The sequence below is a fragment of the Peromyscus leucopus genome, chromosome 7 (genome assembly GCF_004664715.2).
Source record: "Peromyscus leucopus breed LL Stock chromosome 7, UCI_PerLeu_2.1, whole genome shotgun sequence".
Lineage (NCBI taxonomy): Eukaryota > Metazoa > Chordata > Mammalia > Rodentia > Cricetidae > Peromyscus > Peromyscus leucopus.
In genome coordinates, this window is record NC_051069.1 from 95,441,474 (window position 1) to 95,581,165 (window position 139,692).

The 139,692-nt window shown below is 44.7% G+C and overlaps 2 protein-coding genes across 7 annotated transcripts in view; both read right to left on the reverse strand.

Moving 5' to 3' along the window:
• Tex264 (testis expressed 264, ER-phagy receptor) overlaps nucleotides 1-18,687 on the reverse strand; it is a 29,285-nt gene extending 10,598 nt beyond the window's left edge. Inside the window, exons 1-4 of one of the 6 annotated variants that reach the window (XM_028895274.1) lie at nucleotides 18,576-18,687; nucleotides 17,666-17,732; nucleotides 15,038-15,329; nucleotides 5,733-5,954 (exon numbers count right to left, since the gene is read on the reverse strand). In XM_028895274.1, coding sequence (XP_028751107.1) covers nucleotides 5,733-5,954; nucleotides 15,038-15,295 — 480 coding nt within the window. In that variant the 5' untranslated portion in view covers nucleotides 15,296-15,329; nucleotides 17,666-17,732; nucleotides 18,576-18,687. Of the gene's footprint in view, nucleotides 1-5,732; nucleotides 5,955-15,037; nucleotides 15,330-17,665; nucleotides 17,733-17,988 lie in introns of all 6 variants that reach the window. The other 5 variants (XM_028895277.1, XM_028895279.2, XM_028895276.2 and 2 more) reach the window with 5 other exon arrangements.
• An 8,744-nt stretch (nucleotides 18,688-27,431) lies between these two features.
• Rad54l2 (RAD54 like 2) lies at nucleotides 27,432-121,525 on the reverse strand. The gene is made up of 22 exons (XM_028895284.2): nucleotides 121,305-121,525; nucleotides 88,957-89,149; nucleotides 62,159-62,357; nucleotides 59,126-59,265; nucleotides 58,368-58,484; nucleotides 57,683-57,909; nucleotides 56,380-56,562; nucleotides 55,969-56,102; nucleotides 54,404-54,600; nucleotides 51,851-52,193; nucleotides 50,928-51,105; nucleotides 49,229-49,480; nucleotides 48,909-49,027; nucleotides 46,471-46,589; nucleotides 44,164-44,263; nucleotides 43,005-43,210; nucleotides 42,451-42,623; nucleotides 41,315-41,511; nucleotides 39,394-39,593; nucleotides 37,625-37,714; nucleotides 35,054-35,146; nucleotides 27,432-33,198 (listed from the first exon to the last, which is right to left on the reverse strand). The coding sequence occupies exons 2-22, from the start codon at nucleotides 89,093-89,095 to the stop codon at nucleotides 32,204-32,206; spliced, it is 4,401 nt and encodes a 1,466-aa protein (XP_028751117.1). The 5' UTR covers nucleotides 89,096-89,149; nucleotides 121,305-121,525; the 3' UTR covers nucleotides 27,432-32,203.
• Between the last annotated feature and the right edge of the window lie 18,167 nt (nucleotides 121,526-139,692).

Here is a 139,692-nt window from a genome sequence, read left to right on the forward strand (position 1 = left end):
TACTCTCAGACATGGCTAAGCTCTCAATGAGGTAATGGGAACGACTCTAGAGTCTAGGGGCTTGTCACCTAATCCTATGTCCTGGACTACAAGTGTCTTGTCTCCATGCTGGAGCAGCCCAATTAGCAGGCTGTAACTCTGCCATGTAACCTGCTCTAGAGACCCAGTGACAGAAGCCTGGGAATGGAGCAGCCTCAACCTCAAGAGGGGTGAGGACATCAGGCCCAATAAGGTGCCTGGAGCAGCTGCTTCCTGTGCCCAGAGCAGCTGCAAGGCCACCATTAATGAGTGCCTGCTGGGAAAATGGGAAGACAGACCAGCAGCCTCAGGCTCCAACGCTAACAACCAGTGCTGGGGACTGAGTGTCAAGCTGGTGCATGTTGCTGTCATCTCAGGCCCACCATGGCACCGTTCCAAGTACAGCCCAAATTCACAAGTCTTCTGCTTCTTGGTTCCACCTCCACTCACGCCTAGCTTCACCCACTACTTCATCCCTTGACCTTAGGTAACCTCCCCTTCTCTAGGCTTTTGCCATCTATTCAGGCACACTTGCTTTAATTAAGACCCCTGTGATTATCTTCTAACTAATCCCCATGCTCAGAACAGTGCCATCCAAAGGAAGGTTCAGCAATTAATTGCTGAATAAGAGACTAAGCTGAGATATCAAGAGGGCCTCCACCTTACCCTTTGAATTTTGGTGCTGGGAAGGTAATGGCCTGGTATGCTAAGCACATTCTCCATGTCGAGCCCTACAGTAGCCCAGCACTCCTTATTAAAATAAAGAGCTTGGAACTCTATCATGTTAGCTGGGCCAAGATGGCAGCCAAGGAGTGAGAGATGTGACCAGATCTCAAATTTCCCCTGGGGCTTCCTCATCTGGATTCCCACAGCCAGGGCCTAACAGACCTCCACTAGTGTTCTGGACCCAGTCCCATCCACTAAACTCCCTCACAGATGATAAAGCAGGCTGAGAAGACACAAACACAGGGTTCAGAGTGGGCAGAGCCAAGTTTCTGAACAGGCTGCTATAAGCTTCATCCGCTCATCAGGCTGACTCACTCCCACAGGCACCTTGCTGTGCTCTGCTCCTTAGATCCTAGCTGGCCAAACTATCACCCACCACTTAAGAGTTCAGTTACCTCCACCCCGGACAGACCTCCAACCTGAAGCTCCTCAAGCCTCCATTGAGTTCCAGTTTCTATTAGAATGATGCTTCTTCGGGAACAAATGCCTCTTCTGAAAGCAACCTGGTACCCGTCCCCCCAACTTACACTGCAGCCACACAGCATCCTCCAATCCAGACTCATCAGGGGTGGAGGGACCTTCCCAGCGGTTCACCTCAGCTACCACACAAGTGTGCAAACCAGCTGAGCCTTGGAAGCCCTCTCCCAGACAAAAGGCTAAGACCTCAACTGGGTTAAAGAGCCCTGAGCATAACAATTACAGTTGAAACAAGAAGGGTCCAAGCTGCCAGCCACAGGGTACACCTCAGCACAGCCTTTATAGTTCCTTCCCACCCCAGAGCAGTGTGAGAAGTATGACTCCAAGCCCCTGTTAGACCAACCCCAGTCAATGCAGCAGTCCCGGGACTTGGCCCTCGTGGCCCCCTCCACGGAAACCATCTTTTCCGGCAACTCCTCCTACAGCTCTCGTTCCAACACTAGAGTGAAAGAACCCTGTCTGATTTATGGGGGCTGCCTACCACCAGCCATTGTGTGAATAAGACACTGTTTCTTTAAACTTGGGAGAAGATGCTTAAGCATTTTTTTTTTTAAAGCAAGATCCTTCCCCTGGAAACTCCTGGATATAAAAGACCCTAGAAGGGGTTTATGAAAATATTCTAGACCTTGCTGAAGGGGAGTTAATCATGGGGTAGGGTAGTAAGGTGGCTTGGTCAGTCTAATCCCCTCAATGATCCCGATGATTGACTACTCATGTCCCCAGTCATGAGCCACAGCCCATGCTAGGGACCTTTCATACACAATACCATACCTGGAATCCCCACTTTCACCATTCAGTCCTGCAGGCCACATGTGCCCAAGTCTTCCTTGGACACGTAAAAAGGCTGGTTCTAGCCTGAGGTGAATTGGGGTGGGAGGGGGTCTTTGCCCACTGTCCTAGGCTCACACTTGAACACCTCTTCTGTGGTCTTGTAATTTTAAGGAGGTTCAGTTTCCTCCTGTAGCTGCAAGAAGCCTGTCCGGGACTTAAGGAATGGTCTCCTCCTCCCTTGCACGTCAATGAAGCACCATGGCGTGCTGGGACGTCTACATACATAGATGGTCACATGGTTCCCAGTCAGCCCTACACAGACTGTCCCAGAGTGTTCAGCCTGGAGATTCCTAATAGTATTTTTGAAGGCAGAAATTCTAGCGCCTGGCGGTGGGGGCACATATCTTTAACCCTAGCACTGAGGAGGCAGAGGCATGCGAATCTGAGCTGGAAGTCAGCCTGGACTACATAGCAAGTTCCAAGACAGCCAGAGCTGCACAGGGAAACTCTGTCTCAAAAAACAAACAAAACAAAAAGGAAAATTCCAGCTTCTACAGCTGAGTCTGGCACGTTGCCAAGCGGAGAAAGGCTGGCCAGAGAGCCAGAGGCTGTCATGCAGATCACAAAGATGGGTTACAGCTATTCCCTCCAGAAACCAGAGGAGCCTGAAAAACACTCCTCTTTGGGCTTCTTGCAGTGACCTTTAGGTCCTTTGCTGTCCCATGAGACCAATGTCCCAGGAGTTAGGCACATCTGCAATTGCCAGGACAGCAGCTGCTTTCCACCTCCCAACTCAAAGCTCTGAGACTCACAGAGCTCCACTCTCCTCACCCACACACACACACTCACCTCAGCCTCTGGGGCAGCAGGTGAGATTGCCGAGACAATCCTCCCTTTATCTGGCAGCAAAACCTTCCCTCACCAAGAGTGCTGACGGCTGCTGTCATTTCATCTGAGAACATTCACAGCAACCCCAAATCCAGAGAAAAGTGAGAGTAAGAGAGGAGGTGTGTGTGTGTGTGTGTGTGTGTGTGTGTGTGTACAAAGTCAACAGCAGCTACTTGTTGGGCTGGGAGAGTCACAAGTGCTGGTGTCTCATTAGTAACCTAAGTGACCTGACTCTGTTCTGTCCCCTGTGCTGAGAGGCAAGGGCCACCTCCTGTAGACTGCACTTATGGCCAACCAACATCTTCCTCATCTCCCCCTCAACTTAGTTTCCTAGGATCCAAAGCCAGGCTAAACACAAGAAAGGGACGGCCCTCACCCTGCCCCAAACCCCTGGCTTTTTGTCCCTGACGGCACCCCAGGAAAACAGAGCCTAGAACATAGCTGACAGGCTCCCACAGGAGGAGGAAGGGCTTTCATCAAAGAGATGACGTCAAAACCAGCCAACTTGTGAAGCAGTCAGGGGCCGGGAAATTTGGACAAAGGTATCTAAAAATAAACCCCTGAAGCCGGGAAAAAGCTTTGGTGGCCGAGTTGCTTGCCACCAAACTACACGCCACCCACCCTGTTCTGAGGTCTGGAACCCAGGAACTATCTTCCTGAGGATGCTCCTCCAGATTAGCCATCAAGACCAAAGACGACATAGATCAAACAAGATGGCAAACACGGCACACCAGCCCTCCCTTGAGGTGCCACGCAGAGCAGGCCTAGGACATTTGTGTCTCACTTCCTGTCATCAAACCAACCCACTTCCCACCTCCTACCCCGGGCTCAGGGAAGCACAACCTCGCTAGCATTGCTCCAGGCCGCCATCTCCCAGCTCACAAAGGGAAAACTTGCTCTTCTCTTCCCCAGCCTCTTCCCTACCTCTGATGACAGACATCACCGCCACTTAGCCATTTCCACACCTCATGCAGATGTTGAGCAGTTCCACTGTTAGCTCACAGAACCAGTTTTACCCCAAACCAGGTACCTCTTTTAGACTCCCACAGTTCAATGGAAAGCAACACTATGCTTTCAACTACCTTAAAAAAGGACACAGGCCAGGCGGTGGTAGCGTGCGCCTTTAATCCCAGTACTCGGGAGGCAGAGCCAGGCACATCTCTGTAAGTTCGAGGCCAGCCTGGGCTACACAGTGAGTTCCAGGATAGGCTCCAAAGCTACACAGAGAAACTCTGTCTTGAAAAACCAAAAAAAAAAAAAAAAAAAAGGCCACATCCTCTGAGACACCCCACCCCCCCGCCCCCCAACAGCCAACCCAGCCTTAGCACAACAGCTCCACCATAAACAGACTGCCGATCTCGGTGCTGGTTTTGCATCACTAGTCTCTGGCCCAGTGACTTATGACCTGGAAGAAAGTAATGCCGGCAACCCAATCTGTCTGTAGGAAGGAAGAGCATCACCCAAGAGGAGGCAGCTTAACCTGTGGACATTTCCAGTCAGATCCTGACTGCCTCCTAAGCACACTCCCCACCTCTTCACCCACGCTCAGAAGTGGGGCAGCCCATCTTGAACAGACGGCTTCAAGTGAACACTGCATTGATTGTTAGGTTTGTTTTGGGGATTTTTGTTTATTTTGGGGACTGCATTGAATATGAGGCCCCACACATGCCTTCAAGCTTTATATCACTGACACACACACAGAGAAAGATATTTGTAATTCTTTGAGACAGGATCTCTGTATGTAACCCAGGCTGGACTCAAACTCTAGGTCCTTCTGCTTCAGCATCCCAGGAAACTGGGATTACAGCGTGTGCCAGTATACCCTAACTACACTGAGATCAAACCTATGCTCCTTGACAGGAATGGTGGAGTACAGCTGTCATCTGAAAACTTGAGAGGTAGAAAAATGAGAAGCAGGAGTTCAAGGTTACCCTCAGCTACACAGCAAGTTTGAAACCAGACTAGCTACATGATTCCCTGCCTCAGGGGGAAAAAACAAAACAAAACAAAAATCTCCAAACAAGTCCACTGTTGCTCTTTGCCCTGCCCTGAAGAGACAGCCTTACCTTCTCTGCAACAGCTCTCCTAGGATTCCATCTTGAAGTGACCCGCTGTCTCTAACCCCCAGCCTCCTCCTATTTCCTCCATGTCCCTGTATTTCCCGCCTTTCCTCATCACCTCGCTGTGCACACCTCTTTCATGCACTAGTCTCCCACACTGTGGCCTGAAGAGCACTCAGCACAGACTCTATAAAAACAAGCCAAACAAATGAACAATCAATCACTTCAAACCCAAACTGTGGTCTTTTCCTTAGCTTTCAAGCCTAGAACACATCCAAAGAAGGGGTGTAGACAGATCAAGTTTTTAAGACTTCTGTAGACAGAGACCCCTGTCAGATCTCTAGGTGGCTGACTCTCCTCCTCCCACAGACAGGCTAGGTTGCCAGCATTACTTCCTTCCAGGTCAGAAACGAAAGAGGCAAAGCCTGCCACTGCTGTTCAAGTCCTGAGGGGCATGGGGATGGAAATAAACGTAGTAGCATCGAGGCCAGGGTGACACATGACCACTGAGAGCTTGTTAGGCCTCCAGCAGGAGAGGGACAGGGTGAGGAGAGACAGAGCCAATCTGACCACATCAGGTTTCTCAACAAGCTCTTGGGGATGGTCTGACTCCAAGACCTTAGACATCTGAAAGAGATGCCAGGAGTCTCTGCAAATATTCCTGGCGACACAGGTGTCTGATCCGTGAGGGTCTCCGAGAGCTACTCTCTCCAAACTACTTATTCCTCACACCCTGGGCAGTCCTCTCAGTTCCCACCCAAGGGATCTGACTGTCCGCCCTCCATGTCTCACCTTGATGTAGACATCCAAAGCAGGGTGGACTCGGCGGGCAGCCAGCCATATGGATATGGGGGTGGTGTAAGGGAAGGTGGCTGTCACCACATGGCTAGGTGCTGGGAAGGAGAATACCTTGAAGCCAAATTTCTGATAGAGGTGGATGAGCTCAGGTGAGGGTGACTCCTCTCCCTCACTCAGGATGCTGCCCACTGCACATCGGCACTTCTCACGAGGCACCTGTGGAGGCAGAGCACAGGATCAGTGCCAAGCAAAGGAAGGAGGCCTTCAGACCTAAGGCCCTCTGCTTTTGGGCTAATTCAGCCCTGGAGGAACCACCTGCTCTGACAAGCTACAGAGCCCTAGACACCAGGGTGGAGCTGACCATTTCCCTACCAAACCCAGCCATGGTTCCTGCCCATGCATTCTGCTGCAGGACTCCCATCCATTCCTTCAGCAAACATGCTACGCTGCACACATGGCTCAGGAATCATGGTGAGAAAAAAAGAAAGAGAAAGACTTGGTCTCTACCCTCCAGGAGTCTTAGGGAGGGAGGAACAAAGATTTCTGAGCTCTCACCCCCTCCACAGCCTACACAGCGCTGCCAAGGGACCTCCCATCTCCTGGTGTACCTTCTATGGGTCCCAGTCTCAGATGGCCTCCAGCAGGACTGCAGAGAGCCCATGCTGGGGTCTGGACCAGCCCAGTCCAGTTAGTGTATCTCCCTCCTATCTCCCAGAGGAGCACGAACAAAGCAGCAGAACTGAGGAGTGAGAACAGAAAAAGCCTACAACAGCGTCTTCCTGGTTCCTCCATGAAAACAGTGTGTGTGTGTGTGAGTGTACACAACGGAACACATAGGAGAGGCCAGGGTAGGGAGTTAGCACTGGCTGTGGAGGGTCAGGATGTGAGATAAAAATGGAAGAGGAATCTCCTCTAGGTTCACAGATAGGGACAGCCACCATCACAACAACCTCTACATCTTTTCTACCTAAAACCTGCCCACTTTCCAAATCCCTTCCTGGTTATGCTCCAGACGGTTGGCTCCTCCCTATCTCCCAGTCCCCGACAAATGTCCTTTCTACTCTACTCCTCTGGCTCCCATCAGCCAGAGGCAGTGAGTTTTGAGTTTTCAACACTTCCTAGGATTGACCAGAGGCCTAGAGGACCAGTGCTCACTTCTGGCAGCAGGTGGCAGTCTGTCCAACCTTCTGATTCCCATGTCTATTTCCTGCCATCTATGTACCAGCCCTTGGCCTAGGCCCCTAGGGGAGGGTGTTCCTAAGTCCAGGACATTTACCACAGGTCTTGGGCCTTAAGACTGGTTTTCTTGATCTTCAGGCGCCCTTCAGTTCTCTCCCTCCAGAGCTCACCGACCTCTCTACATTTAAAGGGACACTGCACCCCACTCTACCTTCCTAGCCCACTTTCTCAGCACCGTGAATTGTTATTACACGTCCGCTTCTACCACCCCACACTCCGTCACGCCCTCTCACACCCTCTCACGCCTGTCGTCATCCCCTGGGGACTTGCTTAGCCCTGATCCATGTCCTCTACTCTGGCAACCTATCCCTGCCTTAGAATCACAACTTTCTGCTCCAGGCTCTGACCTCTGAGCAGACCCCAGAGGATTAGCCAACTCTCAAGGTTCTGACCTTGCTGCTTCCTTGAACCCAGTGGCAGCAGGCATTACCGTAGGAGTTTTAGTGACAGGCAGTATAACGCAATGTTCACAACCACGGCTACAGGAAGGCTGGCCAGGGAGTGAAACCTGAGCCCTGTGATCCTAGCCAAGTCCCTTGGCTTCTCAGAGCACCAATTCCTTGATGTTTCCTTATGTGCTTTCAAATAATAGACATAATTCACAAAGTCACTAATGAAATGCCCCACACTATTTTTGGTTATTCGTAACAATAACACTGTCCCAATAACAGTGCCTAGGTCTAGAATGCCCATCCAACCTAATCTTTGAACATAGTCCTTCCTCACCCATCCTTCAGGTTCAATGCTCTCTTGGTGAACATTTCAGGGTGGCTTTGTAACATTTTTCCTCTCCTCAAATTTATTCCAAAATTTGCCGTCTTATCCTTCTCAAGACTATTTAGCCTTAAGCCCCTCCCGTTCCGTTCAAACATGCCATTGCTGCAGTACCACGTCTTGTCTCTAGATGGTGCACCTGTACCACTTACACCCTAAGAGTTCCAATGGCCATGTAGGCAGGCAGGAGGCTCCCATAAGGCCAGGACTGACAGGCCAAAGGACAGGGAAGACACCACACCCCAAAGAAAGGTATGCTATGTGGAGGGGAGTAGATAAAAGAGAAAAAAATGTTAACCTAAGTTAGAGGGAGAAACGGGAGGAAGGTGGAAGGTCACTTGTCACTCGACCGCTAGCTCCTCTTTATTCCTTGCCTGCTTTAATTTGGGTTCTAAAGTCTTTCCTGAGATCACTTCAGCAGCCCCCATGGAACTACCAACAAAATACTCTTTTGACTCCAAGATACTTGAACACATGACTAGAACCTCTCAATGACTCCCAGCTCACATCTATGGCAAAACTAAACTTCCAAGTCAAACAGGTCAGGCATGACACTGAACTCACCTCAGGACAGGAACCAGCAGGGCCAGAACCTGGGCAGGAAGCCACTGGGTACGTGGCAGAGGGAGGGGCAGAACCCAGCTCTGGCCCAGCCCGCCCTGCCAACCTCCTCTCCTACCACACCCCCATATACACCCACATGTAGCTATTTGTAGCCAAACATGCCACGTCTTCCCATGCTGCATCCCTTTGCGTAAGCTACTTCATCTGCCTGAAATGTTCCTCTTCAACCCGTTTGAGTCTTCTTTCTGGAAAACTCCAGTTCATCCTGCGAGACTCAGCTCAACTCCTCTCCTCAAAGCCTTCTGCTATTTCCCTGGGAGCTGCCCTTCCTCTCTGGTCCCCAAATATACATAAATGGAACCAGTCTTCCACTACACTCTAATGAAGCCTTCTCATTTCTTCCCACCACTCCAGCCTCAAGGCAGAAAAGTCTAGGATCCTACACAGAAGATTCCGTGGGCACGTTTAACAATGGTGCAAGCAGGCATACAACTGCTCACACAATTCCTACACCACAATCTAATTATCTGGAGGAGGGGAAATGCTCCTCTCCAGGGTAATACAGGGTAGTGTGGACAAAAGAGCTCTCGCTGACTTGGTTTGTCTCTGTGTCCCCCAATTCTACAAGTAAGGTCATTATCTGGTCCCTTTCCTATCCTGGACATTCTAAGAGGTCCCACGGTAGCAGAACCAGGTCACCAGCCAGGAGACAGGACGGGTACGAAGATACCGCAGGAAGTGGCAAAGTTGGCAAACAGCAGTGATCTAGCCCAAGACAAAACCCCGGGTCTCCTATTTGTCTACTTTCCCTACTCATATCCAATTTGTGTAGAGTACCTATGACCAGAACAAGAGCTAGACCAGAACTACACCAGCCTGGAACTACACCAGGGAGAGAGGGCAGAGGCAGAACCATCACCACTGAAGAAAGGAAAGTCCACTGAAGATCTACCATCAAAACCAAGACTATCATGCCTGGCAGTGATAGGGCACACCTTTAATCTCAGCACTTGGGGAATCAGAGGTAGGTGGGTCTCTGTGAGTTCAAGACTAGCCTGGTGTACAAAATGAGTTCTAGAACATCCAGGGCTATTACATGGAGAAACTCTTGTCTTGAAAAACAGGAAGGAAGGAAGGAAGGAAGGAAGGAAGGAAGGAAGGAAGGAAGGAAGGAAGGAAGGAAGGAAGGAAGAAAGGAAGGAAGGAAGGAAGGAAGGAAACAAGACTACCAAGGAAGAGACAAGGGCATGCCAGGCTTCAGCATATCTCCTTCAAGGTATCTCCTCAGTCTCAGTACTATGAGAAGAAAGCAATTGCTTATAACCTAAAGATTTCAGGTATGAGTCCATTTTGATGATACCCCAATGTCCCTCCCAGAGAGCTCTCTGACAACCATTAGGGCCACAGTGAAGAGTCATCTCAAGGGTGCCGCCTGGCTGAGACTTTAAAAGTATAGGGATAGGACAAGATTGATATCTTTCAGGATTCAGAAAAGAGAAACTGTGTCAGCTGGCACACTGGATTCAGCTGGAAACGGCCAACCTCAAGCCCACAATCCATTCAGCCAACAGGGTATATCATCTGCCAGTCTAAGCCCAGAGGACTGCCCTGATCCCTTTCTTGGCAACTCTCAATCACAGTTACCAATGCAAGGGGAGACATGAGACAGAGCCCTGTGCTTACTCTGGCACTCCCAGGGTAGTAGTATCTGCCAGTTACAGATGTATACTGGGCCTCCTTTACCCAGACCTGGTATACAGTCAACACACCAAGACGTGTGTTCAACTTATCTGTTATGTGAAGGAACATGGGGTAGTTACCAGCTGGAATGTGGGCTAATGCCAACAACTAGGCCAGGAGACAGGACCCGTACCTTAGGCTCCGAAGGAAGGAGTCACTGGGATGTCAACTCTGAAAGAGGTTCTGGAGCTTTCTGAGAGTTGCCATCTTTAGTTCCTTAGGAACTTTCTCTCCTACTCCCAGAAGCATACCTCACTGACAGCGGGCACCTGACAAGGCCTTACCACTTGCTGCTTTCCACAAGAAAGTTCATCAAATCCACATGGCCTTGTATGGTCAGTCAGTACACTATTCTCAACCCTGTTCCTGAGGCCCAGGATACCAAGTTACTCAACAAATGTCACACAGAAAGGCAGTGTTGAAGTCAGGGTTCAAACCTAAGCAGACAAGCTCTGGAATTGCAACCTGCAACCCACAGTCCCCTGGGAATTTGAGAACTCAGCCCTAGCTAGGGAGACACAGCAGCCTTCCTTTCCCTGCACTGTCTCTCCTCAGACTCAGGACACTTGGAGCAGGTCTTCCTGAAGGTATACAAGGCTCGCACAGCCAGGGATGGTGTCAAATGTACTATTAGGAGCCAGGCATTGGACCTTTGCCTCATCAATTTGATGCCACAAAAATAAAACCTGGGATGGGGGAGATGTATTTAGCATGAACAAGGCCCTGGGTTCAATATTTATCACCTGAGGCGGGAGGAAGTCTTTCATCCCATTTGATAGATGAGATAGCCTCACTGGGAGGCCAAATGACTCACAACAGAATCACACACTAGGAAGCAACTAAAGCCTTGACTCAGACCTAGAAGGGTGAATCCAGAGTCCTCTCCTCTCACTTAATCTCCCAAGGGCAGCAAGTAGCTCACTTTGTGAGACCTTTCCTACACATAACTTACTACAGAGCAATAGTCTGGCTCCATCTGGCAGAAAACATCCATAGGTCAATTGGAGTAGAGACAGCCTGGGTCCTCAGGAAACAGCAGCTCAGCCCATATTTCCACTCTGTTGAAGAGATCAGCACTAGGAAACTTTATCTCCTTATCCTTTCCCAGGCTCCATCTGACCTACATGCCTTAAGGTGGCCCTAAACCCCACTGTATAGACCCAAGTCAGATCTCTTGACTCTCAGGCCATGCAGACTTGGTATTCTAGGCCTTGATTCTCAGTGGACTAATAGAAAGAGAAGGGCATAGTATTCTTTACGTCCAGAATGCCACCAGTTCCTCCATCATTCCATGCCTGGGAAAAGCATGGTGCTTGGCTGTGGATGTGAACAGCAGATCCCATTTGCCTAGGCTAGGTAAATGCAACTAGCTACCACACCCTCTTGCCTCACTAGGTACCATAATGGTAGACAGGCAGGTTGCATAAACCCTAAACAGCAGAGGAGTAAATGTGGAAGGTATGACGGAGGTGGTGGACAGGGCAGACCTACAGGAATGGTGACAGTACCTAGCCACAAGGGCCTATTTGCAGGCCAGCGTGGTCAGGATCAAGTGAGGCATGCAGGGTTTTCCCAGTTCATTTCCTTCCAACACAGAAGGCCCCCAAAGGATTTTTAATCCTAGCAGAAGAGGCTAAAGTCAATTTTCAACTCTCCAGGACCCAATGTAGAAAGAGGGGTGATAGCAGTACACTTTTTCCCCAGCCAGGACCCTTCTCTAGCAAGAGGCAGTGTGAACCATTAGATATGGGAAGTAGGGCAGGTCTGTGACTGTGACCTCTGGAACTCACTCCAACTCGCGAGGCACCTTAAAGAGGAAATGGCCTGTACTCCATGAATGTTGGCCATTGATGAGAGGACAACACCTGTGATCCATATCAGGTCTTGTTCACTTTCTGACACATGTCGCCTCCCTGCACCCCTTTACCCCAACTACGCCAAGGCTTTCAGGGTCAGAGAATGTAATCCTTCCTCCTGCCTCACAGAAACCATCTGCTCAGACCTCATAGTTTCCTCACATCCAGGACTCAGGACTCAAGCAGCAAATGACATGAAAGAACTTACAGCACTGCCTCTGTCCTGACTTGGAGGTGTCTCTTCTTTTGCCATTTTCTAGACCCACACTAAAGGAGTGGAGCTTCTCTAAGCCTTTCTCAGGAATCATCTTCCCTCTTGCACAGCTTGGCCTAGGAATGGTCATGTCTAGAGAGCTATCGCAGCAAGGTAAGCGATATCTAAAGCCAAATCTCTAACCTGGTTACTCACTGCTTTACTTAGAGTCTGAAAGAGTACCACTTCTTGCAACAATCACAGAGAAGCCCATCTGACTCCTGTTGTACTGTGTCTGGAGACTGGAGGTGGTACACCCAAAAAGTTGGCCTATATCCTCTTTCCCTATATATACATCCATGATGGCCACTGCTAGCAGAGCCAACTAGGAAGTGGCAAACAAGGATTCTCAGCTTTTCTAAGGAATGAAACAGGGTATCATCTCTAGCATCTTCAGGTTCCTGAACCCTCACCCCACGTGACTCTGCACCGTAAGTGTTCAGCAAACTGTATCTCTTCATCTCCATGGTGCCCCAGTGTCAAGCACAGGTCTGGTACAGAGCCAGGACTCAACTATGTATTGACTAAAACAAAAAAGATTAGTACCTCATTCAGGCTATCTTCATCCCAGTCTCCTCCCCCACCATAACACTGCACACCTATTATACTTATTATTACAGTACCAGAATGTAGACCAGGTGGTTAGACAGATGGCTGTGAATCCTGAATCCTGGGAGTTCAGGATGCTCTAGACCTTTTACAATCATCATTGGATAGACCATGTCTAGCTCAGGTGCACAGACAGAGCCCTAACTGTCCCTGTGCTACCCAAGTGCATGCCAAGATATAATCCTGCCCTCATAAGTATTTTCCAGAGTGACCCAAGTTTCCAAGTTAGGGAAGTGCAGAATCAAAGTGGCCACTTTAACCTCTTCATTTATCTTGTAGGCTGACCAGACGTCCACTGCCAGGTCAGTCTGATCTCTCAGCTCATGTTCATGAGTGTTTCACCACCCTTTTCTGTTAAACACCTGTTGAGAACCATGTGCTGGGGTGAATGCCTCACTTATATCATTAAGTGAATCCTTGACAGCCTATCTAAGAAGCAAGTATTTTATCAGGATGTTGCAGAGGGAAAACATTAGTTCAGAAAGTTGTGATATGCCTAATATCGCACATCAAAAAGTAATAAGATACGATCAGAACCCAGACTGCCAGCTCTAAGGCAGAACTCTCAGGACATGACTGCCTTGCACCAGCATCCAAGGTAGACTATGCTCAGCCAACACTGGAGACGTGGGACCCACCTATTCCCGAACAGAGCCATGGTGGTTGACTGGAAGAAGCCGCCATGCCAGTAGAAAAGTACATTTTCCTGGAGTTCTGCCTCATTTCCCAGACTGTGCCTCCAGTAATGACCCGTTACCCTCGACCGGTCTGGTCCTGGAACGAGCACCTCAACCAAAGAGGGCCCCAGTGCCTCTGACTTCAGGTAACGCCATCTCCAGCCATGTGACTGCAAACCTCACACAATGTTTCCTCATCCTTCAAATGGCCTGGGACACCTCTCACCTGACCAGCCCAATCTTTCCAGTGGCTCCATGCCTCATCTCCTTCCCTCCTCCACCTACCCCCCAGTCAGCTTCCTAAAACAGAGGCAGTGAATGATGCCACACCCATCTCCCCAACTGCTGCACCTCCTCCATTAGCCCAAGGAACCTTCTTCTCAGCGCCTTTCTCTACCCACCACATGTCCAAGAGGCCACATTTCCTATTCCTCCATTCCTCCAGGCATTTGTTATTCTAGTTCTTAGCGTTTCCTAAGTCAAGGAGCCCTGCATGGCAGAGGCAGATTCTACTCATGTGAGAAAGCCCACCTACCTCTTCTCTGAATCTTCCCCACATGCTTGAGGTACTCTTCCTATAACCAAGTCAAATTTCTAAAGACACTGAGTCCAGTGTCTTGCTGGCAAATCATCTGTATGGGGTGAACTACAGTTTACTGAGGGCAATGCCAGGTTTAATTCATGTCCAGAATGCAGAAGTAGAGCAGGCCCTGGCAGAGAGAGGAATCAGCACACCCTTGTTTCATCAAGTGTTCCAGTGAGGTCTTGTGTTTAGGCAGTATATAGGGCTTGTTCACTTGAGCTTTCCAGGCAGGGAAATCCAAGGCTGAGGAGTCCAAACAAAAATCCCCTAGGGCTTAGTTTGGCATGGCTCAAAGATGAAGGCTAAAGAGCCCTTGAGAGAGCTGCCAGCCCATGGAGCTATGGGCAGCACCACCCCATAGCACAGCAGGAAACTACATTGGCAAGCCCTGACTCACTGTAGGCTTTTGTACAGCCAGACGCCTACAGGGTACCAGTGATGCTGGATTAGTCTTTGACCTCAGCATCTTGGGTATTTGGCTCCACTTGGCCCTCTCCCAACAGGTAGCTTGAGGTCTATGGACAAGACATATCACTGGGTGGATAAGCACCATGATGACTAGAGAGGTAGGATTCCGAGCCCCATGCCCAGAAGCTGCCCTCTCGCTCCTCAAGAGTCCACAGACCTGGCCTGAGAGCTGAGGAATGGAAAGCAGACAAACAAGATTGAACCATTAGAGAATGGGCAGATGGCCTAAGAGCACCGGCCTCAAATGGACACAGAAAAAGAAAGGACAGCAAGAGACAGAGAATCAAGGTCAAGACAGAAGCTAGGGTCTACTGCACTCAGAAATTCTTGAGTACACATGAGCAAAGGGACGAAGCTGTGAGCAAATACAAAGCTTCTGGATGCAACAGTGGTCCAGGCTAAATCTGGAAGAGCTTTAAGCTTAGAGAGAGAGGGTAACTACAGGACCAGCTCAGATTTGGAAACCCAGTTCTCCTACCCCACCATGACCTAGCCCAGCTTTATCCAAGAGGTAGAAGCCCATGGAGGCTCCTTACCGTGTGGGGGTTGTCATAGTAGACAGCGATGGAACGAAGCTTGGGAGAGATGCTGCAGCTCTCCGTGAAAAGCTGTCCAGTGTCACCATAGGACCCCACATGGAACTTGTAGGCCACAGTGATGTTACGGATTGGGGGTGATCCAGCACTCACTGTCACCCCTGTCAGCAGTCCTGAATACCCAGCAAAGGCCAGCAGCGTCAGCAGCAACAGCAGAGTCAGGCCCCCAATCAGGCCTAGTAGTAGGAGATCCGGCATGGTTCTGGGACTCCCTCTCAGCACCCCAAGGCAGCTGCAAAGGAGACAGAAGGGAGAGGAGGCTGGTAGCCTGCTCTAACCCTGCCTGCCAGCTGGTTCTGGCCCGACCTCAGCCATGCCTTAGTGCTCTGACCCAGGAGGGGGAGGAGCTGTGAGTATTTACACACAGTGACCTAAAAGGGAGCTACAAGTCACTGAAGCCACAAGCCTCTTTATTTCCTAATCATAGCCAGTGACGCTCCTGGAACAGCTCTGCTTGGCACTAGCAGCCCTGCTCATACCTGAGGAAACTGAGTCATACTCCAGGCCCTGACCAGAGTGATTTCCTCCAAGCTGGGCTAGATACCACCAGGAGCTACCCGCCTCCTCTGCCTCTTCCTTCCTACAGTTGAGCCACATTGCCAGCCCAGCATCCTCAAGTCTCATGCACTACTTTGGGGGGACAGGCAGCGGGGGCTGACAGCTGTGGTGTTCAAACACTCATTAACAAACAGCATACCATGAAAAACAAAACCCCTGGGAAGAAAATTTCATGGGAAACACCTGTTTGTTTGTGGGCCCACTTGGTCTGTGGGGACCGGGATTTCCAGGAGGACTAGAACCAGAGCTCCAGAACCAGAGGAGACAAGATCAAAACAGCCCGAGAGGCCAGAACAAAGTCCAACGTGGGTTTCCAAGACATAAACCACTAATCCTAGCCAGCTTCATTCCACATCTGCCAGCCCACAAAGACTAGAAACCAAGACACAGGAAGAAAAGGCTGCTGGAAGTGGAAACACAAAAGAGGGGGAAAGCAGGAGTTACTCCTAATCCAGAAGGAATAAACCCAGCACCAATACAGAAGCCTGTGTGAAACATCCTAGGCAGACTCTCAAGGAGGGCTTCATTTGAGCAGCCCAGGGATCACAGCACACAGAACTGTAGTTAAAAACAAAGAGAAACATGAGCTTTACTAGAGAGACATTCCCACTCTAGTGATTGAAAACTCGTATTTAAGGGCCGTGCAACGGCTCAGCAGGTAAGGGAGGGCAGGTGCTGCCAAGCCTGACACCCTGAGTTCAAGCCCCAGAACCCACTCCCCTAAGTTATCCTGCACACCACCTACACAGTGTTTTAAAGGGCCGGGGAGAAGGCTCAGCAGTTAACAACACTAGCTGCTCTTCCAGAGGACTCAGGTTCAATTCCAAGCACCCACATGATGGCTAACAACTGTCTGTAACTACAGTTCCAGGGGATCCAACACCCTCGTCTAGTCTCCACAGGCATCAGGCACGCAAGTGATACACAGACATATATATGCAGGCAAAACATCCATACACATAAGAAACTAAATTTTAAAAAAAATCCCATTCAGCCGGGCAGTGGTGGCGGCAGCGCATGCCTTTAATCCCAGCACTCGGGAGGCAGAGCCAGGTGGATCTCTGTGAGTTCGAGACCAGCCTGGTCTACAGAGCGAGATCCAGGACAGGCACCAAAACTACACAGAGAAACCCTGTGTGTGTGTGTGTGGGGGGGGAGTCCTATTTAAAAAGCAAATGGTTTTAGAGCTGAAAAAGCAGCGCTACAGCCCTATAGAAAACTTAGCTCCACGGGCTTGTTCCCTGAAGGTTCTAAGTGGAAGAGATGCTAAAATCTGTTCCTGGCATCAATGAGCAAACAGAACTGGCCTTACAAAGAAGCCAAGAATATTTCTGAACTCTGGTGCCAGGACACTGAGGTGCCTCCCACTGGTCTCCTCGTGCCTTCTGTACTCCTGTCTGTGAGCTTCAGTATCTCTTCTGTTTGCACACTCTGCTCTACTCATCCTGCCTCCAGTTAGCTTCATTCTTCTTTTCCGATAATACGATAACAACTCTCGCACCCAGTACTTAATATATGCTAGGCGCTGACTCAATGTTGAAATCCAGCTACTTCACTAATCCTCCCAAGAATCCAATAAGGTAGGTGCACATCAGGAACCAAGTGGCTGGAGGTCAAGAAGCCTGTCCAAGGTCACACAGGTATTACACAGAGCCACCTGGATGCAAACACAAATAGCCTGACTCCCGTCCATTGTCAGTTTTTCTCTCCTCTGGCTTCCAGAAAGGCATTTCATCCATGTTGGACCTTGCTGATCTCAAGGCTTCTGGCTCTCAGCATCTAGGCCACAGCCTGCTTTGGGAGGGACAGGCATTGCTACACACTTCTGTTGTAAGGGAACTTAGCTCCCAGCCTTCCTCTTCCTCCCACTTCCCAAACTGCTCAGAAAAGGGGGGACCTATTTCTGCCCACTCCCACAGCTTTGGTCAACCTAGAAGGAGAAGCAAGGCAAATTTCCCCACACCCCGTAGAGAAAGGCAAGGGCAGGGGATGAGGAGGAGGCTCACTCACCTAAAAAGCCAGGCTCACTTTTAGCAACTCATAGCATCCAGTACAGCAGGGCTCCAGTACTCCGGCGCTGGGGTGGGAAGGGAGGGGGAGAAAGGAACAGTCAACTCAGCCCTGGACACAGGCAGCGAGCAAAGCGGGCCACCAGGCCCCGAGCAACCCCTTAGCAGTGAAAGCCCACTGGACGGGACCGTACACACGCGAGCCGACCCCACCCTCCGACCCCGCGCGGAAATCAGGCCAAATCCAGCCTCACAACGTCAGATCTGAGATCTTCACCGGGCCCAACTCCCACACTTGGAGTCAGCGCAGTCCCTGCTGCTGACCTTGGGCAGTGCGTGCCCTCTCCCGGGCCTCAGTTTCCACTAACGTCAGAGTTCCGGGGCCGATGCCTTCCTTGGCCCGAAAGCGTCGGAGCTGTGGCTCGACGCAGGCTTCCTGGGGCCGCTCACGTGCGCTCTGCGGAGGGCCGGGCCCTTAAAGGGACCTGCGCCAACCAACTTGGGTGCTAGGAGCAGGGAGGGCGCCGCTTCGCGCCCTCGGCTTCCAGCCCCGGCTCGCCTCCCGGCCTCGCGCACCTCTGCAACTTCTGAGACGCTCTGAAGTTTGTGGTCGAGGCGAGGCGCGCGGCCCCAGGAAGCGGAGCTGAAAGGTGAGCCCCGCCCGTCTCGTCCCCCCCCCCCCAGTGCCACTGACCCAGGCCGTGCCCGCACCCGAGGCCGAGGCGGTGGGCCGCACCGAGAGGTCAGCACCGCCTCACCCTCGCTTTCAGGCCCAGGAAGAAGGCCCTGGCGGCTGTGGGCCAGATGCGGTGCAGAGGGCGGCTCCGGCCGCGGGGCCCAGGCGGGAGGGGATGAGGGGGGCCTGGGCCGACACCCCGACGGGAAGGCCTCGCCTCCGGCCCCGCCCTCACCTCAGCAGCGGCCCCGCGGACGCGGACGGGCGCCGGAGCAGGCTAGGGTACAGGCGCGGAGCTGGCGCGCGCTTGCCTCGCACGCTCGCTCCGCCCCTCCCGCGGCGGGACGTGGCCGTGGCTGTGGGCGCGTGCGCTCCAGACTCGGAGGGCGGAGGCCTGCCCCGCCCCGTCTCCTTGGTAACGTGCACGCCTCCTTCCCCACCCCCTCCCATACACACCTGGCTGGGACAGCAGTGCCCACCGGACGACGCACATTCCTACTTCCAACAAACCAGAACTCCTCCTGACCGGGAGGGAGGGGAAGCGCAGCGGCGACCGCTGGCTCCAAGCACCGGCGAAGTCAGCCAGTTTTCCTGCCCTAGAGGCCCAGGAAGTCAGGACGGGACTGGATAGTGTTTGTGCATTTTTCGGGAGGATCAGCCCAGCAATGTCGGCCTCTTAACAATTGTACATTCTTACTCTTCCCACCCTTCTCTCACTGAGGCTTCATGAAAGGCCTGCGAACCCAGCAGGGGCGGGCCGCTTGCTCAGGTTCTACATCTGAGGAAGTTGAACCCCAGCCCGAGCTAACCAAAGAAGCTCTGAACAACTTCTGGAGAGTGCAAATATCAGTGTCTCCACTCACCTACCCACCAGCTCTTTGGTGAGCATAGGAGTGACCATTCCTCCATCCAACATTTATTAAGTGCCATGTCCTATCAGGACAGCTTCAGGAGCTGAAAACAGCGAACCCAATGAAAGCCCTGACCTCCAGAAGTTCTCTCCAGTGAATGCCTTTCTCCCAAACTTCTACTTCAGTGGCCTGGATGTGGCAGTTGGGAGGTCTACTGGTTAATATAGCATAGGTTACTCCCAAGCTAAGTACAAGCTCCTTCAGGACAGGTTCAATCTTGCTCTAGTCTCTGATGACCTATAAACCTCAAATCAACTGCGCTAAGGACTCCTCCTGAGATGCCCAGATTTATGGTGGAGGTGAGGAAGGTAAGTACGCTTGTAAATGTGGCTGGTCATAAATTTTGCTGCAAGACAGGCTAGTCCAAGGACTATCCTGGTGCTTCTGACAAGGTTGTTATTTGGAAAGATGATCACCCCAAAGAGTATATCAGAAAGATGACTTTGGAAAAAGTCAGCAGCCACGTGGTAACATGTGATCTTGAACCTCATCCACAAAGTCTGTCCCAGTGCACTGGACAGTTTGGCAGAGTGGGCAGCTGGCTACTGAAAAGTCTTCAGGGTAGGGCCAGCAAGAAGGTCATTATTGCTGTCTTACCTGTGAACATCAAACATGGGCAACGATTGGCTGGTTTGGGCAGGTGGACTACACACTAGATGTGGTTCTTGAGACACAAGAAGGGCACATGGCCTTTGCCTTCAGGGCACATGGTTAGTTAATTCTGTTTCTTGGAAGTTGATTAGGCTTTCAGGAAATCATTGTCAGGAGATATCCTTTCCTCATCTTGTTCTCTCTGCTCACTTCCTTTAGCCTGGTTGGGAGCTCCAGAACCTAGTATGAGAGTTCCAGGTGTGCCTTAGGAGTTTCAGCACTGTATTGTTAGGAGAGTTGGCCTGCAACTGGGGATCAGCCCACAAGGCTTCATCTCCTGTTTCCAACACTGCGTACTATCCAGTGGACACTAGGGGGCAGCAGACTCATTTGCAAGGCCCTTTTACACTCCTAACAGGTCTCCTCTCAGTTGTCTCTCAATAGCACATATTCCATTATTGGAAGCCCAGACTTGCCCTTCCTCTTTCCCAGGAATCACCAACTGAGGCTCTTTAGTTCTGTGTAAATTGCCAGAGAATATCTCCCCAGGGCTCCTTTTCTTAAAGTAATTAAACTTATGGGGTTAGATTTCCATCTAACCGTTCCTTTCTTCCCCACCTCTTCCATTCCAAAGCCTGTTAGAGCCCCTCTAACTCAGCCAGAGGATATTCATGCAGTGTAACATGCTTGCCACAACTGCCAACCCCACTGTCTGAGGGACTGAAGCTGGTTTAGTCCCCAGCCACTCAGCCTAGAAAGGGCTGCCTCTGCAGGATGTCCCCACAGCTGAGGACTAACTAGTTTCAGCAACTCCAAGTCAGCTTCATTGTTCTACCAAGAGCCAGGAAATGCAGCAGGAGCACTCAACACTCTGTGTGTGTGTGTGTGTGTGTGTGTGTGTGTGTGTGTGTGTGTCGGGGGGTCGGGGGGGCACCCCCACCTTTTACAGAGTTCCTAAGAGGAGGAGAGAAGCATAAGGAATTAGTAGATAGAAAGATAGCAGAGATGAGACAGACAGAGACACAGGATGGCTTTGGGAGGACCTGGATCAAAATTCACCGGCCCCTTCTGTCTCTTCAAAAAGGCTTTTATAGGAATGCCAAGGGGCAGGGCAAAAGCTTTCCCCTTGCTAGATCAAAGCATACCGCACACCCAAGTGCAGACCTTTCCAAACACCTGGTAACCACACACATGGTCAATCCATCCCCTTATGCAGCCATGCTGGGTAAAGCAAGCTCAGAACTCACTAGGAAACCTCTGTGGGCTCCCACAGTTCCCTCCTCTTAATTTTTTTTTTTTTTTTTTTGATTTTTCGAGACAGGGTTTCTCTGTAGCTTTGGATCCTGTCCTGGACTAGCTCTGTAGACAAGGCTGGCCTCGAACTCACAGAGATCCACCTGCCTCTGCCTCCTGAGTGCTGGGATTAAAGGCATGTGCCACCACCACCCGGCTCCTCTTAATATTTAAAAGAGCCCCTTAGGCCCCTCAGATAGACTGCGTCTGGCTTAGGTTGTCTTCTTCAGTTAAACAAACCTTACCCATCATGGAGATACACTTTCCATCAAGCATACTTTTGTCTTAGGTTGTCGCTAACAAGAAGAACGTTGCCCTTCCCTGACTACCAGCCTCTGGCAAGAGAGGATACAGAGTCTAACCCTGATTCAGGTTCCTACTAAGAGTTTGCAAGTAGTTTGCCGCATCCCCCAGTAAAGGAGTAGAGGATGACCAAGATGGAATGTTCCTTTTTGAATGGGTCTTAAGATGTCTATAACAGCCTTAGCTGTGCCAAGCCCTTTTTAAAGCCAATAAACACTTGATGCAAACCTCATCAAATAAACTGCAACAAACTTAAAGATTCCCTTAGCTTCACCAAACCATGGTTCATTAATATCAACATAATTCTAGTATGAACATTACTATACATATTTACAACTAGCATAACTATTTACTATACATAATTATACTTCTTACAAACTTACATTCAAAAGCAAACTCTAGGGTTACCTTGTAAACTTTAGCAAACATCTAAAACAGATCTCTTAACAGAACTATTTACATTTTCTTCCAACAAGACAGAGTACATGAATTGAGAATCACCACAGTTAAAAATTGAAGGTGAACTCAAAGCTGCTTCACTTGTGAAGTTCACATTAAATGTCATTAAATGTGGGATGACTCATCCCTAGTGGGCTTGAGGCCCAGCCAAGTAAAAAAGATACTTCCTGAGAGCCAACCTGGGTCTGCCTAAGGGTCTTAGCAACAGCAGCTGAAACATGATCTGTAGATGACCTGGACGAATGAGAGACATCCATTCACACCAGCAGATGCATATTCATCAGACGTCCCCCCAGGGAGGGGTGGAGAGTATATAAGGCTTGCCTCTAACTAAATAAACTGAGCTTGTTGTTTTGACATTCTCCCAGAGTCTGTGTCATTGACTCTGTGCCTGCTTGGCCCCCTCCCCTAAAGAGAACAACAGCTAGGACCCTGCTACATCTGGTGCTGAAACCCGGGAAATTTGATACTTGAAAAGGGTCTGTTTGTCTCCCTTTACTCATGTGCAGCACAGGTTGAGCAGTGTATTTCAGTGAGTAGGCCCCTCTACGTTGTGTGATTTTGGTCCCTTTAGCAGGTAAATGCTGGGACCCCAACTTTCTTTTTTTGTTTGTCTTGTCTGTGAGTCTATCTGTACAGTAGGGTGGCACATACTTTTGTTTAAGCTTGCCTGCTGTTTCCATATAAGGGCTGGACCCTCAGGAAACAGAGCCACAGTCACTGTTGTTTATCCCACCTTCTAACACTATGGGAAATTTCTTCCCTCACCATAAAGAGGCCCCTATTGGAGCCCTTAAGTCCCTCCTAACCAGCTAGGTGCTCTGGGCTACAACATCAGAACTAGAAAGGTTTTGGGTGGAGGCTGTGGAGCTTGCTCCATGGATCTCTTGAGAGAACATATGGGAATCTGATCTTTGGATGAGAGTTCTGTTCCTAGCCAGAAAAAAGAAGTGGCCTCAGGAGTAACCCTCCAATTGTTTTTCATGCCCATTTTGTTGGCTATAATCGCTGGCTTAAAGTCCTCCTCTACTGAGGTCATTAAGACCCACAATAAGCACTGTCAGAAACAATGTAACACCAACTTATCTATCGCCTTCATTCCTTCCATGACTGATATTTCCTCTGCCTCTGCTGGCAAGGAGATGGATGGAAATAGGCATAAAAGAAAGGAAAAGGATGGAAAGAGAGAGGAAATGATTGCAGCAGCATCTAAGCCTACACTGGCAGCCCCTCTCTCTGCTCCCCCCTGCCTTGAGTAGCTACCCCCCCACACACACACACACTGCGGTATCCACAGAGTGATTTGGCTTGATGTCTGCCTGCCGAGACAGCTGTTCCACATACCTCCCAGCCTATTCCACCTATGGTGTCACACATGCCCACCATGGCATTTCCAGTTAATGTGGGCCCCAGTGCGGCTAACCAGCCATGGATACCTACTCCTCTTGCAGACCTGTCTTTGGTCCATAAGGCTGCTAATGAATCAGGTCCTGACTCACCATATTTTGAGCAAGTCCTACGGCAATGGGCAATGCATTTACAGACTTATTATGACGGGCACCATTTGATGAAGGCTATGTTGGAGCCTGTGGTCTTCCTTAATTTGCGAGCTGCTTATGATGACCAGGCCGAGGCTCAGGCTCATTTTCAATATACAGTACAACATTGCTGTTTCTCTTGAGATGTTCATGGGCCAAGAACCATGTGTTAATCCTTTCACAAAAGCTCAAATTTTGACAACACACTTATTTACTTGCCTTGGGAGACAACATTGCCCTTGGTGCTTTGAAGGGATCCCATGACCCTTCAGTGACAACATTCTGTTCCCCTATTAACCTGGGGGCGAGGGTATGCTTGCATTTTTCCCCAGAATACTACCACACCGATATGGATAACCTCCAGTGATATGTGTCTGGCAACAGACCAAGAGATTTTGGACAAAGAAGAAACTTCAGAGGGGTAATATATGATTTGCCCTGCTACTGTGGTATTAGTAAAGGTCATGTCATCACTGGCATGCAACCCTAGATATTAAGCAATTGCCTCACCCCCTACAAGGTCAATTATACATGACCAGAAGGACTTTGATTGGCACATTTCATATAAATATGATTAGGGTCCCATCCATGTCCTTGAGACAAATTTTGACTAATCCTCTTGTTCAAATATCTTCTGCAATAGGTTCATCAACAGAAGGTGGCTAAAAAGGCAACCCTATAGGTTTTATTGGCTCTCAGATACCTAGATTATTGGCTCACTAAGATACAGAAGGCTACTGCCTAAAGCCCACCACCCAGACAGCTATCCAGGATTGATGCTGTTCCCCTCTTCCAGGGCTGGTAGTCAATGATGGATATGAGCTTGTTTGGCAAGCCAATCTAAGACAGACACAGTCCATTATGCTGAGGTCTCCTGAGGTGGGGTCAACAAGGTTAGGGCAATGCACCCTAGCTCCCACTGAGCATGTCCTATAAAATAATAAAAAGGGTGGATATGTGGGATAACATCCCTAGCAGGCTTGAGGCCCAGCCAAGTAAAAAAGATACTTTCTGAGAGCCAACCTGGGTCTGCCTTAGCAACAGCAGCTGAAACATGATCTGGAGATGACCTGGACCAATGAGAGACATGCATGTCACACCAGCAGATGCATATTCATCAGACCTCCCCCCAGGGAGGGGTGGAGCGTATATAAGGCTTGCCTCTAACTGAATAAACTGAGCTTGTTGTTTCAACATTCTCCCGGAGTCTGTGTCATTGACTCTATGCCTACTTGGCCCCCTCCTCTAAAGGGAACAACAGCTACGACCCTGCTACACCTAAAGTTTCCCCTGACAGTTGGAAACAAGAGCCTAATTCCTCAGTGGCTCTGGAGTCATTGTATCCAACTCCCTCAACCCTGGAATGTGGTGACTGCTGTTGCTAGGGGGCTGTAACACTTGGGATGATGCCACCCCCCAGGGCCAGTTTTCCCACCGGCCCTTCCAGCTATTCTAGAACCAGCAGAAGTGCACTCAGTGTGGACGGTTGCCAATTGGGGGCTACCCCTTTACCCAAACTCACTGCAGCTCCCCTGAGTGCCACAATTCAAACAAAGCACTGTTGAAACCTCACTCCTAGCTACAGGAGCACTTTATGGTGGTCTTTCCTGAGAACCTTGCCTCAGGGCGAGAGTGGAATTACCATACTGAGCTGCCATAAAGCTCTTAGAAAAAACTTCCTGCACAGCTATTAGGAACCATCTCTTGAAGGAGCCACGCATCAATTTGCTGCTAGTCAAACAAAAGTGGTGTGGCTCTGAGCTCCATTTCCTTTCAGCTTTTACTAAATAGTGACAAAATCTTTGTCCTAAACTCCTCAGCAGTCTGGGGGCCCCCTTAGTCTCCTGCTTTCCCCAGACTGCAGGATGGAACCTCAGTATCAGAAACATTGGTTCAGCAGCTTTCACTCCAGTTCCTCTGGAGAAGCATCATTGGAGCTGACATTCCTGTTCCCCGCTCCTCACCAAACAGACAGCCATCAAGCTTCTGGGGGTACAATTTCCCCCTTCTTAATTTTTTAAAGCTGCCTTTAAAAAAACACTGGTTTGGGCTGAAGAGATGGCTCAGAGGTTAAGAGCACGGACTGCTCTTCCAGAGGTCCTGAGTTCAATTCCCAACAACCACATGGTGGCTCACAACCATCTGTAATGAGATCTGGTGCCCTCTTCTGTATACATAATAAATAAATAAATCTTTTAAAAAAAACAAAAAAACAAAACAAAACAAAAAAAACCACTGGTTTGAAGGGAAGACAGGACTAGCAGAGAGAGTTTGCCCTATTCCAAGAGGTTTCTTGTTTTTTTCTGGCAATTACAGGCAACTTTTCCATTTGGATAGATGCCCCCTCCCCAGGTGAGTCTAATTCTGCCCCTACAGAAGGAAGATGAGTACCCTTCTGGAAGGGAGAGACCTGAAAAACTTTCAGGTTTTTGGAGAGAAATTACTAGATTTTCCCCAAGACTTCTGTTCCCTACCAGCTTTTGCCAAGAGGAAACTGAGTCCTATAGTACAATGTTATAAAAGTGTTCTCAGGCACTGGTGGCTGAGCAGAAGGGTTTGTCTCTCCTGTATCCGCCTCAGGGATGATGTTATAAAAGTGTTCTCAGGCACTTGGTGGAGCAGAGGGTTTTGTCTCTCCTGTATCTGCCTCAAGGATGATGCTGTAAAAGTGTTCTCAGGCACTGCTGGTGGAGTGGAGGGTTTTGTCTCTCCTACATCCATCTCAGGGGAAACTCTCCCCTCCTTCTCAGGGCTTAGATCTAAATTGTTCCAAATCAATGCTCACAGGCCAAAAGCTTCCACTGGAATCTTTTCTGGCCCGTATTCTTCATAGTTTTTTTTTTTTTTTTTTTTTTTTTTCATTTCAACCCTGATTCTTCCCCAGGAGTCTACATTCAGAGTCCATAGTTGGAAAACCAAGGACACAGTTCTTCTATGAACTCCAAGAACCTCTGTACTTTTTGTAGTTCCATCTTAACTCCCCCCCACTTATTTTAAAACTTTCCACCAGTGAATCTTCAATGATCTGTTTACTATTTCCCTGCCCCATAGCAGCTTTACCATCTCAGACTGCTAAATCCACAGTGGCTGCTTGTTCCTGGACGCTGTTTTCTGGTCTGGCACTAGGGAAATTCTTTTATCCAAAGTTTCTTCTTACCCAATATTCCTATTCCTAACCTTATTTTTTTTCCTAATTTTAATAGATAGAAATTGAGACAGAGAGAGAAACCTAAATTGAGAGAGGTACTCAATGCAGCCTAACTATTTCTATACTGCTTTATATTTATTTATAGCTCTCGAAGAATAAAATAAAACTGCCCTTATCTTTCACTACAAAACTGGACATGTCTAGCTGCTTCCATGGGGTTCTTTCCTATTCTCACTTAACTTCCTTTGCACCCAAGTCCCTGTTTGGGCACCATTTGTGGGATGCACACCCTCGCCTTTTACAGGGTTCCTGAGGAGAGAGGCATAAGGAATTAGTAGATAGAAAGATAGCAGAGATGAGACAGCCAGAAACACAGGATGGCTTTGGGAGGACCTGGATCAAAATCTACCAGCCCCTTCTGTCTCTTCAAAAGGGCTTTTCATAGGGATGCTAAGGGGCAGGGCAAAAGCCTTCCCCTTGCTAGATCAAGCCTTCCCCTTGCTAGATCAAAGCACATCCAAGTGCAGACCCTTCCAAACACCTGGTAACTACGTACATGGTCAATCCATCCCCTTATGCAGCCCTGCTGGGTAAAGCAAAAGTTCAAATCTCACTAGGAAACCTCTGTGGGCTCCCACAGGTCCCTCTACACTCCTCACCAACTGCTCAGACAGTCATCAAGCTTCTGAGTCAGGGTACAAATGTGCAAAGCAGGAAAAGTCCAGTGACTGACACTGCCAACAGATCCTGCTAGCTGCCTGTTCTACTGCCCTGTGCTGTCCAAGTGCCTCTCATTCTGTTATAGTCCTTTCATTGCCATCCAGATAAGCTGCTGTCCAGACAACCTCTTGATCAAACAACGTCTTGAGTTTAAATTTTATTTTACAAAAAGAGAAATAAAGAAAACTGATAGGCAGTTATACTGACTTACAATTGTTCTGTTTGCTTTTTTAAAAAAGTGACATGAAACACAAGTAAAAATAAATACGTCATAGAAACAGCCAGTTGCCCAGTCTCTGGGGCAGAAGTGCCTGCCCAGCTGAGAGAGAGGGAAGCCCATGATCACACCAGCAGCTGGATCACCCAGCCACAGATGGTCCTCTAAGCCAGGCACAGGTCCCGGGCCTCAGGGGCGTCCTGAGGAAAGAAGACAGAAAACTAAAGCCAGGTACCAGGGCCTTGGGGCAACCTCATCTCCTCCCCGCTCCCCCAGCTCCTCTGGCAGCAGTGTGGCCTTAGTGGTTATCCATTACAACCCCTTCAACCCACCTGGACCCTCTCTCTGATCCCTCTGAAGAGGGTACAAGGAAAAAAACCTGTTTGGGGCAGGCTGGAGAGATTCTTCTGGTGAGTCCCCAGCCTACCCTGAGTTACACAACCAGATAACAGTCATTTTACACTACAGTGCACATGAGCACACACATGCAAACGCATACACACACTCACTCAAACACAGCTGGGCTGAACTCTCTTCCAGGGGGGGTCCTGGGTCAGGTCACAGTATGAGGTCCCCTCTCATCTGATCATCGTCCTAGCAGGGGCAGCAGTGCCCAAACCTCCCTCAGCCCTCTACACTGCAGATTATGCAGCCTGCCTGGCTCTCTCTCCCCAGCACACCAGATGACTCCAGCAAACAGACTTGTGGCAGGGAAAGGCGCAGACTTGGGTCCCTGAAAAGCAAAGAGGGTGGACACTGCCTGCTTAGTTCATCACTCTAGGACTCAGGTATCCATAAAAGGCCTAGAGCCAAGCCAGTGGCACAGAACAGACATTGAGGGATTACAGCAATTGAATACACAGGGGCAGAGGAGTCAGTGGGAAGGAACAGAATCTGATGGTGAGCAATGGGCAGCACAGCATTTTCAGATCGGCCTTGAGGTGCTGGTTTCCTGGGAATTAGACAGCAGAGGAGCCATAGTCATCTTTTGGGGGAAGGGAGACTTCTCAGCAGCTATGGCAGGGAGAGAGCAACCTGGTTGAATGCACGGAAAGCCATGGCTCAGGACTCATCATGTAGAAACCAAAGGGAGGTGGGAAGCAAGAGTCTAGAAACAAGGAATGTAAAGCCTCCAGGAAACCTTTCCCTGTGGGAGGAGGACTCAGCTCCAGAGCAATGAGTGTCAGGCTTAGATACTGCCTGCTACCAGCAGTCCCATCTATATGGCTGGTGCTTTGTTTCAACTAACCAGCGAAACATTCCCCAGCTCTTTGTTCATGCTCCCAGAGTGGGGAACTTCATTTTTAGTTGTAAGTCACAAATATATAATCTACACATTAATTCCTAGAAGAGTGAGTTCCAAGGGCCAGACAGAATTATCTTTAAGCCAGGAAACAATAGACACTTAAGTAGCATAACTCAAAGGGCCGAGGACTTCAGAGTTAAGCAAGCCATCAAGAAGGATCTGACCCAACATGGTTCACTTCCTCCTTTTCTTGAATAGCTACTCCATCCCTACCCGAGGGAACAGACAGAAGAAAAGGGAATCAAGTATCTCAAGTGTCATCTGGCAACGTTTAGTAGTGTTCCCTAGAATAAGAATTTAGAATATACCAGAGTGATTGGACTCCATGAAAGACAAATAGAAATAATGAGAGAAAATGCATGAGCCTGATCTTTGTCTGCCTTTCCCCAGGGTCTCACTGTGTATGTAGACCAAGCTGATCTTCCCGTCTCAGCTTCTTGAGGTCTAAGATTTCAAGCGTAAGCCAGCATGACCACTTACCACCAAGGGCTTCCAATCTAAGTACAGTAAGATCTGTAAGTCCCTTACTCACCTCATCACATGCTCATGTTTGGTGTGCACACACATTTCCCCACTAGCCCACAGGAAAAGCCAGATATTTTCGGTTTGTTGGGTGGGAGGTATGGGTGCCAAAGCCCATGGAATTAATGCTACTCACTCCCACCCCTATACAATAGAAGGTGCACATTATCACAAAAAGCCTTCTTTAACCAGGAGCCTTGCCTAGAGTTACGGCCTCTGCTAAGCTGAAGTGAGTTGAAGCCCTGGAATGACAGAGTATAGAGCAGACACATGCTGTCTCCCAGAATACCCACTTACTTCCTTGCAGCTTAAAAATGGACTGGTTTCAGTTCCCTACTGAAATGATTTCTAGTGATTTCCTTTCTGAACACAGAACATCCGTTTCCCTGGCTGGCAGGGTATACACACAGACACACAAAAGTCTGGGAGCTCAGTGTTCCAAGGTCTGAGAGACAATCATGTAACACACAGACAGAAACACAGACACACTTGACACAGACACACACGTCTGGGAGCTCAGTGTTCCAAGGTCTGAGAAGCATCCATGTAACCCAAGTTCTGTGTGTGTTCTTCAAATTATAGAGATCTGGACTGGCTGACTCCCACTGCACCAGCCTCAACCTAAGAGCCCACGCAAATTAAAAAGCCTTGACTATCCATTCTTGGGCTACATTTCACAGAGAAAGCACTGGTTGGAACTGCTATTTTTAAATTATTAAAATAATTTGCATAGCTAAATTGTAGATCTAAGGCTTCTATGAGTAGAAGAGTTAAGTGTCTGACAGGGTGCGTATGAAAACAGAGAAAGGTCCACTTTTGGTGTTACTGGACAGTACACATACACCCCATCAGCCATCTCCTTGTCTCTGAGAAAACCCATAGTGTCTGTCTGCCTCGAGGCTCCCTTGTTCCCCCCAATAATGGGAAATTGCTAGTCAAGAGTCGCAGGAGGTTAAGATACTTCTTGGACTAGGAGACAGATTTAGCAGTTGCCCAATCAAGTTGGAGCCAAGGGAAGGTGGTAATGTCAGGCACCATCATGTGTGTTATTCACCACAAAGAACTGCCTGGAAATATTCAGGGGGCAGGGGGGCTATAAGACACAGTACATACCAGGAAAATGGCCAGTGTTTATGTTTAAGCACTACATCCCCTGCCCTTACATCTGGAACAAGGAAAGGGAGATCAGAATGACTCATGTGTTCTTTTACAACAAAAGCCAGACTTAGGATCCTACAGAGAGAGAAAATGCTTCCCCATGATCCTTCAGAGAAGATGGAGGGGACAGAAACCAGGCCCACACCGATCACCTGATATGCTGGGGAGGTCAAGACAATTCCCAACTGGAAATCAATAGTCCATTACCTCAACCCAGCAGCTACCTATCCAGTTTCACTATTCAGCAGAGAACTGGCCTGTAAAATCATCATAGAAGACAACAGTTCCAAATGTGGAGGTTATATACTTCCCAGTAGCAAAGTCCATGATCCCAAGTTTCAGTTTCTGCGGAATGAATCTCACCGCCCCCAACCAGCCAGTCTCAGGCTCCCGATTTTCCTGAGAGGCCGCTCCCCCACGACACAGTTGTTTAATCCGACACCTGGTTGATTCTAATTCTCTTTCCCTGGTCAATTAATTCACCACCCATCTGGGACCCTTTTTTGCCAGTAGCTAGGGGGTCTGGAATATCTTAGAACTTCCTTTACTATCTCCTGTCTTCCTTATAACCTCCCCTACCACCCCTGCCCCCAAATGAAGATAATAAATAATTGCCCGTAAGAAATAAATTAACATGGAGCTCTCTAACAGGGAGGGAAAGAGGAAAGGCCACCAGCACAGGCAGCCTAAGGGGCTGAGTTGTCCTGGTGAAGCCTGTCTTTTCTAGCCACCACACAGAACTAACTTCACTGCAGTGCACTTCCAGCCCATGTAGAAAGAGACATCTGCTCAGAGACGGCCACTGTGGAAAGAGTCAGAGACTGGAAATGCTCTTCTCACTCTCATGATCTCCCCGCAAGTTAAACCAAGGTGGCTCTGAAAACTAGGGACTCAGTTAGCTTGGTCTTTTCTTCACCTATCTGAAGGAAACTGATGCCTGTGGCTCTTCTCCTGGACTCATTCTGATGTTCAATTTAGTAGCCATAAACCAGCACACTCTGATTTACACTCCAAAAAAGATAAATTCATTTCCTTTTAGTTTACCTTAGTTTTCCCCTCCCTCCCCTCCCACCTTCACCCATTCTGCTACATACGTTCTCGTTCTCTCTCTCTCTCTCTCTCTCTCTCTCTCTCTCTCTCTCTCTCTCTCTCTCTCTCTCTCTCACACACACACACACACACACACACACACATACACACACACACACACCCTGGTCTGCATCCTTCCAACCTCCTAAAAAGATACCATGTGATATGGAATCTTAGTCTGCTCCCCATGCCCGCCCTCATCTCCCTCCCTCTTCTCCCATCCCCAGGCCAAACTAAGTCACTCAGTAAGGCAGCTCTTGGGTGCGATGTTCCCAAAGGCAGAACAGGATATGAGCTCTTCTACACTCAGATGGCAAACAAGCAGCCAGCATAAGCAAGGCAGGCAAAGAGGCAGGCTGCGCTACCCCTCCATTCCTGATTTCGGTCCCTGATTTCCCACTATTGTGGCTCTGTTGGGGTTTTTGTTTGTTTGTTTTTCTTTTCTTTTTCTAACAAACAGCAATCGAGCCCTGCCATTATGGCTAACCACTCTTGTCTTCTTTTCCCTCCTGCCGAGTACCCTATTTTCAGAAAGACCAGGTTCACTGCCTTCCAGTTTGGTGGGAACCTGCTAGGGGCCCCAAGTGAGGTGGGAAGGAGCATCCCAGCTATTTCCCAGTGACCTCTATCACATCATCATCTTTATCCTCATCATCATTGGAGCTGAACCCCACCTCGGCAACCTCATGGGAGTCAAATGGAGGCACCTGGGACCGGAGGAGGCCACCAGCTGGGTAGCCTGCATGTGGGGACATATAGCCTGGGTAGACAGACATGCCCCGAGAAAGGTTGCTGGGCAAGACAGGGGAAGGGAAAGGCGCAAACATCCTCGGCTCGGACAGGAGTGGCTGTGAGAATGGGAGTGAGTAGCTGGGTAGTATCCCTGGCACAGAGGGGTTGAGCATGAAGGAGGGGTTGCTGGCAGTGACTGAGGTAGCCGTGGAAGAGGAACTGACAGGGCCTGTTGGTACCAGAGGGTCAGTAGTCACTGGAAACACCAGGCGGGCATCTGCCAGCAAATTGGACAGCTGGTAGTAGGAGGGGGTATTGCCCATAAACAGGGAATTCTCCCCAGCCTGGGAGGTGAAGGGGGTGGTGAGGTTATGATTTAAGGAGACGGGTGGCATGGCAAACCCGCCAGAAACTGGATACCCGTGTTCATAGGGCTGCACGGGGGCTGGCAGATGGCCCTTCCTGGACCGCCGACGGACTGACTCCTGGGTGGCAGATGGAGTGGCCAACTTTCGCTTGTGGCCCCTTAGGTCCAGCACTGGGTGCCTGCCACCACTGGGCTGGCCAGTCACCAAGAGGGAACTATTGAGGCAATGACCCCCAAGGTATGGCTCAGTTCCAAGAGCTGTCCCAGGAACGGTGCTACTGTCCATGAGTGGGGCTGGGGGGCCAGGCAGGGCGGCACTGATGCTTGGGGAGTTCTGGCGGGATTCCCGAGCAGCGGCCACATCTGCATACTGCTGGAGCTCACTGATGATTTCTGGGCTGTCAGGAGAGACGGGCCTGGCCAGCCCCTCAGGGTCGGGGGCTTTGGGTGATGAGGCACTGTGTCTGCCATTGCTTGTGGATGCAAGAGAAGGCCCCTGGGAACCTGGAAATAAAATATAGGTAACTGAAACCAGAATGAAAAGGGAAAAACAAGTCTATTAAAAGAATAAATTTTGTACTGCAGTCCCCAAATTCTCATTGTTTGATACTTAAATATCATCCAGTCAACTTTCCCCGGTCTCAAAGACAGAAATCTTTTGATTCCAGAAACAAGTTGTGATGGTTAAGACTATCAACTTGACCATGATCAAGAATAACCTGGGAGACAAATCTCTGGGCATGTCTGTGAGGGAGTTTCTAGATTAAGTTAACTGAGGTGAGAACCCATCTTAACTGTGGGTAGCAGCGTCATTCCATGGGATAGGGTGTGAGACAGAATAAAAAGGAGAAAGAAAGAGGAGCATTCCCACTGACTATTGTTTCCTGAGAGTGCACATAGGTGACCAGCCACCTCAACTTCTGCTGCCCTTACTTCCTTCTGAAGTGTATTCCCTTCAGCTGTAAGCCACGATAACCCTGTCCTCCCTCACGTTTCTTCTGGCCAGGTATTTTATCATAGCAACAAGAAGACTAATACACAAGCCCATATGAAAGGTCATGGGATTTCCCTGCACCTTCCTCTGTCTGAACAATTCTATAAAGTGAATACTATGAAATAATGGATATGAAACGTTGGAAACTTCTTCGCTTTTTTGGAAACCAGGTCTCATTATGTATAGCTGGCTAGCCTGGAACTCACTATGCAGAGACTAAGCTGGCCTCAAACTCACAGAGATCTGTCTGCCTCTGCTTCTGTTTTTGAATGCTAAATGCTGGGATTAAAGGTGTGCACCACTGTGCCTAGCTGGAAATTTTTCTTAAAACTAATTGGTCAGATTTTTTTTCTGGGGGCAACAGGTAGTGACCAAGGGATAAAAAGATACAAGTGAAGTTCAAAGACAGCCTATCTAAGTTTAAGACAGAACCAAACTAGCTATGAGAAACAATTTGGAAAACTAGGAAATCTGGATAAAAGTTGGATATTATGAAAGATTATGGAATTATTGTTAATTTTTCTTTTAGTATGATTATGATGTAGCTAGTACGTAAATGTCCTTAATCTTAAAAGATGTATATTGAAGTGTTTATGGGTAAAATAGCATGGTATCTTCAGCTTACCAATAATTCACATAACAGAAAGGCAAGGAAAGACAGGAGATTAACAGGAAATTAACAATCCTTGGGTGTAGGTGCAGGAAATACAGATATGCAGTAGTTCCTTCCTCCTAACCCATAAGCGAAGGCTACAGCGGCAAAGCTAAGACAGTCCGGCTCTAAGACAGTCCGGCTCTAAGGCAGTCCGGCTCTCCTATCTCAGTGGTAGAATGATACATGAAAACCACGTCTAGTGAGGAGAATTTGGCATTGTTCACGAGCCATAGATATACCCTTGACCAAAAACTCTACTTCTAGGAGTGTGTCCTAGAAACAACCCCACAAGCCAGTACTAATAACCTAGATGTAAATCAATAGGAAACTTTTACCAAGGCATGTCTAGAACAAAGGATAAGAAATAAGCTATCCCTGGTGAGTGGTGGGGGGAATGAAGTATAGTATACTAGCATTTGTTTTGAAAATGCAAAGAAAAACTAAATACTTAAAATGCACACAGTTAATCTGTATGTGCACACAACCCTTTACCATGTATGGAATATCTTTAAAACAATAAAGCAGAACAGAACCCAGGGAGGACCAAGGAGGATTGGGAGGAGGGAAGGAGAACTTATTTTTCATCACCTGTCCCTTTTTCATGTTCTAATCACAAAACTTATATATGTTATTTATTCAGAAAGTACATTAATTATAAGTAAACCAAATAAATGTTGAGTAGGTCAATAGAAAGTAAAAGACTACCATACCTGAGGCAGCCATCCGACCATCTTCAGGGGCCTTTGGTTTGCCAGTCGCCCGGACAGCAAAGATCCGTCCATCACTGGTGCGGATGTATGTCCCTAAGAGATATTAGACTGTCAAGAGCCTGCAGGAAATGTAGCCAGCCCTGAGACATTCCAGGCCCCAAGGGCTGGAAAGTGCCTATAAAAACCCACCCCACACGACACCTGCAGTAAGGTCAGGAAAACTGAGTCTAGATTCATAACGACTCATCTAGTCTGTAAATACTGACTGCTAACCTACCACATACCAGGCAGTTTTAAAACTTGAACACTTAAGACAGAAAAGGGCTTGTCTCCTAGAGCTTAATCTCCAGAGAATACTCCAGAAAGTACCAAAACAATGGAAGTCAACAGGACCCATTGCAAGCTCTGTGTTCTCGGGCACTCTGGCCCAGATCCTCTTTTTGGTCTGGAAAATGGACCCTTATGCTTCAGTATCCTCTATTGCTTGGTTGGGTTAATTCAAGACCTGTAGTCTATTCCTACAAGGCACTAACCTGCCTTGCTTTTCTCCAGTTCCAGGAGATCTGATACTCTCTTCTGGTCTCGCTGGCACCAGGCACACATGTGACATACAGACATATACGCAGGCAAAGCACCCACACAAATAAAATAAAATTTTTTAAAAAATTAAAACGGGGCTGGAGAGATGGCTCAGAGGTTAAGAGCACTGACTGCTCTTCCAGAGGTCCTGAGTTCAGTTCCCAACAACCACATGGTGGCTCACAACCATCTGTAATGAGATCTGGCGCCCTCTTCTGGCCTGCAGTCATACATGCTGTATACATAATAAATAAATAAATCTTAAAATAAATAAATAAATAAAAATAAAAAATTAAAACAATCTTATAATTACATTTATTTATTGTGTGTATGCAGGTGTGTGCCAGGGTGCAAATGTAAAGGTCAGAGAACAATTTGTGGAAGTCAAGTGGGACCCAGGAATGACACTCAGGTCACCAGGCTTGGTGGTAAGTGCTTTTACCTGCTCCGTCATCTCACTGGCCTTACCTCTCTTTTTTAACCTGTATTATCATATCACTTCAAATAAAGTTATTTTGGAAAAGAAAATGTGAATTTCATACAGTTTCCACGTCACAAACTATTATTCTTGATTTTTCCCTTGATTTTCTTCAGTTTTCCACTAATTAAAAATGTAAAATACAGCCTGACAGTGATGGTGTGTGCCTTTAATCACAGCACTCAGGAGGCAGAGGCACGCAGATCTCTGTGAGTCCAGCCTGGTCTACAGAGCAAATTCTAAGAGAGCCAATGCTACAAAGAGAAACCCTGTCTTGAAAAGCCAAAGGGGGGCGGGGGGAGGGGGGAGAAAAGGAAAAAGTAAAATATACAGTAGGCTTCTGGTATAGTACTAGAAGCAGGCTAGACATGACACACACAGTTCAGTCTGCTGATCCTTGCTCTAAGGAGAGCACAGTTAAAAGGCTGGGTTCCATACTAAGAAGAGACCCCCACCTCCCCCACTTTGGCTTTTCAAGACAGGGTTTCTCTTTGTAGTGTTGGCTGTCTTAGAACTCACTCTGTAGACCAGGCTGGACTCACAGAGATCCACGTGCCTGTGCCTCCTGAGTGCTGGGATTAAAGGCACACACCATCCCTGCCAGGCTGGGGAGAGCTTTCTGTGTCTGTGTACTCTGTAGTCCTTTCCCCCTTGATCCAATAGAGACTAGAGCAAAATCCTCCCAAACATAAAGCCTCAAGCAGCCTCATACAGGGATGGTACTCAGTGACAGACTACGGAAGCTGGGTGTGTGTGGGGATGCATACAACACATGCACGAGAGAAGGACAACTATGGAAACAAGCTCAGTTGTTTGTGTCCTTACACTAGTAAGCCCATGTTTTTCATTTCAGTGACATCATCTTCTTAAGAATGCCAGAAACATGTTGGGCTATTTATTTATTTATTGGTTTTTAATTGTTGGTTTATTTTGTTGACATAGGATCTCAATAAGCTCTGGCTGTCCTTGAATTTACTACATAGACCAGGCTGGCCTCAAACTCACAGAGATCTGCCTTTCTCTGCCAGCCAAGTACTGGGACTAAAGGCGTGCACCACTACGCCTAGCAAAATATTGGGCTTTGTAAAATTACCACACTAAAAATTCTGTTGTGCAATACATCTGCACTAATTCATGTTCAGTATATATTTCCCAGCTTGGGACCATCACCCTGGCTCAAAGACATTGTATACAACAGCACATACATCGGCTCACAACCCACTCCATAACTCTTTCCCACAGTTTTGGTATTTTTACATCTATACATATTCACCCCAAGATTTTCTATAAAAACAAAAGATACAGAAACGTGGGAACTCCAATTCCCTTCTTTTACGCCACTGACCGACATCCTCGTTTAATGTCAGCACATAGAAATGCCACGTTCTCACTCTTCTCCCAAGTGTGAAGCTCTTAGGGGATGGTTCCTATGAACTCTCTAGATTAAACCGTAAGTATTTGTTCTGATTCTCAGCTTAGCACTCTCAAACAAAGGCCCTTGGCTAGGCTCTTACCTTTCGTCCCCCGGATGATATGGATGCTCTCACCAGCATTGATTCTTGCCTGAACATCTGTGGAGCTGTTGAGTCCAGGAATAACAATATCTAGTGAAAAACAGACCTTGCATTTAGATGACATGGGGCTTAACTGGAGAAAAGAAGGAAACAAAGTCTCACATCCATCCCAGGTCCTAACTAGTGTCCCACAGGCTTTCTGTAGAGCTAATCAGAGAAGGTTAAACAAGAAGAGCCTTCACAATCATCTCATCAGAGACTACTATGAAAACCAAAGCTGCTTAGACAGCCGGCCATGCTTCTGATCAATTTTCCTTGCTTTAATTAAAAATTCATAGGGTTCTTAGTTTAGGAAAAAATTTCATTTGAACAGTTGTTTCTATTTTTCTCCACTCTGAACTATTTGAATTTGTTCCACATCATTTCAGGTTCCAAAAGTGCTCTGATCTTTCTTGCTGGCATTATCCCACAACTGGAAAAGAGTATTTCAAGATTGCATTGAGAAATAAGATAAACAGAGATTTTGTTCAGTTTATTTCACAATTGTTAATAAATGTCATATATTGCTTTCATCAAAATGTGTATAGCACGGATACTTCTAAATAGTAAGTGAAGAGGAAAATCATTCCCCCCAGTCACTCTGAATCTCAGAACTAACATCGGAGTTGGCTGAAACACCCACCTCCCTCCAATGCTCCCTGGCCCAGCATGCCCAATCTACAGCAACCTGACACAGAAAAGGAGCATCCTAAGGGTTCAGGTCTCCTAACTGGGTAGGCTGCCCCTTTTATACACTGCTGACCCTGCGTTGAGGCAGGCTCAGCACATTCATATCTCTGAAAACCTTTGAAACCCAAACTGATATTCCAGTAACGTTTCCAGAGTCCCTGTGGTATTCATAGAATTCCACTTACCACCATTTTAAAACAATAAAGCAATAACCACAAAAACCCAAGCCATATATTTATTATATTACGATATTTCACCAGAATGCAAATTCTTCAAGATCAGGGAACCTTCATATTTACCTACAGTGCCAAATATGGTCAGGTCTATACAAAGGGTGTTTAACAGACACTTACTGGATGAACATCAAATTACAAAAGAACGCTGGGCCAGTGAGATAGATAGTTCAGTGAATAAAGTGCTCTGTTGTCAAACCTGACAACCTGAGTTTGATCCCAGGGCCCACATGAGCACTGTGGCATACACATGAACACAAAATAAATGGTTATGAGCACCTGCTGCTATTGCAGAGGACCCAGATTTGGTTCCTAGCACCCACACAGCAGCTCACACTGTCATCTCAGTTCCAGGGGATCCAACATACTCTTCTGACCTCTGCAGGCACTAGGTACACATGGGGTGCATTCACATACATGCAGGCAAAATACCCATACACATAAATAAATCTTTAAGGTTAAAAAAAAACGGAGGAAAGGCTAATTTAAAGAGATAGATAGATAGATAGATAGATAGACAGACAGATACATACATACATACATACATACATACATACATACATACATACATAGAATATCCCCAGGCCGGGTGGTAGGGGCACACGCCTTTAATCCCAGCACTCAGGAAGCAGAGCCAGGCAGATCTCTGTGAGTTCAAGGCCAGCCTGGTCTACAGAGCGAGATCCAGGACAGGCTCCAAAACTACACAGAGAAACCCTGTCTTGAAAAACAAACAAACAAACAAACAAACAAACAAACAATAAATAAATAAATAAATCCCCAGAAAAGAAAGCAGGAATTCCCAACCTGTTGTGGTGACCACTTTCTGCACAAGGACTCCTGCCCGCTGCAAGTAGTTGATGGGGAAGTTCATGGATGGATTTGTGCTGGAGGCAGCGCTTACACTGCCACTGAGTGGGACATGCCGGGGCATCATGGGGATGGGGGTGGACTGTACAGGACGAACACTGGCCACAGGCTTTTCATCACCCTTCAGTGTTGGCTGCCTGCAGGAAAAACAAACAAGCACATTTACAGAGCTGGACAGAACAGCCACTGAGCTACTGTATGCCCTTCACCCTTAGCTGCTGCTGAGAGAAGCACTGGAAGAACACGCAGAGTCTAGTCAATTCTAAAGAAGCCTAGAGGCACGACTGAGATACCACAGCAGAGAAAGGAGGTCAGTTCCAGAGATAAGCAGTCAGATGTTAGTGGAGTAATGCCTTTCAGAGATAGAAGGTACCATCTGCTTCTCTAGAAATCTACATCAGGAACTAGATTGAAAGGGAAGATTAGATGCTACAAAAATATAAAAAGGAAGAGCAAGCTCTTGATACCATTGAAGTTGAAATCCAAAGGGCAGAAATGATCCTGACTCACCTATGTGATGCCACATGTTCAGATGATCATCAATCCCAACTTCTGGCAGCATTTCACACTCTCTGATTCTCTCTCACACATAACCCGAACCTCAGTAAGTTACACAGATGCCCCTCTCTACTCCAAGCTACTTCATGATGCTCCTCCTGCTCCTATCTAGGTCAGTCTCCACAGTGTCTCTCTAGTTATGACCACCGTACAAATGCAGGAGCAACCAAAGCCCCTGCACAAAGCCAGACTTCTATGACAGTACTACAGCCAGAGAGAGATCTGGCTGTGCATTTCTTTCTAACAAAATATCACCCACGGTCAGTGGTGTGTTCTTCTTGGCTCACCTTTCAACTAGATGGTACATGACAAAGTTATTACTCCTGATTCAAGATCAAGATATTCTGTCTCTCTGTCTCTCTCTCTCTGCATTTATGTCTATCCTGTCTCCCCAGCTCCCACCCCCCATCCCGCTACCCCCCAGTCTCTTCTTCCCACTACCCCCACTTATATACTCCTGATTGGCCTCAAACTCACCATGGATAGCCTTAAATTTCTCCTCCTGCCCCTACATTCTGAATGCTGAGATTACAGGCATGCACCACCACATTTGGTTTTCTGATAGCAGATTTAACTTCCTCTTGCTAAGCTTTTAAAAACTTTTTATACTTGTTAGCATTTCCTACCTCAAGACATCTGTGTGTGCCTTTTCCTACACTTGATTTAGAATGGCTCTATTGATTCTTTGTACTTAAATGCACTCTGCCAGGCCATGTGTGAATGCTTTGCACATAGTAATTTTTCAATAAATAATGAAGGAAAAAAATTATTATTGTGCATGCTTGTCAAGGCATGTGTGTGGAAGTCAGAGGACAGTTCTATGTAGAGTCAGTTTTCTCCTTCCACTTACATGTAGGTTCCAGGGATTGAACTCAGGTCCTCAGGCTTGCATACAGAGTACTCTCTCTGCTGAACATCTCATCAACCCTATCTGTCAATAAGCTTCCTGAGTTCTGTATCTTTGGTCTTGATGCACGAAGAAGATGCCCTCTTTGGTTGGTATATACATTCCCATGTGACTTCAAGTTTGCCCCATAAAACCACCATTTTATACCATTCTACCAGAAGGGCTCCGCTGAGTGGCAAAATCAGCAGCTCATTTCTCCAGCCAAGGTCATCAAAACTAGAGCCATTCAGAACACGTGTGCTGCTGAGCTGCTATGACACCTGACCCTAGAGCAGGACCTTCTTTTCAGAGCAGCCAAAGAGCAGGCTGTACACTCTCCCTTTGGTTGAACAGGAACTGGATGAAAGGAATGTGATTCTAGACCAGCCAGACTCCCTTCCTTCAGCAACTCACCAGTTCCTCTGACTGAAGGCAGGGATGCTGGTCAGGCTCTGGTCACTGGCAGGGTAATACTGCGCATACGATGGGCGAGTATAGGGTACTGATGTACGCTTGTCCTCCTCGTAGCTTTTCTTTGCTGCTTTCTTCTCAGCTTTGGTCAGCTTGTGATCCTTTCGGTTGAGGAGCAATGACTCATGCTCAAAAGGCTCCTGGAGACAGGACATTTGGGTTTAATTACTAGTCTTGGTGCAAATACAACTGATGTACAGTGAGTCTTATATGGAACCAAGACGAGGTTGGTTGTTTCCAACACTGGCAAAAAGTCTGCTTATAGGCAAGTAGGTTCTGTCAAGAGTGTAGTTCATGGGCTAGTGAGCTGTACCCTAATGACCTGAGTTCAATTCCCAGAATACACATTCAGGGAGAAAGAGAAAATTGACTCTTATCTCCACATGCATGCCATGGTGGATGCATGAGTTCACACATTTGTATACACACACACACACACACACACACACACGCACGCACGCACGCACGCACGCACGCACACACACACACACACACACACACACACACACGCTTGCTCTTTTTAAAAATTAAAAAGGGGCTCGAGAAATGACTCTGTGGTTAAGAGTTAAGAGCATATACTACTCTTGCAGAGGACCCAAGTTTAGTTTCTAGCACCCATGTTGGGTAGCTCACAGCTTCCTGTAACTCCAGCTATGGGAGGATCCAACACCTCTGGGCTACACAAGTACCTGCACTCACATGTACATACCCACAAAGACACACAACTAAAAGTAAAAATAAATCTTAAAAATAAATAATAGAGTTCACAACTAGTATCAGTTTCAAATGCCTAAGTTTATATTCCCTACCAAAAGAATAGAGAGTTCACAGAATTCAACTGCATTCAGAACTTACTTCCTCCTTCTGTTAGGGAGATTCAGTGGTCAGATTGTTGGACAGGGCTGACTAAGCTCAACACTCCAAAGACCAGACAAGGGGTGGAGGTAGTGGGGTCAGCAAAAGATCACTTCAGCCCCAGGTGTGTGCATGCTCTACTTCAGAAGGAAGCAGGTTTGCCACACAAGCCTTCACTGACGGAGTCTGCCATACCAAGGCTGTCATGTACATCAGGTATTTACCTTGGTGATAAGGTGAGGGTACTTCAGACAGGCAAGCTGCAAGACTGACTCCTTGATCCCCTTTATATCCAAAGATGTTTGGGGAGCTGGCTCCTTCTCAACAAAGTGCAGCAGGTTTTCCACTTCCTTCCGGGTAAAGTTCAGCATTGGGTTGAGATCATCCACTACCCGGTCTAGAGGAAAAAGATAAGAACAAAGTCAGCACACACCAGAGAAGACTGAAAACACAACTGCATAGGTCAGCAGGGAGAAAGTGGCCTGACTGACAATAAGGAAAAGTCTTCCACACACAAAAGTCAAAGGACAGGCCAATGGCCCTGATAAAACGGAAAAAGCATAGAAAACTACTAACTCCTCTTATTAAACTTACTTTCCACAATATGAGGCCAATCTCCTTAAAGATCTGGATTAGAATGATATGGGAGAAACTTCTGGCATTCTGATTCGAAGCCTGTCTGTGTTCCCATGCCTGGCTCCTCCCTCACACCCTTGACCCCGTACAGGATGGCAGCTGGCACAGAAGTAGATCTAGAATAGCCTGGAAGATGGTATACCTGACATGCCCTGCTTGGAAATCTGCCGGTCATAGATCTTCTTCTCAAGAGTATAATCAGCCACAAGGCGATAGATGTGACAGGGCTTTTTCTGGCCATAGCGGTACACCCGGCAAACCGCCTGGGCATCATGGCAAGGGTTCCAGGAAGCATCAAACACCACCACTCGGTTGGCACCAATCAGATTCACACCCAAGCATCCGGCCCTTGAAGACATAAGCAACAACCATAGAGCTCTTAGTCTTAGATGGTTTTCTAGTAGGCTCTGCCCTCTGTGACTCCTACCCCAACATCACTCTTTGTCTCAAGCATTTTGTTGTCCTGATAAACACGATGATTACTCCTCAAACACTGAAAGTGTGCCCTGAAGTCCAATATAACAGTGTCTATAGCCCTCCATACCCCTGGAAAAGGTAAACCCCTACATATAGCTCCAGAGTGCTGTCCCTTAGTGAGTAGAAATGTCTGTACATAAAATGTTCCCAGTGTTTTTACCTAAGGGGGATGAAAGACTCCTATCTACTGGGAATGGTGGCACAAGCCTACAATCCCAGTTTATGAGCAGTACAGGCAGAAAGATCAGGAGCCAAGGACCAGCATGGGCTACATGAGACCTCATTTCAGACAAACAAACGAAAAAGAACCCATACACTGTTGAACACTGTTGGTAGAAAGCAACAGAGCCTTTAAAGTACTTGTCATGAAACAGAAAACATCAGCCTTTTACAGTTATACTACATTTTCAATTTGTTTTTCGTATTGGTTTGTTCTTGTGTTTTGAGGCAGTACTCAGTGATAGAACTCAGGCTGGCTTTAAACTCAAAATCCTCCTACCTCCTGATTGCTGAGGTTGGGCACTTTTCACTTTCTAAAGCATTTTTACTTACATTGATATCACATCATCTAATGTAACAAAGCACTCCTTGCCATAAAGCACCCCTGAGAGAAAATCTAATTATGACAATTATTAATGAAGGTCTCAAAGAACTTTATGACACTATGATGACTACCTTCATAACAACTTTTCCCGGGATCCCCTTTCTGACCTCAAAAAACAAATTAGAAACCTGAGCAGAGCTCTTCTCTGATTTAGATGAAACTCTGCGGTACCTGCCCAGGTGGCAAATTGCAGGAACACCCCCTGACAGACTCCACTCACCTTGTGGAAAGAAGGAACAACCAGGTGGTGAGGTTGCTGGGATCATTGAACTGATTAATGAGCCGCTCTCTCTCGAAGGCAGGGGTGCTACCATCTAGCCCTAGGAAGAAAGAAAAACAAACCCAAGTGAATAGATAAGGGCAGAGGAACTCAGCAAAGTCACTGCAAAAATATGTGGGCTTTTAAAAGAATATTTATTTAATTTTTAATTGTATATGTTACTATGTCTGTGTGTAGGTATATACATATGAGTGCAGGTGCATGCAGAAGCCACATGCATCCGATTCCCTAGGAGCTGGAGCTATAGGTATTTGTGACCTACTTAACATAGACACTAGGATCTAAATTCTGGTCTTCTGCAAGAGCAAGCAGTATGAGCTCTTAACCACTGAGCCATCTCTCCAACCCTCCAAACGTTTTTAAAACAAAACAAAACGTCTACCCACTGGGCAAACTATGGGTCTAAGATGGAGCCTGGACATCAGCACTGTGAAAATAGACTCAAGTAACTCTTACATGTAACATAAAACTATAAAATCCAGTCAGGCAGTGGTGGTGCATGCCTTTAATCCCAGCATTTGGGAGGCAGAAGCAGATAGACCTCTCTGAGTTTGGGGCCATCCTGGTCTACACAGAGAAACCCTGTCTCGGGGGGGGGGGGGAGGAGAAATCTATAAAACACATTTTTCTCCTCTAGTGCATTCTAAGGCTAGGGTTTCTAGACTAAAGAGTGCCTTTGACTCACCCATGGAACTTAGAAAAGACTGACTCAAAATGCCCATTAGGCTTCTTTTGGGAGTCCTAGCGAGATAAAGGAGCACCAAGGATTCTGTGTTTTAATACAGACCATGTTCTTCCATCACCCCTCCTGCCTGAGACGGTTTTGGTCCAGGCTAGCTCTCACCTCACATCATCTTACCCCAGCCACTAAACGTTGGGTTTATGGGTGTGGGCCACCAGGCCCAGCAAGACACGGTTGCTTTTCTTTTCTTTTCTTTTCTTTTTTTTTTTAAAATAAAGCTCTTGATGTTAAGAACTTGCTATTTTAAAAGAAGACCCCAAAGGGTAAGGTGTGGTAATGCACAACGTTTATCCCAGCACTTGGGAAACAAAGGCAGAATAACCCCTAAGAGTTCGAGGCTGACCTAGTCTACGTAGTGAGTCCCAGGCCAACCATGGCTACGTAGTGAGACTCTGTCTTTAAAAAACAAAAAGACCTGAAGCAGTGTCATTCATTAAGAACAAAAAGATCAAAGTTCACACGTGGAAGAAATTATCACCTTCACTTATTCAGCAGCGTAAGTATTGGGGAAAGGACAAGTCAAGGATATGAGATACCAGACAGGGAACTGAATTACTGCTGTTATAGTTGTTTTCATTCAGGACCCCAACTTACTTTCTACCCTGAGTTTGGTAATACTGAAGCACAGCTCACCACTGTCTCATTGGACAATCCTATAGAAAACACAAGCTCTGAGTCTCCATTTCTCCAAATCATTTCTTTAGGCCAGTGGTTCTCAAAGGGTTATTTCTCCACTCTCCTACCCCCAGGGAACAATCTGGCAATGACTGGAGGCATTTTAGTTCTCAAAATTGAAGAGGGTAGTGACATCAAGTTGGAAAAAAATACAGCTATTACTGAATATCCTACAACACATGTTAGACACATATAGCCAAAGTCTAGGCCAAATATCAACAGGGTAGGGCCAACATTTCTCAACTTTTATTTTTTTATTACCATTCACTTTTAGACACCTTTTCTCAATCACACCATGTCTTCCATGAGATATTAATATTATAGATAGAATGTAGACATGGTTACACGGACCTATAAAATTACACATCCCCCCACATACACACTCCCAAACTTGTCATCCCCTTGGGTGTATTTAGCTCCTCTATAGAGAGAGTATGATCTAGGTTCATGCTCACTCTGACTTGGACAGTCATTAGGCCATAGTGGTTCTAAACTTCCGAATTCCTCCCATCTTCTCCCTAGGCTCCTCCAGCCACCCCCACACAGGACTGCCCTCTTTAGAGCCAGCTTTGAGCCAGCATGGTCACACGTGTCTTAATCCTAGCACGGGAGCCATCTCTCCAGCCCTAGTAGTGGTTCTTTCTCAAAAGTTACCCCTCAGCAACTCCCCATTTCTTGGCTAATCACGTATTTCTATATACTTGAAGAAGAATGGGGTTGGAAAAGAGAAAAAGAAAGAGAGAGAGAGAGAGAGAGAGAGAGAGAGAGAAAGTGGAAGCCCTTAAATAGATCTTGCTAAGACTCCAGAAACAACGCAGCAACAAACTCACGGAAGTAGCTGACATTTCGAACCCACTTCTGGGCTCCCTGCCCCTCGGCCCCAGGCAGACAGGGCACGTCTCGTTTCCCTAGGAACTCCTCGATGAGAGCCAAGGTAGACAGACTCTGGCTGCAAGGGAAAAAGTCATTCAGATGGCTCCCAAACCTCAAGGACCCTTGCTCTTCCACTCATGTGCAACCTTCAAATGGAGTTCCCCCAACCTACTCTCTGTAAGATGGAACTTCACCAAGAATATCCTCCCTCAGTCATAATGGGAGCCATTATCCATACTTATTACCACCAACCCATAGAAATAAAACAGAAAAACAACCAACCAATCAAACAAACAAACAAAAGACCATTTCTCTGGTTCCTTAATCTCTCCATTGAAAATTCTGGGGTTTAACTGAATGCTCAGTTACTACTATTTGGTAGTGCAATCCAACACTACACGAGATACAAATGAGTCTAACTGGGCCAATCTTAAGCATCTGACTATGGCGATGGATCCATTTGACTGTTTTTAAAACATCCAGAGAGCTGGGTTCTTGAAAAGCAGTATGTAAAATCAGGGAACAAGTCTGAAACTGACTGTCACAGGTGGAAGCCCTCACCTGAGGCTCCCAAACCAGGTCCTTGGGGCACAATGTGGTCAGAAACAATCCACTTCATGCCTGTTTCCTTGTATATAGTCAGGTCTTAGTGAGACTCAAAGCCCCAGCCAAACCTAGAGTGTGACCATGGCATAAATCATGCCACTTACTTGGCCTTATATGCAAAACCTTATTTTAAAAAAGAGGGGGAAGGGAGAGAAGGATCAGCAAATGTGCTCTATAAAGGGCAAAACAGCAAACATTTTAGGTTTTGTAGACACATACAGTCTTTTCCCTTGTTTGTTCTTTGATTTGTTTTGTTTGAGACAGGGTTTCTCTACATAGCCCTGGTTGTCCTGGAACTCACAGAGATCCACATGCCTCTGTCTCCCAGGTGCAGGGATTAAAAGCCACCACATCCGACTAACCAAATGTACTCTTTAGTCTTTGTATTTTTTCTTATAGACTGAAGTGTAAAAACTAGTCGGGCTTGGTAATCTTCATGGGAGGCTGAAGCAAGAGGAACACAATTCAAGGCCAGCCTAGGCTTCAGAGTAAATTCAAGACCAGCCCAGGGAACTTAGTAAGACTCTGTCTCAGATTTTTAGAAGGAAAGCGAGGGGTGGTGACACGCACCTATAATCCCACCACTCGGCAAAGAATCAGACATTCAAACCAGCCTGGCTGTATGAGCCCTGTCTCAAAAACCTAAAGAGAGGGACAAGACAGCTGAGCACATAAAGGCACTTGCTGCCACGCCGAATCTCAATGCTAGAGTGCTCGCCTGGTATGCATGAGGTCCTAGGTGCAACTCCTAGCATCACAAATTTAAGGTAAATGAAAAATTTAGGGCTGGAGAGATGGCTCAGTGGTTAAGAGCACTGACTGGTCTTCCAGAGGTCCAGAGGTCCTGAGTTCAATTCCCAGCAACCATATGGTGGCTCACAACCATCTGTAATAAGATCTGGTGCCCTCTTCCGGCCTGCAGGGATACATGCAGGCAGAACACCACATAATAAACAAACAAACAAATCTTTTTAAAAAAAAAAAAAAAGAAAAATTTAAACATAAATAAATAAAGCAAATACACAAATAAATGTTAAAAAAATTAATAAATTAAAAACTAGTCCAGTTTAGTCTGGGCCACAGTCTGAAGGACTAGGATATCGAGGATATGATCTCCAATGTTAACGAAAAAACCTGATTTGGGCGTTGGGATGCCAGAAAGCCCTACCTCCAAGTGCCTGGTCACAGAGCACTGGAAAAAGCCAGGTGCAGGTATGAAGTTAGATGGTCTCACTGCAGAGGTTTAGCATGAATCTTAAAAGTTCTTATTAATAAAATCAAACCCGAGGTCAGTTATTGGGGTCCATGCTGGTAGATCAGAGATACAGAACAAGCCACAGCTTTCTCACCTCGCCGGATCCTCAGCTGGTCTTGTTTCCTCAGACCGGAGGCCTCTGAGTCCTCATCCCGAATGAATCTCAGCTGAACTGAACCAGCCAAATGCTTCTAGTTTCTGGTCCTCACGCCTTATATATCTTTCTGCTTTCTACCACCACTCCCTTGGATTAAAGACTGGCTTTCTGGATTAAAGCGTGTTCACATGCTTGCTATTTCCAGTGTGGCCTTGAACTCACAGAGATCCAGAGGATTTCTATCTCTGGAATGCTAGGATTAAAGGTGTGAGTGCCACCATTTTCTAGCCTTTGTATCTAGTGGCTGTCTGTTCTCTGACTCCAGATAAATTTATTAGAGTACACAATATTTTGGGGAACACAATACCACCACACAGAGGTGCTACATTCATCCTTCCTATAGACACCAAGCCTCAACTGGGAATTTCTCTTCTTACCTAAACACAAGAATCTTGTCCCCAAGCTTCACACTTTCTTCAATCAGGTGGAAAAGAAGTACCATCTTGGGAGAATTTTCCAAGACTCCAGTCTGGTAATTAGTCAGGAGATCCTTGGCCTGCAAAAGAGAAGATTGGAGCAGGTCCAAGGCTGGATGAGTAGAAACAAAATCCCCTCCTCTAGGCGTGGCCCGCTGACCGCCTTCAGCGTTCTTGCTCAGGCCCATCAGTGAGTGTAGTGCCCTGTGCACACCATCCTTTCCCCAGGCTGTCAGCACCGCCCCTCCTCAGAAGGCGTTGATGGTTACAGCTTGACTCACCCATTCATACGTAACTATGTTATTGCCTCGCTCCTGGAAAGGGTTAAAGCCAACTCCCTGGAGGAACTTGCTATTGGTTGCTTCTCCCATTGAGGAAGCCAAGGTGCTATCTTCTCCCTTGACTTTTGTGCCCTGTGATGGGCAACGGGCACTGGTCCCTGCTGAGCCAAGCTCATCCACATCTAGGTCCTGCTCATTGGCTAGGTTTTCCTTCTGAAGGGCTTCATACAGAACATCAGGATGGTTCCAGATCTGAAGTTAAACAAAGGAAAAGTATAGACCAAAGAACATTCCAAGGGTGTCCTGAGGAGTATGGAAACATGTTCAAACAAACAGCTGCTACAGCTCACATTGCATACTCAAAATTAATGTACCCCCAAATCCTTCAGAGTCAAAGAACTTGCAATTTCACTGCTGGCTCTGATGACCATGACACATGAATGGGAAATGCCAGTGTGTTTGGTGTGTAATGGAAAAGTCTGTGTCATGAGCATTTCATTCTTAACTCAAGCAGGGAAAGAATGTTTTGTTTTCTTTATATGGCTACATTCAGCTACTATATAAAACAAAATTAATCCCTCCCTATGAAAAACAGATTATCTGACTAATAGATGACCAATCAATGTGATTTCAGGAACAATTCCTAGGAAACGTTGAGAATCCCTGGCAAAGGAGACAGAAGGAAGGCCGCCATAACCGTGAGCACCGTCACAGGAGCCCTTCCACTTCTGTCTTTGGCTCTCATGGGGCAGAGCTGCCAAAGCAGCATTCTGAGAGCCGTGTGTCAAGACACTTGCTTATAACCCACACCCCGGGAAGGCGGAAGCAAGAGGACCGCCAAGAGCTTAAGGCCAATCAAGACAACACAGCAAGACCCTCTTTCAAAAGACGGGAGAGACGGTTTGCAATCCTATCCAGTGCCAGGTATGGCGGCACGTACCAGCAATCCCCACATTCAGGAAGCTGAGGCAGGAGGATGTGAGTTCCAAGACAACCGGGACTATATAATGAGACTCTAAATATGACTGAAGACACACCACCTACCCCAGAGATGTATTTTCAGCAGACTCACTAAAGTAAGGGGAATCAGAAACAATGCCTAACAGATTTGCCAAGAATATAACCAGAGACACTAAGTCAAAGAAATAGGATCACTACAGGGATGAGAAAGATCTCAATCTATTAAACACAGAGCAGTCAGAAGGCACTTTGTATAGCTCCTCTTATGTTCTACTTTTGGAGGCAGTGTCTCCCTGTGTAGCTCAAGCTGTCCCAAATCACTATGCTCCTACTTCAACCTCCTGAATGTAGCATTATGGGCTTAGGTCACCAGGACTAGCCTCAGTCACACAGCAGTCAAAAGACCCTCCATCCCACAACAGTCATCCATCACCATTCTTTTCCAAGAGAAAAAGGCAGTAAGAAAGGACGGCTTGTGGAGTTGGGCACCACCAACCATGCAGCAGCTGTGCTCCTAAAGGAAGCACTGGACACACGAAACGAGCAGCACCTCGGAAGTTTTGTAGCATACATCAGCATGTCTCCCTTGGAGTCCCCAAAGGATGCTCCAGGGTTGTGAACAGAGGCAGCCCTTCTCACTTCCTTCTTCCTCCACCAAGGACTCCCACCAGGAGTAACACCCTAGTGGGAATTATGTGTACCTTAGTTCTGATCCATCTTCCCGGAGGCCCCCACTCACCTTGCAGCACACACAGAAAGCCTTCAGAGGATTCAGGCCCAACCAGCCACTGCTACCACAGTCCCGGAAACGGTCCATGAATTGTGTGTACAAATCTCGCTGGATCTGAGAAAGCCGCACCAGGATCACATTCTCTTCTTTGGCAGGGAGGTGAATCTTCAACACAGTATGGCCTCTCCTACACAGGCACAGAGATTAGTAGGGCCTATAGGAAGCACAGCCAGGAACTGTGGCCAAGATGGGTCAGGATAGGATACAAACAGGCCTTCACTCTTGCCGCACCGTCTTCTAGAAATCTCTCAACATGCAATGCATCCTTCTGTTAGAGCAGGGTGGTTCAGACAAAGCAACCTGTCCCAAGTCATCACTAACTGAGTATTAAGGCCAAAGGAACTCTAGGTTCATGCCCCAATTCAGGGATGCCTCTCTGGCCTTTTTCCACATCTGTCATCCTACAGGAGGAACTAAAGAACTATTTTAGGCTAGCCTACACTACATCAACTAGGATGCTGAAACTGGTCAAGCAATATCCTAAAATCATATTTATTCTTTTATCAAAGTCAGCAGAATGCTGACTCGTTCTTATTTTTTTTTCTTTTAAACAAGTTAAGAGGTATTTTTAGCAACTTTAGGTAACACTGACTTGAGCTTGCTATGTAGCTAGCACATGCTGGCCTCAAATTCACCTACCTCATCCTCCTGAGTACTAGGAGACACGTGCCACCACGTTCAACAACGACAACTTTTGAGTGAAGTGCTTATAGGCCAAGCTTTCAGAGAACAGAGACAGTACATCCACCATCTGGTAGTTACCCAGTTTTATTGCTGCTCCACTAGGAAAGGCCCTCCAGTGGTAACATTTCCCCTCATAATCGCTTTGCATGCCTGCCATCCCTCTAAAGACTCGGGAAACTAGGACTTACCTCTGCACAAAGCCCTCCAGGAGGCTATGCAAAACATGGCTCCGGTAGCGCATGAGGCGGACATCCTGAGGTGTGCTGTCAATACACTGCCCGTTCAGGATAGGGCGTTCAAACATGTTGCTGAACTCCTGACGAGTACCAAGGAAATCTGGGCGCACAAAGTCCACCATGCACCAGTACTCAATGAGGTTGTTCTGTAGAGGGTACCCAGTCAGCACTACCCGCCGACGAGAACGGATGTTCTTCAGAGCCTGTGAGGTGCTGGCTTGGCAATTTTTGATGCGGTGTCCCTCGTCACAAATCACCACATCGGGACCAGGGCGGCATAAGGCCTTCTCAAACTCTAAGGAGGGAAGAGGATCCGGAGTCAGAGGGTGAGAGGGCCTGCTCTTAGTCAATAATATGAGAAGGAGGGGAGAACCCTGGAAGAGACAGAAGAAATGAAGGAAGCGGGGAAGCAAGAGTCAGCCCCCATTGGTAAAAGGGAAGCAGCTAGACAAGCTCCTATGTGGTTAGTGTGATGCTAACTAACCCGGACACTGACTCTGGCATGTATATCTTCTTATCCCCATCTTTTCATTATTTTATTTATTCACTTTAAATTTTTCTTTTTCAAGCTAAAAGTAAAAAGTCCTTGCAATCTTAAGGCTTAAATCAATTGGAGAACAGAGAAGAGGTCACCACAAATTGTGATCCTAGGATTAAAAATATGTCTGCATGAAATCCATGGAAATAACTCAGACACCACAGTGAGCTCTTGCCATCCAGCATTTTGGGTCCTTCTGAAGGCTGGATGATAGGAGCTAGTTAAGGACAAAGTCTTCTCACAATTATTCACCAGTCACTGCTAAATGGCATATTCACTCCAGCTCTATCTACCACAGAAGCAAACCTAGAACAGACAATCTCACAGAATGAAGACTTATAAAATAAATGGCTTATAAATCCTTAAAATTTTCAATGGACAAAGGCTCCTTAAAAAAATAGAATGGGCCAGGCAGAGGTCGCGCATGCCTTTAATCCCAGCACTTGGGAGGTAGAGCCAGGCAGATCTCTGTGAGTTCAAGGCCAGCCTGGTCTACAGAGCGAGATCCAGGACAGGCACCAAAGCTACACAGAGAAACCCTGTCTTGAAAAACAACAACAAAACAAACAAAAAACAAAAACAACAACAACAAAAATAGAATGGAAATTCATAGCTCAGTACATCTCTCATCCTCATCAGAGATGCTTCTTTTTATAGAGGGCAATTAACACGGAGACCCACAACAGGTCAACATGCAGAGAATAAGAAACTGTAGTGTGCTCATCCATAAATAGAATGTACACATCACATGTGCTCACGCACGCACGCACACAGACACACCAGAAATCTTTGTGGAAGAGAGGGTAGAAAGATTGTAAGAGGCAGAGGTGGTGGGTAACTTCAAAGAATCAGTGTTTTCTGGACACAACAGGGCAGCTGGGCATAGGGACTCAACAGTTATTTTGACAGCATGCATGCACAAAACCTGAGCAAGTTCAAGCCAGGCAAAAACCCCAGCATAGAGGAGGAAAGTTGGGTGAGAATCCCATCACCAGCTGAGGAGCTATTGGTAGCTATTTGGTAGCTGCTGGGACAGGGAGAGTAGGTTTTCTTTAATGATATCATCCCTGCAGGGTCAACCACACCTACTCCCAAGAGCAACATAAACTGAATTTGAGTTGCCAGGATAGAAAATTCAGTTGATGGGTAGGGAGATGAGGGTGGAGAGGGCAGGTCTGGGAAGAGTTGAAGGAGGGTAAATATGATCAAAATACATTGTATGAAATTCTCAAACAAATTAGCAAAATATTATTTTTTAAGTTTTAATTTTACTAGGTGTATTCATTTTATTTATGTGTGAGTGTTTGTATGTATGCCTATCTGTGTACCATGTGCATACTTGGTGCCTACAGAGGTCAGAAGAGGGCATCTGATCCCCTGGAACCCACCATATGGGTGCTGGGAACATCCTGGGTTCTCTGGAGGAGCAAGTGCTCTTAACCACTGAAACATCTCAACAGCCCAAATCATCATCATCATCATCATCATCATCTTTATATTATAGCTTTAGAGGATTTTTTGTTTGTTTTGAGACAGGGTCTCACTATGTAGTTCTGGCTGGTCTGGAACTCACTATGTAGAAAGGATGGCCTCAAACTCACAGAGATCTGCCTGCCTCTCCCTCTCAAGTCTTGGGATTTAAAAATGTAGACCATCATGTCCTGTCCTTATATGAACAATATAAACCATCTGTGTTCTCTTAATACTTTCTTATAACATCTCTATGAAGTGGTAATGGCAGTAGTTACTTTCTCAGCTGTCTTGTAAGTCAAACAGAGACACAGACAGGGGAGGGTCCTCTGAGGCCAGGTGTGGCTTGCAGAAAACACAGCACTTTCTGAAAGGCACTGAGGGGGTCCCAGCAGCTTCCTGGTTTATAGTAACAATTCACTTCACACCTAACCGGTACTTTTGGCCACTTTTGCCCCTGACATAGCAGAGGAGTGTCTCCAGGATAAGCCGCCCACCTCTCCGGAACTCCTGCTGTCGATCTTCTTCATCCAGATCAATAATGACTGGGTGAGAGCGTTTCTTGGTTTTCTTCGGTCTACCTGTGGCAAAGGACTTCTTCAGGGTGAGCAGTCTGTACATTTCATAGCCCATCAGCAGCACGCCACCCTCTGACACCCAATCAGCCGTCACTTTAGCACGAGATGCCACCGTCCTGCAGGAGTGAGGAGAGGACTGTGAGCTATGAACTGTCCCATAAAGTTGGCTTTCAGTTTTCAAAAAAAGTCAACAGAAAGAATGTATTGCTGCTTCTGCTGCTACTCAGGAAGAATTCTTTAATCAAAGCACTGACTAACACTTGGAATGCTTTAATGCCAAAGATTTCATTTGCAGCAAGCACAAGTTGGACTAGCTACTCAAGGACTTTCCTAGTATCCCAGAAATACTAATTTATGCTGGACTGGATCAATGATGGCGGCTAAACAGTAAGAATCAATAATTCAATGGCAGAAGGCAAAAGAACATGCTAAGCCCATGTGTGTGTACCTACGATTGCCAGGAACGTTCGAGAGAGCATTTTAAGGAATTCCCGTGGTAAGCACAAATCATGGGAAGAAGGGCAACACTGCACACGTCACCTGACCAGGCTCCATGATGAAAACAAAAGCAAACAGTACAGAGGCAAAGGCAATGGAGGACAGAGACCCTTGGCAGGCACTCCACTGGCACACCCGAGTCCTCTCAGTGGTGCACTAACTACAGCTGACCAATAGTTCTGAAATCCAAGAGAGCAGAGCAGGTGACCAACCACCTGCTGGGTCACTTGGAGCCTCCTCATTTTCATGGGAACGACCACATCACAGAAAACAGCCTTTTTAAACCGTCTGTGCCAAGGAGACGAAAGGAAAGCATGGATAGCTGGCTTAAACAAAGAAGTCAATTTAGATTCCTGGAAATCAAGTTAGCTTCAGAAAATAGAAATAGTAATTCTATTTAAATATAAAACAAAACCAAAGTGTGTACTTTTCAAAGTTTTGGAAGTTGTACTATGAAAGGTCAACTATCAACCAGTTCTTTAAAGAGTCTGAAGTTCATTGTGTCATGGTGAATGTTACAATAAACACTAGAAAATGTGACTAGGCTGCAGATACTTTATGTCAGAAAAGCATTCTAGAGCAAAACAAAGAAAGTTCAAACTTCCCAGGCTATATAACTCTGACTTTACTGAAAAGCTCTTTGTGTGTGTGTGTGTGTGTGTGTGTGTGTGTGTGTGTGTTTGAGGTGGGGGTGTGTGGAGGTAAGCAAGAACAGAAAAGTGAAATATCAAGAATCAAAAAGAATGTGGGGCCAGGAGATAGTGTCATATGCCTTTAATCCCAGCACTCCATTGGCAGAGGCAGGCTGATCTCTGTGAGTTCAAGGCCAGCCTGGTCTACAGAGCAAGATCCAGGACAGCCAGGGCTACACAGAGAAACCCTGTCTCAAAAACAAACAAACAAACAAAATAAGAAGGAGGAGGACATGGGAAGACACCACGAAGTCTAAAAAGGAATGAGACAGAGAAACAGGGTAGGCCACCTACTTGTGCTCATCATTCAAGATATGAACTTTGAAGAACCGCGGCTGGACTTCTTCTGGCTTGCTGTCAGCTGGGAGGGCTTCAGGAGCTGGGAGCCACATGTTGAACTCTGCCAGCCAATTCTGGAGAGTATTAACCTACGACAAGCCCCAAAGAGTTGGCTTTTTTTGTGTATGTACATGAGGAGGTCAGAGGGCAACCTGCAGGAGTCAATCCTCTCCTGCCACTATGTAGATCCTTAGAATTAAACTCAGGTCATCGTCACTTTTACCCACTAAACAAAGATGCCCCCTCACCCCCAACACACGCACGCACGCACGCACGCGCCCAAGTTTTAAGGAATGAGCTCAGAGCTGAACTCAACAAGCATTTTAGTAGCCAGAGCTGTTCAGAGGGGCGAGTTAGAGCTCTTACCGGCACAATGGCAAGGACTGTTTTGGCTGGCGTGTGGCGGAAGAGGACATCGATGAAGGAGATCACTTGCAGAGTTTTCCCCAGACCCATGCTATGGGCCAGTATACAGCCAAAGCCACTACTGGTCTTAAACCTTTCTAAAGACTCTACTAGGTTATCATAGAGGAACCGGATCCCACCAATCTGACAAGAGACAAACCAGATAAATGTCAGAAACACTACCAGAGACCAGGGCTATACAGCTTTCCTCACTTGGGACGGTCACTAAAGAAGCACAATGGCTGCTCTAAGTAGACATGGAAGTTTTCCTGTACCCTGACTGGTCTACAGAGTTTCTCTGTCACCTTGGCTGATGACAGCCATCTGGAAGAATACACAAAATAGCATTGACCTTGTCCAATGTCCCATATGAGTTAAAGAGTCTTCAATATCAAACTCCTGACAAGAGCTGGCTGCTCTGTGCTTGAGGGGGTGCCTCCTCTAGGCAAACCGATAGTTCTTACTGTGGGAAGCCCTGAAACTGAATCAGTTTCTCACTTACTTGTACTAGTTCCAGACACTAGAGCAATACAAATTATAATGCTCTCAATTTCCTGACGTCTGACTTTCACATGTCTTCTGAATCTATACCTCCCAAGCTTCTTCTTGCTGATCCAACAGAAGCAAGATGGTGGCCAAGTGACTTTTTTAGTATTTACACCCATTTTATGTGTGTGTGCCTGGGTCCATATATGTGCACCATGTGCATACAGAACCCCATGGATGTCAAGAGGCATCAGATCCCTTAGAACAGGAGTTACAGAACAGTGCTATGTCAGTGCTGGGAACCAAAGCAGAGTCCTCTGCTAGAGCAGCGTGTGCTCTTAACAGCTGAGCCATCCTTCCAGTGCCTACTTTCTGCATGACAGGGCAAACTTGAGGCATATCTCTCTCTCTCCCCCACTATATTCTTTTTTTTTTTTTAAAGATTTATTTATTATGTATACAGTGTTCTATCTGCACATATGCTTATAGGCCAGAAGAGGGCACCAGATCTCATTACAGATGGTTGTGAGCCACCATGTGGTTGCTGGGAATTGAACTCAGGACCTCTGGAAGAGCAGTCAGTGCTCTTAACCGCTGAGCCACCTCTCCAGCCCCACCCCCTATATTCTTATTCAAAGGAATCTTCAAATATCAAGGCTTTCCAACAGCTACTCTTGGGACCCAACAACTGTTCTCCAGGCTCAAATACTAATAACCAAGAGCAGCAGCAGCAACGCTTACAGCAAGAAAGAGAGTCTCGGCTCAAGCCTGGCTGTACCTGATGAGGTTTCACAGCCCGTGCCAATTGTGGGGCCAGGAAGACATTCTCCTCCTCTGGAGGGTGATTCAGGTTGACAAGGACCCGCCCAAGAGCATCATGCTGGTTTAAGGCATCGTTCACATGGGTGCCACCCTTCTCCTCTTCCTCGTCCTCCTCGCTGACAGACTCACTGCTGTCCACAATGTGCAGAGCATCCTCCTCTCCAGAACTCAGTTCAATCACCTCTGAGACAGAAAAAAGGACAAAACCCCAGGAACAGGTACCGCTGGTTGTCAGAGCGAAGGGGCCTGAGCTAAAACGTGTTACCACTCACAAACAATTTTACGACTTCTTTCTCTCAGGACAAGTTAGGTGAAGGTGACCCAGGTAGGTGTACAAAAGGTAGGCCCGAGCCAAATGAATAAGACTGAGTTTTAGAAAGGATACCCAATCAGGTATGGTGGGACACGTAATCCCAGTACTTGAGAGACAGGAGGATTACTATGAGTTCCAGGCCAGGGTACAGTGTAGGACCTGTAGTGTAAGACCTGCCTCACACTCCTCACCAACAAAGGGAGGATAGACAGGAGGGAGAGAGGGGGGAGGGAGGGAGGGAGGGAGGGAGGCAGCAGGCAAATGTCAAGATGAACACTGGCCAGAAGGAGGTGGACGGGATGCCCGATGCCCTCTGGCCTGATCTTACCATCTCGACTGCTTTTTTCATCCTCACTGCCACTGCTGCTGTCCAAACAAATGACTTCCTGAGCCAAGACCCGAGGAGGGAGTTGGGGACCATCACTCGCTCGTAAAACAATCTCCTCTAGAGAAGGAAGATGGAAGAAGGAAACACGTTTAGGGCCACTGAGGTGGTGCAGCAGGTAAAGGCGCTTGCTGCTCAGCCTGTAGGCTTGTAACCGCCAGGACCCACATGACACAGGGAGAGACCCAAGGTTTCCAAGTTGTCCTCTGGCTGCTACACACGTGCCAGGATTCACAAATGTGCCTCTAAGTGCGCATGCACATGCAAAGATAAAACGCCCCATATTTAGCGCCAACATATTTTCCTGAGTGATGGATCACCAGTGATCATCCTCCTTTGCTTCTCTAATGGGGAATGGTCATTGAGACTAGAAGCAGAGGAAAGCTTTTAAAAAAAAAAAATCCCAGCCTTCTTTCCAAGTTCCCTTCTCTGTTGGGTTTCACACTGTGCCATTTATCCATGTGAAAACTAGTCCTCATCTCTTGGCATGCTAAAATCTAAAGCTATCGGGAAAACAAGAAGCCTCCATAAAATTATTCAAGTATATTTTAATCTATTTCCACTTTCTAAATGACAGCTCTTCTGACTGTACTCTCAACAGGCCTTCAGAATTCCTGAGACCACAACCCAGATCTGTCTGGCCACAAGCGAGGCCTTCTCTCCTAGAACACTCGGTCATTTCCAACACGAAGCGTGCTTACCAGGCAGGAACTCCAAAGGGACAGTAGGAATCGGGGCTGCGTACTCTTTCCTCTGCTGCTCCAGACGCTTTCTTCTCTCCAGCTCCTCCTGCTGTGCTGCTTTGGTAACGGGCTCCAACTGATCCTCCCGGAGAAGCTTTCTAAACATTCAGAGGAGACAAGCCTTGGGTTATCTTAAGATTTGGGCAATGTAACAGCAAACTAAAAAAGGAAGTCACCATTGCTGAAATCACCATTGTGATTTCCCTTCAAATCAGAGAACTGGGAAACGCCAGGGAAGAAAAGCCTACCTATGCAACTTACACAGGGGTAAGGTTTGGGTCTTTTTAAAGACGAGGGAGTGTGGTGGTATTGTGTTCCCCAAAATATTGTGTACCTTAATAAACTTATCTGGGGTCAGAGAACAGAAAAGCCACTAGTTAGGCAGTGATAGCACACGCCTTTAATCCTAGCATTCCAGAGGCAGAAATCCATCTGGGATCTCTGTGAGTTCAAAGCCACATTGGAAACAGCCAGGCATGGTGACTCACGCCTTTAATCCCAGGAAGTGAGCCTTTAATCCCAGGGAGTGGTGGTAGAAAGCAGAAAGGTATATAAGGCGTGAGGACCAGAAACTAGAAGCTTTTGGCTGGTTAAGCATTCAGGCTTTGGAACTGCAGTTCAGCTGAGAGCCATTGGGATGAGGACACAGAAGCTTCCAGTCTGAGGAAACAGGACCAGCTGAGGAATTGGCAAGGTGAGATAGCTGTGGCTTGTTCTGTCTCTCTGATCTACCAGCATTGACCCCAATAACTCGCCTCAGGTTTGATTTTATTAATAAGAACTTTTAAGATTCCTGCTACGAGGGCGGGCAGGGTGGGTGCCAGAGGCACTTCAAGCAAATGGTCCTGCTACCGACTTACATGACTTCCTCACAGACACCGCCAGTCAGACCCTGCATACAAAGACCAGGAGGAAAGGACTGGGGAGCTGTCTCAAGGGGAAGAGCACTTGCTGAGCCAACACGAGGACCGAGTGAGGACCCCAGCACCACCAAACAGCAGGGTCTGGCCATATGCAGAGAAGGCACACGCCATACAGGAAGCTGGGGCAGGACAAAGACTGGACCCTTGGGCTTGCTGGGCAACAATTGTCTGGTTTTTCTCCTGTGCTGCTTGAAAAACATTGAGCTCCAGGTTCAGTGAGAGACTCTGTCTCAAGGGTATAACGCAGAGAGCAACAGAGGAAGACACTGAGCATCCTCCTCTGGCCTCCATACACACCCTCACACACAGGTACACACACAGATAAATGAAAAATAAAAGACCAAGGGTAATATAAAATAGTATGGTTTACAAAGTTGAACCAGTATTAAAAATAAAGTTGTGCCAGCGATGGTAGCACATGCCTTTAATTCCAGCACTCAGGAGGCAGATGTAGGCAGATGTCTGTGAGGTGCCAATCTGGACCACACTAGGGTTACATAGAGAAGACACGTGTGTGTGTGTGTGTGTGTGTGTGTGTGTGTGTGTGTGTGTGTGTGTGTGTGTGTGTGTGTGTGTGTGTGTGTGTGTGTGCGACAGCGCACACGCGCGCGCTGTTGGAGGAGGAAGAGACAGTCCAGTAGTTAGGAGAGCTTGCTCTGCGAGCATAAAGACTTGAGTTCAAGGCTAGGCAGTGATGGCACATGCCTTTAATCGCAGCATTCAGGAGGCAGAGGCAATCTCTGTGAGTCAGCCTGGTCTATAAAGTGAGTTCCTGGACAGCCAGGGATGTTACACAGAGAAACCCTATCTCAAAAAACAAAACAAACAAACAAACAAAAAAGACTTGAGTTCAAATTTTCAGCACTCATGTAAAAAACCTGGTATGGCTGAAGATGCTTTTAATTCTACTATTGGAGGAGTATTGACAGGATAATCCCAAGAGCTTCTGGACAAAATGAACTTCCAATACAGTGAAAAACCCTGTCTCAAGGCAATAAGGTGGAAAGCAATAGAGAAAACCCTCTGATGTCCTGCTGTGGCCTCCACACATTCAAGTGCATGCACTGTGCCATAAACACACAACACATGGGTATGAGTGCACGCACGCGCGCGTGCGCGCGCGCACGCACACACACACACACACACACACACACACACACACAAATTTAAAGTTGTTAGGCAGACAAATGGGTTAATGGGGGTTCTGTATCATTATTTCCTGAGCTTAGAGTAATACTTTCAAGTTTCCATTATGTGTTTTGAAAACTGTGGGAAACAGCAGGCATGATGGTTCACACTTGTAATTCTAGAACTTGACAGGCTGCTGTACAAAGATTACCAAAAGTTCAAAGCTAAGGCTACACAGTCAGGGCAGCCTGAGCTACTGGGTTAGAACCTGTCTCAAACAAACAAATGAAGAACAACAAAAAACTGTAACAAAGGCAGGGGGTGCTATTTATCTCCTTTGTTATTTGGCAGAAGGAAGGGTGTTGAAGATTCGGATAGTTAGGAAAGTTCATGTTTGGTTATCTTTTAGGTCAAGGAAGAAGCCTCACTCTTGGTCAGCCCCTACCATCTGAACTTGAATTCTAAGAAGACAATAGCTCACTTCTGCTGAGAGTTTTATGTTGTTGCTGTCTGTTTATTGATCTGTTTTAAACTTCATGTTTTGAAACCCAGGAAACATAAAGAAAGAAAAGTCCACTCAGATGATCCTACCGTCAATGAGCTGCCCCCCCCAAGTCCTCTCAATGGTCAAAGCCCCTACATTCTGTGCAGTTCAACACCATGGGTCCAAACTTCACCTTCATTACTGGGTTTTTGTGGTGGTGGTTGTTTGGAGACAGTGTCTCCTTACGTGACCTAAGCTGGTCTGGAACTCATGGTTCTCTTACTGGTATTACAGGCACGTCGCCACATTTGCCTGTAATATGCCATCTTTACTATTAATGAGGGTTCATAGTTGGACACTTTTCTCTACTGGAAAGAGGACATTCTTGCCCAAATTAGTTTTTCTGCTATTTCTGGTCTACTCCCTCCAATTCTCCTTACCCAGAACACAGCTCACCGTATGTTTCTTCTCATATGAGAGGGCTTCTGAGCTCTCTTCTTTTTGGGGTCTTCGGACGCTAGGATCTTGCCTTGGTGCCTAAGCTGCTCTGAAGGCTCAGACTGAGATGAGGTAGTTGAAGTGCACCGCGGCGGCCGCTGCCCATCTTCCCCCAACTGGGCATGCTCAGTGCCACACATGCCTTCCAGGGACGGGTCTGGAAAAAAAAACGGGAGGAAGAAACGATTTACTGGGGGTGAAGGTGGAGGAAGAGCGGGTAGATTTTGATGTCAGACATCCCCAGGTTCAAATTTCAACCCAGCAATGTATTAGAAGATAACCCAAGGCAATATCTCTCTGAATGTCTATAGATATACCTATAAAAAGAAGACAGTGATACTCATACTCAGGACTATATGAGGATTAGATACTGTGTACACCTAGATCTAATCCTGACCAGGGCATATAACAAATGAAAACAATTCACTAACAATATAATAGGAGTTAGGAGACTTCCTGGCCTGAGACTACTCAGAGTGCTGGGTGTGGTAGTAGTGCATGCCTGTAATCTCAGAATTTGAGAGTTTGAGGCAACTCATACTTACTACTCTTTCAGTGCTTGGAGTAGTGACTTGCTCAACTTGTCAGACATTTAGTGAGGATTTACAAATGGCAAGCTCTGAACTAGATGTATAGAGATAGTTTTAGGACTCTTTCTCTTCAAAGGATATTGTGTTCTATTAAGAGATGGCTCATGTATACTGAGACATAACACAGCAATATGTATCAAATATTAAAGAAGGGTAAGTCACCGTGTGTGCTAAGAACTGAACTACTTTCAATGTAAGAACAGCAAGTGTTCTCTCCAGCCCTGAAATAAGTTGTTTTGTTTTGTTTTGTTTTAAAAGACTCTTATGTGGGCAGTTTCTCAGACTGATTCTTGACCTCCTGCTGATAGTAATGAAACAAAATGGAAATAGTTTACAGAGGAGAACTGTGTCAATCTGGCCTGTTATTCTACATAGAACAGTTTAGGAAGCTGGATTTATGTGATTTATGTGGATATATGTGTCCCTTCATGCTTGGAACTGTGTCCTTGGACCTATGACACTGTATCTCGAGGTAAACCAGTTTCCCATCTTAAATCTTAACAATAAACGGAATTATCTCAGAGGAGGAATGAAGTCAAAGGAGAACACCAAGCCTTTAGCCGCTCTCCCAAATCTGTCCTCTACTTCAAAGAGCACAGGAGAGAAAGGCCAGGCAATTGTTTGCCTCTAAAAGAACTATCTTTCAGATGGGCACAGTGGTACATAACTTTAATCCTACCACTCATGAGGCAGAGGCAGGCAGATCTCTGAGTTCAAAGCCAGCTTGGTCTACATTGTGAATTCCAGGACAGCCAGAGCTACATAGAGAGACACTGTCTCAAAAAAAAAGAAAGAAAAAAAAAGAAAAGAAAAGAAAAAACAAACCTAACAAACAAAAGAACTTTCAGTACCCTTCCTCTCAAAGACAGATGCACAGCATTTTCACATCTGTCCAACTTGCAGCCCTAAATTCTTATCTCCTAAAAGAGAGAGCCATCAATCCTGCCTCTCCCCCACCCCGCAAATAAACAGCTGCTTAGATAGCAGATCCCCTAGGAGGAGGGTAACCCCTGCCAAGAGAGCACCTACAGAGGCGGTTTATTGGGGGTAGAGCAGATAGATGGAAAGAGCTTGGCCTACTAGCTTTGCAGCTGAGCTGAGACACTTCAACTTTGTGTTTTTGCTAGTTCTCTGGCCTCCTTGTACAATGGCCTTGTTGTTTTCTGGCTGAGCTATACCCCAAGCCTGGTTAATGACCTTTGGTGCTCTTCGAATCTTACTGTTTTGTTTCTATTTCACAAGCAAATTTATTGAGTAACTACTTGGAGGAACAGTTGGAAGCAAGGTTAAAAAGTAGGCAGACAGGACAGAGTCAGCACAGAGGGCAGGTCTGCAAGGCCAAGCCCAGGGGCTGAAATTGATCTGCTTACTGGGCAGTGAGAACTTGCTGCCAACTGTTGTTATTTCCTGGTTCTAGCCGCATGCTTCTGCTAGGGTGGGCTGTTCTGGGAGGAGAGAGCACAAACTGCTAGTCTTTCTGAATCACAAACAAATTTACTATCAAATATCCATTCCAAGTTATGAAGCCTATTACTACTGTCCAGCAGGAGGCTGAGTGTAATAGCAATTTTAAAAAGATCAGTCAGTTGTGGGAGACCTATAGTCAAACAAGAAGGTAAAGAGCCCCATGTTCTGTCACATAACAAATGTATATGCATAGCTTAAAAGTCAATGGCTATTACCACCCTGGCAAATCATAGGTTCAGATCTAGACACAAATACCCCTGAACTTTCTCCTTCACCTGAATGCCCTTGAACTTTCTATGAGTAGCAATCACAAGTTATATAAACAAAGAACACTTGCATAAGCTTCTTGGGAATGAGTTATAAATACCACCACCACAAATTTCACTGGTAAACCTATGCAGAACAGGACACACCACACTTCATTCGGTGAGTGCACAAATCCATATACTTCCAGGGCCCACCCTTCAGCTAACCTGCTTCTCCTTCTGCACTAGAGAGGTCAGTGGCCTCTAAGTGGCAGCATGTTTCTGCTAATGTCCTGTGGTAAAATGCATACACCAGGGCCTGGTGTGGGAGCACACACTATGTAATACCAGCACTTGAAAGCTGAGGCAAGATGATGACAGAGAAAGTGAAGACATCCTGGGCTATACAGATCCTTCCTCAAGAAACAAACAAATAAAAATTATGCATACACCACAATCTATGAGCTATGTGCACCAAAAATTTTATACCCTAATCTCAACACAACTTAGATTTCATTCAGTGTTTACAAAAATCACAAAAGACAAAGAACTAAGTTAAACAAGACCACATGGGTACAATCAGTGAAATCTAGAATATATAAAACTATAGAGTCAGTAAATTCTTTTTCCTCTAGAAATAAACTGTGAGAAAAAATATTTAAAGGGATGTAAAATCAATAAAGAGATGTAAAAGGTACGTCAACCATACGTAGTCCTTGTAGAAATATGAATAAATTAACATTAAAATAAATTTTAAAGATAACTGAGGATTATATAAATATTTCATAATAAAAGGAACTACAACTTTTTATTCATTTTACTTTGAACTACTGTACATGTGTGTATCTGTATGAGGGTATGCTATATTCGTGTGGGTGCCTACAGAAGGAAGCTAAGTGTCAGTTCCCCTAGCGCAGGAAGTACAGGCAGTTGTAAGTCACCTGTTGTGGGTGCTGGGAACAAACCCAGGTCCCCTGCAAGAGAGTTACTAAGGCATCTCTGGAGCCCCAGGAGCTACAATTAAAAAAAAAAAAAAAAAGATTTGAAAGCTAGGAATAGTGCTTCATGCCTGTCATCCCAGCAGTGGAAGGCAGAAGCAGGAGGCTTGCATGGTACCATATCTGAGGCCAATCTGGTCCACATGATGAATTCTATAGCCAGCCCTTGTCAAAGTGGGGAAAAAAGTTATAATGTTAAGGATGGAAGATTTGAAGATAAATGCTGGAGTGGCTGGCTACTCAAAGAGATGGAAGCAGAGTTCTTCTTATCACTGTGTTTACTGTCGATCCTTCCAAATTCCATAATTTAAAAAATAATTTATTTTTAAATTTGATCTATCGATTTCATTTAACTTTTCCAGTGCCAGCAGTTGAGCCTACGACTTTAGGCGCTCCAGACAAGTGCTCTGTTGCTTACGTATAAGCAGGTGTTGATTATAAAGTCTTAAGAAAAGATAAAATTAAATGATCACTAAACTTCAAACAACTTATGTGTCAATTTCCCTACAATTGCTAATACATTTGCATATTTCATAGAGTAATTAATGAGTATACACCTTTTTGTGTTGGGTTGGCTGCCTGATGCACATAAGCATTTTTTTGTTTTGTTTTGTTTTTCGAGACAGGGTTAACAGCCCTGGCTGACCTAGAACTCGCTCTGTAGACCAGGCTGGCCTCAAACTCACAGAGATCTGCCTGCCTCTGCCTCCTGAATACTGGGATTAAAGGTGTTCACCACCACACCTGGTAATATTTCTTTTTAAATTTTTAGTGCGCTCACAGACTCATGCACAAGCATGTATGTATCTGTGGAGGTCAGAGGACAACTTGTGGGAGTTGGCTCTCTTCTTCCAACACATGGGATCTGGGATCAAACTTGGCTGTCAAGCTTGACAGTAAGCACACTCACACTGAGCCATCTCACTGGCCCCATAGATAAATATTTCATTGACAGAGAGAACACAGTTGCCATTTGCATGGCACGCTGTAAGCAAATCACAGAATGGCATTTTCCTGCTGCTGGGCATGTTCTAACTTTCCACTTGCATCTACAGTAGTCTGAGTATCTTTATATACTTTCCCTTCTCCATCTGTTTATTTTCTACCACAGTCCATTGTCACTGAGTAATCAGCAGTGCTTTAATGTTCAGGGATCTGCAAATATTTTCAGTAGTTAATCAGACAGTGACTATTTTAGGTTCTACGAGTAATAAGGTCTCTATCACAGATACTTAACTTTATCATTGCATCTCAAAAAAAAAACCCATATAAACAAATAAGGGGAAATATTCCAATAAAACTTTACTTTAAAAATTAAGCAAAAACTTTTGTAAAAGGGGCACAGTTGGTGATTCATGCTTTCTGATTTCAAACCTTAGTACAAAGATGCAATAGCCACACCATGAGGTGCGAGCATAAAGCAGACATGTAGACCAGTGAAATAAAAAGTGAAATAACCTATCACAAGACGTGACCAAGTTGTTTTACAGAGGCTTCAAGACTATTCAATGAGGAAATGGCAGTCATTCAATTATTAATGCTAAGAAATCCACACGAAGAAAGAAGCTGAATGTTTAACAAAGAAAGACCTCAACAAAAGCTGAGTCAAACCGGGCAGTGGTGGCGCATGCCTTTAATCCCAGCACTTGGGAGGCAGAGACAAGTAGACCTCTGTGAGTTCAAGGCCAGCCTGGTCTACAGAATGAGTTCCAGGATAAACAGAGCCACACAAAGAAACCCTGCTCTCAAAAAAAAAAAAAAAAAAAAGACTTGGAGGGTTAAAATAAAAAGGGCACAAAGAGCCGGGCGGTGGTGGCGCATGCCTTTAATCCAGCACTTGGAGGCAGAACAGGCGGATCTCTGTGAGTTCGAGGCCAGCCTGGGCTACCAAGTGAGTTCCAAGAAAGGCACAAAGCTACACAGAGAAACCCTGTCTTGAAAAACCAAAAAAAAAAAAAAAAAAAAAAAACCTCATCATGTAACATGGGATGATGTTGAACTCCTGATTCTCCTGTCTCTGCCTCCTGAACACTGGGATTACAGGTGTGCACCACCACACTTACCTCATTCAACCATATTTTTTTATGGCACTCAAGTCAGCAACTAAATCAGCAATTTTTAAATTAAGCTTTCTAACATACTACTATCCAAAGATATATTAAATTTTTATTAATATATAATGCCTCAAATCTGAACTGAGGTATTGTAAAAACACATTTAAAATGGTTGAGAGAGTAAAGTTTATGCGGTATGTAATTTATCAGAAGAAAAACAGAATGGAGGGAGGGGGTGGAGAACTACACATGATGACATACATGGCTTACAGGCCACCAAGCCTGATGAGCCGAGTTCAGTCCCCAGATTCACACAGTGGAAGGACAAAAGCACCTCCTACAACTTGTCCCTAGACCTCTACACAGGCGGCACACAACTCCCACATACAAACACCAAATACACAGACTTATGCCTGGGTTATAGAGTCCCCTCAAGCATGGTAGACCATAAGCCTCAAGAAGCTCACAGGAAGCTGGACTGCCCACCACTAGGGGACAGTTTCCTCCTGCAGCCCAGAAAGCTGGGAGTCCAAGTAAAGGAGCCCATGAGTATAGGACTGCATCAAGACTTGCCTCTGACCTGCCTGCACACAGCACCGTGGACTTAGCAGAAGGAGCAGCAGAAGACAGACATTTTAACAGGGTTAGGTGTGTGTGTGTGGGGGGGAGCAGGTGAATTTGGGAGCTCCAGATCTGCCAGATCTCACTGGCACCGGTCCCACCATCTGAGACAACAGGAAAGCAGTGGGAGTAACTGCCCTGGAGCAAACCCTAGACTAGTCCCCCCCTAATGAAACTTGTGAAGTCTAAACTCAAAGGTTCTCAAACTACAGTGATCAATTAGTGACTGAAGTGCTTGCTCAATTCGAATGAACAATCAATTTTCTGAGGAAAATAACGTAGGACTGTGTGCTACAGTTACACAAAAGAGCCTCTCTCTGTAGACCAGGCTGGCCCTGAACTCAAGGTATTCTCTTGCTTCTGCTTCCAAATTCTGGGATTTTAGAGTAAACCACTAAACCTAATCAAATCCTTAATCAAACTCACAAGGAGACAGGAGAACCATCTCAGCCTAGAAATTCAAGGCTATCTTTGAACATAATGAAATAGCATCACACAAAATTGGGGTTAGGGCACAGTGACAAATGCCTGTAATCCAACACTGGAGGTGGAGACAGAAGATTGCCAGCCCCAGATGCAAAGTGAGCTTTAATAGTCTAGAATGTTAGCCAGCCAGGCCCTTCCTGAAACCTCAGAAACCAAGAAAAATAATAAATGTTTTAAAACACTTGGCTTTGGGGGTGATTTCAGTTTAAGGCTATCTCAAGAGGGAAGGAGGGAGGAGGAGGGAGGGAGGGAGGAGAGGGAGGGAGGGAGAGAAGGAAGAGAGGGAGAGAGGGAAGGAGGGAAAGAACAGAATAGAATAAAAGAGGTTCGATGTGATGGCACACACCTTCAATCCAGTACCCAGGAGATGGAGGCAGGAGGAACAGTTCAAGGTCACCCCTTGTTACAAAGAGGAGGCAGAAGCAGGAGGATCTCTGTGAGTTCAAGGCTATATAGTAAGACCCTGTCTTTAAAAATAAAACAAAACAAAATTAGGGTGAGAACTGGGTACCTGTCTATAATCTCTATTTAGGAAGCAGGAAGATCATTGAAAGTTCAAAGCCAATCTAGTCTACATATGGAGTTCCAGACCAGCAGGTTTATAGTGATACCTGTCTCAAAGTTAAAAAAAAAAAAAATGGAGGTGGAGTTGGCACCCAGTTGGCCAAGTGCTTACTTGGGATGAATGAAGCCCTGGGTTCAATTGCTAGGACTCCATAAATCATGTGTAGTGGCTCACACCTGTAATCCCACACTCAGGAGATGGAGGCAGGAGGATCAGAAGTTCAAAGGTCATCCTAGACTACATACTAAGTTCAAGCCAGCCTGAGCTACATGAAACCCTGCTGAAGGGAGGCAGGGAGGGAACAAAAAGACAAAGAATGAAAATACAAATTTCTTTTAAAAATTAAAACAAGTATACAGGGCATGGTAGCACAGGCCTGCACTCCCAGCACCCAGGTGAAGGCAAGGGGATCAGAAGTTCAAGGTCACTCTTGGTTACAAAGAGAGTCTGAGACCACCTTGGTCTATATATAGCACCCTATCTCAAAAAACAAAATAATAAAGTAGTAGGGGAAAAAAAAACAGAGTGAAATACAATTTTAAGAACAAAACCAAAAACAAGAGTTGATTCTACAAAGACTGCCTGCCTTCTTCAGGGCTCCCCCAACAGCCTGGCCAAATGGGCTGCTCCTCCACTGATGGGGTTCAGCCCTATCCATTATTGTCTACATAATTCTTATCAGGATACGGAAGGATTCTGTACATTTATTTATTTGGGGTAGGTATCAATGCATGTGGAAGTCAGAGGAGAATTTGTGGGAGTCAGTTTTCTCTGTCTACCATATGAGTTCCAGGGATCAAATTGAGGTAGTTAGGCTCAGTAGTGAGCCCCTTAACCTAGTCTCCGAGACAAATTCAGCTGTCAACACACCCCAAAATTATCTGAGGCAGTCTCAATTGGGGGACTGCCTAGATCAAACAGGCCTTTTCTCGACTGATGATTGCTGTGGGTGGTACCATCTCTGGGCAAGACTGCCTGAGTTGTAGCTAAGGAGCCAGCCAGTGAGCAAAGTTCCTCCAGTTTCTGCTTTAGCTCTTGACTCTAGATTCTGGCCTGCAGGTCCTGCCCTGACTCCTCTCACTGATATATTTGAGGTCAGGAAGTGTAAGATGGAATAAATACTTTTCCTCTCAAGTTAGTTTTGGTCAATGTTTTATCACAGCAACAGAAAGCAAACTAGATCACCTGATGAGCCATCTTGACAGCCCATGAAGTTACTTTAGTAATGTAACTGAAAACTCGTCATCTATCGTCTCTTCTAGAATATTCCTTCAAAACAGAGACTTCACAGCTCATTCTCCACTATACATATAATGCCCAAAACAAATGCCTGCCACAGAGCAGAAACCTGACTGGTCTGAGGGCAAGTCAGTATATCTGCAAATAGGCCTAAGTAAGTTAGGTCCTGCATCAATTTTTATTCATATAAATCAAAATAAGGTTCACTTAAAACAGGTTAAAAAAGACCGAAACTCTGCCATGGTTACTCTCCAGGAAGAAAAAGAAATCTTTATGACATTTATATTACATAGCATTAGCAGATTCTAAATTCAACATATCTTCAAAAACAAGATCTGAAATGGGGTTGGAGAGATGGCTCGCTGTTGAAGAGAGCATTCTGCTTTCCAGAGGCTATGAGTCTGTTTGCCAGCACCCTCTAAAGCACTCATAACCACCTGAACTCCTCTGGCCTCCAAGAGCACATGCACATGTGTGGCATATATCCACACAGACACACAGACACAAATGAAAATAAAAATGAGCTTTAATTGAGGAGGGGTGAGGGAGGGCAACAGAGAAAGAAAGGGAGCATGATAAGATAAATAAGACTAAAGATGTTTGAAAAGACATCAGGAATATTGTTTTAAGTCTACACAAAATTACATATATGTATGTATATGTATGTATGTATGTACATAGATATGCAGTTTAAAGAAGTCACAATACACGGAGTGGTAATTTTCACCCCAAGAGCCATTGACTATCTAATAAAAATCCCAGTACCACACATGAGAAACCTGCTCTCAAGTTGTTGTCAGGCCCTTGGATGGCTCCCAGAATTTGAAGGTAAGGCTCTACTGCTGAAGAGACCACATACTTTAGAGGGGTTGAGCTGGAAATAACCGAGAAGCTTCCTCCCTAAGAAGCATAGTATTGGACGGTGCTATGCAAGCTGCCAAGGCAACGGGTCTATCTATCATCTTGCCCAGCTGCAAAAGCCTACAACCCACAACAAGGATGACTAGCATGACAGCCACAATGATGCAATAGTGGCACTTTTATCTTAGGGTAACCAACAGCTAATTCAACTTAAGGCCCATTCAACAGGACAGAATTCATGCTAGGTACTATAGACCTAGCTAACTACTCGTGGCTACAGCAGTCATGGAGAAGTCATAGACACTAAAGGAGAACCTAGTACTGTCACTTTCCTAAACTAATAGCCTTTCTATTTTCTATATATCTTCTATCCTTATACCCACAGATAAGAGTAGCTCTCATGGCCAGGTGGTAGTAGCATGCACCTTTAGTCCCAGTCTCGGGAGGCAGAGGCAGGTGGATCTCTGAGTTCTAGGCCACTCTGGTCTACAGAGCAAATTCCTGGACAGCCTGGGTTAGATAGAGAAATCCTGTCTAAAAACAAAACAAAATTAGCCCAGTGGTGGTGGCACATGCCTTTATTCCCAAGAGGTAGAGGAAGGCGGATCTCTGAGTTTGAGGCCAAGATCAGGTACGTCGGTTAGGAACCGACCTGAGCTATGAGACCCTGTCTCAAGTGCCTTGCCCATTCCACATCCTCCACAAAAGAAACAGAAAAGACCAAAAGTCCAATACAAGATTACATATTCACCTTGATGTCCTCCTTTCCATTTACAAACCCGCATCTAACCCTCATCATACATGGAAAAAAGGAAACTCCACAGCCCAGAGAACACTGCAGTGCCAGGTCATCCCTAAAAGGGGCATCCACTCATTCAGAACTGAGAGAGGCACCTGCTGAATGACCCAAAGCTAACTTGCTGCCATGGTGACAACAGGATGGTTACTCTATCCTCAAGAGTACAGTACCACCTCAGCAAGTTTACCCCTAAGGGTCCTTTGTCTCTTTGGTAAAGATTTGTAGAAAGGAATGGGTTAGAGATCTGAATAGGGAGACAAAGGCGGTAGAATATTTTCTTGATTACTTCCACAAGTATGAACAATCTAACCATTGAGGGAAAAAATGGAAGATGTGGGAGTTTGAATAAGAATGGCTGCCATAGACACATGTATTTAAATGCTTAGTCCACAGAGAGTGGAACCGTTTGAAAGGGTTAAAAGACACAGCCTTGTCGGAGGAGGTGTGGCCTCATTGGAAGAGGTGTTATCATTGAGTAGGGCTTTGAGGTTTCAAAAGCCCATGTCAGCTCCAGTCTTTCTCTCTCTGCCTGCCCGCGGATTTAAAGCTCTCAGCTACTTCACTAAAGCCATGCTTGCTATCATCCTCCCTGCCACAAGGATAATGAACTAAGCCCTGAAACTGTGAGCAAGCCCCAAGTCAATGCTTTCTTTTCAAGAGTTGCCTTGGTTTTGGTCTCTTCACAGCAACAGAACAGTGACTAAGACAGAAGACTTACACACATTATTCCTAGAAACTTCAGAATCACTAGAGTCAGTATCTGCATACCTACCATTATATACTATAATTAATAAAATAGTCCCCACCTCTGTAGTTGCCTGCTTCCAGAACCAGAGAAAAGTGTCAGAGCTCCAAATGGCAGCCTGGGCTGGGGGCGGGGGGGGGGGGGGGGTCGCTAAACAACACACTATGACTGGACACGACCTCCTGGCATCTCAAGTGAACCAGGGAGCTAAGAACGAGAGGGACAAATGTGACCAAGGGCACAGAGGGTACAAATCTTTGTATAATACAAACTCCACTAGAGTTCCATGCAAGGGTGGCCACAACACATCAAAAGAAACTGCTGCCCTTTCAAGAGTGAAGGGACAAGGAGAAATCCAAATAGCTCACCTGTTTCCTTTAAAAGACTCAGGTACATACACTGAAGCGTTAAACTTTTAAATCTGTTCTGTGTGCACAGCACAGTAAAAGAGTGATTATATATATACATATATATACATATACACACACACATATATATATACACACACATACATATAGATACACATATACATACATACATACATACATATATGCCTATGTTAGCGTCTTAGGGTTTCTATTGTTGTGAACAGACACCATGACTACAGCAACTCTTATAAAGGAAAACATTTAATTGAGGGAGCTTGTTTACAGTTTCAGAGGTTCAGTCCATTATCATCATGACGGAGAGCATGGCGGCGTGCAGGCAGGCGTGGTACTGCAGGAGTAGATGAGAGTCCTACATCTTGTAGGCAACAGGAAGTCGACTGAGAAACTGGGTGGTCTGTTGTTCCCTATCCTGAGCATAGAAGCCTCAAAGCCTGTCCCCACAGTGACAAACTTCTCCAACAAGGCCATACCCACTCCAACAGAGCCACACCTAACAGTGCCACTCACTGTGAAATTATGGGGGCCAGTCACACTCAAACTACCACAACTAGTAACCTGAAGGGAAGGTGAAAGAGCCAACAGAAGTCACAGTTACTTCCCCTCCTGCTAGTGACCATATTGAAGCACAAAGCTATAACCTACACAACAACGCTCACAAAACTCTCAGAAGGATTTGTAGTTCAGAAAAGGCAGTAGACAAAAGCTGGGGTTCCATGAGCATATGACCTAGTAGAGCAGACATTATGCTGGGAAAGCAAAGAGGGTCAGTGAGAGGAAAATAACTCTGTAAAACTCCCAGATTACAGTACTAGTATACAGTACTAGATGCAAGTTCTTCTATAAAAAACATTCAGATGTAATTAAAAAGTTTAAATGATTCTTTCACATCCTTAATCATGCTAAGAATTTCTGATTTAGGAACAGAAAATAAGGCAGATTGAAAAGGAGATGCTATGTAAGGTAAAAACTAAAGAATTAGCCTCCAAACCCTAGCCTAAGGAGAGCAACATTTGAAGTTATGGCTTGACAAAATGATAAACTCATTATTATCATGAGCTTTTTCAACTATTCCATTTTATTAAATGCCTAAATGTTGACTCTGTTAATCCAAAGAGTTTCAGAGTTAAATTTTAATCAGAGAAAGACAGGAGAAGCACTTTCAGACTGGCCATATTAAAAAGAAAGTTGAGACTTAGGTATAGGCCTGTTACCCCAGTATTTGGGAAGTGGCTGAAGGATTAGGAGAGTTCAAGGTCATTTTGGTGATTTGAATGAGAATGGACCCTATAGACTCATGTGTTTGAATGCTTGGTTCCCAGTTAGTGGAACCATTTGGGAAGGATTAGGAGGTGTGGCCTTTTTAAGTAAGCATGACTTTTTTGGAGGAAGTGTGTCACTAGAGGTAGGCTTTGAGGCTTCAAAAGCCCACACCAGGCCCAGTCTCTCTCTGCTTGCCTGCCTGAGGACCAGGCTATAAACTCTCCCAACCATGCCTGCCATGCCTGCTGCCATGCTTCCTGCCATGGTGTTAATGAACCTCTGAAACTGCAATGCTTCCGTTTTGAAAAGTTGCCTTGCCCATGGCATCTCTTCACAACTCTTCACAATAGAAGAGTAACAAAGGCAATCATCTTCTGCTAGTTCAAGGCTAGCCTCAGCTACATGGAACTCTATCTAAAGAGGAGGAGAAGAAAAAGGGCAGGGAGGAAGAAAAGGAACAGCAGTAGCTGCTCCCTTGGGCTACACAGCAAGGCTGTCTCAAACAAACAAACAAACAAACAAACAAACAAACAAACAGATGCCAGGACTGGTAGCACATGCCTGGAGTCCCAGCACTTGGGGGGCACAGCGGGCACAGGAGGGTCAGGAGATCAAGACCAACCTCTCTGTTCCATATTGAGTTTCAGGCCAGCCTGGGTCAATGAAACCCTACCTTTCAAAAGAAGAATAAAGAAAGGAAAACAGGGGGGGAAAGGTGGGGGGGGGGGGGGGGAAGGGTGGAAGATGGGGGAGTAATCAAGTGGTAGAGAATATCTATATTATGTATAAAGAAAAGACTTGTACGTACATATAAAGAATTTCTACAAATCAATAGGAAATTTGGAGAAAGTTCTCAAAAGTCAAAATGGTCACGGAATAAAAAGCTCAATAATATCTTATATAATTTGAGAAATGCAAATACAACTCACAATCTAAAGCTACCCCTCCCTAATTATTGGGAAAGAGTGTTAAAGGTTCTACCAAGTCATGCTAAACAATAGGGTCAATGTCTGGCATGCTTTTCTGATGCAACTTTGGAAAACAATCTTTTGCCCCTGACATGCCCAAACACTCTGCCACTTGTGTCTCCAGCCTGGCAGAGAAAGGGAGGACAGGAACTGGTATCTAAATTGGCACTGCTTCATCTCAAACAGGGAGGCTGCCATGAATTCTGACTTTTGCTATTTGACATTTGATCTTAGCCAAAAGGCTGAGAAGTTATGACTAATGCTATGCTGAAAAATCAGTCCAACAATAAATAGTCAAGCATTCCCAAAAAAAAGTGGTATAGCTTCCTAGTGCGTGGGAAGAAGGGTAACCAATAAACTCAGGAGAGACCTGGTCTGAAACTGTAATTTAGCTGGCAATGGTTATGCATTCCTTTAACTCCAACACTCCTGAGGCACTCTAGGTTCAAGGCCAGCCTGATCTTCATAGATAGTTCTAGACCAGCCAGAGCTACACAGAGATCCTACTACAAACAAACAAAGAAACAAAAATAGACACTATAATTTAAGGAATGCTACTGACCATCTCAGAGACACCAATGTGCTGGAATTCACCTGGCTGAAATGCAGTAAGAAAGTTGATGCCACTTTCCGTTTGGTCACAGGGCCTGACTGCTTCCCCATGGTCAATGACATTGCCTTATTTTGTACTTTTCTTCCTAAAACAATGCCCATCCTTCCCTATCTACATACACAAGAATAGAATAAAAGACCTGGAGTTTGGGTTCCAGAGTTTTCATTTTGTTGTCCAGAACTAAAAGGTTCATCAAGGACTTGTCCAAGATCACAGAGTTTAGAACATGATTGTCTTGCCCTGAGGCATGTTCCTGTCTACTCTTCAGCATCTGCATTCTACAGTGAAGGTAATTCAAGGCCACAGCCACAGCCTGGATCAAGGCAGCACAGACTGTCCCAGTCTTTCCTGCATCATGGGTTTCTCTCCCTCCCTGATCATGTGTATTGTCATAATGCTAAAGGATACAACTTAACTAACTGAGAAAGATAAAAACAAAATCAAACTGCCCTTCCTTGTTGGGAATGGTGGCCCATACACTTCCCTACACTACAGAGGCAGGAAGTTTCAGGCCAATTTAAGCACTAATGATAATATAAGTAAATAAAACATCAAACCAGAAAAAAAAAAAATCTGTTGATCACAACTCTCCCTTCACTATTGACTTGTTTATTTGTGCCTTTATCTAGCAAAAGTTCCCAGCTATCTATTCTGAGTTGGGACTTGTAGCATAGGCCTGTAATCCTAGTTATTCAAGGAAGCTAAGGCAGGAGTTTTCAAAGTTCAAGGCCGGCCTGGGTAACTTAGTGAGAGCTTGCTGCAGGGTTAAAAAAAAAAAAAAAAAAAAAAGAAGAAGAAGAAAAATCAGTTACTTTTTTAAAAGTAAGAAAAATGTTAGAGATGTAGCTCAGTGGTAGAGCTCTTGCCTAGCATCAAAAATGCCCTAGATTCAATCCTCAATAACACACAGAGACACAGATAGAGTTGTTTAGAGGGTCTCCAATTCCTATCCACCTGTTATTTAAGCATCTATCACTGCCCTGAAACTGTTTATCAAGGCATTAAGGATAATCTCAGCACTTGGAAAATCAAAGCAAGAGGACTGTTCAAGGCCAGCTTAGGCTAGCTACATAGTGAGTTCTAGGCTGGAAAGGCTACCAAGTGAGACCCTAACTTTAAAAGGAGAGAAGGGGAGCTGGAGAGATGACTTGGTGGTTAAGAGAACTGGCTGCTCTTCCAAAGGACTGCAGTTCAATTCCTAGCACTCACACAGTGGCTTATAACTGTGTGTAATTCCAGCTCTAGGGTATTGGATGCTGGCTACAGACTCTCTTCTTCGAAATGCTTTGTTATCTGGCTTCCCCAACACTTTTCCTCTGGACCCCTTTACTTTAGTAGTCATTTCTTCCTGCTGTTTTTTTCTCTAGCCTCCTCTAAACATTGGTGTGCCAAAGCTTGTTTTTTCACACTGTTTCTCTTATTCTTCAGATGAACTCATCTTCACTTGCAATTTAAACCCAGCTATAACTCACGCTTTAATCTCTACTCTAGAGACCCCTCAACTTCAACCATCTAACTGCTCCCCAGACAATCTCAACTCAGAGGTACAAGCCTTAAAATTGAATTTTTATACAACTAAACTCCTTTGTGCCCTCATCTGTTTCTGCCCCCACCCACCACAAACTTTCCAAAGACCACACATGCAATCTTCCAGTGGTTTTTCAAAATTTTGGAATTCATCTTAACTTCTTGCACAAAATCTACAACCACTGGAGGGGGAAAGGGGCTCAGAGATTAAGAGCCTTGGCTGCTCTTAATCCTGTGTCTGAATCCCAGCATCCATGTGGCTGCTGCTCACAGTAGTCTGGCTCTGGTGCTGGGGGATCTGATGCCCTCTTCTGGCCTCCTAGGGCATCAGGCATGCACATGGTACATAGATATAATACATATAAAATAAATACAGATTAACAAATCTTGAAAACATCACTTGCTCTATCTTAAAAACATACTGCTGGGCAGTGGTGGCGCATGCTTTAATCCCAACCACTTGGGAGGCAGAGCCAGGTGGATCTCTGTGAGTTCGAGGCCAACCTGGGCTACAGAGTGAGTTCTAGGAAAGGTGCAAAGCTACACAGAGAAACCCTGTCTCGAAAAACAAAACAAAACAAAACAAAACAAAAAAACCCAAAAAAAACAAACCAAACAACAACAACAAAAACCCTAAAATCTAACTACTTTTATCATTTCTACCACACCACCATCATCACGTTCTGCCTGGATTTTTTGTGACATCTTTCTAACTGGTCCCTCTGATTTGGTCCCTCCTTGGAGCTATTTCTCTACTTATAAGCCAGAGGATCTTTTCAAACTGAAGTCAGATCTTGTTGCTGCTCTGCAGAAACTCCCCAGTGTCTCTTGCCATCTGACTGGAATGCTCTTCCCACTGGGCAATGTCCTAGCAAACCTCCAACTGTTCAGATCGCACACTCATATTTCACTCAGACTTCATCTAGTCTCTGTTTCTATATAGCACTTAAAATCTCTTGACACAGCATTTATAAACCAGGTATGGTGATGCACACTATAATCTCAGCACTTTGGAGGCTGGGACAAGAGCATTGCCATGAATTGAGGCCAGCCTGGGCTATACAGTAAGTACCAAGCCAGCCAGAGCTACACGTCTCAAAAAACAAATAATTAAAAAAAAAAACAGTGTTTATTATAAATGCCTGCTTTACTAGAATGAGAATCCCATGGGGAAAAGTGTATTTTTGTCTTCTATATTCCCAAGCCCATGTTAATGGGTAGTAAAGAACAGAGGCTCTGCAAATATTACTGAATGACTAAAAATTGTTCCCTTTTCTCTGCTGTTGTTAAAACCATATTGCTTTCCTGATGGCCTCTGTTCCCTTTCAGATCTGTCATCACTTTAGGCATTGATAGTCCCTGGGGTTTTTAAGCAACTTTGAATCCTCACAGACTCTAAATATTAGGTATCTGTCTAACAAGAATTTAATATCAACTATTATATTTGACAAAGTCTATAGTGATCTGTAGACCAGGCAGGAGCCAATTAGATATATGGCAGAGGAATAACCTTATTCTGAATGGTAATGCTTCATCTTGTGTGTCTGTGTGTGTGTGGTTTTTTGAGACAGTGTTTCTCTGTGTAACAGTCATGGCTTCTGCTTTGTAGCCCAGGCTGGCCTTGAACTCACAGAGATCCACCTGCCTCAGTCTCCCAAGTACTGGAATTATATGCCACCCAGCCCAGCTGGTAATGCTTCATCTTAAAGGAAGTATAGAGGTAAGAGGTACGACAGATTTAAGTTGAAATGAAAATTTCCAATCTAGGCTGGCAATACTCCCCACAAGAGTCATAGACTATTAACACAATCCCCAACACGAGGCATGAGAAGTTCCCTATTGAGTTGTTGGTCAGGATAATCCAAGAGACTACCAAAACATAGGCTATTGCTGTTCCTCTTGGCTGCCTCCCAGAGGCTGAAATCAAGTCCCTATCGCTGAAGACACCATGGACTTCAGACACAGGCCTAGAGGATCCTAGCTTAGTCCCTCCTCCCTGGGGGCTACCTTCTATGACACTTGAAGGCACCATGCAAGCCTCCAGGGGAGAGAAGCAACCAATAGTCCTACCCAGCAATAGTCTGACCCACCTATCATATATTTGAACTAAAACAAAGATCAGCATGGCATTATATCTCTAAGGTACAAGAGCGGGAACTGTCCATTCCAACTGCACTAGAAACCTAGCCAGCTACCCAGGGTGTATAAGGTCATGGATCTTAGAGGGCACTTACAATAGTCACTTTACAAACCAGCAAAAATCTTAACTGCAGTCTAAATATTTATCCTATATCCACAGATAAGTATAAATCTCAGCCCTCAAAGAAATGTCTCCCTGTAACAGATGGAGATCATTACAGAAAACCACAACCAATAAAAATGCAGAGAATAAATGAATGTGTGGTGCCCAACTCCAATTAAAACATCCAAAACACTATTCTTATACCCAAAGCTCAGAAATCATAGAGGAAGGGGGAGCAGAAAGATTATTATAAGAGCTAGAAGAACAAGAAGTTTGCTGTGAGATTTCATCTCCTAGAAATCTAAGAAAAGCTATACCTATGAAGTCTTATCAATACGGCTGCCTAATCGAGACCTGAACTAGGATGACACCAGAAGACAGGCACAGGAAACAGGAAAATTTCCATCCTAGACAAAGGACTAATGCTGAGTGAAAACAGTTTTCCTTGGGGAAGAACACACCAATTGGTTATCAAATACCAAATGTCAGCCGTAAGAACATTTACATACAAGTAACATTATACAGACTGAGCAGGTTATATTTATATATTTGGGAATATGCATTCATATATGCATACATTAATACACACATATAACAACAAAGAAACAGAGGCCATGAATTTGCAAAGAGACCAAGGCGGGGTGTGTAGGAAGGGTTGGAAGGAGGAAAGGGAAGGGATGAAATCATGTAATTATATTTTAGTTTCAAAAATTGAGGCCAAGAGAAAGAAAGTGGATAGAAGGATGAATTTGGTACTTGAAAGCTAAGAGGGAAGATTTCAAGTTCAAGGCCAGCATGGACTTCAGAGTAAGTTCAAGGTCAATTTGAACTACATAGTGAGTTTAAGGCCAACCTGGGCCACATAGCAAGACCTTATCTCAAAAGGAGACAAGAGGAGAAGGAAGATGAGGAAAAGTGGGCATGGCCAGTATAAGGTGTACACATTTGGCACCATCTCAGTGAATCCTGCCAGTACATGCAATTAATGTTTAATGATTAAAATATGGTTTCTAACAAAGCACTACCAGGTTCTAGTCTCAGTTTTTTTTTTTTTTTTTTTGTTTTCCGAGACAGGTTTCTCTGCATAGCTTTGCGCCTTCTGGAGCTCACTTGTAGCAGCTGCTCGAACTCACAGAATCCGCTGCTCTGCTCCGAGTGCTGGGATTAAAGGCGTGCGCCACCACCGCCCGGCAAGTCTCAGTTTTATTCTATTCCAGTTTTTCCCATGACTTGGATAGTCAGTAGCAGTAACAGATCAATCCACTGTGTGTGTGTTTGGGAGGGGGGGAAACGGGGTGCTGGTGCTAGGGAACCAACCCAGGACCAACTACAGGTACTGAGCTACATCTCTGGCTCAGAATCCATTATCTAAGCTAGATGAAAACCCAGTTCACACAGAAGCTTGCACACAGATATTTACAGCAGCTTTACTGGGGGGGGGGGGGAGCCAGGTGTGGTGGCACAGTGCTATAATCGTAGCACTAGAGAAGGTTAGGCAGAAGGATCAAGAGTTCAGGAGTTCAAAGCCAACCTTAACTACACAGTCACTTAGAGGCCTACTTGGGCTACAGAAAATCTGTCTTTTGAAAAACATTCCCTTTGGGGATGGGATAACCAAGTATATAGACAAATTGAAGTACATCCATATAGTAGGTTAACTATTCAACAATCAAGAAAGGTCTGGCTTGAATATGTAATTTAAGAAATGCTACTACTGCTAGCCGGGTGTTGGTGCATGCCTTTAATGCCAGCGCTCAGGAGGCAGAGGTAAGTGGATCCCTGTGAGGACAGCCATGGATACACAGTGAAACAAGAAAGAAAAGAAAAGAAAAAAAGAAAGGAAAAGAGGGAGGGAGGGAGGGAAGGAGGGAGGGAATGCTACTACTTACCTCAGTAAAGGACACGATGCTGAAACTAACGGGATGAAATGTCACAGAGGGACATTAACACTTGCCTGACTTCCCTCCAAGGCTCTTCCCAGTCAATTTTTCTGCAGTTGTTTGTTTTGAGACAAGTTCTCTCTATGTAGCCCTGACTGGCCTGGAACTCACTAAATATGTCAGGTTGGCCTTGAACTCACAGAGGTCCACCTGCCTCCTGGAGTGTTGGGGTTAAAAGTGTGCATCACAATGCCGGGTCCAACTGATAACTCCTTTTGTCACTAAAAACATGCCACTTTCATCCAGAACCAGAAAAATAGGAATCTCAAAATAATTAACCTGAGAAAGAGTTAAACAAGGAGAAAGAATATGCAATCTACTACTACATGATTCTATTTATATTAAAATTCTAGAAAACAGGGCTGGGAAGTTGGCTCGGTGGGTAAAGGAATGGCTGTGAGGCATAAGGACCTGAGTTTGGATTTCCAGCACTTGTGTAAAAAGCTGGACACAGAGGAGCATGCCTGCAACTTGTGTTAGAGGGAGGTAACAGGTGAATCCTGGGAGCTTGCCAGCCATGGGATCTCCTCATCTAGCCATGAGGAGCTCCAGGATACAGTGAGAGACCTTCAAAATTTAAGGTAGAGAACAGTAGAGGAAGACACCCAATACACAGATATCACACACACACACACACACACACACACACACACACATTAATCATTAGTGACAAAAAGCAGAAATCTCAGTAATCTCTCCTTCCAGGTACTGTTTTGTTTGGGGAACTTTTTTTTCAATAAATGTTTAGATTTATTTTATAAGTATCCTGCTTGTACATATTTATGTGTACTATGTGCATACCTGATGCCCTAGATGGTCAGAAAAAGGCACCAGACCGCCTGAGACTGAAGTTACAGACAGTTGCAGTTGTAAGGTGCCACACGGGTGCTGGGAACCAAATCTCAGTTCTCTGCAAGAGTAAGAAGTACTCCCAACCACAAAGCCAACTTTCCAGCCCTATGTGGAGGACTTTTGGGGGTGCTAATACTGGAGATTGAGTCCAAGGTTTTGTGCATGCAAAATATTCTCCTACTGAGCTACACTTAGCCCTTTTTCTGTTTGCTGTTTTTCAAAACGGATTCTCACTGCATTGACCAGGCTGGCTTCCAACTCACACCAATCCTCCCTCCTCAGCCTCCCAAGTTCTGGAATATGAACCACCATCCCCTAGCAGTACCTTGGCTTTGTCTGAACCCAGGACCTTCCACACATGCACACTAGGCAAACACCTGACCTCTGAGCTCCATCTCCAGCTCTCTGAGGTGTAATTCTTCCTACCCCAGCTCCCTAGGGTGGAGTTAGGAGTTCACAGGGTCTCACTATCTAGCTAGGCTGGCCTCAGGATTCTTGCACCTCAGCCTCCTTAGTACTGGAATTACATAAAAGCCTTTATACAACCAAACCTACTCATTCTGATTTCGATTAAAACTCTGGAGACCCCTGCATTTTTTTCTGCTCTCAGTTACTTGGAGAGCATGACCGTTCCTGTAAACTGCTGCTATTTACTGACATGGTAAGAATTCAGTTAAGAGTCTGAAATCACTAACCCATGAGACCAGACAAACTGTCTTGGCCGGCAAGATGGCTCAGCTAGCAAAGGCACTTGCTAGCAAACCTGACCACCTGAGTTCAATCCCTGACCACACAGAGGAAAGACAGAACCAATTCTTCCAAGTAGGACTCTGACCTCCACACATACCTGTAGCACAAGTACACACGTACACACGTACACACGTACACACACACACACACACACACACACACACACACACACACACACACACACACGGGCGGAGGAGGGTAAAATTAATTAACTCAGGATTCTAGCTCCTGTGTGATGGCTAATCTTAGCTGCCAACTTGATACACCTAGGAAGAGAGAACCTCAGTTGAGGAACTGCCTCCATTAGACTGGCCTGTGGACATGTCTGCAGGACATTTTCTTTTTCTTTTGTTTTATTTTATTTATTTCTTTTTTGGTTTTTCAAGACAGGGTTTCTCTGTGTAGCACTGGCTATCCTGGAACTCGCTTTGTAGACTAGGCTGGCTTCAAACTCACAGAGATCCTCCTGCCTCTGCCTCCTAAGTGCTGGGATTTAAGGCTGCACCACCACCACCCGGCTGGAACATTTTCTTGATTACTAACTAATATAAGTGGCCCATCCCTAGGCAGGTGCACCTGGGCTGTATAAGAAAAGTGCAAACACAAGCCTGGGAGAAAAGCCAGCGTTCCTCCATCAGCACCTACCTGACTCCCTCAGTGATGAACTGTGACTTGGAAGTGTAAGCCAAATAAACCCTTGTCTGCCCTTTTGGTTGTGTTTGGTCATGGTATTTTATCACAGCAACAGAAAAGCAAACTAGAACACCTTGCCTATCTTATTCCAGACTATTTTGTCCTCTGATGTGTAACTGTCTCACTCTACTCCAACCACAAAGGTCTCTTTGTTACTGATTCTCAATCAAATTCATTCCTGAGGCCTTTCCTTGATTCTCTGCCTAGAACACTTCATACTTGATACTTCAAATTTCAAAGAGAACAAACAGAAGAGAGCCATAGAAAAAGTAAAATGCAAACTCCCTGAAGAGGGTCAGAAACCCAGAGGCTGAGGAGACCAGCTTTCCCTACTCAGTAGTCTAAGGTAAAGTGCTTCTTCAGTCTCTGGCCAAAGTGGCTTTTTTGGCTATGAGGCAGCTTCTAGAAGGGATAAGCATTCTGTATCTAGGTTCAATTACAGAACTCCAGTATCTTGATATGCCATGTAAAATAGATAAGAATAAAATGAAAGGCTGAAGATACAGCTTAATACTTGCCCTGAGTTCAACATTTAGCACCCCAACTCCCCCCCCAAAAAAACACCCAAGAGAATAAATATTCTAAAAAGATGCATCCAAGGCCTCTCAAATTTTTCTGCTAAGTGGATCCTAAAAAAATACTAAATATTCTTCTTCTGTAAGAGATCATAGGGCAACATAAAAAGCACACAAGCTCTGATGCAAAATTTGAAGAAATGCATCCTTTTATTTTTTAGAGATGGGGTTTCACAATGTAGCCCTGGCTAGCCTTCAATTCAGATCATCCTGCCTCTGCCCCCCGAGTGCTGGAATTAAAGATATATTTAAAATATATAAGAATTCTGATTTTTTTCATTTTATTTTATTTTATGTGTGTGTGTGTGTGTGTGTGTGTGTGTATGTACGTACGTACATACGTACGTACTGCTTCATGCAGTACCCACAGAAGCCAGGAGAAGGTGAAAGATTCCACAGGAACTGGAATTACAGATAGTTGTGAGCTGCCATGTGAGTGCTGGGAACCAAACTCAGGTCCTCTGAAAAAGCAGCCAGTAGCCTTAACCACTAAGCCATCTCTCCAGGCAATTGTGCCTCTGTGACTCCACTTCTAGGAGAATGCAGAGTCAGACAAATGCCAGGAGCTCACTGATCTACCCAAAATGATGACAACTTCAGGAGCTTTAAAATAATAATAATAATAGTAATAGTAATAATAATAATGTGAAGAAGCAACTGAGGAAAGACATCCATGTCAACTTATGGTTCTACATGCACCCACAGGGCAACACACAGGCACACGAGTGCGCACACACACACGTGTACAGGTTTTTTGAAAGAAGAAATCTGAGTGAGATGGTACATGTCTATAATGCAGACACTCAGAAGGCTGAAAGAGAAGGTTCACTGTAATTCAAGGCCAGCCTGACATAATGAATTTGAGGCCAGCTCCCTGTCGCAGAAGAGGCCTGTCTCAGAGGCAGACTATCCACATAAATTTAATGACTAGGGATGAAACTCAGTGGTAGAATATTTACCAGTATTCACGAAGCCTTGGATTTCATCCCTAGCGCCATTTAAAAAAAAGCTAAGCAGTGGCCACACCTTTAATACCAGCACTCGGGAGGCAGAGGCAGAGGCAGATGGGTCTCTGTGAATTTGAGGCCAGCCTAATGTACAAAGAGAGTTCCAGGATGGCCAGGGCTGTTACAGAGAGAAACCCTGTCTTGAAAATAAAAACAAAAAACAAAACAAACAAACAAAAAAGTTTGCATGAAAGCCAAAATAAACCCAATAATGGAAGAAGATTACAAAGAAAACAAACACAACAGTGAAGATCACCAAGGCCAAAAGACAATATGAAAGTAAGCTATTATTATTATCAGATAGACACTTCAACTATAAGGGCTGACGTAACAGTCTCCTCCTTCTTGGGAGGATTCCCAAATCTGAGCACTACTGACAGCTGGGCCAGACAATGGTTGAGTTGGGGTGGGCGTGGGAGCTGTTCTAAGTACCTTAAGATGTTTAGCAGCATTCCTGGTCGCTACCAACAAGATGCCAAGTAGCACCCTAACCTACACACCCAGTAGACCATGACAACCAAAAATGTCTTTATACATCATAAACTATAGCAAAATCATTACAGGGTATACCATATTACATACCAACTAAGACTAGATTCTCCTAGACATTCCTAATTTTATTTTCTTAATTTTTAAAATTACATTTTATTTATTGTGTCTCTATGTACATGCACATGCCACAGTATGCATGTGGAGGTCAAAGGACAACTTGTGGGAGTCCATTTTCTTCTTCCACTTGTGGGTCATGGGGAGTCGATTCAAGTGGTCAAGCTTAACGGCAAACACTTTTACCCCCTCGGTGCCATCTTACCAGCCCGACTGTTATGAGTGCTGGGGATCTGCACTCGGGTCCTCATACTCACACAAGAAGTAGTTAACTCACCGAGCCATCTCCTTAGCCCTTGTTCTACCTCCTAACCACCCTCCTCCAAAAGCCAGATGTGGCTGTACACATCTGTAATACCAGTGGTGAGAGGTGGAGACATGAGGATCCTAAGGGCTCACTAGCCAGCCAGTCTAGCCAATCATTTGCTTCCAGGTTCAGTGAGAGACTCTTGTCTCAAAATACAAGGTAGAGTCAAGCATGCTGGCACAAACCTTTACCCCAACAGGGCCAGGTGGATTTCTTTGAGTTCCAGGCCTAGCCAGCCAAGGTGATACAGGGAAGGAAAATAGGTAGAGAGAAATAAAGGAAGACATCCAATATTAATCCCTGGCCTCCATGTGCGCACAAATGAGAGAGACACCTCCATGCATATACACACATGCACACACCCCCACACACACTCACACACGAAATCAAATCAATTTTTTTTCAAAAAGAGCTAAAATAGTAAGTTACAACAACTAACACACTGTAATGAAACACAAAATAGTCTTGAGTCAAACTTAAAAAGTCAATATACCCTAGTTGAACAAGAAAAAGAAGATAGTATCTAATAGAACATTTTATATCATTTTGAACTTTATAAGTGATAGAAATAAATAATTTTGCCGGGCAGTGGTGGCACACGCCTTTAATCCCAGCACTCAGGAAGCAGAGCCAGGCGGATCTCTGCGAGTTCAAGGCCAGCCTGGTCTACAGAGTGAGATGCAGGACAGGCACCAAAACTACACAGAGAAACCCCGTCCCGAAAAAAACAAATAAATAAATAGATAGAAAAATAAATAAATAAATAAACAAACAAACAAATAAATTCTAGCTTTAAAAGTTCAATTAACACCCTCCCACACCGCAAAAAAAAAAAAAAAAAAAAAAAAAAAAAATCCAAATATTTGGGTATGGTGGTTCACTCCTATAATCCTCGCATTCAGCTGGTAGAAGTAGAAATTCTAAGCTGCCTGTCCATAGCAAGTTCAGGGCCAATCTGAGTATCACATAGCAAGTCTATCTCAAAAAAAAAAAAAAATCAGTGTTCACTTTGGCAGCATATATACTTAAATCTATATGATAGGAGATTAGCATGATATTCCATATTTTTCAGTCTAGATGCCCATTGAGTGGATATAGAAAAATATGGTGTGTATACACAATGAAACCTAAAATTAAAATAAAATTATTTGCATGAAAGTGAATGGAACTGTAGCCATAGAAGGTGTGTGTGTATATGTCAATCTGTCTGTCTAAGACAAGGTCTGACTATGTAACTCTGGCTGACCTGGAAGTTGCTATGGAGACCAGGCTGCCCTGCCTTGGGCCTCTGCCTCTAGAGTATAGAGATTAAAGGTAGGCATCTCTATGCCTAGCCCAAAATAATTTTTTTTAATGCAACCCTCCCCCCCCCCCAAAAAAAAAGGTAGGATTAGGACACTGGCTGGGTGGTAAAGTACTGCCTAGAGAGTACCAGACCTAGGTTCCATCCTGGCACAACAAAAACAGAGAAAGAAAAAAGGAAAAACCTCAACATTAAAATTACACCATTCTTAAACAAATCAGTAAAATTCTTGCCACATCTAAATAAATAACCATACCGTCTTCAAGGGCATGTAATTTTTAGTAAAAACTTGGTATCTTTGGGAAGTTGGTTCCAAGACCTCCTGCAGATAACAGAACCCACAGGTACTCAAGCTAATGTATAAAATGCCACAGTAAAGCCAGGTATGGTGGAACATACCTATAATCCAGTCCCTAAGAAGCTGAAGCGGGATGATGTCAAGTTTAAGGCCAGACTGAAATTCATAGAGACCTTGCCTCAAAAGGAAGGAGGAAAGGGAGGAGTGGGGGGGGGGAGACAGAAGGGGGAGGGAAGGAGGAAGGAGAGAGAGAGAGAGAGAGCCTAGCAATATTCCACGAAGCTGGAAGGGAAGACAATGTGTATATGTATGCACTACACTCAGCAGCAGCATCTAAAATCCTACCTTTCTGTCAAAGACGGGCTAAGTTCTCACCTTTCCACCACTAACCAAGGTTTACTTGGAAGAACAACCATCCATTTCCTGAGAATGAGCACAGAAGTTCTGTGGCTGGGTTCTCTGCCATGTCTTCTCACTTCAGGTGGTCCAATAAATCCAACTAGAACCTAGGTATAATGGCATATGCCTACAGTCTCAGCACTTGGAAGGCTGAGACAAGAAGATTACAGTAAACTGATGGTTACCCTGGCTTACAGTGTGTTCCAGGCCATCCTCAGCTATACAGCACAAGACCCTGTCTCAATAGCTCCCAATCTCTCCCCCGAAAAAAATACAACTAGAAATACCCCATTCTCCCAGTAAAAGTCCCACAGAAAGGAGGAGAAGGCAATCTCTGTTATCAACAGAGGCACTTACCATCCAGAAGGTCTTCCTCGTCATCCCTGTCATGATCCTCCACTGCCACCTCCTCCTCCTCCTCCTCCTCTTCCGCATCCTCCAGCTCCACGTCCGGGTCCAGGTCTGGATCGCTCCCTGAGGCGGATTCGTCTGACATGGCTCCCAGAAGTCCTCAGTGGGCATTACCGACTCATGGTCCACTATAGGGGTCCTAAGAGGACAGTAAGAGGCATCAGTCAGAATCACCAAGGCTTCACTTAGTGCCAATCTTCCCAGAAAAAGATACTGACGGTGAGTTCGCCTGAGCTTTTGAAAGCGAGGCAAACTAACCAAATCTGAACCTCGGTCTCCTCTATGAGTTTGCCCAGTTCGGGCATTTCAAGGGCTGCTTTGACCAGGAAGTAACCGCCACAAAATAAAAACTGAATGGCTTAGAATTCCCTTGTTCACGCCTTCCTTTTCCTCCTTCCAGTTTCCTGAAAACCATCTCCTGTGCCCACACCTGCATGTCTACACATACACATACACTTATTTATAACCCCAGGCACTATTCTAGGTAGAGCAGGAGGAAAAAGAATACAGGGAGTGTGCGGGGCTGGTGTGCGCCAGGGGGAGCTGCTACTTTACACTGGGGTGTCAAGGGAGTTCTCACTAAGCAGAGACTAAAAGGACGCAGTGAAGCCATGAAGCCATGCAGGAGTCTATTTCAGGCAGAGTGAGCACCAGAGGCCAAGCCCTGGGTCAGGGGAACTGGGTATATATACTTAGAGAATAAGGAATGGGCCTTGTGTGGAATAGGGCAGGGTCCGGCCATAGGATACCACCCGACAGTTCACTCTCCAATCAACGGACTCAAGATCTGGACCTAGTGAGAAGTTGACTGTTTACTATACCGTCACTCTGCTCAAGCTTGTAGGAAGCCTCATGTGTGGGTCTCAGGGGCCAGGTCTGCTTTTAGGCTCTTCTCTACCTCTTGGCCTAGTTCCAACCACATCTTTCAAAAAGCTTTGCAAAGTGTCCTCAACTGAAAGCATACTTCTCTTCTCAATTCCATTAACCATACTAACCGCTTGGACCTCAACTGAAGGGTCCATACAGGCTAGCCCCTGACCCCACAGTAAACCTCCAGAACAGATGTGTAAATGAGAACTATCTTTATACTGTGAGTATTCCTCTGTCCATATCCCCTGCCTCACTTGTCAATCTGCAATATCACATAAATCATGCAGCAGAACTATCTATTCCTTTCTTCTCCCCCGTCTCCTTCTTCATCCCTTCCTGGTCTCCGTAACTTTATTGTTAATTATAGAGGGCATCTCTTTCCTCTTCTTCTTCCTCCTCCTCCTCCTCCTCCTCCTCCCCCTTCCCCTCCTCCTTGTATTTTGCTTTGTTTTTCGAGACAGGGTTTCTCTGTGTAGTCCTGGTTGTCCTGGACCAGGCTGGTTTTGAACTCACAGAGATCCACCTGCCTCCGCCTCTTGAGTGCTGGGATTAAAGGCATGTTCCACCACTGCCCGGCTCCTCCTCCTTTTTTGTTTGGGGTGGGGAATGGTTTTTGAGACAGAGTCTCAGGTAGCTCAGACTGGCCTTCAATTGGCATTGTAGTCAAAGCTATCCTCGAACTCCATATCTTCATTTCTTCACCTCCCAAGTCCAAAGATTATAGGTATAAGCCATCACAACTGGCTTTAGAGAAAGTTTCTAGTTAGTAAGTACTTTTCCTAGGAAATAAGGCTTGTAATACTGGAGTAACAATCACAGTAACAAGGAATAGGCTTCTACACCCTCAGTTAACAACCTGCTTCAAAACCTCAGCCAAAAGAAAAAAGAAAAAGAAAAGGCTGGGTACGGTAGCCCAGACTTTTAAACCCAGAACTCAAGCAAAGGCAGGTGGACCTCTGTGAGTTCCAGGACAGCCTGAACTACATATAGAGAGACTGTCTAAATAGTAAACAACCAAAACAAACACCACAGCCTCAGCCCTCGAAGGTCCTGGCAGAAGCAATATCCAACTACTACATACGCTACTGGACATGAGACACCAATGCAGCCCCTCCTTAGAACAGTCTCAAACAGGAGACTGCCAGCCATGGTGGCACCTGCCTGCAATCCTGGCAGTGACAGGAGGATCACCGCACATTTGAGTCCAGCCTGATCTACACAGCAAGTTCCAGAGCAGCAAAGGCTCCATGGTAAGAGGCAGTGTCCCCACTGTCATTACCGTCCTCACCCTCACCAGCAGGACAACAGTGTATCAGCAAGGAGACAGGCCACTTGGAACAGAGCCCAGGAAGAGGAGCCCAGAGGAAAGACGGATAACAAGCATCACAGTTCAGCAGGGTAACGTGCACAATTCAGCATAGATTATTTCTAAAACATGGAAAAAGGGATTTTAAAGGCTCCCAATACAAAAACGGATAATTTTTGAAGAAAGAGAAAAGCTAACTTCTTGACATTGTATAAATGTATCAGATTATCATATTACCTATAAATATGTACAATTATTATGTGTGGCTCTTTTAAAATTAAAAATGGTACCCAGACCATCAGATGAGTAGCAGAATAGAAAGTGACTGAATTCTCAGAGAATGTCGTTTTTCTTTTACCCATTCTTCCATAGGTCACTAAATTTTTTCTAGTGATGACATAATGAACATTATTCCCAGCTCTTTAGAACCATACCAACTACTTAAGAGGCACTATTACTGATTTTCAAAAAGGTCACAAACAGGGAACTGAGAGAAAGCTCAGTCAGTAAGAGTGCTTGTCTTGTAAGCACAGTGACCCTAGTTTGATTCCCAGAACGCTTGATTTTAACCAAACCAACAGCCAACAAAGCCAAGCATGGTGGTACACACTTGTAATCTTAGTGCTGGGGAGGCTAAGACAGATGATAAATCCCTGGGACTCTCTAGCCTGCCTAGCCGGCTTGATGAATGAGTTTCATTCCAGTCAGAGACACTGTCTCAAAAAAAGGTGGATGATACTTGAGAAACAAACCCAGCGTTGTTCCTTGGCCTATGTGCCATGCATGTGCGCATACACACACACACACACACACAAATGCGCGTGATTTGTGGCCTTTGTTCATAAAGCCAAGCATTCTTAGAAAGCCCATGTTGAAATCAAAGAACTAAATAAAGGTGCACACACCAGCACTGGAGTAGTCCATGCAATTTCAAAGATGGACAGTAAGGGCAGCATATGATCCTGTCTTTAAGTGAAAAAAATCTTTCTACTAGACATGGCACAGCAGTAATACTAGAACTTAGGAAGAAGAGGCAAAAAAATTGCTAATTGGAGACCAGCCTAGGATACACAACAAAACCCTGGGTTAGAAAGAGCATCTTTTTTCATTGCATGACTTCATTAACTCTGGAGAGTTTTGAATAGCATTAAATTTTCCCAAATGACAACAGAGCAATTCCATAACAAGTACATCTGACTTCATTAAAATATAAATACTACATACACATACACACAAATACACACACATACAAAATATAAACATAACCCTGGATTTAATAACTTACAAGGGAACATGAAAACACTCAGTCTACAGCATTGAGCAATACCCTGTAACAAAACCCACTAGTAAGAGAATTTATATAATTCAAAGACAAGAAAAGAGTTTAATGCATGTAATCTGTCCAGTCTGCTAGAAACCCACTAGCAGAAGCCCACTAGAGAGATCACTAAAGTTACTTCAAAACCTCTCCATACAGAATAATGACACTGCTCTGACCACTCCCAACGTGTATTCAAACTCCTACTAAGCTTAAATGCCTTGAGTGAATGTCAGTCAATTAAAAGCACGCCATGACACAATCTAGGCAGCCACAAAGCTGAACTGTTGCACCTGAAACGTTGACTTGGAAACAGAATGAGACTTTTGGCAATCCGGGACTTACGGCGACAAAAGAAAGAAGAGTAAATAAGCACATTTAAGACTCCCAGTAGTGGGTCGCGGAGACAACTAACTCTCTGGAGGCAATGCTGTCTGAGGAGCAGCACCCAGGGAACTGGCACCACATGCAGCAGAAACACAGACTTTATTTACAAAGGCAGTGGAGAACTGTGGAGTCCGGGAGCCACAGCTCTGAAGGTAGCCAGCTCCATGACCTCAGGGACGTCGGTTCTCCTTTCGTTTCAACCACCTTTCTTATTCCGGCCCAGGAGAGAGACAGACCTAAGTCAGTTTTCAAGATCTCTTCCTGATTCAAAACAGCAGTTCCTGAAGGGTGGTGAAGAGGTGCTCGAGGCCCCTTTGAGTCAGCCACAAGGTCAAAATCATGCACAGTTTACAAAGTCAAAGTGCAAAAGATACCAATGGATTTTTACATAATAACACAGAAAGTTCCTTGACATTCTTTCAAATTCCATACTGCAGCTAACTTTTAAGAAACCACTGCTTGTCAGAATTGTGGCAAAGTAACAAAGAATAGCACAATTATCTGAAAAGTCCATTAAAAGACTCCTCCCTCTCTAAGTTTGTTTCTATGGAGGCCATACTTCAACGAGGCAAAATGTCAACAACAAAGCATTTACATACAGAAGAGCTAGGAATTCAGCTGTCTCTGTTTATCCAGACACTTTCAAATGTGTAAAACGATTATACTCATTGTTTTTGAAAAGAAAATTTTCACTTAAACAGTTATTTATGGGTTGGAAGCATTTTTGAATGAACAGTAGTATAAAACTCTGGAAAGCCACTAAAAGAAACCAGTCAAAGACGCATTTCATTCTCCACAGAATCATGGCCACAGGGAAAAGCGGCGGGGGTGGGGTGGGGTGGGGTGAGGGCAGTAGTGACCCCTAACAACAGGGGTTGAGAAGATATGAAGATATGATATAAACCTAGACTGAAATTTTCCCACACAGTGGGTGTGGTGACACACACCTTGCGTTCTAGCGCTCTGGAGGCAGAGGTAGGTGGGTTTCTCAGTTCAAGTCAGTCCGGTCTACATAGTGAGCTCCAGGCCAGGTAAAGCCAAATAATCATACCCATAAAATAAAATAAATCTAAAAAAGGACTGCGGCAGGGAGTCTATATGTATCGTTCAGTAATATAAATGAAAATCATTGATTTCTGGGAGCCAGGGAAACTGGCTGCTCTTCCAGAGGACACAGGTTCAAGTTCCAGCACCCACATGTATGCAGCTCACAAATGTCTGTAACTCTAGTTTCAGGGGATCCGAAACTTCCCATGGCAAAAACACTAATCACATAAAATTTATTTAAAAAAAAAAAAAGCATTGATTCCTGAATTGATGCTAATCACATAAACCATTAATTTAAAAAAATTATTGTATGCATATATGTGAGTGCCTGCATGTCCCTGTGCACTACTCAAGTGTTGGCTACAGAAGAAGCCAGAAGAGGGTGTCAGGTGCACTGGAATTGCAATCACAGATGTTTGTGAGCTGCTATATGAGTACTGGGAACTAAACTCGGTTCCTCTACAAGAACAGCAAGTGCTCTAACAACTAAGCCATCTTTCCAGCACCTCCATAATTTTTTTTTTTTTTCAAACATGGTCTCATGATGTAGCTTCAGCTGTCCTGGAACTCACTCTGTAGACCAGGCTGGCCTTGAAATCACAGAGATCCTCCTGCCTCTGCTTCCCAAGTGCTAGGATTAAAAGGCATGTGTCGCCGCCACCGCCACCCCCCCCCCGAGTTTTGTAATTTTTTTTAAAACTGTCTCACTGTATTGCCTTGGCTGTTCTGAAACTCACTTTGTAGACCAGGTTGGCCCCAAACTCACAGAGATCTGCCTGCTCTGCCTTCAAAGTTCTGGGATTAAAGCCATGTGCCACCATGCAACCACCAACCTCCCTGCCCAAAATAATTATTTTTAAATCACTACATCTATATAGTATACAAGTTGTTTCTGTTAATACTTTTTATTGTGACACAGAGTTTCCAGTAGCCCAGGCTGATCTCAGTTTCACTATATAACTGAGGACGGCCTTGAACTCCTGATTCTCTTGCCCCTATTCCTCAGTGCTGGGAATACAGACATGTACTGCCACGCCAGCTAATTTGTTATATACTATTAAATTTTTGTTTCCCTAGTTGATATCTATCCCATATTTTTCCTTTATTTGTTTTGCTTTTAAGACAGGGCATCACTCTGTAACCCAGCATAGCCTAAAATTCACTATGTACCCCATGCTAGCCTTGAACTTAGAGCAATCCTCTTACTTCAGCCTCCAGACTCCTAAGTGCTGGGGTTAAAGGAGTCAGTTCTGTTCAAACACAAGCCCTTTCCTCTCAAGGCAGTGGGACCTTTCTTTCCTAATATGTTAAGAGAAAGTCAAGATCAGAACGAGTATTGAGAAAGACAAGGGTCCAGAGACTAACTGCAAACATATCTCCATGTATGGCAGACTCCCTCAAGAACTATTAGAGAAAATGAATGCAGTACAGAATCTTGGGTTAGACATTGATTGAACCTAGAAGAAAGAATAGTTATAAAAAGTCAATATGGAGGCTGTTGAGATGGATCAGTGGGTAGAAGCACTTGTTGCTCAAGCCTGACACCTGAGTTCCATCCCTACAAGCCATAAATAAAGAAGTCCGACGTGGTGGTGCACATCTGTAACCCCAGCACTCCTCAGAGAGATGGAAGAAGAGATGGGAGAATCACCTAGAAGCTTGGGGCCAGCCAGGCTACAGAAGACAATGAGAGACCGTGCCTCAACAAGGCAGGAGAACCAACTCTCAGAAGTTGTTTTCTGACTTCTACAGCTGTGTTATGGCATGTACACACACACACACACACACACACACACACACACACACACACACAAATTTTTTTAAACATCAGTATGGGGAAAACTAATACAATTGAGCAAAAACTGAGTTAGTTAACAGCATTATATCAATATTAAACTTTCTGACTTTTGAAAATTGAACTGCAGTTATATAAAACAATGATCTTAAAGTTGGTGGTGGTTCTCACACCTTAATCCCAGCACTCAGGAGGCAGAAGCTGGTGGATCTTTGAGTTCAAGGCCAGCCTGGTCTACACAGAGAAATCCTGTCTCAGGAAAAACCAAGATGAAGAAACAAACCTTAGGAAACAAGAGATGGGAATATTTAGCAGTAAACAAAATGCCCCCCACTTTTGAGGCTGTTTCTCACTATGTAGTCCTGGCTGATTTCAAACTAGCAATCCTCCTGCCTCAGTGCCCCAAGTGCTAAAATTATTGTGTATACCACCACAGGCAAAACATTTTCTCCAAGAAATTGAACACCGTGACTCACCCCTGTAGATCAGTGAACTGGTACTCTAATGCTAGTTTACACTAGTCAGGAAGTTCCAGACCAGCAAGATCCTGACTCAAAAATAAATTAATAAAAATTGGAAAATAAAGGCAGCAAGGAAAGAAATACTTTTCTGTTCCTAGTTTTTCAAAGGTTTAAACAGTCTAACAAGCATAAATACATCTTATTTAGAAGTACAGATCTGAAATATTACCTAGGCTCCATTGTTAGTGTAATAATCGCAAGCACTTCCTTTCCTTTCAGACTTTCGTGACTGGGGTTAAGAAGGTTAATTAAGTCTCCCAGTGTCCCTGTACATGGGCAGCTATCCTCTGGCTAAGAGATGGGTCTACTTCTCTTCCCCTGAGCCCAGCAGGAATTAGACAGGAGTCTCACTTGGGCTGTCTCTGAAAGGCTCTAGGCATGATCACCAACATAAATAAGTGGCATCCCACAAGCAGACAGAAATTGGATTTATCAGCTTCCTCTGTCTCTGTATAGATGTGGCCCAGATCTGAGGAGTCTTCTAGGAGACTTATGTAATTTACCTAGATTACACATGCCACTATTATTTTATGGCCAAAGTTTATTCTAATCCATGCTCTCCTTTGCTCTCTCATTCACATTCATTAAACCATTCTCTCTTCTCCCTCTTTAATGCCCACCCCAACAACGTACAACCAAAATTACATAAACCTGTCCTGTACGCCTATCTCTGGCCTTATAACAGACATAAATACTGAAGAAACCAGTGATATGGACTATCCACAAAATATCTGAAAGAAAATGGAGACTTTGCCTAACGTTAACATAACGAAGAAGAAAGGCTACTCTTTCACACTGTAACTTCTCTGAGGAACAGTATTGCAGGATGAACAAAACCTGCTCTGTAAATTTAAGAAGAAAAAGGAGCTGCAGGCCGGGCGTTGGTGGCGCACGCCTTTAATCCCAGCACTCGGGAGGCAGAGCCAGGCGGATCTCTGTGAGTTCGAGGCCAGCCTGGGTTACCGAGTGAGCTCCAGGAAAGGCGCAAAGCTACACAGAGAAACCCTGTCTCGAAAAAAAAAAAAAAAAAAAAAAAAAAAAAAAAAAAAAAAAAAAAAAAAAAAAAGGAGCTGCAGACTCAGTCTGGAGACAGACCACAGGTCTGGTGAGACAGCTCAGTAGATGAAGGCACAAGCTGCTGTGCCCCACAGCCTGACTTTGATCCCGGAGATTCACATCACAGAAAGAGTAACTAGATCCCACAAGTTGTCTTCCAACCTTCACTAGAGGGCACACACACACACTTGTGTATGAATGAATGAATGAATGAATGAATAATGTGAGCTTTAGAAAAAGGGTTTTTTTTGGTTTTTTTTTTTTTAAAGAGCCATTCATTGCCAGGTGTTGTGGCACACACCTTTAATCCTAGCACTCAGGTGGCAGAGGTAGGTGGATCTTTGTGGCTTGGGGCCAGCTAAGATAGTCAGAGCCCCCTGTTTCAGAGAGAGAGAAAGAGGGAGAAGAGAGAGAGAGAGAGAGAGAGAGAGAGAGAGAGAGAGAGAGAGAGAGATTTACCAAAGATAAAAACATAGTTTTTGCATGTAGCCACATAGCATGCCATGTGATTCCCACCTCTCTTCAGGTAGAGAATTGGGTCAAATGAGAATAAAGTTCAGAATAGTCACAAAAGACAGTCGTAAGAACAAGGAGCAAAAGTTGAAATAAAATATTTTGAGAAAATATTTTTAAGAAACGGGTATCTGACAGCTGGGGCTAGAAATGGGGCTGAGTGGACAAGATGCCAGCCTAGCACATCCAAGGCTCTGGGTTCAGTCTCAGCACCACATAAAACAGGGGGCAGCAGCATACACCTGCAGGTCATCTTCAGCAACAGAGAGCCCAGGTCCAGCCTATGCTACATGAAATCTGTCTCAAAAAAATTAAAAACTAAAAAGCTTGGTATTAACTGTAAACCTGGTCAAAAATCTAATGATTGAATCCCTCCCCTGAAAAAACAACCACCACCACTACCAAAAAAAAACAAACAGCTAGAGAAGTTGTAGGGGTAACCTACTACTGTTGTTTTGCTAAACAGACATGGAAAACTGCCTTCTAAATATTTATGTTTATGTCCATAAAAAAGTGCTGCTCTCAGGCTTTGCAGTGGGCATCAGTTAATACAGAGGCCAACACCTGGTCAACACTGAAAAAACGGCTGTTGAATGTTCAGCCCTAAATAAGGTTCTCTCTGTCACCCTCTCCAAGGCTCAGGGGATCTAGAAGAGGAAACAGGTAATCTGAGCTGGAGAGGAGAGCTGTGAGAGGCTTGTCTTCTGGAAATGCCCTGACGATGCACTCGTGAACTCACCTGTGGCCACCTACACAAGACGGGGCCTGTCAGCTTCCATCAGAAATAAGGAAGGGGCACCTGAGGCCCCACCCTCCCTGGGGAGCTATTGGCAGGCAGTTAATAGTTGTTGGGAGGGGGGGTCATTTTCTTCAGTGGTATAACCACCAGTGAGTTGTCCATGCTCTGGTAAATAACCCCTAACCAATGCTCATGTAAGTAACCCTAAACCCAGTGGATCACAAAATGAAAGAAAACAAAAACCATGAAATAGGAGGGAGAGTTGTTAGGAATGGGGGTGGGGGGGGAGATGGGGAAGGGAGAAGAGAGGGCATGCGGGGGTGAATATGATCAAAATACTTTATACAGATGTGTAAAGTTGTCAAACACTAAATTTCAAAAAGGGGGGAACTGCAGCGGATCAGTCAGTGAAGTACTTGTCACACAAGCACCGAAGACTTAAGTTTGATCACCAGCACCCACGTAAAAAGCCAGGTGCAGCAGCACACACCTGTAACCCAGCACTGGGGAGGTGGAGACAGGAGAATCTCTAGAAATTGCTCTGCAGTCAATCTAGGCAAATTGTCAGGCTCCAGTTTCATTGAGAAACTATGTCAACAACTAAGATCAAAAAGCAGTTGATTGGGGCTGGGAGGTGGTGGCACACGCCTTTAATCCCAGCACTCGGGAGGCAGAGCCAGGCGGATCTCTGTGAGTCTGAGGCCAGTCTGGTCTACAGAGCGAGATCAGGACAGGCACCAAAACTACACAGAGAAGCCCTGGGGAGGGAGGATGACACGGGACACGACATCAATTAATTGAGGGAAATACCCAATGTCTACTTCCAACACATGCACTGACAACCTCATACACATTAACACCTATAAACATATGTAACACATACACACCAAAAGACAAAAAAAAAAAAAAAAAAAAAAAAAAGGATGATCCAGGAGGTGGTGGCCCACGCCTTTAATCCCAGCACTCAGGAGGTAGAAGCAGGAAGATCTCTGTGAGTTCAAAGCCAGCCTGATCTACAGAGCGAGTTTCAAGACAGGGTCCAAAGCTAGACAGAAAAACCTTGTCTTGAAAAATAAAAAATAAAAAAAGAAAGAAAGATTTAAAAAAGGATGAAGGGTTAAGTGGCTGGCTAACAATTTATTCAGTCCAACGCCTAAGTCCTTTTTGTATAAAGACATTGTGCCAGGCACTGGGAGGTAGGTACAGATACATGCTTGTAGAACAAGAAGCAAAGAATCTGTCTCCAAAGCAGAAAGAATCAACAAAAATGTCATCTGGGGCCACTAAAACAGACAGCATCATTTTAATAAATATCAAATAGCATCTAATCATAATATAAAACCATACCCTTAATAGAAAAATGAAAAACAATTCTATTGCCTCACTGGAGGATTTAAAATTTACTCTCTTCCCTCTTAAACAAACACCTGTCTAAATATACTCACACTCTCATCTGGTCCCGAGGTGCCCAAGGATACACATTCATCCCGTGCGGTTTAAAGCACCATCTAGCAGGCACCGTGGCACACAGCTGCAATCCGAGCACTTATGTAGGATCAAGTTTAAGTCCAGCCTAGATTACATAACAAGACCCTGTCTTTAAAAACAAAACAAAACAAAAAACCAGGTGTAGTTCCTTGACAAAATGTGTGTGCTTTGAAGCCCTAGATTCAACTCCCAGCCTACCATAGTAACATCTAGAAGTGAATGGTGGCACATGCCTGTAATTCTAGCATGTGGGAGGCTGAGACAGGAGGATGGAAAGCCTAAGCTACACAGAGAGACTATGTCTCAAGCAAAACAGCAGCAACACAAAAAGAGTACCCTGAAGCTACAGGGTGAATTGATACCATGTAATTAAATCCCAGACTTCTTATTAGTGTTCACTATATCAACCTATAACAATTAGCAACTATTATATATAAGACAATAGAGTTGAGGGACTGGAGAGCACTTAAGAGCACTGACTACTCTTCCAGAGGACCAGGGTTCAATTCCCAGCAACCATATAGCAGTTCACAACTGTCTGTAACTCCAGTTCCAAGGGACCTAACACCCATGGTAAAGCAGCAATTAAATGCACATTAAAAAAATAAATAAATAAACCTTCCCTCCTCAAAGGCAAACACTGCAACCCTTTCAGATATCGTGTGTGTGTGTGTGTGTGTGTGTGTGTGTGTGTGTGTGTGTGTGTGAGAGAGAGAGAGAGAGATTAATAAAGATTTTTTAAAAAGACAATAGAGTGAAGGGTGAAGAGTAGGGTCAGGGAGATGGCTCAGTGAGTAAAGACACCTGCCACCATGCTTGAAGTCCTGATTTTGACCCCTCAAGACCCAAATTAAGTAGAAAAGAACCAGCTCCTAACTGGTCTTCTGACTTCCACATGTGTGTGTGCACACACACATGAAATGTAATTTTTTTTTAAGTCAAGAGTAGAAATGAAACACTAGACACAACTTCCAAATCTTTTGTTTGGTTGGTTTTGGTTTTGGTTTTGGTTTTGGTTTTGGTTTTGGTTTTGAGACAGGGATTCTCTGTGTAGTTTTGGTACTTGTCCTGGATCTCGCTCTTCAGCCCAGGCTGGCCTTGAACTCACACAAGATCCGCCTGGCTCTGCCTCCTGAGTGCTGGAATTAAAAGCATGTGCCACCACCACCTGACACAACTTCCAAATCTTAAAGACAGAGATTCCAAGTTGCTTTGGAGCAAGAAAGCTAATGAGGTACAATCTCTGGTCCTCAGTCAGCAGACAGTCAGTAAACATTCTTGTGATCTCTTAAGTATAAATTTCCCAGCACTGCAGCCAAAATGAAAATATCTATCCAAAACTTAGAAGGGTACTGAGGGATGAAGAAAGGGATGACAAGCTAATCAACCCTCCCACTCACCACAGCATGCAAGAATGAGGAGTTACTGGGACTTGTGGTTACAGAACAGCCCAGCTAAGTCAAAGGTGATAGCTAACAGCATAAACCCAGGGATAGCGACCAGCAAAATGGTTCAGTAGGGAAAAGTCTGGTCAACTAGTCAGAGCCCAAAGGATACACCTGTCTCCACCTCCCCAGCACTTACACTACAAGGGAATGTCACCATGCCCAACTTTTTAACAAGGAATTCAATTCACATCTTCATACTTGCATAGGAAGCACTTTAACAAATGAACTATCTCCCCAGCTTCTGAACTTTACTATTTTTATAGTAAATAAAATATAGGCATCCTAAGAATAATCATAGACAGTATGGTGGTACACAACTGTAATCTCAGCACTTGATGTGGGGTAGAGACAAGAGAATCAGGTGTTCAAGGTCAACTGGCTCCTTTGATGACATCATGGTGGAAGGACATGGTGAATCACAACTGTTCACCTCATGGCGGCTTGAAAACAGCAAAAATACAAACAGAGAAAGGCCAAAGTCAAGCAAGACACAACCTCCAGCAATTCACTTCTTGCAGCTAGGTCCCAATAATCAGTGGGGGTTCACACCATTAGTCCCAGTCCTCGGGAAGCAGAGGCAGGCAAATCTCTGAGTTCAAGGTCAGCCTGGTCTACAGAGTGAGTTCTAGGACAGCTAGGGCTACACAGCGAAACCCTGTCTCAAAAACAGTTTTCACTTCTGTAAACAAGGTTGCTTGCTCCAACTGCACAGAATGTGCTTGATCACATGTAGGTGGGAAATACACAGGCAAGAAGTATGTCAGGATGTATGCTTGCCTCTGATTGGACAAAGGCAGAAAGTATATATTGTGGGTTTTGCCTTTATAAGCGCCTGACTAACGTAATTCCTGGCCACCATCTGGGAATCCCAGGTATGGACCTGGCCAGTGTCCATTGTCCTGGCCAGTACTAAATAAGGCTTGCTTCAAATTTGGCTCAAAAATTGTGGTTAGTGGTCTTATTTTCACCTGGTGGGATTAACAGTGAGATGACTCGGTGGGTAAAAAAGGAAAGAGAAAAGTTTTTGGAAGAAATGTAGACAGTAGATCAAGATGGAGAACAGAATAAAAAGTCAAAACAAGAACGGTGGCACACATCTGGAATAGGAGCACTCAGGAGGCTGGAGCAGGAAGTGGGCCTCACAGCCCGCTGAAACTACAACAATCAAAAAAAAAAAAAACCCTCTCGAAAACTAGGGGTTGGGGAAAGTGAGAGAATGGTGGTTCACACCTGCAATCCCAAGAAACTGAGGCAGAAAGGTCAGAAGTTGAAGACCAATTTCAGCTGCCACATAGGGAGTTCAAGATTGCCTAGGCTAGATGAGACCTTATCTTAGAAAGGTAAAGGCAGAAGGCAGCCAGAGAGGTTTAAAACCGTTTCTTTTCTCCTGGTCTCTAACCAGGGCAGACAGTGCTCCTATCATCCTCTCTCAGATTCCACACACACCTCAGCTTTTAGCCACTGAAAAGGCAATGCCCCTACCACAGGAGTTCTCTGGTGTCAGCAAGCTGGTTTAATGACACCATTGTACTGGAGCAAAGTGCTCTATTTCTCCTCACCCCTACAAAAGGGACAATGACACCACGACCCTGGACTGTGAGAGTTCACATAGCATGCAACCCAGAAACATAATAAAAACGCAACAACCTAGCACAACACACAAGTCCAGAGATATGAAACATACTTCAGCATCACTCATGAAAACACCATTACAAGCTGGTCTCGGTGGTGCCCGCCTTAAATCCCAGCACTCGGGAGGCAGAGGCAGGCAGATCTCAGTGAGTTCGAGGCCAGCCTTATCTACAGAACAAGTTCCAGGACAGCCAGGGCTACAGGAAGAAACTCTGTTGAAAAACAAAACAATACAAAACATTATAAGCTGGGTACCAGCTCATTTGGAAGTCCTGCAGATGAGGCAGCTTGGTGCACACCAGTATGTGGGCTCTCTTATCACCAATGTTCCAGTCAAGGAGAGCCTGATTCTATTTCCAACTGTGTGTATGACACAGTCCAAGAGCTGTGCTGTCTAATTACTAAACACGTAAAATTTGTTTCAGGGTGCTCATCTCTGGAACAATAGCTAGGATACAGTTTTACCCAAAAGTTAAGTTTAAAAATGGGCTCAAAAAACAGAAAACAGGAATTCTTCTCAGACAAAACTAGACAAACCAATTCTACAAAGACTGAATAAAACACTACAGGGAGCCAGGCGGTGGTGGCACACGCCTTTGATCCCAGCACTCGGGAGGCAGAGCCAGGTGGATCTCTGTGAGTTCGAGGCCAGCCTGGGCTACAGAGCGAAATCCAGGACAGGCTCCAAAGCTACACAGAGAAATCCCGTCTCAAAAAACTATAGGAAAGTAAAAAAATTGGAGACATCTAGAATAATCCACATTGTATGGCTCGCCATAGTCAAGAAAGAAACCAAGTGGGGTTCTGGAATGTACCGACTGGCTCTGAAGCCCTGAGAAGAAGCAAAGGGTAATCAAGTGCAAGTAACCGATGTTATTAAACTCAAGACATCTAAAACATAAATAAATTTTATGTTGAGACAAGGGACGCTAACAGAAGCAGCAAGAGTCAAATGCAGCTGGGCGGTGGCGGCACACACCTTTAATCCCAGCACTCAGGAGGCAGAGCCAGGTGGATCTCTTGAGTTCGAGGCCAGCCTGGGCTACCAAGTGAGTTCCAGGAAAGGTGCAAAGATACACAGAGAAACCTTGTCTCGAAAAAAAAAAAAAAAAAAAAGAGAGAGAGAGAGAGAACAGAGAGAGAGAGAGAGAGAGAGAGAGAGAGAGAGAGAGAGAGAGAGTCAAATGCTTTGTCTACATAGACTCCAGATTCCTCACGACAGATTAGCGAAGTAAGAGAATGACCTAGGGAGGAGCATCAGCTGCCACAAAATCTAGAAACCTTAAATATGAAAGAGTAATACTTTCCAATTGAATAGATTATATTGTTGATGCTGGCTACAACTCAGGGTGGTTTCTCTTAAGGAAACAGTGCCTGTGTATACTTCACAAAGCATTCTTTGCAGATCATTTAAGGAATAATAACAGAAGTGAACCTGGGCGACATGAGACTGCCTTAAAATGGGATAGCAGGGTCATCAACATGGCTGTCTTAGCTATTTTCCTCAATGTTGTGATAAACTACTCTGACAAAAGCAACCTAAGGGAGGAAGGATTAATCTTAGCTCTAGGGTACAGCCCATCATTGCTACAAGTCCTGGTAGCAGGAGCTCCAAGCACCTGGTTACATTGCTTCCCCTGGCAGGAAGCAGAATACAACGAATGCATGAATGCACACATGCTAGAGCTCAGCTCCCATTTCCCATTCTTATACAATCTAGGATCTCTGCCTTGAGGATGGCATCACCCACAGTTGGCAGTTAACACAACCAAGCTAATTCCATAAGCACACCCAGAGATCCTTCTCCCAGGTGATCTCAGATTCTGTCAAATTGACTTTAAACAGTAACCATCACAATGGGTCAGCAGGTAAAGGTACTTGCCCACCTGGCAACCTGGGTTTGATCCCCTGAAGTCAAGAATCTGTGTAAGGTAGAAGAAAACCAACTCCATAAAGCTTTTCATCTTCTTCTTGAATCTTTTGCTTTTTTCTATCCTTTATACTGCTCGAATAAATCACTGGTTGTATGCTATTACTGCAATATCTTCTTACCTATACTGTGTTGTATTATGTCCATGTGCACACACAATTTTTAAAAAATTAAAGAATAAAAAGAAAAGAAATCTGGCATGGCACATTCAATTAGGTTAACAGTGATTCCTACTTCACCTTAACCTGAGCAGGCAAGACAAACCTGGTGATGTTCATAAACTAAACTACCAATATCTAAAACAGATCACATTGCCAAAAAGGCAACTGACCTATTTAGGAAAAGTATATCTGACTATATAAAATACAAGAGTGTAAACTTTAAGGTTTTCAAGACTATTTTTAGACTGTAATATATCAGAGGCTTGTTGTAGAATATTATTTTAACATGTATTACACTTATTTATGCTGTGGAACATTGGTTTGATGATGCAAAGAGGTTGCATCCTTTTATATTGTATTTGTTTAACTCTGTGAAGCTGTGTTACTTTGCTTATCTGAAACACCTAATGGTCTAATAAAGAGTGAATGGCCAATAGCAAGGCAGGAGAGATTAATAGGCGGGGTTGGCAGGCAGAGAGAATAAACAGAAGGAGAACTCTGGGAGGAAAGGAAGAAGAGCAAGCAAGAGGGATCAAGGAGGAGGACATCAGGGGGTAGCCACCCAGCTACACAGCCAGACATGGAGTAAGAAGAAAAGAAGGGTAGTTATACAGGAATATAGAAAGATAAAAGCCCTGAGGCCAAAAATAGAAAGATGGGATAATTTAAGAAAAGCTGGCTAGAAACAAACCAAGCTAAGGCCAGACATTTATAATTAAGAATAAGCCTCCATGTATAATTTATTTGGGAGCTGGGTGGCGGGCCTGGCAAAGAGTAAAGAGCAAAAACAACAGAGTGCCAGCAGAAAATAAGAATTAATAATTAGAATCCAACTTAAATAAAACAAGTACTTATATATGAACAGGGGGCAAAAACATGAAGGAAATGCATCCAAAAATAAGCAGTTTTTATCTCTGATTGGCAGTTTAACCTAAAAAAAAAAAAAAGTTAATATTATCTTCTTTATTCTTTTGTTAGATGACTTCAATCCTAGCACTAGGGAAGTAGAGAGAAGCAAGACGATCACTAATAGAAATAAAGAGTTCACGGCTCCCACCCCCATCCCAGGGCTACAGAGACACTATCTCCAAAAACAAGAACTTGAGGGGGTCACTAGATCTCTTTGTCCCTCTTTCCATTGTGTCCACAGTGAATAAATTGCCTTCTTTTTCCTTTTACTAAAAAAGTCAACACTCAAAAAACAAAACACCCTATAGGGTTGGAGAGAAGGCTCAATGGTTAAGAGCACTGTCTGAGGACCCCCAGGTTTGGTTCCCAGCTCCCACATGACAGTGCACAACCACCTGTAACTCCAGTGCCAGGGATCTAATGCCCTCTTCTGGCCTCCAAGGGCACCAAGAGCACACATATACACATAAATTTTTTATCTTAAAAAAAAAAAAAAAGAGTGGTGACATAATTCATGCATTTAATCCTGGCATTTGGTAGGCAGAGGTGAGTGGATCTCTGTGAGTTTAAAGCAGACCTGAATGACAGAGAGAGTATCTGGCCTGTCAGAGGTAAATAATGAAACTCTGTCTCAAAAACAAAACAAAACATTTTGTGGTTTTATGGGGTTTGTGTCTGTGTGCACATATACATTTGTGTTTGTGTATATAAATATATATATACATATATAAATTTATATATACACACATATATATATTTTCTAATTTGGGTTCATGTTTATTTGTTTGCCTGTCTACATTCTAAAAAGAGAAAGAAAAGGCATGGAATTGGAAGGGTGGGAAAGATCTAGGAGTTGGGAGAGGGGAAGCCATGATCAGAATATAGTGTATGAAAACTTTTTTCAATTAAAAAAATGTAAACAAAAAAAAAAATGCCAGGTGGTGGTGGCACATGCCTTTAATCCCAGCACTCAGGAGGCAGAGGCAGGCAGATCTCTGTGAGTTCGAGGACAGCCTGGGCTACAGAGTGAGTTCCAGGACAGGCACCAAAAACTACACAGAGAAACCATGTCTCAAAAAAAAAAAAAAAAAAAAAAAGTCACATATTGGACAATTCCATTATGTGATCTGGATACTCAGACCATCCAGAGCTCTGAAGAGGGGAGGAACTAGGAACGACAGCATACACAGAAGTACTGTTCCTTGAAGGTAGAGAAGAACGGAGAACAACAGAGGGCACCACAGGAGATTCCGACTGTTCATATCCTGGGCGCTTGCTAAGGAGCCTGAGCTTTGTCTTGAACAAGGACGGCAAATGTGCAGCTCTTAGTTCCACTTGTCTGTCTGTGCCTCTGGCAGCTTCAACAACTATGCCAGTGAGCTCTTGAGCTCAGTATATCCTCCCATAACCGTATACACAAAATCCTCCCCACAATCCATTTGCTCCTTCTGAAACCACAGAAGGATCTCAAACAGGCAAGTGGCTTCATATGAATTTTCAATTAAAAAAAAAAAACACTCTGGTGGCTATGTGAAGACAGGGAAATTAGGTGGAAAGCTGTGTGGCCATCTGGGCACAAAGTGATGAGACCTTGAACTCTAATAACATCAATGAGAAGGGAAAAAAAAAAAAAACATCAGGGACGAAGGAAATAAAATCCTAAGACTCAATGGCCAGTGGAGCCCTTTAAGACTTGCTCATCACTAAGTCCCAGCATCCACATTTCTGGAATATAGCAAGGGTCCCATAAATAGTCATCAAATTGTCAAGTGCCTTATCATATTCTTCCACTGAATGTTCACAATACCAGCATGGAAGTACTATTATTGTCATTCCAAAGAAAAGGAATCGATGGTTGAAAGAGATTAAGTGACTTGTCCAAATATACACAGGTAGGGAACAGCAGAATGTAATTCTGACAGACTTCCAACTCCAAAACCTAAGCTTCTTTCTATGACCCTGGCTTCCAATTTCACAACAAGCTGGTAATAGTATTGCTAACACTGAAATGACAAAAGGGCAACTAAGAAACAGACTGGGGTCAGAGATTTGGGCGTTCTCACTATATTCTGGTGGCCAAAGCCTCAGGTGCTGGGAGATCCTCAGGAGGGCTATGGTGAAAAGACGACAGTCAGGAGGGAGCTAACCCAGGAGTGAAGAAAGGGAGTCTGCACGGAACATCACAGAGGGAAGCAGAGAATGAGACCAGACTATGTTTCCAGGAAAGGCACCAGCAAGGCTCAAACTCCACAGAATCTAAGTATATTAGGCGGGAGAGTCACTGGAACTATAGAGAGTGCCAGCACACAGGGCTGGGGTTCCAACAGCTGAAGACTGTTTCTAAGTGTGTCAGAGTCTGGGGTCCCTGAAAACAGAGACCCCATTACTACCAATAATGAATGATATGGTTGAAGGTTTTTGTGTCCTTCAACCCTCAAAAAATAATGTTTTAAGATGTATTTATTTATTATGTATACAATGTTCTACCTGCATGTATGTCTGCAGGTCAGAAGAGGGTACCAGATCCCATTACAGATGGTTGTGAGCCATCATGTGGTTGCTGGGAATTGAACTCAGGACCTCTAGAAAAACAGCCAGTGTTCTTAACCTCTGAGCCATCTCTCCAGCCCTATACCCTCAAAATTTAAATACATATATGTATATGTATAGGTGCCTGCATGAGTTTATGTGTACCCCCTGTATGCAGGTGTCCAAAGAAGCCAGAGGGCATCAGATACTCTTGGAGTTATGGGAGGTTTTGGACCATCTGATGTAGGTGCTGGAAACTGAACCCTGGTCCTCGGCAAGAGTAGTAAGTATTTTTAACTGCTGAGCCATCTCTCCAGTCCCAACTCTCATGTTTTTACATTGAGTCTTTAATATCTTCAGATGTATTTGGAGATGGAACATTTGGGAGGTAACTGGTACACAAAGGTACAAGCCTTCATTAAATAAAGTGGTACTTTAAACGAAACAACAAGGGATGATCTCTCTATCTACTGCTTGAGGGAACAGTAAGAAGGTATCACCTGAAAACCAGAGTGAGAGCTGCTACCAAGGGTCAAATCATCCAGTACTCCCACTCTGGAAAACCACCCTCCAGAACTTGAGAATAAATGTTTCCCTAATTGATGGCATTTTGTTATACCAGCCAGAACTAAAATAGTGATATTTCCCAAGTGACTAAGTCTCTTTATGCTTATTTCCTCATCTTGGAGATGGAAATAAGCCAGGTATGGTGGTACATGTCTATAGTCCCAACACCGAGGAGGCTGAGAAAGGAAGACCAAGTCTGGGCTAGCCTGGATTACACAGCAAAATCTTGTCTCAAAGGACCAAAATAATTGTTTGAAGGAAAGAAAGATGGGGAGAGAGAACTACTATCATGGCCATCTTCTATGAGTTACTGTAAGGACTTCTTTCAGTTTCAAGATGCTCACCGTGTGTGGTGGCCGTTCATTCTCGGTTGTCAACTTGACTAATCTGGAATTAACTAAAACCCAAGCAGCTGGCACACCTGTGAGAGGTTTTTTTTTTTTTTTTTCCTTCTGTAATTAAATCACTTGACATTCAAAGACCCACTTTTAACCCTCGTCTTCTGGACCACACTTTCTGCTGGCAGACTATACAGGGGACATGGGAGAAGAAAGTGTGCCCTCTCTCTGCCTGCTTGGTCTGGCTGCTAAGTCCATTCCTTCACTGACATTACAGACTACCTTTTTGAGATTCCAGTGTATATACTGAAGACCAGCTGAAACATCCAGCCTTGTGGACTGGATTCTTGGACCTTCTGCTGATAGACAGCCATCGGTGGGCTAGCTGGATCACACTAAGCTGTTCTAATAAGCCCCCCATCTCCCTCCCTCCTTCCCCCTATGAGGATCCCCCAGAAATTGCCAATCCATAAAATTTGGGCATGGTATCATATATGTTCCTATGAGGTCCTATTATGTTTATCTACATACCCTATCTGAGAGAAGGTTTCATGTAGCCTAGGATGCCCTGAACTTCATAGACAGTGGAAGAGAAACCTGAATTCCTGATCCTCCTTCCTCTACCTCCCAAGTTCCATAAATTCCAGGTTTCCTCTTCCCAAGAACTTTTCTATTGTGTCCCCCTTTGCTCTCCTACATTCTAGAGCTCTTTGCTTCGCCCCTTTCTGATGTAAGAGAGCAGAAGGATGCCACTGTGCAGGCATCTGGGGGGTAAAAGCTCCTATTAGATACTGCTGTTGAAGACACTTTGTGTCGTATGACTGGAGTCCTCCTTGTTGCCAGCCCATTAAGGGCTCTCACATTAAGTTACCTGCTGCAACTCTTGACTAATAAAACAAAGGGAAAGCTTCAGAAAACGCAAAGGAGTCTTCCTTCCTCAGGTTGGGTGAACATAGAAAGTATTCTTTGTCCTCATCACTGAAGAGCTGGATGGTGGTGGCACACGCCTCTAATCCCAGCACTTATGAGGCAGAGGCAAACAGATCTCTGAGAGTTCAAGGCCAGTCTGGTCTACAGCATGAGTTGTAGACTATCATACAAAAATAAAAGACAAGGGACTGGAAAGATAGCTCAGCAGTCAAGAGCACTGGCTGTTCTTCCAGAGGACCTGGGTTCAATTCCCAGCACCCATATGACAGCTCATAGCTGTCTGTAAGCCCAGTTCCAAAGGCTCTAATACCATCATACAGACACATATGCAGGTAAAACATCAATGTAAATAAAATTAAAGAAAATAAATTAGCCAGGCAGTGGTGGTGCATGCCTTTAAAGCCAGCACTAGGAAGGCAAAGGCAGGTGATCTCTTGACTTTGAGGCCTGTGTTTACCTTCACATGATAGATGTTTAAGATACAATGTCTATCACTTTCTATATTTTGTTTTGTTTATTTATTTGTTTTTGGAGTTTTTTGTTTGTTGATTTAGAGACAGGGTTTCTATGTGTAGTCCTGGCTGTCCTTGAACTTATTATGTAGACCAGGCTGGCCTTGAACCCAGAAATCCACCTGCCTCTGCCTCCTGAGTGCTGAGATTAAAGGTGTGTGTCACCATAACCCAGCTATTTGTTTCTTTTTTTTAAGGAAGGGCTTCTCTGTACTTTCCATATTTTGAATAAAGCTTCCTGGGAATATATTAGATCATCAAGAATTATTTTATTGCCAGATGTGATGATGTACACCTTTAGTCCAGCACTCTGGAGGCAGAGGCAGGTACATCTCTATGAGTTCGAAGCCAGTCTGGTCTATATATTGAGTTCCTGAGCCAGGGCTATGAGCCCACTATCTCGGGCTATATAATTTTTTCAATATTTATTTATTTATTTAGGGTATGGAGTGTGCATGTATAGTCAGACCATGTGAGTTCTGGGATCAAATTCAAGTCATCAGGCTCAATGGCAAGCAACCCTTCCCAGCTAAGTCATCTCGCTGGTCCATAAAGTACAACGTAGTCAGAAGTACTTTATGGCAGTAGTTCATGCCTATAAGCTCAGCTCTTAGGAGGTGTCTTAAGGTTTCTATTGCTGTGAAGGGACACCATGTCCACGGCAACTCTTATAAGGGAAACATTTAACTGTGGCTAGCTCATAGTTTCAGAGGTTTAGTCCATTATCATCATGATGGGGAGCATGGCAGCGTGCAGGCAGATGTGGCACTGGCTACATACTGATCAGAAGGCAACAGAAATTTAACTGTCTGTCCCACTGAGTGAAGCTTGAGCAAAAGACACCTCAAAGCCTGTTCCCCACAGTGACACACACACACACATCCTCCAACAAGGCCACACCTCTTAACAGTGTCACTCCCTTTGGGAAGATGGAGGCCAATTGCATTCAAACTACCACAAAGGCTAAGGCCAGAGGATTTCTAGGATAGCCTTGGCTATAGAATGAAACTGTCTCAAAACAACACATAACAAACAAAAAGGACACATATATGGACTAAACTTAGGAAAGCAAGGATGCTCTGTACTCATCAGCGCTTTCATCAAACTGAGTGTCAGCACCTTCACTGTGTCTGCGAAAGCTGAAATTTTCCATGTTTTTATTGCTCCCAACTTATACTAAAACAACTTCTCAATACTGCAACATTGCTCACAAAAATACCTTCAACTTAATAGCCGTTGTCAATTTAAAGTACTTTCTGCTTCACCTCACTTTTCCTCTGTATATCATGTCAATTTTTGTGCTAAACCTAACTGTAGTTATTTTTTCATGTTTTCTTCTTCTTTTCTTCAGTCTGGTATGTTGGTTACCTGCATAAAAACAGTAACTGCATTACTGAAGTTTCAATAAGCTTACTAACATTCAGCTTTCAGAAGGATTTCTATATAATCTGATCACCCATGAAAATTAAAGCACAGTATTTTCTTTGGGTGGAAGAGTTCTTCAAGACAGGGCTTTTCTGTGTAGCCCTGGCTGTCCTGGAACTCTATGTAGACCGGGCTAGCCTTGAACTCAGAGATCTGCCTGCCTCTGCTGGCATTAAAGCCATGCCACTACACCCAGAAAATCACACTAACTTAAACGCTGTGTGTATTTTACTACTAAGAGCATCTTGTAGTAAGACATGCTTTTAATTCCAACATTAGGAAAGTATTTGGAAAGCAGAGGTAGGCAGATTTCTGTGAGGTCAAGAGCTAGCCTGGTTAACATAGTGAGGGGTGCCTGGCCAGCCAAGTCTACATAAAATGAAGATCCTGTCTCAAAAAAAAAAAAAAAAAAAAACACGGAAAGGAAAAAACGAAACTAGATAGTGAGGCTACAGAGATGGGTCAGCTGGTAAAGTTCCTACTGCCAAGCCTGACAACTTGAGTTTGATTCCCAGAACACATATGGTGGAACATAGTGGAAGTAGAGAAAAATAACTCCCTCGAGTTTACCTCTCATCTTCTACAAATGTGCCATGACATGTGTGCTTGAACAGATAGACAGATAGATAGATAGATAGGTAAGACAGATGGATGATGGATGGAAGGAAGGAAGAAAGGATGATAGGTAGACAGAGATAATTTTTTTTAATAATCAAGAGTAGGGGTACATCATAATTCTGTGCCTTCTAGGTAAACAAATCAGAACCCGAAGCATCGTAGAACAATCTATCAATTTCAGTATTGAGCTGAGCAGAGAACTGGTACAAACAGTTCCAAAGTCATTGAATCCAAGTTCCCGAATAAAGCTTAGTAAAATAATCCTCTTTCTTGAGTACAGTGGCGATGAGTCTATCGAGGCCTCCAGAAAGCCCACCAGCACAACATCCTACAGCTGAATTCATTTCCCACTCCCAAACAGGGGGCAGCTTCACAGTTGTCTGGACCTAGTGGTACAAACTAGCCACTTTTTATGAATGAGGGCAATGCCTAGCACAATAAACAGCCAGTGGACGATCTAAACAATACCGAGGAGCTGCCACACTGGCTACCAAAGAAACCTAAGACCCAAAAAGAGAAATTAACAGTCCCCAGCCCCAAACCCATGAACACATGCCATGAACAATGGTAGTACATGCCATTATTCCCAGTACTTGCAAGGCTGAGGCAGAAGGACCACAAGTTCAAATCCAGCCTGGGCTACACAACAAGACCCTACCTTAAAGAAGATATGGAATAAACACTACTTTCCCAGTAAAGTAAAGTGACGCCTCTAGTAATCTAGAATACAAACGCAGTGCACTGTGTCAGAGTCCGTGCAGATCCGATGCATCCAAGCCAGGACCTTCATCACACCATTACACACACCATGATTTCAGATCAGTCACAAGCAGAGGTCATTTAATTCCTCACTCAACAAACATTTGCCAAGTAGCTACTCTGTGCCAGTAACAGTTAGGTCTGGGATATAAAGGTAAACAAAACTGGGTGTTGTGACACTCATCTGTAATCCCAGCACTAGGGAGACTAAGGTAAGAGAATCACAAGTTCCCTACAAATTGTCCACTGACCTCCACATGTCAACTGACCTATACACACACACACACACACACACACACACACACACACACACACACACACACACACAGAGTAAGTAAACAAATAGATATTTTTAAAAGAGAAAAGAGGTTGGGCAGTGGTGGTGCACACCTTTAATCCCAGCACTCGGGAGGCAGAGGCAGAAGGATCTCTGAGTTCTAGGCCAGCCTGGTCTACAGAGTGAGATCCTGGACAGGTACCAAAGCTACACAGAGAAACCCTGTCTCAAAAAAACAAAAAAGAAAAAAGAAAAAATTGAAAGAGAGAGAGAGAAGGGAAGCCGGGCGGTGGTGGCACACACCTTTAGTCTCAGCACTTGGGGGCAGAGGCAGGTGGATCTCTATGAGTTTGAGGCCAGCCTGGTCTACAAGGTGAGTTCCAGGATAGCCAGGACCATTACACAGAGAAACCTTGTCTCGAAAAACAAGTGGGGGGGGGGGGAGAAAGGGAAATAAAATTTAAAAATCCTGTCCTTGGGCTAAAGAGATAGCTCAGTGGTTAATATCACCTGCTACTCCTGAAGAGGACCCAAGTTTGGTTCCCAGCACTCACATCAAGTGGCTCAAAACCACCTGTTAATTCCAGTTCCAGGGGATCTGATGCCATCTTCTGGCCTCTGATGGCACCAGGCATATATGTAGTATACACACATATACATTTTTGTTTGTTGTTGTTTTTTGAGACAGGGTTTCACTGTGTAGCTCTGGCTGTACTGGAACTCACTTTGTAGACCAGGCAGGCCTCGAACTCACAGAGATCCACCTGCCTGCCTCTGCCTTGAGTGCTAGGATTAAAGGTGGGCACAACCACTGCCCAGCCATATACATAAATTTAAAAAACACATTAAATCTCTTTTTTTAAGTCCTATCCTTGAGTAGTTTGAAATCTAGTAATGGAAAACATTCAAAAACACCAAAACTGAACAACTCAGTATAACTGTTAGAGAAGTACCCCAAACTGCAATGCCTCCAAAGGACAGCCATCCATCCAAGGGACGTTTGCATTAGATGCAGGTGGAAGAACAATAAATAACAAGTGAAAAGAACAGGCTGGGGATGAAGCTCAGTGGCAGAATATTTGTCCTAACATGCATAGAGCCTGAGCTCAATCTCAGGAAGTTGTGGGAATATGGAGGGAAGATGTCTGAATTCTTGGCTCAAGCCTTAAAGTTGGCCACACACTATTCAGCATTTGTACAGTATTAGCCCAAGAAGAGAACTGGTATGAACAGCTTTATAATCACTGACTTCAAATTCCCCAATAAAGTTTGGTCAAATAGTCTTATCTTCTGAATATGGTGACAATGAGTTCAGTGAGGCCTCTAAAAAGTCAGAATCAAAACCACTTACAACTTTATAACTTGGCTGCAAGTATCATTATGTTAGATGAAAAACTAAAAGATAAGGGCCAGGTTGAAAAATCTTTATAAAAGGTTCAATTACAGGCTGGAGTGATGGCTCAGAGGTTAAGAGCACTGACTGCTCTTCCAGAGGTCCTGAGTTCAATTCCCAGCAACCACATGGTGGCTCATAACCATCTGTAATGAGATCTGGTACCCTCTTCTGTATACATAATAAATAAAAATCTTTAAAAAAAAAAAAAAAAGGTTCAATCAGAGACATGTGAGATGCTCATGGTATTTCCAGGCCAGTAAAACATTATTTACTCTTAACTAGAATTTGAAGACTTCTCTAAAATGAACAGTAGATTTCAATAATGTAAGATTGCAGAGGATTTAAGGGTTGCTTATGTCAAATCATTCTGGCCACACCTTAATTTTCCCCTTGATTATTAGTGGAATTTTGTTTTTCACTAAGGAGGCAGAGGTATGCAGATCTGTGAGTTTCGAGGCTAGTCTGGTCTACAGAGTGAGTTCCAGGACAGCTAGGACTTATATCAAAAAACCAAAGATAAATAAATAAATAAATAAATAAATAAATAAATAAATAAATAAATAAATAAATAAAATAGACTGAATAATTCTCTAACAAAGCCTGCAACCTTTGGTCCATCAAAAACATGTCTGAGGGCTGGGAAGAGGCTATGTGGTTAAGAGCACGTTCTGAGCACTCACATAAGGCAGCTCACAATTGCCTGTAACTCCAGTGCCAGGTGATCTGATTTGATACCCCTCTGTCCTTCTACACACACACACACACACACACACACACACACACACACACACACACACACACAATATGACTAAAACTGAATAAAACAAAGTGTCTGAACAGAGTGCTAGATTCTATCAAAGCAGCCCCAATTAGATGACAAATCTCTCCAACATCTGGAGCCCTCCACACAGAAAGACCAAAGACAAGTTCCCAGAAGCCAACAGAAGAAAGCCAAAGATGTGTTCTGTCACTGGGAAAGTTCACTGCTCCCAAACAAGGACATGCCCCAGAAACTGCCAGAGAAAAAAGCTGCAGGTGTTAGACTTTATATGTGCACTCCTACTTACTGGTACTAGAAAAAGACAATCTCAACAGTTCCTGCCACCTGAGCACCAGCAGATGCACACTGGACAGTTCTTGCCTTCCACATCAGACCAGGTAACTGAGTCCCTCACTTCTACAAAGCACCTAGCTACATTTTACTACTATTACTTAGAATAGCAGCTCCTGAGTTCAGGTGCAGTGGCTGACACCTGCAACTGAACATCCAAGAAGATGAAGCAAGTGAACTGCTGCAAGTTCAAAGCCAGTCTAGGCTAGAGTGTGAACCTGCTCAAAAGGAAAAAGCCAAGGAGGCAGACAAGGAGGCAGGGGAGGAGGTGGTATGGCAGCAGCCCCTGTTCTGTAATACACACTTCCTTTATTAAGAGCCAACGCTGGTCATCTGATATGCCTGTATCTCCATTCGCCCTACAACCCATAAAGGTTAGAGAGGTTAAGAGTAAAGGGCTTGATGTGCAAACATGAAGACATGAGTTTTATCACCAGAACCCACATATAAACCCTAGGTATGGTCATGTGATTGTAATCCCAGAAATGGGAGGCAGAAAGAAGAGGATCCCCAGGTCTTGCTAGCCATCAACTTACCCTACTTAGGGAAGTTCAAGGCCAGTGAGAGACCCTATCTCAAAAAACAAGGTGGACAGAACCTAAAAAAAAGATACCCAAGGTTGACCTCTGGCCTCCATACCCACATACACACACATGAACATGCATGCATATGCATATGTACACACATACACACAACTTGCCCAGGGTCAAAGGCAAGAAATAGTTTGGTGGTGCATACAAGTAATGCCAGCATTTAGAAAGCTAAAGCAGGAGAGTGGCAAGTTCGAGGCCAGTCAGGGTTACACAGCAAGACCTGTCTCAAGAACAAATGAGCAAAAAAGCAAGCAAGAAGCAAAAGTAAAGGCTAGAATGCAACCTGGTTGGTAGAGTGCTATATAAAAGTGCCATATACAATGCTCTGGGTTTGATCCCCAGCACAATATAAGCCAGCAAATGGTGCACACTTGAAATACTAACAGGAGGTGAAGGGAGGAGGATCAGAAGTTTAAAGTCATCCCAACTACATAAGGTTAATCTGGGTTACATGAGACCCTGGCCAGCCTGGGCTATAAGATACCCTATCTCAAATAACAAAAGCAGCAAAGGAGAATGACTCCAAAGACTGTTCTTCCCATTGTACTAGGTCCTCTAGAGAAACTGAAAAGTCTAGCCAGATGTGGCACAAGCCTGGTATCCCAAAGCCCTGGTGGGTGGAGACAGAGGCATCCAGAGTTACAGGCAGTCCTGGGTTACATCTGGACCCTGTCTCGAAAGCAACAAAATAGAAGGAAATCTCTCTCAAACTGAAGCGAAGCTGAGTCACTCAAGGAGTCAAAAATACTTGAGTAGTCACCGTGTCTTCAAAGCAATGTATGAACCAGTTTTACTTTCTTTGACCAAGAATTCCCAGATGAAATAAAAATCTCAGTGCTCTTTAAAATAATTTATGACCTAAGTATATTGATTTTAAATTTATTTTTCATCAGGACACATAAAAAGAAGAGAGCAAAGGAAGAATTTTTCCTAGGATGCAGGTTAACTAAGGAAAAACTTGGGTTTAGTCTATACTTTATGCATGAAAAGATAAAAAATGGGGCCTTTGCTGGACGTGGTGGTGCACATCTTTAATCCCAGCACTTGGGAGGCAGAGGAAGGCAGATCTCTGAGTTCGAGGCCAGCCTGGTGTACATAGTTAAGTTTCAGGATGGCCAGGTCTACACAGAGAAACCCTGTCTGGGGGAGTGGGAGTACTTAACCGCTCTATTTCATAAAACTTTGCTATACCTGAGTCACTTCTTCATACACGTACAGCTACTTCTTAACTGTAAACTAGCACTATTAGAATGTCAAAATAACACTTTAGAGCTGCCTAGCACAGTTACTGGGATAAGGCAGCAAATCATAAGTTTATACATGAATAAATGACTTGCAGAGTATAAACCTATAATCACAACACTGGGAGGCTGAGGAGGATTGCCTGAGTTGAAGGCCAGGCTGAAGTCTGGGCTACACAGTGAGTTCTAGGCAAACCTGAGCTACAGTTTGAGATTCTGTCTTAAAAATAAACCATAGCTGGACTTGGCGGCACACACCTTTAATCCCAGCACTTGGAGGCAGAGGCAGGCAGACTTCTGTGAATCTGAGGTCATTTTGACATATATAACAAATTCCAGGCCAGTCAGAGTTACATAGTGAAGACACTGTCTCAAAAAGGAATTTTAGGAAGAATTTTGGGCCAGGCAGTGGTGGCACATACCTTTAATCCCAGCACCTGGGAGGCAGAGGCCAGCCTGATCTACAGAGTGAGTACAGGACAGCCAGGGCTACACAGAGAATCCTTGTCCCCAAAAAACAAAGCAAAAACAACAAAAAAGAACTCCTGGCTGGATAGCTGGCTCAGCAGTTAAGAGTCCTGCTCTTTCAGAAGAGCCGAGTTTGATTATTAGCACCCACCCTATCAGTATAGGTATACAAGTACACATCAAAATTCACAATTGCCTGTAACTCTGGCTCCTAGAAGAGTGACGCCTCTTAGCCTCCACAGACATCCTCATATACCCACAGACACAAAATATAATAATAACAAATCTTTAAAAAAAAATAAAATAAAAGAGAAAACTTTTAGAGGCAGGCAGATCTCTGAGTTCAAGGCCAGCCTGGTCTATAAAGTGAGTTCCAGAATAACCAGGAAGACACAGAGAAATCCTGTCTGAGAGAGAGAGACAGACAGACAGACAGACAGAGAGAGAACTTTTTAACAGAAATTCCCCCTCCTCCTCCTCCTCCTCTCCTCCTTCTTCAAGATAGGGTTTCTCTGTGTAGTCCTAGCTGTCCTGGAACTCACTCTGTAAACCAGGCTGGCCTCAAACTCAGAGATCTGCCTGCCTCTGCCTCCCCAAGTGCTAGGGTGCCACCACCCGACAACAGAAATTATTCTTAAATTTAAAGAAAAAAAAAAATCCCTAGAATTAGAACTATCAGTATAGGTACACAAGTACTTCACTTCTCACTTCATAATACTAGCCTGCAAATAGGCAATACATCCTATACACTCTAGATAAATTCAGATGGCACAATGATCCTGATATGGCTTTGTTCATATAACTTTCCCTTTAATACATATCGACAACACACCAACTTTTACCTGAAATAGTGCATCCAAAGTTCTGATGCCCACCAGCTGTAAGACTCACAGCTAGAGTTTACATACTGCCTCTCAATGCTATAAACTGTAACATGGAAGGAAACACAACGTACAGATCAAAAGCACCGAAGACAGCACTTACAGTTAGGATAACGTCCTGTGAGAGTTAGCAAGGATGCTAAAATGATGACAAACGATTTAACAGAGTGGAATCACAGCAGTAAGAGATAATGAAATTTCATGGATTTAAGGATCTAAAGAGCTTTGAACAGCAGAAACGATAAGTTTTTTTCACATCCTCTGTAGTTACATTTATTAAAATAACAGAAAACAAATTAATGAAGTCTTTTAAATTAGTTTGTATTTATAAGAATTGTACTGAAAGCTCCAAGGATTACAACATTATTATTGGGTCTAAGTTTGTCTATCGTTACAAACAATAGCCACAGTGCTAAAAACAAAGTATGAGTCACAGTTCAATAAAGAGGGGAAAAGGGAAAAAATGAACAGAGAAAAGCTTTGGATTCAAATACCACTAAGAAATTCCTTACTTAAACGCCTGCCAGCGACAGCCACCACTTTGACTTTGGAGTAGGAAGGGAAGGTCCACACTGTCCTCTCCTCTGGAACAAATTCATTAACGCACCCCCCCTCAAAAAAAATACCCACTCCAGCCTCAAAGTCCAGGCACCAACACAGTCAGCCACATCCGCCTGCGAGAGCAGCAATCTCACAGATCTGAGTCACCCACTCCTCCGCAGTAAGAGGTCATTCTCTATCAGGAAGCCCACTGTGCAAAGTGCTCTTGTTCTACTCCGGGACCGCCACCATGACCCACATAAAGCCAATTCGACCCCAGCAGCTTGCCGGCCATCTTCTTCCCTCCCAGCTCACAACTCACATCGGCCTCATCCTAACCCAAGGCAGCCAACACTACTCCTACGACAAGTTTCCTACCTGAGAACCACTCTTAACTCGAATACATCTGAGTCGCGAAGGATCCATCTAGCTCTTTGCTCAACTCTTTTGTGCCCAACTAAGCTCCTGCCTTTCCAGGAACTAGTCACCAGTTACCTCAGAGAAGCTAAACTCTCCATGCCTCTTCTCCCCAAGCCCGAGCCCAGTCTAATACATTCCCAGACCTCCCGAGGGGGTACGGAGGGACGCGCCCCTGTGTGCTTTAGGGACCAAGCCACCGAGGCCCCTAAAATTCGAATTACAACCACTCTCGCTCACACCACGCCACGATATGGTCAGCGTCTAGGGCGCCGGTATCAAGCATCAAGACCGCACAGCCACTGTAGTTAAGTCTCGGTAATTACGACTCCCTTCCTTGACTACGAAATCCCCAAATATCAAGCCACTGAATCCCCGGGTGGATGCCAAGACCCCCGCTAAGCCTCCAGCCACTGGAGTTTCCTAGGTCGGACTCAGCTCCCCCAAGGCCCAAGCCGTCAGGAGTGGCTGGCTGCCCCAGGCTGCTGCACGCCGGGGACCCTGGCCGCGTCCCCATTGTTGCCGGTCCCAGCGGCCCCGGCAGGGAGTAAGGGGACCGCAGGGGCTCTCACCTCCCGTGCCACGGATCCGGGCCGCACCGGACCGGGCTGGGCCGAAGGACCTCGCGTTCCGCCGCGCCCGCCTGGACGGTGTCTGCGGCGGCGGGAGCCGGAGCAGCGGCTGAGGCGGGAAGCAGCCAGCCAGGCCCGGGCGCCGCGGGCTGGCTCTGGCCGAGGGTCGGTCTTCTCCGGCGGCGGCGCTCTCAGCCTCCGCTCGCGGTCCGCACCAGAAAGCTTCCCCCTCCCGTCCCGCTCACCCGGCCACCCGGACGGGAACACGAGCCACCCGCAGCAAAGTTCCGCTGTGAGCCCTGTTGTTCTTCCCCTGCGACAGATACTAAACAGTGATTCTTGCCTATTGAATAAGGTGCATTTGCTACAGAGGACCTGTTCAGGAATAAGTGGGATTAAAAATAAAAATAAAAATCCAAGGCCAGAATCTGCCTGGAAATGGTGGGTCCATGTGAATGGATTTGCATTCATAAGCCACCAAATACACACACGAATCTGGACAATACAGTCTGAGCTACTCTCAGTTTGGGGATAATATCAAAACTTACCGGGAATGATATGATGCGGATATAAAAGACTACATTGGCGTAAGCTCGTTGCTGCCGATAGTCAATGCTACCACGGCTGTCGCCTCCAAAAAAAGTTATTCTCCCTTGAGTTGATGCGAGCCATATAATTCTTGCTTTTTCGCCCTTCATCCCTACCCACCTAGCGCTTTCGGTTGTTCGTACTGTCTTCAGAATTAGCTTGAAGAGTAGCAGAGTCTCGGGGGAATGGGGCTGAGAATGGGGGCTTTTTTTTTTTTTTTAATCACTGACACAGGTTAAGGTTACAGGATTTTCTCCCTGGAGTTGGAGATTGTTAGCAAGTACTCTCCACTTTCCTATGAGCGCTGTTGTTGTCTTTCTTCACTACATTCCCTTGGCTCTTTCTCCCCCCACCCCCAGAAGTGAATATGGGTGAAAGATGAAAATATTAGAGAAATAGGTCTATTTTTTTAAAAAGTTTTATTTTGTTTTCCTCGTGAAATTAATAATATAAACATTCTCTTCTGAACTCCATCTCACTTCTGGGCTTTCACACCTCTACATATCAGATATGGCTACTTTCAGAACAAATTAGGTTATCAACATTCAGGTGTGCTTTCCCAAACTATCTTTTTGGGAATTCAGATATGGCACAGATGATCCCAAAAAAGGTAACACAAATTTGACATATTCTCCATTTTCCATTCTTACTCACCAGCTTGACTTCTGAGACTTTTCCATACTTTTCACCTTGTTCCAATCAACTCTTCTGAAAAGCTCTGAAGCATCTGAAGTTTTTATCACTGTGTAATACACATAAATTTCCATTTGGATTATCTTTCTGGGATTTACAAATGTGTTCTGATGTCTAAAGGCAGTCAAACACCCTCTTGAAAAGAAGGACGGAGGTGAGGGGGAGATAGAAAGCAGCATGTTTCTGGAAATTCTTTGCTGCTGTAAGAACAAGTTAATCCTAGGCTGTAAAGAGACAAAGCATGCCTCAAACCTGGTTTACTTCCCTTTGTAGCCCGAGGTCAGTCTTTCATTTTTTTTTCCCAGGAGCCTCTTAGTACAGAAGAGTGGGTGACAGATAAAGCAAATTTGGCTTCAAGAGTTGAAAAGGTGCCAGGTGGTAGTGGCGCACGCCTTTAATCCCAGCACCCGAGAGGCAGAGCCAGGTGGATCTCTATGAGTTCGAGGCCAGCCTGGTCTACAGAGTGAGCTCCAGGACAGGCACCAAAATTACACAGAGAAACCCTGTCTCGGGGAAAAAAAAGTAGAAGGCTAGAACTAACTGCAATAGTCTGCATCTGACCACTACATGTACATGCCCCCACATCATACATATTCATACGATAATAATACATAATAAAAGAGAAAGTATGTTGTCAATAACATATAATAACCTTAAAAAATTATTTATTAGGCCAGGCGGTGGTGGCGCATGCCTTTAATCCTAGCACTCGGGAGGCAGAGCCAGGGGGCTCTCTGTGATTTTGAGGCCAGCCTGGACTACAGAGTGAGTTCCAGGAAAGGCGCAAAGTTACACAGAGAAACCCTGTCTTGAAAAACCAAAAAACAAACAAAATTATTTATTGGAGATGTGCACAAGTGGGGTTCAGAGGACATCTTGTGGGAATTGTTTCTCTCTTTTTAACACGTGGGTGCGAGAATCAAACTCAAGTCATTAATCTTGGCAGCAGGCATCTGTACCCACTCAGCCATCTTGCTGGCCCTTGCAGTAACTTTGTAAAAGAGGGGCTGGAGAGATGGCTCAGAGGTTAAGAGCACTTGCTTGCTCTTCCAAAGGTCCCGAGTTCAATTCCCAGCAACCACATGGTGGCTCACAACCATCTGTAATGAGATCTGATGCCCTCTTCTGGCTTGCAGGGATATGTGCAGACAGAACACGGTATACATAATAAATAAATAAATCTCTTAAAAAAAAAAAAAACTTTGTAAAAGATCAGATTACAGTAAACTCATCTTTCCTTAATGAAAATTCCCCAAGTTTGCAATTTGTGTGCAGACTATCTTGTGAGTTCGATAAGGAATGGTGAAAGGTTTTAAGTAGTTTCTAAGAATGTTTTGTTGTTTAATAGTAACAACAAAAAAGACCTAAATGATAAAGTCAAGACTTGGACAAGAACTTCAGCAAAAAAGATAGAAATGCTGAAAACATGGAACTTTGGTGAATGAAAAGGTGAATAAAGCCAGACATAGTAGAACATGCCTATAATCTCAACATTTGGGAGACAGTAGTGGGAATTAAAGGCTAAATGAGACCCCATCTCAAAAATTACAAAAGCTCAAGAATATTAATAAATCAACTAAAGAGCTAAAAAACTTAAAATAAAAAATGGAAACTTATAATAATAACAATGAAGTTAAAGGAAAGCATCACACTGTGCAGTAGTGATGCATCTCATGCCCTTAGTCCCTGCACTGGGAAGGCAGAGGCTGGTGGATCTCTGAGTTCAAGGCCAGCCTGGTCTAAAGATTGAGTTCCAGAACAACTGTGGTGATATTTTATTTGTGCTGAAATGTGATTTTATTTGTATGTTAATAAATAAAATTGTCTGGAGATCAGAGGTAAAAGCCAACCATTAAGCAGAAGTCTGTCGGTGGTGGCACACGCCCTCAATCCGATCACTTGTCAGGCAGAATCTCTGTGTGGTCAAAGACACAGCCAAGCATGGTGACCCGAACCTTTAATCCCAGTACCAACCATAGAGACCTGGAGGTCTGTATAGACAGGCAGTGATGAGGAAATCATGTGGTTGGGTTTAGAGCCAATGAGAAGGCAGAACAGAAAGGCAATAAAAAGATAAGTCACACAGGAAGAAGGTCTCTCTCCCAGGGGAAGCGATGGTGGCAAGGTGGTCAGATAAGGTAGTCGTGGCTCTTGCTCTGATCTCTTTGGCTTTAACTCTGTATTTGGCTCTGTGTTTCTTTTTTCTTTTTCTTTTTCTTTTTTTTTTAAAGATTTATTATGTGTACAGTATTCTGCTTGTATGTGTCCCTGCAGGCCAGAAGAGGGCACCAGATCTCATTACAGGTGATTGTGAGCCACCATGTGGTTGCTGGGAATTGAACTCAGGACCTCTGGAAGAGCAGTCAGTGCTCTTAACCACTGAGTTATCTCTCCAGCCCGGCTCTGTGTTTCTTATTTACTAAAACTGTTTAGAATTTCATCTACAGACAACTAAGTCTACACAAAGAAACCCTGTAGAAAGGAAGGAAGGAAGGAAGGAAGGAAGGAAGGAAGGAAGGAAGGAAGGAAGGAAGAAAGAAAGAAAGAAAGAAAGAAAGAAAGAAGAAAGAAAGAAAGAAAGAAAGAAAGAAAGAAAGAAAGAAAAGGAAGGCATCACAGTAAAATAGACCAACTAGTAGAAAATATCAGGGGTTGAAAACAAGGCTAAAGAAATATTACATTTAGATAGTAATTTAAAAAATCATAACCATAGCATTTAAGATCTTTAAGACAGCTGAGCAGCAGCGGTGCACGCCTTTAATCCAAGCATTCAGGAGGCAGAGGCAGGTGGATCTGAGTTCATGGCCAATTTGGTCTACGGAGGGAGTTCCAGGATAGGCAGAGACACACAGAGAAACTCTGTCTCAAAATAACAACAACAACAAAGACATCTAGAACACAGAGACAAAACCAATGAATCTGTATTCTAGAAGGTGGAACTGAGATACAAATTGAAGGCAAAGAAAATGTATTCAATCAAAATTATAGCACCTGCCAGGCAAAGGTGGCACAAGCTTTTAATCCAGAGGCAGGCAGATTTCTGTGAGTTCTAGGCCACCCTGGTCTACAAAGTGATTTCCAATACATCCAAGGCTACACAGAGAAACCCTGTCTCAAAAAACCCAAATTTTCTTCTGTAGTAGTATCTGCTCCACCCATGACCTTGGGCTATAAGGCCCAAAGGAGGTGGTGCTTCTTGATGTTGCACGTGACCTCTTATAAGGGGTTGGAGAAGGGTCACATGCCCTTCTCCCTGCTCCTGCTTCCGAGGTGGATTCACTCCTGGTCAGATCAGAGGACTACTTCTGCTATCTACTCTGTTCTGTAATCATGAGTGTATTTCCTCAATTTATATCTTAATAAGTTCTGTTACCCATTTAATAGACTCATGGGAATTGATCATAAGTAATGGCACCCAATGTGGGACTTGAACCCACGACCCTGAGGTAAAGAGTCTCATGCTCTACTGACTGAGCTCTGGAGAGATGGCTCAGAGGTTAGGAGCACTGGCTGTTCTTCCAGAGGTCCTGAGTTCAATTCCCAACAACCACATGGTGGCTCACAACCATCTATCTATAATGAGATTCTTTTGTTAAAAAAAAGTATTTTTATTCACAGGTTTATGTCTGTGAGAATATAAACCATGTGTATGCCCGTACATGTAGAAGATAGAAGGTGCTGGTTTCCCTAGAACTACAGTTACAGGTGATTGTGAGTCATCTGACATGGGTGCTAGGATCCAAACTCAGTCCTCAGCAAGAACAGCGTGTGCTCTTAACCACTGAGTCATCTCTATAGCCCCAAAGATTTCAAATTTAGGGAAAGAAATGGGTATCCATGTCCAGGAGGACACTCTCCAAAGGGAGAGCTAGACATAATGTCCATACCTGCAATCCCAGCGCTTGGAAAATGGAAGCAGTAAGATAAGGAGCACAAAGTTATCCTTGGCTCTATGACCAGAGAAGAACCTCTAAGCATCATATTATAGCTAACATGCCAAGAGCAGAGGGCACAGGAAGAATATTGAAACAGCAAGAGAAGTCCAAAGCTACTTCAATGCACTACATACCAGGAAAATATAGGCTGATGTATTTCAAGCCACCAAACCAATCAGCTGTCGTTCAAATGACTATATCCAGCAACAATATCCTTTAAAACTAAAAGAGGAGGGCTGCGAGGTGGCTCAGTGGTTAAGAGCTCTTGCTGCTTTTCTAGAGGACCACAGTTCAGATCCTAGCACTCACATTGGGTGGCTCACTTTCTATAACTCCAAGTCCAAAGGATCCGACTCTTTTTTCTTCTGGCCAAGCATGGTGGTTTTGTCTTTAATCCCTGCACTTGGGAGGCAGGAGGATTGCTGATAGCTTGAGACCAACCTAGACAACGTAGTGAGACCCTGTCTACAAAAACCAAATAACTAAGTAAATAAATACACTTTTAAATTAAAATAGTAGAAATAAAAGCTTTCCATGATAAACATGAACTCAAACCATGACCACTCAGCAAGCATTGCCGAACATATTTAAAGGAAATCTGCACAGAGAAGAGGAAGAAAGATACACACAAGCAAGAGAGTTCCAGAAAGAATACATCGCATAAGAAGAATAGACAAATGAGAATTCACCAAGAGTGTCAAGCATTAACTCAGTAAACCAGCAAACCTCTAGACACAGAAGGAGACATTTGTTCATACTTTTCAGTAGTAGCCTTGAATACAGAAAATCTTAAGTGTTCAATTAAAAGATGTTCCTTCTGTCTGGCAGTGGTGGCGCACGCCTTTAAACTCAGCACTCAGGAGGCAGAGCCAGGCGGATCTCAGTGAGTTTGAGGCCAGCCTAGTCTACAGAGCGAGATCCAGGAAGGCACCAAAACCAATAATAATAATAATAATAATAATAATAATAATAATAATAATAATATAACAACTGTAAATACATACACACCAAATATTGGGACACTTAACCTCCTAAAACAAATATTGCTATACATAAAGGGGAAAAGTGAATTCAGGTACAGTAATTCTAGGTGACTTCAACAACCAGTCATCATTAGATAGATCATCCAGACACCTCTCCCTAAAAATCAGCACAGAAACTTCAGGAACTGAGCAAGTGCCTCACTTTCTTCATCTCAGGAGTCCAGAGGCTGAGGCAGGAGGACTATTACAAGTGCAAAGACAAGAAAGAAGCAAACTTCAAAGTTAAACCCTGTCTTGAAAAAAACAAACAACAACAAAAAGAAAACCTAAGAGCTGACACTATAGAACTGTTAGAAGAAACCACAGAGGAAAGCTTAACATTGGATTTAGCAATGTTTTGGCTTTAGATATAATAATGAAAGCACAAGCAATAAAAAAAAGGTAAGTTGGATTTCATCAAAACTAAAAACTTCTGTATATCAAATGGCTCTATTAATAAAGAAATGTCAACCTATGGGATAGGAAAGATATTTGCAAATCAAGTATCATGATAAGGGATTGATCCATATCCTAGCACTTGGGAGGCAGAAGCAGTGTTAATCCCATCAGGAGAGAATAAGACTACTAGCACAGTTTTTGAGCCACATTTGAAGTAGGCTTTATTCAATATTGGCCAGGACAATGGGCACTGGCCAGGACAATGGGCACTGACCAGATCCATACCTGGGATTCTCAGAGAATGGCCACGAACCAAGTTAGTCAGCTTATAAAGTTGCTTATAAAGGCAACTCCCACAAGGCTATGTATTTCCAATCAGGGGCCAGCATGCATCCTGATGTTCCTGCCTATATAGTTCCCAGCTATGTGTGATCAAACATATCCTATGCAGTTGGGGCCAACAACCTTGTGTAGAGAGGTGAAATCATGTAGCTTGTTATCTTGTTTTGTTTTGTTTTTCAAGACAGGGTTTCTCTGTAACAGCTCTGGCTGCCCTGAAACTGGCTTTGTAGACCAGGCTGGCCTCAAACTCACAGAGATCTGCCTGCCTCTGCCTGTAGAGTGCTGGGATCAAAGGAGCATGTCACCACCATGAGGCCATGCTTATTATCTTACATGAACAGTCCCCAGCATTCCCAGGAAGTTATCTGTCCTTGGACAAGGGAGGATTATAGATCAGAGGCATTTTTGTTTTATAGTTTTCTTATGTACAGTAATTTAAACTTAAAAGATAACTTTAGCCCTTACAGCAGGAGAATCCTAAATTCAAGGTCTTCTTAAGATACATCACAAGTTGGAGGCCAGCCAGGGGTACTGTGATACCCTGTTTCAAACAAATAAACAAACAAACAAAACATCAACAAAGTAAGGCATGGTGGCAGGCATATACCTGATACCTGTAGTCTCAGCATTTATGAGGCTCAGGCAGAAGGATGCTAAGATTTTGAGGCCAACCTGGTCCACATAATTAATGAGTTCAAGAGCTAGACTAGACTAGAATACAGAGACCCGCTGTCAAAAAAAAAAAGCAATAAATTAAATCAAAAGAAAGCCTTCCTTGAGCTCAAAGCTGGAATTTGAACTAATTTATTGTTATAAGCAAAATTAACCTTTTGAATACTTTTTTTGGTTAGTACTTCTAAGTATCTCATTCTATATAAGGCCATGAAATCTATCCATTGTAGGTTTATGGAATCTAATATTAAATTAAAAGAGCACTAAATGTGATGTTTGGGTTGCTAAATGTACGTGCAGGTCTATTTAGTTCATGTGAAATGCAGCCCGCCCCCACACTCTCAAGGCCATTGCACAGTGTGTGTAAGGCTGGCTGGGCCTTCACACTCTCAAGGCCATTGCACCATCTGTGTAAGGCTGGCTGGACCTCCCCACACTCTCAAGTCCATTGCACAGTCTGTGTAAGGTTGGCTGGGCCTCCACACTCTCAAGGCCATTGCACAGTCTTGTAAGGCTGGCCGGACCTCCCCAGACTTAGCTGCACCTTTGCAATTATCTTGGTTTCAACATCTCATTCTTAGCAGAATTTTCTCTGCTCCAGCTGGGCCCAGCTGGGTCAGACTCTATACCTTGAAAGTCTGGTACAATATTGGGTCCAGTCAGCATGTATTGCAGGGAATCTTTAGGCTCCCCAACCTACCCATATGCCTAAGGGGATTCCATTTCAGTCAACAGACTCTGGGGATTTGTTATACAAGACAAAGCCCCACAGCTCATGAGACTCCTGGGCGAGACAAGCACATGAGTGTAATTATAACAAAACCATAACTACTGTGAGCACAGAACTATCAGCAGGAACTCAAGGGAGGAAATACTTCACTCAAGTTAAGTCTGGGTGTGGCGGCATATACCTAGAATCCTAGCACTCAGGATGCTGAGGCAGGAAGATTGAATTTTCAAGGAAGGCCCTAGCTGCATATTGTAAGAAATATGAAACAGATGTCTTTTCTATCAAATACTATAAAACTCTGTTTAGGACCAGGAAGTATGATCTTTTTTTATCTCCCCCACCTTGTAAGACTTTTATACAAATGTTTTAATCTTCTCCGTGTTTGTTTATACAAAGGCCCACTGTTCCATTCTCGATATTTGATGGTCTGGAGCAGTGACCTTTTCTCCTGGAAGCAGTGATCTCCTTCCCATCCTCCATTTGGTGTAGTGGGCCAACTCTTTTCAGACAATCATATAGGATTGTGAGGTTGGGTTCCAGCCAATGGGGAAAAAGACACAGCCACCACCCGAGTTATAATAAAAAATGAATGCACTTCCTGTGTTGGTGGGTTTGCTCCTCTTCTCTTTTTATGTCTGTTTGATACATGGTCTTACTATATAGTCCAGGCTAGCCTAGAATGCCTCATGATACCCCTGCCTAAGGCTCCAGACTTCTGAAATTACAGTTTTAGAAGTTTTAGACCACTGTGTCTGGCTCCATCCTCCTCTGTATAAAACAACAACCCACCCATTCAGGGGTAAGGCAGCGAGAGCATGATCGAGCCATGTGTCTTTAGTTCAATCACTGATTAACTAAGGATGAGTTCAGGAGACTATGGGGTTACCTCATATTCAAGCCATAACACTGTTTATAGGATGGGATAAATAGGGTAGGTACCCAATGCCTTTCAGATGTCTGAGCTGAGTATAGAACCCTGATCCTGACAGAGATCAGTGGTCGTTCCCAGAGGCCTGGCTTGCAATGTCACCAGTTAAGCCCTGTAGCTGAGCTAGTGACAAAGCCCCTGATGCTTCAGCATACTGAGATAAAGGCCTGACGCTCTGGACTTCCCTCCCATGGGTAGCAGCTGAGAGGAAACATGGGTCAGAGAGGGCACTAAAACAAAAGGCAGCTAGGTGCAGTGGTGCATGCCAGTAATCCTAGCTACTTGGCAGGCTGAGATAGGATTGTTTGAGCCTAAGAGTTCCAGGCTAGCCTGGGCAGCAAAATGACTGTGTGTCTGTCTATCTGTCTGTCTATTTTCGTCTCTCTCCTTTGAAAGGGGCCTTATTATTTAGTCCCAGCTGGCATCAAACTCACCATCCTCCTAGGTGTCTCAGCCTCCTGAGGGCTGAAATTACAGATGAGTACCACAGTGTCTGGTGCTATCCCATTTCATGTTTTTGTTTGTTTGTTTGAGACAGGGTCTCTCTACATTGTCCTGGAACTCACTTTGTAGACCAGGCCCACCTCAGACTCACAGAGACCTATCCACCTCTGCCTCTCCAGTGCTGAGCTTAAAGGTGCTCACCACCACTCCCTCGTTTTTGATTTTTTGGGACAAGGTCTCAGGTATCTCAGCCTAGCATCAAATTGACAAATAGTTGAGGGTGACCTTGAGTTTCTGATGCTCCTGGCTTCCACCTCCTAGATACAGTGACTACAAACATATACTACCACACACAGTTTATGCGGTGCTGAGGATCAGACCCAGGACCTTGTACATAATACCAACACTTACATCCCGAGCTCAGGTATCCTCCTCTTAAAAGAAAACTCATCTGGGCCAAATTAAGCCCTTTTATCTGTTATTTCATGTGACCTATGAAAATCCATGGGTTGAGGTTTTGTCTTTGTATTCATATAAATAGCTGTTTTAAGTTCACAGCAGAATTTATCAGAGTGTATAATTCCTTGCTTCCACACATGTGATGCCTCTGTGGAGGGCCCCAAAACAGGTTGACCATACAGCAGCCATGACAGGCTTAGGGGCCTAGACACAGCTTCTGTGACAGGCTTACTGGCAGGCAACACCCAGATCCAGGAAAAGCCTTAAGCTGATACCACCCAGGGATCCACCCAGGGATGAGGAAGCACCTGACATCCCAAACATTCTAACCATTAGATAAGGTGGCCAGATACCCTTGAGTCTAGCAGACACCTAGTTTTTGTTTTACAGATACCCCTAGACAGTTGTCAGCCTGGACCCTGGAAATCCCCTCACCCCAACCTCTGCTATGATAAAAACTCTGCCCCACCTGGGCTCAGGGCTCTCTGCTCTCACCACTGTGTCGGACAGACAGAGGGACCAAGCTCTGGATCTTGAAATAAAGGCTCTTTGCTTTTATATGTGGGATTCGGTCTTCATGGTGGTCTTTTGGAGGTCCTCGCGATCTGGGCATAACAACCTCTCCCATTTTTGACATCCTGTATCATAGTAGTACATTTGTATCAATTTATTTTGATTTATAAAGTGCTAGGATCAAACTAGGAAATCAAGCATGCTAAGCAAGCATTCTACCACTGAACTCCTAGCCTTTGTATTACTGGGGAAAATTTTAATTACATTACTCATTTTTTTTTTTTATTTTGTATGTGTGCTTCTACACACATGCATGAGAGCCAACGTCACAACTGAAGTTTTAATTACTATGCCATAGAGACCCATGAAACAACAACAACAACAACAAAAAAAAAACAACAACAACAACAACAACAAAAAAAAAAAAAAAAAAAAAAAAAAAACGCCTCTGATCTGCAAGCCCCTTGCCCAAGGACAGATAGTTCCTGAAATGCTGGAGGCTATTGTTTATGGAGATAACAAGCCTCCTACTTTTCATTCCCCTAAACAAGTTTGTTTGACCCATCTGCACCGGATGTGCTTGATCACATGTGGGTGGGAGGTTCCCAGGCAGGAAGTATGTCAGGATGTTTGCTTGCCCCTGATTGGACCTGATGGGAAATGCAATGAATTATGGGTTTTCTTTTTGGGTTGTTTGTTTTTTCAAGACAGGGTTTCTCTCTGTAGCTTTGGAGCCTGTCCTGGGACTCACTCTGTAGACCAAGCTGGCCTCGAACTCACAGAGATCTGCCTGCCTCTGCCTCCCGAATGCTAGGATTAAAGGTGTGTGCCACCATGCCTGGCGGGATTATCCTCCTTAAGCTGCTGCAAACTGTGACTTGGGGCCGTTTTCTTGGGAACCTGGGTGTGGACCTGGCCAGAGCCCATCCACCTAGCCAGTCTTTAATTAAAGCTTGCTTCAGATTTAGCTTTAAACTGTGGTAGTGATCTTATTCTCGATTGGTGGGATTAACATTTTCTGGACGCCCTAGCAAGATTCAGACCACCCACCCAAATTCTAAAGCTGGACCTTCACTCAGGAACTCCTGGCCTGAGGGGCCACTTCTGGAGGCACGCACCTTGAGACATTCCATGGCTCTGAGGCTGTCTTCAGTTCTCAGACTAGGAGTGAACTTCCAAGCTGAGAAATGTAGCAAGACTCTACAGAGGCTTCCTGGTGAGTCATAGTCTGATTCTGTTTTGGGGTTCCCTATCTGGGATTTGGAGGGGGTTGGACAGGTCCCCAATATTCTCCTGTCTAGGGCATATAGCAGGCATCTCCCACTCATCTGGTTCTGGTTAGAAAGTTTTGTTTCCCAGGGAATGTTTTGTCTTGTTGGAAAGTTTCATCTATTTCTCAAGAAAGTTGTATATGCTTGTTTTGTTGAAAAGTTTTGTTTTTGTTTTCTGGTCTGTTTGTAAGTTTGTCTTGTTGGAATGTTTTGTCTGTCAGTTTCTCAAGAGGGTTGTAGGGTTCTGTCTCCTTGGTTTGTTGTTGTTGTTTGTTTGTTTTGGTTTTGGTTTTGGTTTTTTTGAGACAGGGTTTCTCTGTGTAGCTTTGGAGCCTGACCTGGAACTTACTCTGTACCATGCTGGTCTCGAACTCAGAGATTCGCCTAGCTCTGCCTCCCTAGTGCTGGGATTAAAGGTGTGTGCTACCACTGCCTGGCCTGTGTCTCCTGGTTTTGTTGGAAAATTATGTCTGTGTTTTCTGTTGTGTCCATAAATTTTATTGCAAGCATGGAGCCGAGACAAAGATGGGTATGGTGGATATTTTTGCTGTCTCTGCTGCCGACAGCAGCCAATCACCACCGTTGCCATGGTTGCACTTATGGCTAGGGCTCAGATTTTTTCTGTGAGCGATTTGGTCACTGGATTTGGGTTAGTAGGCTTTCAGATGTCTTTTGGGTGTGGATAACATTAAAGTTGTTTTATGCTGTTCTTTATTGGAAAGCTGGCTCTAGAGGTGGATTATGGCATGTTTAGACGTTTGTTTCTTCTGTCACTGTGTCAGTTGAACTGCTTGGCACAGTGGCAGGCAAAGAAAGCAGAGCAGAGCAGCCAAAAAATGAGGTTCCCTTTATGTGAACATTCTGCACCTTGAGATTTATTAGTTTATTTTGTTGGATATGGTAAAATATGGAAAAAAGTTAAAACTAGTAACACCAGGAGTTGATAATTAAAAATCTATGCATAAGTAATTTGAAAGGAAACACAGGCATGACTCCATTTTGGATTGCCACAATCTTTAGGCAGCCACATGGCTGGTTGCCATCTTTGCTAGAGTTGGAGAAGGTGGATGTCATGTGACTTTGCCATTTTCGCTCAGCCATGTGTCTGGCAGCCATCTTTGCTAGGTTTGGAGAGGATGCATGTCATATGACTTCACCATCTTTGGGTAGCTACATGGCTGGCAGCCATCTTTGCTAGGGTTAGAGAAGATAAATGTCATGTAATTTCACCACCATCTTGATTAAAGGTGACCACATGGAGTGGGTCCACCAAGGATGCAACAAATGGGCTCCAAGATATTTTGAATTAGGATGGATTTTTGTATGATAATTCCTGTCCTGTCTTGAAAACAAGATTTATGAAAGACAGGATTCAAAAACAATGTTTGTTTAATAAAGTATTTAAGGTGAACCTCTATGCATTTATATGCAAGAATGTACCTTGCTCTGGCAGCTAAACCTTGTAATTTAAGAGTCCCCCAGGTAGAATTGGTTTTAAGGGGTAATGGGGAACAGCTGAGGCTTGCCAAAGTGTCACAGGGCTAGAGTTTCTCAAGAAAGCCCAGTTGCAATGGTGGACCTTAGCAGTTTTGGAAATGCCAGTGCCATGTGATAGTCACCAGAAGCACCAGTCACAATGAAATGGAGCAGGCTGAGATCCAGAAGGCAGGCTACATGTAATGCTGCTGAGGGTGGGCCAAAGAGGTGATCCAAGCCTCTTGAGAAAACCCAAAGGATTGCGAATGAATCCCAGATACTGAGCTCTGAATTCTTTGCACTGTTGGAGCTTGGCTTGACCTTAGGCAGATTGCAGTTATGCCCTGTTTTCTCCCTCTTGAAGTAAAAAAAGGGTACTTTATTTTTGATAGGGCAGGAACACACAGTCGAGAGAGTTTAAACTTTTTAAGTGGAAATTTTAGAGTTTTACAGAAAATTTTCAAAATTGCGTATCATGGTACACTCAATCACATGTCTTTGTTATTAAAGCGTGGAACAGACTTTTTAAAATATTTAAATTTATAAGGCTATGGGACATTTTAAGTTTATAAAATGTTTTATATTAATATTTGAACTTAAAGATAAATAAAAAGCTAAAAATTAAGGCCACAGCTATGAGCACCAAATACTAAACACCAGAAACTGGGATGTTTCTATCTTATGATGCAGCAAGACAATGACCTAAGCAGTGTGGCAAAGGCTTGGAGCAGCTTCTCAACTTATCGGTCATGAATCTTTGGGAGTTGAAAGATCTTTTTGCAGGGGTAGCCTAGGACCACTTGCCTGTTGATGTTTTCATTGAGATTCTGCAATTGTGAAATAGCAATGAGAATGATTTTTGTGGTTGAGGGGTCACCACAATCATGGGAACTGTATTGAAGGGATTGGGAAAGTTGGGAACCACTGACTTAGAGCATGTGTCTCCTTACCTAAGATATATTCATGCTTGAGAATGTATGTCTAAGCTATATTGATAAACTGAGTCATTTAAAAAACTGTTATATTCTGTAATGGTGTGCTTTAAAAGGATCAGGAAACTTCCCAGTCTCTGTGGACTGTGTTTATTACTTGAAAGTTTTATTTTGATACTAAAGAAGCTTCAATTCAGAAAGTTTTTTTTTTTTTTTTTTTTTTTTTTTGGTCAGGCAGTGGTGGCACACACCTTTATTCCCAGCACTTGGGAGGCAGAGCCAGGTGGATCTCTGAGTTCGATGCCAGCCTGGTCTACAAAGTGAGTTCCAGGACAGGCTCCAAAGCTACACAGAGAAACCCTGTCTCAAAAAAAAAAAAAAAAAAAAAAAAAAAAAAAAAAAAAAAAAAAAAAAAAAAAAGTTTGTATGTTTTCACAACAAAAGGACCAGACATGAATAAAGACAAGACAAATAGCCTAAATAATCCATCCTCTCAGAATGCCTCAGTGACAGTTTCCTCAAAAATCTACATCCAGAACAACTTCAAAGCTGCCATCTGAGATGACTGAGCTTCACAGACTTCTCCAGCCAGGACTCCAGATAAGCTCTATACTTTCCCATCCATCGCACAGAGACTAAACAAAAAATAATGCAGCTAGTTCTCCAGGGCTTGAGCATTTTCCCTATTTCCTAAGGATCCCCTAGAGATGCCACCCCTCCCCCCACCCCCCACCCATCCTTCCACCCCCGACAATAGGAAGCAGTCTAGAGAACCTGATGCCCACATTTCCAAGAGATGAGGTGGTTGGTTTCTGGTCATTCAGTGGATGTTGGTTATTGCTGAGGGGGATGGATTGTAAGTCATTGGTCATGGTCAGAGAGGAAAATAAACAAAGAGGGTTTGATTCAGGGATTTTTTTTTCAGAAAGGGGGGGATGGGATATAGAAAAGGGTAGATTATTGAATCTACTTTTAAAATAGAAATGTTATGATAAAAGGGTAGATTATTGAATCTACTTTGAACCCAAAACCTACTAGTCTCAAATATTTCACATTGGTATGGATTTTTGTATATCGATGCAAATGTAAGGTTATTTTTGTTATACTGTTTCTACTCTTGTTTAAGGTATTATACCTATTCAGCTCATTTAAAAATATAATGTATAATTAAGAAAGAACAGATCAGGGGCTGGAGAGATGGCTCAGTGGTTAAGAACACCGACTGCTCTTCCAGAGGTCCTGAGTTCAAGTCCCAGCAACCACATGATGGCTCACAAACCACTTGTAATGAGATCTGGTGCCCTCTTCTGGCCTGCAGGGACACATGCAGGCAGAATACTGTATACATAATTAATACATTAAATAAATAAATAAAAGAAATAACAGATCAGTAATTAGTCATCTATAATAATCAAACTTGCTGGGTGGTGGTGGCACATGCCTGTAGTCCCAGAACTCGGGAGGCAGAGGCAGGCGGATCTCTGTGAGTTCGAGGCCAGCCTGGTCTACAGAACTAGTCCAGGGCAGGCTCCAAAGCTACAAAGAAACCCTGTCTCGAACCCCCCCCCCCCAAAAAAAATCAAACTTGTAGTCATGTTAGGTATGTTTTCAAGGCTAAGTGTAAGTTTAGCTCAGATATACTTAATAGATAATAGTGATGAATATGGAATTTAAAATGTTTAATGGAAAAAGCTGACTATGATAGACAGAGACTCCCAGCACCCTAAGGTCTTCAAAGAAGATTAAAGGGCATCCAGTGTCTCTACCTGGATTGTGGTAATGCTAACTACTGGGCAAGACTGCCCCAATGCAACACTTGCCTGCAGGACCTGGCCCAAACTGTACAAGCAGGACACTGAAGATTTGATTGCCCCACTTTGCCTAGACAAAGTAAGGTCAGTCTCTCCCATGTTCCTCCTCCACAGGAAAGCCTCTCATCTTCTGGACCTGTCAGCCAAAGACTGAAGCTGTCCTGGTAACTCTGCCCCCAATGCTATGGAGAGCACAGGAGTCTGGGATGACTGCCTGGGTAATGGACTGGTCTCTGTCATTTTAGTTGGTACATTGGCCATTTGGATTACACTTCATGCTATAATTTATCCTTCTCAGATCTCTGATGGTGTTGATAGCTAGGCTAACTATATCTTTGTCAGCTTAGCAGCAGCAGGCAACCAAATTCTCCCCCAAGGCTGCAGCCAGCTTGTTAGCTCATTTCATGTGTAAAAATTAGGCCTTGCTTTTTCTAGAGCTACTAGGTATCCTGTTGAGAAGATAGACAGATTTGCCTTGCTCTAGAAAAGGCAAAGCCTAATTTTTATGTGTGAAATGAGCTAACAAGCTGGCTGCAGCTGGTCTCAGTAATAACTGGTTATGTTTCTGTTAAATGATTAAATGGAAATAAAAAATGTTAATGTCTATGTAAGTTCTGAGGGTCTAAGTTATATGAAGTTTTGTGGATGTGAAAGCTTAGTAAGTTTTGAGGGTCTCAGAAAACGATTCAAGATGTAAATGCAAGTTGTAAATGTCTAAATAAGTGATTTAAGATATGCAAAATGAAAACTGTTTCTAATTTCTTTCCCCCTCTATGCTATTGTTACACTAAGATTTCAAAAGTTTGGACTTTTAAATTGATCAATAGAGTTCTGATAAGCTGGTAGACCACTGACTACTTACTGTTCAGTCACAAGCTCAATATTTTAGATTTCTTTTGGTTGTCTTTTTTTTTTTTTTTTTTTTTCATCGAGACAGGGTTTCTCTGTGTAGCTTTGAGCCTTTCCTGGATCTCGCTCTGTAGACCAGGCCAGCCTCGAACTCACAGAGATCCACCTGGCTCTGCCTCCCGAGTGCTGGGATTAAAGGTGTGCGCCACCACCGCCCGGCCGGTTGTCTTCTAAATATTGACTTAAAGGTGCTTCTCACTGGGCTAAAGACATTTCAGTCTAATCCATATCTGGCTCACTGGACAGAGAAAACATGTTCATGCTTTTAAAACAAATCTATAGCTTTTGCTAGAACTCAAAGGTATGAATCTACTCCAACTGTTTTACAGACACTTGTTACCTGCTTTTTCTACAATGTGGAATTCAGTACAGACTGGTAATGCTAATATATCTAAAACTTTTATGTCTTTTTGTAAAAAATTATGTAAGCTTCAGAGAATCAAAGGAGTAATAAGACTTGGATCCACGTCTCATAGATCAAAAGGACTCCAGATAAGTACAGCCTCAGATTCCTTCCCCACCTGTCTATTCCTGAAGATGGCACTGGAGCTCCTTCTCTCCCCCAGCTACTAGGATTAATGGGCCTGAAAGTTCCACATGTAAGATTTTCCTTTAAGTTCCTATGTGTTAACTTCTGTCCCTCTCTAGTCTATATCTGTCTCAGCAGATTTCCAGTTGACTGACAGACACAACTAGGTATCAGCTTCTGACTACAACCTACTGCAAACAAATACGAGCCCTGGACTTTCTGAAAGCAGATGTGGACCAGTCCAGCCAGCCATTGTGAATGCTCCTTGGCTCTTCAGCTGGGTCAGTGAACCAGATGCTTCTGATGAATGTCCCATTGCCTGAATTCCCTCCTTGCCTTTGACTACCCTCCAGCCTTCTTGGACCCTGACAACAATGTCCTAGTTTTAGCAGGAAGTAGTTAGAGAAGAGAGCAAGTTACCCCCTGCCCCCCAACAGGCTGAAATGGTAGAACAAAAGGAAACTCTCTGGCATAGGGGACAAAATAGCTACTTATAGTGCCTATTGGCATACCAGGAATTTACCTGTTAAAACCAAATAGATTTATATCAACAGGGAGATTCATTAGCTGAAATAGTTCTGTAGTATGATAGGGCACACAACCTGTTCGATTAAAATAGAGATGTTATTGTTTAGATTTTAGAGAAAATTGTTGTTTCTATACAAACTACTCAGGAATCATTAGAAATAACCTGGATGTATTAAAAAAAAAAAACAAAAAAACTCATAGCAAAAA

Excerpts from the sequence above, each read along its gene's own strand:
- Rad54l2 (XM_028895284.2), bottom strand. The coding sequence starts at position 89,095 with ATGTCAGACGAATCCGCCTCAGGGAGCGATCCAGACCTGGACCCGGAC. Across the intron at positions 58,485-59,125 it reads CCCTTTGGAGTTCCTGCCTG|AGGAGATTGTTTTACGAGCG; the intron begins GTAAGCACGCTT and ends TTCCTTCTCTAG. Across the intron at positions 57,910-58,367 it reads TGAAAAAAGCAGTCGAGATG|AGGTGATTGAACTGAGTTCT; the intron begins GTAAGATCAGGC and ends TTTCTGTCTCAG.